The sequence below is a fragment of the Macrotis lagotis genome, chromosome 3 (assembly GCF_037893015.1).
Source record: "Macrotis lagotis isolate mMagLag1 chromosome 3, bilby.v1.9.chrom.fasta, whole genome shotgun sequence".
Lineage (NCBI taxonomy): Eukaryota > Metazoa > Chordata > Mammalia > Peramelemorphia > Peramelidae > Macrotis > Macrotis lagotis.
Window position 1 is genome coordinate 186,584,806 of NC_133660.1, and position 144,179 is coordinate 186,728,984.

The window sequence follows — 144,179 nt, forward strand, 5'->3', positions numbered from 1 at the left end:
TGACACCTCTCTGATAAGGAACCCAAACTAATTAAAGGCAGTTGACCTAGCAGCCTAATGCAAGCTATTTCAGAGTTTAATTTAATGCAGAATTCCAAAGCAGTGAGTGGACAGTTTTAAAAGCATTAGATACTGAGGAAAAAGTAAAAGCAACCTAAGATTGGTAAATTAGTGATTTCATGTTAACTAGTAGGAAAAAAATCACTTCTTTTGCATAATTTTGTTTTTCGTAATCTTTGCTCCTAAGAGTATTTGTTTCATTTTTCTTTCTTATAGAGAGTTCTATTTATTTCGTGTACATGTTTTCTACAAAATAATCTTTTATGCTCATCAATGACTCCAGTATTAAAGCATGGAAACTTTAATCGCAACTGATTGTGTCGAATTCCATTGTTACCCAAGGTACCTCTGATGTCTGGTGACAGTTAATAACAAATTCAAATGCTGTGTGCAAAGTTCTTAAAGAAAATATATAGTCCATGGTGTCACACTACAAGAAGTACATTTCCAATCACTTTGGGTAGAACAGAGTGAGGAGCAAGGGTGCAGAAGGTTGGATAGATGTTGATCCTGACGAAAAATATCACATATTATATTTTCTCCCAAGCCCAATTCCTGGCAACCTTCCTTATTATTTTGGGGACTTCCATTTTTTGAGGTCAGTCACCCTCACTCTAAACTCATATGTCCAATAATTTACTACATTATTAGTTTCAACTCTACATTCTAATATTTGTCTCCCCTTTTTTCCTTTTTTTGATTCATACAGCTTTCCCTCTAATTTAGTCCTCATCACCTCTTACCTAGATTATTTCAATAAATTTCCAAATTGGTTTTCTTGTCTCTTTCTACTTATTTTCATTTTCCACCAAATTAACAATCTTATTTTTCTAAACCATAAATCTAGTCACTTCACCTTTCTACTCAATAAAATTATGTCTGGGCACTGACCTTGGATGAGATATTTTTTGATATTTATGTAATATCCATTTTCAAATAGATATCTTTTTTGATATATATTTTATGACATTTTACATTTATAATTATTAGTATATTGCAATGTGTATTAGTACATATGAAATTTATAAGTGAATACATGCAAACATAGTGGGAGTGCAAATTTTTTTAAAATGATTATTTATAATGAAAATATCATGAGTTATATATACAGCATAGTGATGATGTTTATCCTGCATAGACCATGTTTCTCTTTCTAACTTCATTGTACTATCTAACCTTTATCTCAATTTTCTCATCTATAAAATGCCTATAATAATATTTATTATACTTATACTTTTCATTAGATTTTAAATGATAGAATGATAAAGGCATCAGGTAAAGGTTCATATTTCTCAGTTCTACCACCTTACACAAGGAGTATGCTCACATCCTAGATATATGGTTCTCTTTCTAAGGTACTTTTCTTGATGAATCCCCAATTGGATGACAGTTGTTGATTCTCCATTAAGCTGAGAAATTCCTCCAGTATGCTCTAAAATTAGAGTTGTGTGGTTATCTTTGTTCAACCACAACCTGGATGTTAGTAAGTACTGTGTCTTACCAAAAATTCTAAAGGAGAGATCCTCTTCACTGAGAGGAGAGTGTTGTGGATAATGATGTTGATGTCATATAGGATTCAGAGGAGACCATGAGTTGCCACAGTCTAAAAGAATATAGTTGTTGATCTGGCGACCACAGTTATCTCTGAATGATATAGTTAGCCTCTTTCATTGAACAACTTCTACCTTTAAGTTTTGTCCAAGTCATCCCTGGAATAGCATAAATACCAAATCTCATCTTATTGCTCCATTACAGATTAGAAAGTAACGCAAACAAAATTTGTGCAAGAAAACCTTAAAGATATGATTTGGTTTCAGATTCTTTCAATAAAACACATATTTCAATAAAGCAATTTACATTTTCTTTAGTTTCTTTATATATGAAAGTTAGTTTTAGACAATGCTATAGTCTAAGTGTGAAACATTATTATATCTAAAATATTTAATTCAATACTTTATTACTGAACATGCTAAGCATCATCAGAGTAAATTTCTCAAAATAAGAAAACAATGACATTTGCCCAACTGATTGACTGTTCTTTTCACTCAAACACTCAGAAGGCATTATATTAGTTGGCCTAATTTTAATATTTTTGATCATAGTCACAGTGTAAAAATATGGTTGAAAACATATTTTGGGAATAATTACAAGGAACCCATCCAACTATGATCAGAACAGCAAACTATAATCCTTGTTCTCCAGGTCTTGGACACCTGCTATGCAGAATTATGAACCTTTCCTGCGTTTTTTTTCTGCTTAGGGTAAATTTACAAATATAAATTTTTTGCCTTATTTTGTGTCTAAAAATTTCTGTCTACTTTTCTGGAATCCTTAGCACTTAACACATTGCCTGACCTGCTGTAGAAGTTTACTTATTCATTGACTGACATCTATGTTATCTTCATCTATGAACATTTTTATTTATGACATATATTCCACAAATCACTTTATAATTGAAAAAATATGTAAAGCCTTTAACATATAGAATTACAAAAGATTCTAGAGGTTATGTAATTGAACCTATTTTACATGGAAGAAATCAAATCCATTCAGTATATTAAATAAATTTCCCAAATCTGAACTTCTAGTAAATTGTCAAGATATATGCTAAGAACCATTGAGCTTTCCAATAGAACATATTGCCACATTTCTCAAAAGTTGCTTAAGCATATTTGTAAAAACTGTGATCTATCTTAATAGAGATGATTAAACCAAGTTGTTTTTTTTCAAATTATATCACAGGTGAATCTCCATTAAGAACAATTAAATATGGGGGCAGCAAGATGGTGGAGTGGATAGAGCACCAGCCCTGGAGTCAGGAGGACCTGAGTTCAAATGTAACATCAGGTACTTAATAATTTCCTAGCTGTGGGACCTTGAGCAAGTCACTTAACCCCCCTAGCCAAAAAAAGAGAACAATAAAATGTGAACAATTACATGCTTCCATACAAGGTAAATACTAAATGGGCTGCAAGTAGTAAGAGAGGGTGAGAGAGGGAGGAAGGGGAGCAGTCAGACCTTAAGCAAGCATTTCTTAAAGTGCTTACTATGTTGACTGGAGGGAGACAAAAACTGAAGTAATTGTCAATGTGACCTCTATCTCTCATTATATGAATGGCCAGGGAAACAAGGAAGATGCATTTGGTAACATTAATTGATGTTTAGTAGTTCATTGTTTTATGCATAGAAATTTTTGATTTGTTTATGACTTTGTGGTCTCAACAAAGTGCAGAAGGGTAATGCAGCTTAAACCAATTGTGGACAAAATGCCTTATAGCAAATGAACAGCTTCCTGAGTGCTGTCTTTACAAACCCAAGCTTAAAAGTGATGGCAAACATCATAGCAGATAATGACCATGAAAGTCACATCTGGTATTTGAGTTAGCCCACTATAAGAATTTATGCTTCATATAAAACAAAGTAGTCTTTTAGGAAAAAACAACTACAATTCTACGTCTTTTCCAGAAAGAAGGTTGGGAGAAAACATTCATTTGCTCAAATATGAGTAGCTGTGATTATCTTATGGGGATCATTAACTCTTCATTTTCACAATTTTAAAAATTACCTTGGCCTTACCCCATTACCACAAAAAAAAAGATAAGCCCTTTTTTTGATGATAAATAAGCTCTAAGCTGAAAGTCTGACAGAATTATTTTAATGTTTTGCTTGAATAGAAGTACTTCTAACTATTCACATATTAAATCCCTATCCTCTGCAGAATAGTTCAAGTTTAATCATTATTCCATTTTCTCTGGTTTTTAAAGAGTTCTTTGCATGCCTTAATAGACTTTTACATATTTGTCTGAGATTTTTTTAATAAATTGAAACAAATAATTTATTTTCTAATTTTATCTCTTGATTCTTGGAAACATTTCTAATATTACTAATAAAAAATATTTCAAAAAGGGGGCCATAAAAATCTAAATTTCATTAAATGAATATTTTTGACATTTAGGATAGAGCATCATGAGTTTTTTCTTCTCCCTCCCCCCACCAAGAAATTTATAATAAAATCGACATTCCAGACTAAATGGATCATATGTAGATCTGTTAAACTTTAAAGACAAAATTGTAGTTGTTCACAATATATTTAAAAGGTTTTATAATTTCTACCTATCATTAATAATGTTAAGCTAATTATAAATAAAATAGAATTAAGTATAACTGTCCAAAGTTAGTGATTAATAGGTCATTATTTTCATTTTACTTAAAATTTAGATTCATCCACGATCTGCTTTCATTTAAATTTGGTCTACATTTTAAAATGTTTATTTGTGTAATAGAATTTCTATGATAACTATACTTCATTATGCTCAATATTAGAAATAGAAAATAAAATTATAAGTTGAATTATTTTTATGCAGGGATTCTTGTTCAAAATTAGACAGTGAGGGATGGCTAGATGGTGCAGTGGATAAAGCACTGGCCCTGGAGTCAGGAGTACCTGAGTTCAAATCTGGTCTCAGACACTTTATAATTACCTAGCTGTGTGGCCTTGGGCAAGCCACTTAACCCCATTTGCCTTTCAAAAAAACCTAATAAAAAACAAAAACAAAATTAGACAATAAACATAATAGGGTGGGTCATTAAATATTTTTGATTTTGACAACATGTGTATTTTCCACATGGCATTGTCACATTTTATGAAGTTTTCTATCATACTTGATTACTGGGTGTTGATTCAGAAATGTTTCCCTTAGTATAGAAGATAACTCATGGGCATCATGGTGGTTGTTAACCTTCTTAGCACAATCATCTTCATTTATGAGAAGAGCCAAATGTACAGCAAGGAAGCTTCTTATGGCATCAAAAAAAAAAAAAAAACCACAACAATTTAACATTAAGTAAATTGTGGTTGTGTTCAGTCATCATCAATTGTGTCCAACTTTTCATAAACCCATTTGGTGTTTTTCTGTTAAAGATATTAGTGCTTTTTTGGGGGGGGTGTTGTTGTTGTTGTTTTGTTTTTTTCCCATTTCTCTCTGAAACTGAGGCAAACTTTGAAGTGACTTGTTAATGGTCACAAAACTGGTATCTGAGATCAGATTTGAATTCACAAAGGTGAGAATTTCCTGACTCCAAGTTTAGTACTCTATCACTGCACCACTCAGCTGCACTTTATGTACATTGGGGGAAAATAAAACGTTTTGATTATATTTAGATGCCATTTCTGTCTAAAAAGAGTAAAAAAAGAATAGGAAAAGAAAAAAGAGTTGCAGAAAATATCTCAGATTCAGTTATGTGATTTCATTGGAGTAGCAAAGTTCTGTACTCCACAACTTAGTCTTAGCTTCCTGAGGTATGGAGAATTATATGTCAGAAGTAAGATTTGAACTCAAGTTTTCTAGAATTCAAGGTGAGATTTCAATTCCTTTATCATACTATAATTTGAGTTATAATATGACAAATAAAAATTGGCTCTCTAAAATATGTAATGAACTATATAATTTTGCAAAAGCATCTTAGTGTCATAATGAATAAATAATCAGAGAATATGAACAGATAATTTTCAAAAGAGGGAGTAGAAATTTATAATTAGTGGAGTGGAAAACATACTCAATGTAGTTAGAGAAACTGGGGCTAGAGCTAATTGGAATTTAGAGATTGGGCAGTAGCAGCTGTACTAGCAATACTCACTTTAAATACTCACATTTAAGGAATTGAAAAGGATTTCAAGTTGACCTCTGTGCAAACATTGGTCAGAGGACCAGGCCCCATGTCCAATTTTTAGTTCTGGATCTGGGAAACAGGGTGGAGATTAACACTTGTAACTGGTTAACAAGAAGTAGAACTCTTCACTAGGCACAGTTTCATAGAAATGAGAAGTTGTGGTCCCAAGAGAAAAGGAATCCTACTTGCGTGAAAACAAGACCAAAAATGAGGAGCTCAGTGGCTACACTTCTCCACAGATCACACCACTTTGGAAACATTAAGGACTCAAAGATTCTTAGAACTAGCTGGGAAAACAAGAGAATATAAAAGATTAAAATTTGGGACAGTTACTCCTTCTTCCTCCAGGTGGGCAGAGCCTATATCTCATATAAAGTCCAAAATTATAAAATAGGTTGGAAAAATAAACAGACAGAAACAAAAAAAGCAGACAATAAAAAAATACTAAGCTTTCAGGAAAGCTTGAGACAAAAACACAGAAGACAACTATATAAAAAACACCCTTAAGCAGTTCTAGTCAAGATGGTGGAGAGAAGCCAGGAACATTATTAAGTCTCCTGAGTTTCCCTTAGAAATGACATCAAACAAGCCTCTTAATAGATTTCAGAGTGACAGAATGCACCAAAGATCAGCATGAACCATCTTCCAGTAAGGGTGCATGGAGGAACAAAACCCAGAGAGTGGGTGTTTTACTTCTCCAGAGCTGATGTTTTGTCCAAGAGAGAGAGAGCCCTGGTGTTTCCTGACTGGTGGGTCTAGCCCAGTGAATGGACATTTGGGAGATAGCCCCAGGTGTTCCCATCAGCCCCAATGACCCAGGGAGTAGGCTGTTGACATCTCCACCTCAAATGGTTCAGAAAATGAGCCTTAGGCAATCCTTACCAGTCAGTCCACTGAGGGAACCCCTGGAGTTCCTCTTTTATTTCTAGCAAAAGTAAAATTTGGTCTCATGCAGGGTCCCCATGAATGAATGCCTTCTTCATCGCTTTTATCTTTTTGAAGTGACTTTCCAAGGACTCACTGGTACTCCAAGAGAACCAAATATGGCTAGCTTTAATTCTGGCAACTCACTGCTCCAAAGATTCATGGGTTCGAGAATTCCTGGATAGAAAGAATGAATTTTCTAATATGACTCTCTGATCTTCTTGATTAACCCTTAATTTTGTTGGATTTTCTCTTCCTTTAAAAAATATGAATTTCCACAATATTTTCATATATATATTATATGTATATTTATTTCTTCATATATATCTGTATATATATATATATATATATCTGTTTATGTGTAAGTATATCTTAAAAGATGGTTATACATGAAACTGCAAATCTATTATGTACAACTTGCTATTCCTTTCAAAAATATAAAAAGTTATATGATTTTTTAAAAAATTCTGTCCTCTTTCCACAAATATGGCTATCATTAGACACAAGTATGTATATATATATATATATATATATATATATATATATATGAAAAAGCATTTTACACATACTTCTATTTATTAGTTCTCTAGATGCAGACAACTCCTTTAAAATGTCTTATATAGTTTGAGTATTTATATTAGTCAAAATAACTAATGCTCTCAGTTTTTCTTGAAACAATATTGCTATTAATATATATGATCTGCTTATTTTCCTCTTCATTAATATGTGTCTATTCTTGTTATATAATATATTTAAGCTCTCATTCCTTATAGAATTGTAGTATTCTATCACAATAATACACCGCAACTTGTTTAGTCATTTCTCAATTTGGAGTTCTTTTAAAGTTAGGTGTGTGTCATGATTTTCAGGGAATAAGACTCCCTTAAAATTTTGCACATCATTATTTAATCATAATTATAATGCATTCAAGTCCTGTCTCTGACTCAGGCTACTTTATATTTATAATACATTCATTTGTAAGTCCCCTGAAGAAACTTTCTTTGGCTGAATGTTATAGATAAATCATCAGTGGAAGGTATTCACATACCAATAATTCCCTACATTGATGAAATTGTATGACAAGTCTGGATCAAAAACCAAAAAATCTCATTGACAGGGATATAGTTGAATGAAGTTTGTTACATGCAAGCCTCTTCTAGATTTCAAGTCTGTCATATGCTAACTTAAGCTTCTTTAAGTCACATAATAATATAACCTCTTTAGGCCTCAATTTCCTTAAATGTAAACTAGGACAGGATTTAAATAACTAAATAAATAACCTCTGATCACCCTTGCAGTTTTATTCTTTTGTTTCTATAACTTTGATCCTATAGTTAATAGTTGTAAAGAAAATCACATGCTAATATGTTTAAATAGTTGAAAATTTTGAGTTATAAATTCTTGGTAATGAACTATATCATCTACAAACCTATTTAGGTTTCCTTTTCTCTATCTAAATAATTTTCATAGTACAAAACATTATCATGATGATAGACTGCCTTATAGACTTTTTTTTAATGAAGATTTTAGAGACTGAAAATTAAGTCTCCATTTTTCTGTGAATTTTATGGATAGAATTTTGACATTTTCATTTTGAATATTTGTTTTGAACTTTAACATTACTTCAGAAAAAAGTAATACATAAGTTATATAGATTCTTGGCACAGAAGGACATAGTTAATATAGTAAGCTTTGAATTTAAAACAAAATATCAATTTCATTCTAATGTATACTAACGAAAAAAAGAATATATATCCATGGATTTTTGGTTTATGACATGAACTACATTCATGTGCCCTGGTTCCTACCCATATACCAGGTATATTCATTGTACCTCCTACTAATTGATTGTTGAACTGAATTGAATTCCATTATATAATTCTTCCAGAAGTGGCGGGGTTAGATTAGTGAATTTCTACAGTTCTCCTTAATACTACTGTATCAAAGTTCAATTCACTTTTTTCACTCTAAAATTTGATTTTTTCCCCTTTTGCTTTGCAATAAACAATGGTTACTTATGTTGCATTTATCTCAATTGACAAACTAAATTACTTCATTGGTCTGAATTCAGGTCATATTTCCCTCCAATTCTGACTGTAGATAGCTTCAGTAGAATTGATATTTGACATTTCTTATCTGTCTTTCTGCCTATCCATTTTCTATCATTTTCTATTCAACTTCTATCCATTTTCTCTTTCAAAAGAGAATGGACTATATTTATTAAAATCCTAAACTCATTCAGAGTATTGCAAAAAACACTTAAGTATAGGGAATATAAAGAACACCTGCTTGCTTCAATATATCTGCTTTATAATTGTTTGGCTTTAAATGTAAACTCATAAAGGTCAAATATGAGCCTATTTAACTGTCAGTGCATGGTGGTAATATATAGTGTGAGGTGTAAATTGATGCTACATTATCGGTAGGTATAATATAAATATCTGTGGATTTTGAGTGATTTCGGGGAGGGGAGGGCAGAGTATTTTTTTTAATGAATGTGAGTACAGGTCTACTGTTGTCCAAAACTAAAAAACAGAGAATGGAGAGTTTTATTTATTCTAATGCCAAAATACACACACACGCATATAATATATATATATATATATATACATATATATATATATATATATATATATATATATACATACATATGAAAAAGAGATCTCTAACAGATGGATGAAGTTCAGACCAAAATCTATGTGGATTTAAAAACTGGAGGTGGGAATAGATGGTGTGACAGAATCAGCAACAGGAATCCTATCAAATTCTTTATGATATAAATATTGTTTTGATATCCAAAACAAGGAGAACAAAAACAAAGAAATAAAACTATAAACTAATTTTCTTAAAGATTATTCATACAAAAAAATTTAAATTAAAAAAGCAACAAGGAGATTATGATAATATAGCAAAACTTCATATACTATGAAGAAGTAGAAATATATACCAGAAAATCAGGGCTGGTTCATTATTAGCAAAATTATCTGTAAAATTGACCATATCAATAACAATAAAATTATATGATTATGAAAATAAATACAAAATGCCTTTGACAAAATATAAGACCTGCTAAAAATACTGGAAAGTACAGTAATTGCCAACTTTATTTCTTAAAATGCTTAACAGTATCTAAAACCAAGAGTGAATATTATCCATGTGAAAATAAGGTCAAAACTTACCCAGTAAACATCAAGAGGAATTCCACTCTCATCACTATTATTCAATAGTATGCTAAAATACTTAGCATAGAAACAATACAAGAAAAAATGAAGGAATAAAATAGACAATGAAAAAGCTAAGCTAACAGTGTTATTAGTATACTTACAAAATTTTAAGGAATCAAATAAAAGTAGCAAATTGAAATAACCACAAATTTCAGTCAATAAACTAAATCTACACGAATAGTCACCATTTCTGTATACTATCAACAAAATCCTGCAGGAAGAGACAAAAACAGAAATTTCATTCAAAATAACTGCAGATAATATAAAATAAATTCAAGAACTATATGAAGAAAATTATAAAACTCCACAAAAAAATCTAACGATATGAAGAAATATGTCTTGCTCATGGTCAGCCCAATATAATAAAAAGGCAATTCTAAATAAATTAATTTGCTTATTTATTGCTCAAACTATCAAAAATATTCATAGAGATAAAAAAATTAGTAACAGATTCCATCCAACTCCCTTCCTACCACCATAAAAGAACTGCTATGACTATTTTTGAACATTTAGGTTATTTTGGGAGGATTTTTTTGGTTGTAGTTTTCTATCTCTGGGGGTACAAACTTAGCAGTAACAATGCTTTATCTTCCATCTCTTATTTCATAAATTACGACATATAAATTATGTCATAAGTTATCCCATCCTAATTCTTCATTCTCTTTCTCCCAGTACATTTAGCATGTCTCTATTTTATTTTTATTAATCATTCCTTATAGATCATTCAGCTCCCATGTGTGTATAAACTCCTGCTAACTGCAGTAATAATGAAAAAGTTCTCAGTTACCAGTATTACCTTCCCATGTAATAGTACACAGTTCAAACTTCTAAGTCCCTTATAATTTCGCTTTCCTGTTTACCTTTTTATGTTTCACTTGAGTCTTTTATTTGAAAGTCTAATTTTCTTTTCAACTCTGGTATTTTCATCAAAAATGCTTAAAAGTTCTCTCTTTATATTTTGTTTTATTAGGTGAGCAATTCTGTTATAATTCTTGCTCTTTTGCACTCTGGAATATCATATTCCACATCTTCTGATATGTTTATGTAGAAACTGTTAATCTTGTGTTATTCTGACTATTCCTCAATAACACTTGAATTGTTTCTTTCTGGCTGCCTGTACTTTTTTTTCTTGACCTGATAATTCTGGAATTTGGCTAAAATATTTTTAGAGTATTCATTTGGGGATCTCTTTTAGAAATTGATGAATTCCTTCGATTTCTATTTTACCTTATGATTCTATAATACAGGGAAATTTTCCTTAATAATTTCTTAAAAGATGATGGGGTTTTTTAAATCATGGTTTTCAGGTAATACAATAAATTTTAAATTATCTATCCTGAATATATTTTCCAAGTCAGTTATTTTTAAGTGAGAATTTTCACATTGTTTCATAATTTTTCTTTCTTTTGACTTTGTTTTATTTTTTTGATTTCACATAAAGCACTTAAATGCCATTTGATCAATATTTATTTTTAACTAATTATTTTCTTTGAACTTTTATGCCTCCTTTTCTAATCTATTTATAAAGGTTTTTTTTTTCCTTCAGTGACTTTTTGTGCCTCTATTTTACAATTGGACAATTCTAATTTCTTCTCCTTGTTGGATGATTGTATGTCTTTTACCATTTAGCCTAGAATGACTTTAAAGCCTAGGATGGCTGATATTTTTCCAGTATTTTTTGTCTCCCTTAACAAGCAATTGACTTGTTTTTCATGGTTTCTTGCATCACTATCTTTTCTCTTTTTCTCTACTTCTCTTACTTGATTTTCAAAATCTCTTTTGAGTTCTTTCATTATCAGAGACCGATTCATATTTTTCTTGGATGTTTTCCATGTAGGACCTTTGTGATTTTTTTTCTGAGTTTGTGTTTTGATATTGCCACCATTTTATCTTTCTATGGCTAGAATTTTTTCTGTTATTTGCTCATTTTTCCAATCTATTTCTTGACTTTCAAATGTTTGTTAAAGTAGAACTCTGCTTTCAGAGTGGAGAGCACACTGTCCCAACCTTCAGGGATTTTATGCTGCTGATTTCAAAGTCATTTCTAGGCATATATAAATTTTCAATCCTTTCAAGGTGGTATGATCTAAGGAGAAGTGTGTTTCCTGCTTTACTGACCTATATTATGGTGTGTGTGTGTGTGTGTGTGTGTGTGTGTGTGTGTTCAATGCAAAGGCATTTTTTCTGCCCTGAATCTCTAATGATGGTAATTACTCCACTGTGTTGTAATCTTTGATGTGTTGGCCTAGCTCCTCCATCTCCTCCATTGTTTGACCCACTCACCATCTGAGGATTGAGAGTTCTAGATGCAGTTGCTATGGCCTGATCCTATTTTGCTAGTTCTGGGTCTGGGTATGAGCCGGAATGACCTAAGTTGAACTGTATCCCACTCTCACCCAGGTGCAGCAGACATTTCTTGATGACCTTCTAAATTGCCTTTGACTGGTAAAACATTATTTTGTCCTCTCTTTTTCTGGATTTCTGCTCCAGAATTGTTTTATGACATTGTTTCAAGGTGTCAGAAGGGTTTGGGGGAGTGTTCAGGCAAATCCCTACCTGTATCTGCCATCTTGGCTCTTTCCTGGAACTCAAAATTTTAAAAATTGAATTAAAAAATGTTCATTTCATTTTTATTTTAAATATTTTTAAAAGTAATTTTAAATAATTTAAAAGTAAATTAAATTAAATATTTTAAAGTAATTTTAAAAATTTAAAGAAAAATGAAATTTGTATTATTTTTTACCTGATGTTATTTATAAAGATTATGGTTATTAAATAGTGGACTCACTAACTACTCATTGTGAGCTGCCTCATTCATAGTTGTTAAGACCTTATAAGCAATTGCAGAAGCAAATATTATTTGAGCTACAGGATTCCTTTTCCTGAACTAGCAGCTTTTTGTATATGTGAATCAATATCAATCCTTCTGGTTCATGAATCCCAGCAGGGCAAGTGCTACTTCATTGAGTTTAAAGGGAATATTTTGTACCAACTCAGTGAAAAGAGAATATCATCCACGTCTGGAAAGGCCTGACCTTAGGAAAGCTTCCCACTAGCTTTTACTTGATTTGTTGACATGATATTGATATGCTAAACCTATGTCATTTGGCATATTTTTTATATGTAGTTGAGTTAAAATTAAATGCACTGGCACTACAGGGGTTTCTCTTTATGAAACTCCTTTGAATTATTTTGAGTATGAATATTTCAAAAAGTCTTTTGAGCTAACATTTTAACAATGTGCACATAATAATTAGGAAAAACATGTAACATCCTACTCTACAAAATTTTTGTTTAGAACTATTCTAAGAGCATTCCAAAATATGGAACAAAAAATACTAAAATTAGTGGTAAGAAACAAATTGACATAACCATACTCAAATCTCAACCTTTCAGTCAATTAAGTTCTCTACCATTATGGACATACTGCATACTTAGTGCAGTATCTAGCATGGTGTGGCTGCTTAACGAAGGTCAGTTTAATGAGAGTTTCCCTATATTAGTAGTATGTAAAATGAAATTAGTAATCGGACTTGCCTATTAGGTTGTTCTGAGGTCTAATTTGAGAAGACATTTGTATCCAAGGATCTCTAAGTTCAGATGATACAAGCTGCCTAAAAATATGTGCAAAACAAGAGGAACTTTAAAGATCACTCATCTGGAGCAGTTTTTGTTTGTTTAATGGGATAGGGGTGGGAAAGGAGGTCAAATAAAAATCTAAAGGATAAAACTTGCTTTGGTTTATTTATTCAAGGAAGTCAGCATATTTGGTGAATTATAATTTCCTTCTTTAATCCTTCAAATTTACCATATTTCTGAACTAGCCTTATAGTAGCAAAACAATAAAAATGGTGTGACGCATACACATAGAGAGGTCTGCTTGTGGTTTAAAGGAAGGGAGAATAGAGGATTCTAGCATCTTACCTCCACTCTATCCCTGACCCTTCTTCAAGGGAGGCTTTCAGTCCTGCCAGGAAGGAGACAGCAAGTTGGGGTGAAAGACCAACACACTTCAAAATGCTCCCTTAAATATGATTAGTCAAAAGCACATGATTCAAGTTAACTTTGATCATTTGTCATTTTGGGAGGACAGGAGATCCCAAATTCTATATTCAAGGCTTGATGCCTTCCCCTCTGAAACAAATTCAAAAATGAACAGAGAATAACAAAGAAATCCATTTATCCAAATTATTCAAAAACAGAAAACACTGAAGAAATACATAGGAGAATGCAGAGGCATTACAGATAATACAGGGGTAGTGAAAAAATTCAGCTCACCCAGGAAAAAGGGTCCTGGATCTCACCCAAGGTGAAAATCCCTGAATTTTCAAGATTGACAAGCTGAAAATAAGGACATAATGGAGAATGTATGATGTTCTCAGGGTTTCCTAGGCTTTTTCTTCAGCCACCTCAGGTGAACTGAAGATGGAAAATTCTTTCATCTTCATTCTCAAAGCTGAAAGCCTAGCTTGACATGAAGACAAATACTGTTTGGAAAGTTGCCACAGGAGAGTTAATCAATAAATGTAGACTTATCAGAACTGGGAAATCTTTTTTTTTCTGTTAAGGGACATTGGCATAGTTACAAAATAATTCACCTGCTATATTTGATCAAAGATTTAATTAATTCACCCGTAAAATCTTCTAGATTGGAGTAAGTAGGTGGCACAGTGGCTAGAGAACCTTGGTCTTAGAGTCAGGAGGACCTGAGTTGAAATATAGCCTCAGACCCTTAATAATTACCCATCTGTATGACCTTGGACAAATCGTTTAATCCTATTGCCTTGCAAAAACCAGAAAAACAACTCCTAGATTTATTAAATTTTGAATCCCACCTGCAGGTATCATGGTAGCTACAGGTGAAATGAGTTTGTGGGCTTTATATAGTATATGGACCAGACATTCCTTGCCATGCTTTAGACTCTCACCAACTCTACCCTGACCCTTATATAGGGTAGAACCTTCATTCCCTCCAATAAGGAGAGAACCTATAACAATAGTCTTTGTGACTCAATTTCCAATTCTTTTCCATCACAAAAAGAGTTGTTATGAATATTTTAGAACATTTGGAACTTTTCCCAATTTTTTATGAATCCTTCTGGATATAGAACTAGAATTGGAATTGCTGAGTCAAAGGGTATGAACAGTTTTATTGCTCTTTTGGCATAGTTCCACATTGCTCTTCAGAATCGTTGAAGCTGTTCACAACTTCACCAGCAATGAATCAATGTCCACATCCTTCCACAATCTCTCCAACATTGATAATTTTCCCTTTTGTTCTCATCTTAGACAATCTTATAAGTGTGAGGTAATACCACAGAACTGTTTTAATTTGCATTTCACTAATCAATAATGATTTGAAACATTTTTTCATATGATTATATATAACTTTAATTTCTTCATTTTAAAACTATCTATTCATATCCTTTGATCATTTATCAATTGGAGAATGACTTTCACCATTATATATTTTATGCAATTCCCTTTATATTTTAGAAAGGAGATCTCTATCAGAACTCCTAGTATGAACATTGTTTCCCAGTTTTTTGCTTTTTCTTTCTAGTTTTGGCAGCACTGATTTAATTTGTGTTAAAAACTTTTGTAATTTAATATAGTGAAAATCATTCATTTTTCAGTTTATAATGCACTCTATTTTGTGTTTCGTCATAAATTTACCCCCCTTCCATAGATTGGATAGATAGTTTCTTGGTCTATTAATTTGCCCTTTATGTCTAAATCCTATACCCATTTTGACCTTATTTTGTTATACATAGCTTTTGACTTACAATTTTCCAGTTTTCCCAGTAATTTTTGTCAAATAGTGAGTTCTTCTCCCAAAAGTTGATGTCTTTGGGTTTGTCATATAGGAGATTGCTGTAGTCATTTACTGCATTTTCTTTTGAACCTATCCTATTCCACTCATCCATTAAGATATTCCTTAACCTGTACAAGGCAGTTTTGATACCTGTCAGTTTATACTATAGTTTTAGATCTGGTAGAGCTAGGTCACCTTCCTGTACCATTTTTTTCATCAGTTCCCTTGCTATTCTTTACCTTTTGTTGCTCCAGATGATTTTTTTTTACTTTTTTGTTTAACTTGGTAAAACAGTAATTTGGTAGTTTGATTGGTATAGTACTGAATAAGTAATTTTATTTGGATAGAATTATCATTTTTATTATTTTTCTCAACATAACTATAAGCAATTGACATTTTACCAGTTATTTAGATCTAACTTCTTTTGGATGAGAAGTGCTTAATAATTGTGTTCATACAAGTTCTGGGTTTGTCTTGGAAGGCAGATTCTCAAGTACTTAATGTTGTCTATAATTACTTCAAATATCTTGTTCTTGAGTTTTTTCATATATATATATTATATAAATACAGAAGATTGATATGGGTTTATTTTATATCCTGTACATTGCTGAATTTATTAATTGAATCAAGTTTTTTGAATTATTTTTGCAGGTTCTCTAAGCATACCATCATATAATCTGCAAAGAGTGAAAGCTTTCATTCCTTGCTACCAGTTCTGATTCCTTCAAATTCTTTGTTTTCTTTTATTGCTTCAGCTAGCACTTCAAATACTATATTGAACAGTAATGGTGATAACAGCCATTCTTGTTTCATCCCTGATTTTATTGGAAATACTTCAAGGTTATCACTATCACATATTATATTTGTTGATGGTTTTAGATAGATGCTATTTATTATTTTAAGGAAAGCTACATCTATTTCTAAACTTTCTAGTGTTTTAATGGGAATGGTTGTTGCATTTTATCAAAGGCTTTTTCAGCATTTATTGAGATATTCAGATGATTTCTAGTGATATATTCAATTATGTTGAGTGATTTTCTAATAATGAACCATTCTTCTCTATGTGGTATAAATCCTACCTTATCATGGTGTATTATTCTCGTAATAATTTGCTGGAATTTCATTGCTAAAAATTTATTTAAATGTTTTGCATCAATATTCACTAGGGAGATTGGTGTATAATTTTCTTCGTCTGTTTTGGTTCTTCCTGGTTTAGGTGTCAGCACCATGTTAATGTCATAAAAGAAATTTGACAAAATTCCTCCCATTTTACATAGTTTATGTAGAATAAGAATTAATTCTTCCTTATATGTTTTATAGAATTCACTTGAAAATCAATCTGGATCTGGAGACTTTTTTCTTAGGAAATTTATTGATGGTTTCTTCAATTTTTTTTTCTGAAATTGTGTTATTTAATTTCCTCTCTGTTAAGCTGGGCATTTTCTGTTTTTTAAATATTCATCCATTTCACTCAGGTTATCCCATTTATTGGCATACATTTTGGCCAAGCATTTCTGAATTATCTCTTTAATTTCCTCATCATTGACAGTTAGTTCACCCTTTTTGTTTTTGATATTGGTTATTTGGTTATCTTTTTTCTAATCAGATTATCCAAAGGTTTCTCTCTTTCATTGGCTTTTTCATAAAACTGACTCAGTTTTATTTATGAGAGCTATAGTTTTCTTGTTTTAATTTTATTAATCTTTCCCTTGATTTTCATTATTTTTAATTTGGATTTTAATTGGAGAGCTTTAGTTTGTCCTTTTGCTAGCTTTTTTAGTTGCCTACCCAATTCATTTATCTCCTTCATTTTGTGGATTCTTAATCTATTATTGTATATTAAAAATAAATTAAAAGCTATAAAGTTTTTTATATGATTTTCTACTAAGACAAAAATGATTTTTGTTTCCCTGAAATATTTTCCTGAATAGTTTCACTTTGTTCTAAATTGCATTATCCATAATTTAGACAAAGACCTTAGTCTTCTTGTTCAAAGATAGGACTATAGCCTTTGCTCATTTTAACTTCTCCTCAAGTGGAATGGAATCATAACTGGCTATTGAGACATTTTATAATTTGGATAGTAGAAAGGTCAAGGATATATCCAAAGTCATCCAAAGGACAATGAGATGTCAAATTGATCATTAGAAGGAAATGTATGTTAGGGAGCTGTGTAACCTGGTGATGGGTGGGATAGGAGTCATGGTGCTGCAAGTTTTCTTCCTTCAGTTATGATTTGTATTGTGCAAGAGAACAAAACTGGGACCATTGGATGGAAGTTACAAGAAGACAATTTTCAACTGAATATATGAAATAACACCAATAATTATTACTGCTCTGACATATTATTAAAATTATACATTTTACATTTTATAATGTTCTCTCTTTTCTTTAATCATAAATTCTTCCCTTCTCCAAAGATCTAACAGTCCTTTTATTAATGGGTTTATATTATTATCCATATGTTTAAATCATATACCCATTTCTACCTTATCTTAGTATAGCATATTAGATGTTGGTCTAAGCCTAGTTTCTCCATACTGTTTTCCAGTTTTCCAAGCAGTTTTTCTCAAATAATGAGTTTTTGGTTTTCAAACAGTGAATCGATATAATCATTTACTGTTATTTCTTTTGTACTTAACCTGTTAAACTAATCTATTTCTTATCCAGTATCAATCAGTTTTTGTGACTGCTGTTTTATAATATAGATGTACAAGGAGGTCACCTGATTTTTGCATTATTTTTTCATTAATTCCATCTATATTCTTGACCTTTTGTTCCTTCATAAAGTAATTTTTGATAGTTTGATTTCCATGCCACTAAATAATTTAATATAGGTAAATATTATATTTTTTATTAGCTAATGAGTAATTGACATTTTTCAGTTATTTAGATATGACTTTATTTGTGTGAAAAATGTTCTGTAATTGTATTCATATAGTTTCCAAATGTATCTTGGTTGGTAAACTCCCAAGTAGTTAATGTTGTCTGCATTTATTTAAAGTGCAATTTCTCTTTTTATCTCTTGTTGTTAGGCTTTCTTGGTAATATATAAAAATGCTGTTGATTTTTGTGGGTTCATTTTATATCTTACTACTCTGCTAAATTTGTTGATTGTTTCAAGTAGTTGTTTTAGTTGATTCTCTAGGATAATCTAAGTATATCATCATAACATCTGCAAAGAGTGAAAGTTCTGTTTCTCCTTTTTCTATTCTAATTCATTCAATTTCTATTTCTTCTTTTAAAGCTAAACTAAAATTTCTCATATAATATTGAATAGTTGAAATGATAACAGGAAATCTTGTTTCACCTTTTGATTTTATTGGGAATGTTTCTAGCTTATTCTCCTTGCATATAATGCTTGCTTAAGATTTTAGAAAGATACTGCTTATCATTTTTAGGGACACTTCATTTATTCCTATGTTCTCTACTATTTTTATTTTTATTTTTTTTAGGTTTTTTTGCAAGGCAAATGGGTTTAAGTGGCTTGCCCAAGGCCACACAGCTAGGTAATTAAGTGTCTGAGACTGTATTTGAACCCAGGTACTCCTGACTCCAAGGCCGGTGCTTTATCCACTACGCCACCTAGCCGCCCCCTCTACTATTTTTAATAGGAATAGGTGCTGTATTTCTCAAAATTATTTTAGCATGGGGGCGGCTATGTGGCACAGTGGATAAAGCACTGGCCCTGGAGTCAGGAGTACCTGGGTTCAAATCCAGTCTCAAACACTTAATAATTACATAGTTGTGTGGCCATGGGCAAGCCACTTAACCCCAATTGCATTGCAAAAACCTAAAAAAATTTTTAGCATCTATTGAGATAATCATATGATTTGTATGAATTTTCTTATTGATGTGGTAAAATACACTGAGTATTTTCATGATATTGAAGCATCTCTGCATCTCTGATTCTACCAGACTATAGTGTATTATCCTAGTTATAGTGTTGGTAGGCATTTTATCTAAAATGTTTGCTTCAATATTCATTAGGGAAATTTGTCTCTAGCTTTCTTTCTTGGTTTTGGCTCTTCCTGGTTTAGGGATCAGCCAGATTTGTGTCATAAAAGGAGTTAGGAAGGACTCCTTCCTTGTCTATTTTTTCAAATAGTTTATAGAGAATTGGAATTAATTGTTCTTTAAATGTTTAGTAGAATTCAACAATAAATTCATGTGGCCCTGGAGATTTTTTTTTCATAGGGAATTCATTGATGGCTTATTCAATTTCTTTTTCCTACTTTTAATCTTGGAAGTTTGTTTCCATAAACATTACACTCAGATTGTTAAATTTATTGGTAAAGTTGAATATATTAGCTCTGAATTATCAGATTAATTTCCTCTTCATGAGTCAATTCACCCTTTTAATTTTTGATAATGCTCTTTTTTGTAAATAAAATTATCCAAAGGTTTACCTATTTTTTTTTCATAAAACCAACTCTTAGTTTTATTAATTCATTCAATGTTATTCTTAATTTCTATTTTATTTCTTTCTTCTTTGCTTTTTTAGCATTTCTATTTTGGTATTCTATTGGGATTTTCATTTTTAAATTTTTTTAAATTATTATTAGCATGCCTGATTCCCTTATCTCTCTATTTTATTCATTTAAGCATTTACAGAAATAAAATTTCTCCTCTAACTCCTTTAACTGTAATCCCTTATATGTTGGCATGTTGTCTCATTACTATCATTGTATTGGATGAAATCACTGATAGTTTCAATAATTTGCTGTTTAACCCACTGATTGTTTAAGTTTAGACATTTTAGTTTCCAATTAATTTTTAGTTTATCTTTCCATGACCATTTTGTTCATATAATTTTTGTTACATCATGATCTGTAAAGGATATATTTAATATTTGTCTTGCCACATTTGATTGTGGGGTTTTTATTTACTATTATGTGGTCAATTTATGTATGGCTGAGAAAAAGTTATATTACTTTCTATCCCCAGTCAATTTTCTCCAGAAGCGTATCATTTCTAATTTTTCTATAACTCTATTCATTGCCTAAATTTCTTTCTTGTTTATTTTGTGCTTAGATTTATCCAGTTCTGAGAGGGAGAAGATGAGGTCCCTCACTTATCTAATTTTGCTGTCTATCTTTCCATAATTCATTTAACTTCTCCAAAAATTTGGATGCTGTACTATTTGATTCTGTACTATTTGGTTCATGTATGTTTAGTATTGCTATTACTTTGTTGTCTATGGCATTTTAGCAAGATGTAAATTCCTTCTTTATTTCTTTTAATTATATCTATTTTTGCTTTTGCTTTGTCTGAGATCAGGATTACTATCCCTGGTTTCTCTTTTTTTTTTCCTTCAGTTGAAACAAAAAATATTCTGCTTGAAACTTTAACCTTTATTCTATGTGTATTTCTCTGCTTCAAAGGTTTTTCTTGAAAACAACATATTGTAGGATTCTGATTTTTAATCAGCTCTCTTATTTGATTCCTTTTTATGAGTTTATTCCATTCACATCCATCATTATTATTACAAACTCTATCATACCCTCTGTCCTATATTTGACCAAATTTCCTTTTTCTCTCTGCTTTCACCTTTCCCTTCCTCAAGAGTATTTTGCATCTGTCCACCAACTCCCTCAATTGATCTTTGCTTCTATCAGCTCCTCCTTCCTATTTTTTTCCATTTTCCTCTCCTAATTCTCTGTAAGGTAAGATAATGTTCTAAAATCAACTCTATGAATATGCTGCTCTCTCCTTGAGCTATATCAGATTGGAATTAGATTCAAATAATTGTCATCCCTCCTCCATTCTTTCCCTTTACTATAATAGATTCCTTGCATCTCCTCCAATGAGGTAATTTTCCCTATTCTGTTCTCCTTTTCATCTTTTTCCCAGTATAATCCTTTTCATGCAATATTTTATATTATCACATCAAAATCAATTAATGGATATACCCTCTGTCTACCTTATTCCTTCTAATAGAGATATGATTCTCAAGAGTTACAAGCATTGGGGAGGCTAGGTGGTGCAGTGGCTAAAGAACTGGCCCTGGAGTCAGGAGTACCTGGGTTCAAATCTGGTCTAAGACACTTAGTAATTACCTAGCTGTCTGGCCTTGGGCAAGCCACTTAACCCTATTTGCCTTGCAAAAAAAATTTTAAAAAAAGCTACAAGCATCATCTTCCCATGTAGGGATAAAATAGCTTAATCTTTTTGAATAACATTTTTTTCCTTTTTCCTGTTTACATTTTTCATGCATCTATTAAATCTTCTATTTGAAGACTTAATTAACTGTGCGACTCTCATCTTTTCAATAGGTAAATTTGAAAACTCATATTTCATTGAATATGCTTTGTTTTTCCTAGCTTTAGACTATTACTTGCATATTTCTTTTCCCAGTTTTTCCATTTGACTTCTAAAATCCCTTTTGAGTTCTTTCAAAAGGTCTTTTTTTGGATTTAAGACCAATTTATATTTCCCTCTGAGGTGTCACATGTTTGCCTTTTTCCACTGTCTTCTTCTGATATGGTGTTTTAATCTTCTTTGTTACCATTGTAGCTTTCTATATTCAGGGGTTTTTTTCTGTTTCTTACTCAATTTTAACCTAATTCATGATTAGGGAATTAGCTACTTGCTAACTAAGTTTATACATTGGGGTCTCAGGTGTTAGAGGCTTCCTAACTGCACTGGGGTTGCCTGGCTTAGTTGCATTGACTGCACAGTGGTTCTGTAGTGTGCAATTTGCCTTCTGTGCTTTTGGCTGGAGGTTGCACAATTGACCTGCTGTGCTGCTGGCCAGCTAATCCAGAACCAAATGGTCTTGGTTGCTGATCTTTGCTGTGGCTGAGAGCCTTCTCCTGCCTTCCCCATAACAAACTTGTGCTTGACCACCACCCCCTGCACTGATAAAATTCTTTCAAGATATCTTGAGCTGGATATTTTTGCGCATTTTGTTTCTCCAGGATCCATTTTGATGCTTAAGAATGTTATTTTTGAAATAAAGCGAAGTGAGCTCAGATAACTTCCTGGCTACTCTCTGTCATCTTGGTTCTTCAACCTTTCCCCTTCTTTTACCCTGTTATCAAGTTTTAGCAGAAACTAAGTTTGACTCTGCTTTGTTTCTCTGGAAATAACTTGAATCCATTATTTTTCATATGTGTGGCCCTATATAAGATAAATTAGATGACATTCTTAACTTTATTTTTCATAGATTTTAAAAGGCATTGAATATTAGTTAAGTAACCAATATCTCCAATTAGCAAATATGAAAATTAAGATCATATAAAAAAGGACTTAGAAGAAGCTGAAAGATGACCATAGTTAATAAGATATTTTGATATTTGGCATTTGTTTAAATTTAAGAAATATTGTACTATTTGGTAGGCAAGATATACAAATTAATACATCATGATTTCTGACTTCAGGGTTTTATAATTTTTCTAACAAAACTACAGAAATATATATAAACAATGAATTTATAATGTGGCACATGCACAGGAAATACATGGAAGGCTATCACAAGGCTTTTGGGCAAGTAAGTTCTTGTCAAGTTGATTGGAATAGGGAGGCTTGCTTTATTCTAAATGCTAACAAGGATTTTAATGGTCTGAGATGAGAAGAAGGGAATATATTCCTGGTATTTGGACTTGAAATATATTAATTCTTTTCAAACTGGATTTTGAAATAGAACTGAGCAATTCATTCTTATTTGAACTTTATTTTTTAAAGAGATAAAAACACAAATATTTGGAACAGTTCATTCATTATTATGAAGTATTTTTTCCACTTAATAATAGTGATTGATTTTATTGTGAATAATACAAATATTTTAATAAGTAGTATAATATCATAGTTTTTTTACATTTTGGTAGAGAGCAATAAAATCAGAGATAATGACTTCTATTTCGTTGTACATGGGCCAATAAATAAAGCAAGGAAAAAAGACAATATAGGAGTTGTCAGCATAAAGATGGAAAGTGAAATGGTCCTAGATCATAAAGATTACTAACAGCACTATTTTATAGATGGCAAAAATCTAATAATAAATAAATATCAACTATTCCTATTAATAAATGAATATATTTATATATATATGTGTTCATAAATATACATGTACACATGATTATAAAAATAAAATACAACACATTATTGTTGACCATTAACATGTGTTGCTCTATGGAACCCAGATTATTTTAATCTCTTCTTATATCATATTCAGTCAAGCTATAGTAAATATCTTTGATGCACATGAGATTGTGCTAATAATATACAATTCTAAAGAGCTCTAAAATTTAAACAGTGACACATCATGCATTTTATTTGGAGAACCTTGAAATATAACTGTGAAGTAGTTGCTAAAGTATTATATTATTCATTTATAAATGATGGAATTGAAGCTTGGCAAACTTAAATTACTTCTGTAGGATCAGATAAGTGGTATAGCTATGTTTCAATACAATTTCCTTAACCCCAAGTTCTACTTGCTCTAATCTAGTAGTATCAAAGTCAAATAAAAACAAATATCAGTAATTCATACATTAAGATCCCTTGAGTATGTGTTCACCTTGTTTTAAAATATCATATTATTTGTGTTTTATTATATTTTTATTATGTGGATATTTTCCAATTATATTGTCTTCTCTTTTGGTCCACATTCAATATTGTAGGCACTCGATATTGTGGTCTGTGAACTGAAACTCTGCTCTAAACCACAATACAGGATCTATGTCCTATATTGAATTTGGGGATTACAAAACTAAAAATAAAACAGCCTTAGGATACCTAAAACATATACCTAGATAAATATAGCGCAATGAAAGGAAGGGTGGAACATAAGAAGAAGAGATGCAGAAGATGAAGGGAAGAAAAAAACACAACTATGGAAATCAGTGAAAGCTACAAAAGATAGAGTGCCCTTGATCTGAGATTTGAAGTTTTCTGAAAAGGAAGTGTGTTATAAGTCGAGGAGATGTTGATGGAATGTATGCATTGCAGATGGATTGTCAAGTTGAGGAATTCTTACTAGCTGTTCAATATGGCTAGAATGTATCATATCTGAATGAGAATAATGTGAAATATCTGAAAATGCAGAGTGCAGATAGAATGTATTCCTAAAAATTTGTGTTTTATGTTAAAAATACTGAGCAACTCCTGAAAATTTCTACATAGGGAATTAACATGGCCAAATGTATTTATGAACATTATTATTTTTAACAACTGTCTGGGAACTTCTGGCCAAGATGGCAGAAAGAAGACAGGCACAGTCCTAAAGTCTCTTGATCTTTCCCCATCTATGATATGAAATAAACCTCTTAACAGAAATCTGACCCACAAAAGCCAGAAAGAAAAGCCAGGAGAAAGAACATCTACTTCAGGATTTGTCTTCTGCAGCCTTGAGTGAGTCCAGCAGGTGATCCAGCTGGTGAGTCCGGGCCCAGAGAATATCAGCTCCAGATCAGTTAGATAAGCTGTTGAATTGGAGTCAGGGAGCCTAAGAGTCTGAGAGCTGGACCTGCTTGATCAGTGGCGGGGCTTGAGTCAACTAGGGAGCAGAGGCACTGGTGTTGGCACTGACCCTCTGGAGATTGCTGATAGGCCTGATGGGAGAGTTCTGGTGAAGGAGAGCTGCAGACACCATCCCTGGGCTCCTCAGGTCTGAGGAACTCTGAGTCCAAACCTCTACTGTGGCTGAGGCCAGTTCCCAGAACAAACACAATCACAGACTACTTCTGCCTAAGGTACAAGTTTGTGAGCAGAAGAACCAGCACAGCTGACAATAGGGAGAGGGATGACCTCTCCCCAGGGTGAAGCCCACCACTGATTGAAGGCAAAAGTATTCAATAGCTTCAATCTCTCCCTTCAAGATAATGGAGAAGGCCTCAATCAATTTAACAGATACTCCAGAGAAAGCAACCAGAACCTCTTATTGGCCAGGTAGAGAAATGGCACTCAAAGAGTAAAGGGTCTAGGGATCCCAACACCAAACCCCTGTGAACCAGCCACTCCCCAACTCAAGGTTTTAGCAAAATGAAGAAAGGTCAGCAGAAAGGTGGATACATAGAAAAATTCTTGGAAGGAAGAGACCCTAACTTAGAGAGATCTGGAAACTCTGAGGAGAATATGATCTGGTCTCCAGCACAGAAAGACTTCCTTGAAGAAATAAAGGAGTTTAAAAATCAAGTGGAAAATATGGAGGAGACAATTAATACCTTGCAAAAAGAAAACAAATCCTTAGAAAATACAATTGGACAAATACAAAATGAGAATAATTCTCTCAAATACTCAATTGGGCAAATGCAAAAAGAAAATAATTCTCTCAAAACTCAATTGGTCAAATGGAAGACTCTTTCAAAAGTAGAATTGACCAATTGGAAAAGGAGTTGCAAAAGGTTAATGAAGAAAACTCCTCCCTAAAAAAAAAGAAGAGAGTCTGCAGAAATTAATGACTTCATGAGATAGCAAGATCCTGTCAAACAAAATCAAAAACTAGAAGAAAATGTAAAATAACTCATCAGCAAAACCCCTGACTTCGAGAATAGGTTGAGGAGGGGCAACCTGAGAATTATTGGAGTTCCTGAAAACATTGAAGAGAAAAAAAATAAGCCTGAACTTAATATTACAGGATCTAGTGATGGAAAATTGCCCTGATATCATGGAACTAGAGAGCAAAGAAGTTATTGAAAGAATCCATCACTTTTCCGCTCTGCCCAGAACGGGGGTACATATGGCGTTGTTCATGGTTTCTGTCATAACTTTCAAGGGAAACTTTCACAATGTCTGGAGCCCTGGATGTCTTGTAGATGAAGGAGGAGGATGTCCTCAAATTCCTTGCTGTGGGCACCTATTTGGGTGGAACCAATTTGGACTCCCAGATGGAACAGTATATCTACAAAAGGAAGAGTGATGGCATCTATATCATTAATTTGAAGAGAAATTGGGAAAAGCGTCTGCTGGCAGCTCGTGCTATTGTTGCCATTGAAAATCCAGATGATGTTAGTGTCATCTCATCCAGGAACACTGGCCAGAGAGCTGTTCTGAAATTTGCTGCTGCCACTGGCGCCACACCTATTGCTGGACGCTTCACCCCGGGCACCTTCACTAACCAGATCCAGGCTGCTTTCAGGGAGCCTCACCTCTTGATGGTCACTGATCCTCGTGCAGATCATTAGCCTTTGACTGAAGCATCATATGTTAACCTTCCAACCATTGCACTGTGCAACACAGACCCCCCACTTCGCTATGTGGACATTGCCATTCCATGTAACAACAAGGGAGCTCACTCAGTGGGTCTGATGTGATGGATGCTGGCCTGAGAAGTCATGCCAATGCGTGGTACAATCTCTGGGTCTGATGTGATGGATGCTGGCCTGAGAAGTCATGCCGATGCGTGGTACAATCTCCCATGAGCACCCATGGGAGGTCATGCCTGATCTTTACTTCTACAGAGATCCAGAGGAGATTGGAAAGGAAGAGCAGGCTGCAGCTGAGAAGGCAGTGACAAAGGAGGAATTTCAGGGTGAGTGGAGTGCACCTGCCCCAGAATTCACTGCTGCTCAGCCAGAGGTAGCTGATTGGTCTGAGGGCATCCAGGTGCCATCCGTGCCCATTCAGTAGTTCCCTACTGAAGATTGGAGTGCTCAGCCGGCTACTGATGACTGGTCTGCAGCTCCTACTGCTCAGGCCACTGAATGGGTAGGAACTACCACAAAGTGGTCCTAAGTTTTACCCAGATGCTCTAATAGTGTTGGAAAAATGTGGATGGAAAATAAACATTGGTTTCTTAACAAAAAAAAAAAAAAGAATGCATCGATGCCCTCCAGAAAAATATCCTAAAATGAAAACACCAAAGAATGTTCTGTCAAATTCCAGAACTATCAGATAAAAGAGAAAATCCTACAAGCAGCTAGAAAGAAACAATTTAAATATCAAGGAGCCACAGTAAGGATTACGTAGGACCATCAACATTAAGGGATCAAAGGGCCTCAACTGAGATATTTCAAAGAGCAGGGGACCTCAGAATGCAGCCAAGAATGCACTATCCCACAAAGCTGAACCTTCTCTTTCAAGGAAAAAGATGGACATTTGGAAGAATTCCAAAAATTCCTAATGAAAAGACCAGAGCTAAATGGAAAATTTGGACGTCAAAAAGAAGGTTCAAGACATGAAAAGGTATAAAAAGGAGGGGGGCTGTTAAAAAAATGCTATCCAATAAGTTGAAAGTGCCTATATCCCAGCATGGGGAAAAAGATTCTCATAAATCTTAAGAACTGTAATGCTAACAGAGAGAATATATCTAACCAGAAGTGATGGACATTCATGATCTATCCATGAGACTGCTATGCAATGGGATGAAAGTGGCTATAACCCCACTTGGGAGCAAGACTCTAATAACTCTCAAGAATTTAAACTCTATTAGATAGAATGTACTTAGCTAGAAGTAACGGATACTCAGAATTTTTTATGCTTCAGATAGAATGATTTTAAAAACACTACCTCCTTATAAAGGGGGACAGGAAGGAGATGGGAGGAGGGAGGAGATTGAATGGGGTAAATCTCATTACATGAAAAGGGACAAAATACCTATGGTAAGAGAGGGGAAGAAGGGAGGAGATGAGAAACACCTGAATCTTCTCATCAGATTAGGCTTAAAGTCAACTTACACACATACATAGTTAACTTATAACCTTTCAAGTATTAGAAGGGGAAAGGGGGAGGGGGAAAAGGGGGAGGGGGAACTAACAAAAGGAAGGAAAGGGAAAAGAGAAAAAGGGAAATAGGAATGAAAGGGGAGGGGTGATATAGGAGGGTAAACAAACTGAAGGGGATGGTATTCAGAAAAAATACTGGGGAATACAGATAAGGGGGGAAGGGGTGAAAATACAAACAGAAAGAAGATAGCATGGAGAGCAATAAAGAATTAGTAACCATAACATTGAATGTGATTAGAATGAACTCTCCCTTAAAACATAAGTGAATAGCAGAGTGGATTAAAAACCAGAATCCTACAATATGCTGCTTACAAGAAACTCATTTGGAGAAGAGAGATACATATAGAGTAAAGGTAAAAGGTTTGAACAAAATATATTTTGCTTCAGCTGAAATGAAAAAAGCAGGGATAGCAATCCTTTTCTCAGACAAAGCAGCTGCAAAAATAGATAGCTTTAAAAGAGATAAGGAAGGAAACTTTATCCTCCTAAAAGGTACCAAAGACAATAAAATTATTTCAATACTGAATATGTATGCACCCCATGGGATAGCACCTCATTTTTAGAGGAGAAGCTGAAAGAACTACAGAAAGACATAGACAGCAAAACTCTACTAATGGGGGACCTCAAACTCCTGCTTTCAGATCTAGGTAAATCAAAACATAAAACAAAAAAGAAAGAAGAAGATACAAGGAAATTAGATTGTTAGAAAAACTTGATATGGCAGACTTATAGAGGAAATTGAATGGGGATAGAAAGGAATATTTCATTTTCTCTGCAGTACATGGAATGTATACAAAAATTGAGCATGTACTAGGACATAAAAACCTAATGATCAACTGAAGAAAGGCAGAAATAGTGAATAAATCTTTCTCAGATCACAATGCAATAAAAATAATATGCAATATTGGGCCAAAGAGATATAGACCCAGAACCAATTGGAAAATGAATAAACTCATCTTAAAAATGAGTGGATCAAAAAACAAATTATAGAAAAATTAATCATTTTATCCTAGATAATGACAATAATGAAACAACATATGAAAACCTATGGGATTCACTCAAAATGGCTCTCAGTGGATATATTATATCTTTAAATGCTTGCATGAATAAGTTAGAGAAAGAAGAAATCAATGAACTAAACATGAAACCAAAAAAAAGAGAAAGAACAAACTAAAAATCCCTAATTAAATACCAAATTAGAAATTCTAAAAATTAAAGGAGAAATTAATAAAACCAAGAGCAAAAAACTATTGAAGTAATAATTAAACCAAAAGTTGGTTTTATGAAAAAAACTATAAAATTGATAAACTCCTGGTCAATTTGATTAAAACAAGAAAGAAGAAAGCCAAATTGCTAGTATCATAAATGAAAAAGGTGAACTCCCCACCAGTGAGGAGTAAATTAAAATAATAATTCAAAATTATTTTGCCCAAATCTATGCCAATAAATTTAATAATCTAAGTGAAATGGATGAATATTTACAATAATGTAAACTGCCCAGGTTAAATGAAAAGGTGATTAAATACTTAAACAGCCCTATTTCAGAAAAAAGAAATTCAACAAGCCATCATTGAACTCACTCAGAAAAAAATCTCCAGGGCCTGATGGATTCACAAGTGAATTCTACCAAACATTTAAGGAACAATTGGATCCAATATTATATAAACTCTTTGGAAAAAGAGGTAAAAATGGAACTCTGCCTAACTCTTTCTGTGAAACCAACATGGTGCTAATGCCTAAACCAGGAAGAATTAAGACAGAGAAAGAAAATTATAAACCTATCTCCCTGATGAATATAGATGCAAAAATCTTAAATAAAATCTTAGCAAAATGATTATAACAAGTTATCACTAGGATAATACATTATGGTCAAGTAGGACTTATTCCAGAAATGCAAGGTTGGTTTAATATTAGGAAAACTGTTAGTATACTCAATTATATCAACAACAAAACTATCAGAAATTATATGATCATATCAATAGATGTTGAAAAAAGCTTTTGACAAAACACAACACAAATTCCTATTAAAATTCCTATTAAAAATGGACTGTTACAATAATTAGCAGTATCTATCTGAAACCATCAACACAGATTATATTCAATGGGGAGAACATAGAGGCATTCCCAATAAGAACAGGGTTGAAGCAAGGGTGCCCATTATCACCACTACTATTCAATATCATATTAGAAATATTAGCTTCAGTAATTAGAGAATTAAAAAATTGAAGGAATTAGAATTGGGAAGGAAGAGACAAAAGTCTCACTCTGCAGATGACAAAATGGTTTACCTAGAGAATCCCAAGAAATCATCCAAAAAACTACTAGAAATGATTAGCGGTTTTAGGAAAGTTGCAGGTTATAAAATAAACCCTCATAAATCCCCAACTTTTCTATAGATGTCTAGCAAGACACAGCAGGAAGAGCTAGAAAGAGAAAGCCCATTCAGAGTAATATCAGACAATGTAAAATACCTGGGAGTTTATATGCCAAGACAGACTCAGAAACATTTTGAAAAAAATGATAAAACACTTCTCACACAAATTAAATCAGAGTTAAATAACTGGGCAAATATCAACTGTCATGGATAGGTAGAGCTAATATAATAAAAAATGACAATTCTACCAAAAATAAACTACCTGCTTAGTACCCTGCCAATCAAAATTCCAAAAATGTACTTTAATGAGTTAGAACAAGTTGTTAATAAATTCATATGGAGAAATACAAAGTAAAGAATTTCCAGGGATTTAATGAAAGAAAGTGCAAAAAAGGGGAGCTCAGCCCTACCTGAACTAAAATTATTTTATAAAGCATCAGTCATCAAAACTGTTTGGTATTGGCTAAGAAATACAGTGGTGGTCCAGTGAACTAGACTAAGTGCAATAGTAGGAAATGATTATACTAATTTTCTGTTTGATAAACCAAAAGAGTACAGATATTGGGATAAAAACTCTCTCTTTGCTGAAAACTGTTGGGAAAATTGGAAGTTAGTATGGAAGAAACTTAGATTAGACCAACACCTCACACACTTTACCAAGATAAGAGCCAAATGGATGCAGGATTTAGACAGGAAAACAATACTATAAGCAAATTCGAAGATCAAGGACTAGTTTACCTGTCAGATCTATAGAAAGGGGAGCAGTCTATGACTAAGGAAGAGATGGAGAACATTACCAAAAAATAACAAAATGATTTCTATTACATTAAATTAAAAAGCATTTGCACAGATAGAACCACTGTAACCTATATCAAAAGAAATGTAGTAAATTGGGAAACAATCTTTAAAACTAATGATTCTGACAAAGGACTCATTTCTAAAATATACAGAGAACTGTGTTATATTTAAAAAAAAATCCATTCTCCAATTGACAAATGGTCAAAGGATATACAAAGGCAATTTAGAGATGAGGAGATCAAAGCAATCCATAGCCATATGAAAAATTGCTGTAAATAATTAATTATTAGAGAAATGCAAATTAAAGGTTCTCTGAGGTACCACCTGACACTTCTCAGACTGGCCAATATGACCAGAAAGGATAATGATCATTGTTGTAAGGGTTGTGGGAAATTTGGGACACTGTTACACTGTTGGTAGAGCTGTGAACTTATCCAAAGATTCTGGAGAGAAATTTGGAACTATGCCCAAAGGGCAACAAAAATGAGCATACCCTTTGATCCAGCAATACCACTACTGCTTCTATACCCTGAAGAGATGATGAAAAAGGGTAAAATCATCACTTGTTCAAAAATATTCATAGCAGCCCTGATTGTGGTGGCAAAGAATTGGAAATCAAGTAAATGTCCTTCATTTGGGAAATGGCTTTGCATGAATTGATGCTGAGTAAGATGAGCAGAACCAGAAAAACAATGTACACCCTCACAGCAATGTGGGGGTGATGTTCAACCTTGATGGACTTACTTGTTTCATCAGTGCAACAATCAGAGACAATTTTGGACTGTCTTAAATGGAGAATACCATCTGTATCTAGATAAAGAACCATAGAGTTTTAACAAAGTTCAAGGACTATTCACTTTAATTTTTTTTTAGGTTTTTGCAAGGCAAACAGGGTTAAGTGGCTTGCCCATGGCCACACAGCTAGGTAATTATTAACTGTCTGAGACTGGATTTGAACCCAGGTACTCCTGACTCCAGGGCCAGTGCTTTATCCACTATGCCACCTAGCCATCCCTATTCCCTTTAACTTAGGAAAAAATATATCTTATTGTCTGTTCTTGTTATTTCGTATACTTTTTGTTTCTTCCTTAAGGATATGATTTCTCTCTCATCATACTCAATTTGGATCAATGTACAACATGGAAACAAAGTAAAGACTGACAGATTGCTTTCCATGGGGTGTGGGGGGGGAGGGAATTAAGATTGGGGAAAAATTGTAAAACTCAAATAACATCTTTAAGAAAAAAGCAACTGTCTGAAGAATGGATTCCTCTTTGCTAATTTTTCACTATTTTATATCCATTTATTTCCTTCTTTGTTCATAAAAATGCACTCTTGTTTTTGCTTTCTTCTGTATGTGACACCTTCTGAGACATATTTTCCCCAATTATCAAGGTTCATATTGATGTCTAGTTTCTGAATTTATCAACTTTAATTCATAGAACAAACTGTAAATTATTCAGTTTGCTAGTCACCAAAAATGAATTGAAGAAATGCATAATGGGCATTGGTAACTTATAGCCTGTCATCAACAATTAATTGTGCAGTTGAAGTAGAGTAAAGCATATTCACAAGAATAGCATGTCTGTCAGTTATGAAGGAGAACCAGGGAAAATTAATTTATACCCTGTATTCTTTATTGGTGTTCACTATTATGAAAGTTCTTAAATACCCTTTCTCATCCCACCTTTGCCTGAGAAAAGCATCCTGAGACACTGATTCATGAAAGGGCACAAAAAGATGGCATGAATCCTTTTTCATTCAACTATTTTTGAAGGAATAACCAATTCAATAAGGTTGAAATTCAAGAAAGTATTAACATCAACTAACTGATAAACCTTTATTAAGTATACAGTATTTAATAGGAAATAAAATAATCTTTTTCTTCCATTTATTTAGCCTTGTATTCTTTCCCTGATGATTATAAGATTATCATTAAATATTATTATTTCCCTCTTCATAATTAGAAGACTAACATCCTAAAAGAACAAATTTCTTTCATATTCTACTCACTTTTCTTTTTTTTTGGTGTAGATATCATAGCTTTCACATGATAGAAATATTTCTTCTGAAGCTCTTTTGAAAATCACTATATAACACTTATGACCAAGATGGTGGAGAGAAGACAGGCACAATACTAAAATCTCCTGATCTTCCCCATCTATGTTTTGAAACAAATCTCTTAAGAAAAATCTGATCAGCAAAACACAGAAAGAAAAGCCAGGAGAAAGAGCATCTACCTCAGGATTTCTCTTCCTCAGTCATGGGTGATTCTGGGTGCAGAGGGCAGATCAGCCCCAGATCAGCCTGATTAGCAGCAGGGTTGGAACCCAGGGGCCTGAAGGACAAAGAACCAGACCTGCTTGATAAGCAGTGGGGCTAGAGCCTGGCCAAATTAAGGGCTTGGGTCAACTAGTGAGCAGAGGCTTTCATGTTGGTGCTGACCATCTGGACCTTGCTGACAGTACTGGGGGTAGAGTTCCAGTGCAGGAGAGCTGCGGGCATCATCCCTGGGCTCCTCTGATCAGAAGGAACTCCTAGTCCATGTCTCCATTTCCACTGAAGACTCTTCCCAGAACAAATGCAATTACAGACTAATTCTTCCCCAGGCACAGGTGAGTGAACAGAAGAACCAACTTAGCTGACAATAGGGAAATGGATGACCTGACTCCAGGGTAAAGCCCACTATTGATTGAAGACAATTTTATTTAACAGCTTCAATCATTCCCTCCAGGCCAAGGGAGAAGGCCTCAATCAATGTCACAGATACTCCAGAGAAAGCAACCACTGGCCAGCTGTAGAAATTATACTCAGTGAGCAATTACTCTAGGAATCACAGCATCAAACCTCTGTGAACCAACCCCTTCCCAACTCAAGGTTTTAGCAAAATGAAGAAAGGTTATTGGAAAGGTGGATCCACAGAAAAATTCTTGGAAGGAAAAGACCCTAACTCAGAGAGACCTAGAACCTCTGAGGAGAATATGATCTGGTCTCCAGCACAGAAAGACATCCTTGAAGAAATAAGGAAGGAGTTTGAAAATCAATTGGAAAATTTAGGAGAGTCAATTAACACCTTGCAACAAGAAAACAAATCACTGGAAAATACAATTGGACAAATATAAAATGAGAATAATTCTCTCATATCCTCAATTAGGAAAATGCAAAAAGAAAAGACTCAAAACCTCAATTGGACAAATGCAAAACTCTTTCAAAAATAGAACTAACCAAATGGAAACAGAGTTGCAAAAGGTAAATGAAGTAAACTCCTCTCTTAAAAAAGAATGGAGTCTCTGGAAAGTAATGACTTCATGAGACAGCAAGAGTCTGTTAAAAAAAATCCAAAAAATAGAAAAAAATGGAAGAAAATGTAAAATACCTTATCAACAAAACCAATAACATCGAGAGCAGATCAAGGAGGAGCAACCTGAGAATTATTGAACTTCTTGAAAACACTGAATAGAAAAAAAGCCTAGACTTAATAATGCAGGATCTAGTGATGGAAAATTGCCCTTATATCATGAAACCAGAGGGAAAAGTGTTATTGAAAGGATACATCGATCCCCTCCAGAAAGAGATATGAAAATAAAAACACCAAAGAATGTTGTGACCAAATTCCAGAACTGTCAGAAAAAAAGAGAAAATCCTGCAAGCTACCAGAAAGAAACAATTTAAATATCAAGGAGTCACAGTAAGGATTATGCAGGACCTGGCTGAATCAACATTAAGGGATCAAAGAGCCTGGAATGAGGCATTCTGAAGTGCAAGGGAATGCAGCCAAGAATGCACTATCCCACAAAGCTGAGTCTTCTTTTTCAAGGGAAAAGATGGACATTTAACAATGTTGAAGAATTCCAAAAATTCCTGATGGAAAGACCAGAGCAAAATAGAAAATTTGGCCATGAAACAGGGGGTTCAAGAGACACATGAAAAGGTAAAAAAGGGGGGGGGGTAAAGGAAAAAAACCTGATATCCAATAAGATGAAACTGGCTATATTCTAGCATGGGAAAAAGATACTTATAAATCTTGAGAATTGTAACTCTAAGAGAGAGAATATACCAAGCCAGAAGTGATGGACACTCATGACTTATCCATGAGACTGCTATCTAATGGGTTGAAATTGGCTATAAACCTGCTTGTGAGAAAAATTCTAATAATGCTCAAGAATTGTATCTTTATTAGATAGAATGTACTTAGCTAGAAGTTATGGATATTCATAATTTTCTATGACTCATATAGAATGAATGCCAGGAAGACATAGACAGCAACAAAACTCTACTAGTGGGAGATCTCAACCTCCTGCTCTCAGATCTAGGTAAATTGAATCATAAAATAAACAAGAAAGAAGTTAAGGGAAGAAATAGATTATTAGAAAAACTAGATATGACAGACTTATGGAGGAAACTGAATGGGGATGGAAAGGAATATAATGTTTTCTCTGCAGTACATGGAACTTATACAAAAATTGACCATGTACCAGGCCATAAAAACCTAATGCTCAACTGCAGAAAGGCAGAAATAGTGAATATATCTTTCTCAGATCACAATGCAATAAAAATCATAGGCAATATTAAGCCAGGGAGATACAGACCTAGAACTAATTAGAAACTGAATAACCTCATTTTAAAGAATGAGTAGATAAAAAAAAAACAAATTATAGAAAGAATTAATTATTTTATACTAGATAATGACAATAATGAAACAACATACCAAAACCTATAGGATTCACTTGAAGCAACTATCAGGGGATATATTATATCTTTAAATGTTTATGTGAATAAATTAGAGAAAGAGGAAATCAATGCACTAAATATGCAACTAAAAAAATTAGAGAAAAACAAATTAAAAATCCCCAATTAAATACAAATTAAAAATTCTAAAAATTAAATCAATATAATCTAAAGCAAAGAAAGTATTGAGTTAATAAATAAAACCAAGAATTGTTTTTATCAAAACACCAATACCATAAATGGAAAAAGGTAAACTTACCACCAATGAGGAGGAAATTAAAGAAATAATTCAGAATAATTTTGCCCAACTCTATGCCAATAAATCTGACAATCTAAATGAAATGGATGAATATTTACAAAAATATAAGTTGCCCAGGTTAAATGAAGAGGAGATTAAATACCTAAACAACCCTATCTCAGATTCAACAAGCCATCATTGAACTCACTAAGAAAAAATCTCCAGAGCCTGGTGGATTCACAAGTGAATTCTACTAAACATTTAAGGAACAATTGGTTCCAAATCTATATAAACTCTTTGGAAAAATAGGGGAAGAATGAACTCTGCTTAACTCTTTCTATGAAACCAATATGGTTCTGATACCTAAACCAGGAAGAGTTAAGACAGAGAAAGAAAATTATAGACCTATCTCCCTGATGAATATAGATACAAAAATCTTAAATAAAATCTTACCAAGGATAATACATTTTGACCAAGTAGGAGTCATCCCAGGAGTGCAGGGTTGGTTCAATATGAAGTAAATTGTTAGTATATAATAAATTAAATCAACAACAAACCTATCAAATTATATGATCATATCAATAGATTCTGGAAAAAGATTTGAAAAAAATATAGCACCCATTCCTACTAAAAACACTAGAGAGTGTAGAAATAAATGGGCTCTTCCTTAGAATAATAAGCAGTATCTATCTGAAACCATCAACAAGTATTATATTCAATGGGGAAAGACTAGAATCATTCCCAGTTAAAGGCAATCCCAAAAAGAACAGGGTGAAACAAGGATGCCCATTATCACCACTACTATTCAATATCATATTAGAAATGTTAGCTTCAGCAATTAAAGAAGAAAAAGAAATTGAAGGAATTGGAATTGGGAAGGAATAGACAAAACTCTCACTCTTTGAAGATAACATAATTGTATATCTAGAGAATCCAAAGAAATCATCCAAAAACTACTGGAAACAATTAGAACTTTAGCAAAGTTGCAGGATAGAAAATAAACCCTCATAAATCCTCAACTTTTCTATAGTTGTCTAGCAAGATGTAGCAGGAAGAGCTGGAAAGAGAAATTCCAAGGTAACCTGAGACAAAATAAAATACCTGGGAGTCTATTTGCCAAGGCAAACTCAGAAACTTTTTTAAAACAATTTTAAAACACTTCTCATGCAAATTAATTAGATTTAAATAACTGGGCAAACATCAACTGCTCATGGATAGCTCGAGCTAATATAATAAAAAATGACAATTCTACCAAAAACTAAACTACCTTCTTAGTGCCCTACCATTCGAAGTTCCAAAATATTACTTTAATGAGTTAGAAAAAGTTGTAAGTATATTCATATGGAGAAATAAAAAGTCAAGAATTTCCAGGGATTTAATGAAAAAAAGTTCAAAAGAAGGTTGCTTAGCCCTACCTTATCTAAAATTATATTATAAAGCATCAGTCATCAAAATGTCTGGTTGGCTAAGAAATAAAATGGTGGCCCAGTGTTATAGACTAGGTGTAATAGCAGGAAATGATTATAGTAATCTGCTGTTTGATAAACCCAAAGAGCCCAGCTATTGGGATAAAAACTTTCTTTTTGATAAAAACTGCTGGGAATGTTGAGAGTTAGTATGGAAGAAACTTATATTAGACCAACACCTCACACCCTATAACAAGATAAGTCCAAATGGATACAGGAGTTAGATATAAAAACAATATTATAAGCAAGTTTGAAGATCAAGGAGTAGTTTACCTGTTAGATCTATGGAAAGGTAAGCAAGAGATGGAGAACACCATTAAAAACAAACTAGATAATTTCAATTACATTAAATTAAGAAGCTTTTGCACAAACAAAACCACTGTAACCAAGATCAAAAGAAATGTAGTTAACTGGGACTCAAACTTTACAACTAATTTTTCAGACAAAGGACTCATTTCTAAAATATACAGGTAACTGAGTCATAATTTTAAAAAATAAAAGCCATTCCCCAATGACAAATGGTCAAAGGATATGCAAAGGCAATTTACAGATGAGGAGATCAAAGCATTCCATAGTCATATAAAAAATTGCTCTAAATCATTACTTATTAGAGAAATTCAAACTAAAGCTTCTCTGATGTACCAACTGACACCTTTCAGACTGGCCAATATGACCAGAAAGGATAATGATAATTGTTGGAAGGGTTGTGGGAAATCTAGGACAGTATTACATTGTTGGTGGAGCTGTGAACTCATCCAACCTTTCTGGAGAGAAATTTGGAACTGTTCCCAAAGGGCAACAAAAATGTGCATACCCATTGATCCATAAATACCACTACTGGGTTTATACACTGAAAAGATGATGACAAAGGGTAAAAATATCAAAAATATTCATAGCAGCCCTGTTTTTGGTGGCAAAGAATTGGAAATCAAGTAAATGTCCTTCAGTGGGGGAATGGCTTAGCAAACTGTGGTATATGTATGTCATGGAACACTATTGTTCTATGAGAAACCAGGAGAGATGGGAATTCAGGGAAGCCTGGTGGGATTTGCATGAACTGATGCTGAGTGAGATGAACAGAACCAAAAAACACTGCACACCCTAACAGCAACATAGGGGCGATGATCAACCTTGATGGACTCACTTAATCCTTCAGTGCAACAATCAGAGACAATTCAGGGCTCTCTGCAATGGAGAATATCATCTTTATCCAGAGAAGTCCAATAATTATTACCTTTAATTTAGGAAAATAAACCTGATATCTTATTGTTTTATCCTGCTCTCCCTTATACTTTATGTTTCTTCCTTAAGGGTATGATGTCTCTTTCATCACATTCAATTTGGATCAATGTATATACCATGGAAGCAACGTAAAGATTGACAAATTGACTTCTGTGGGGGATGGGGGGAGGGAATTAAGATTAGGGGAAAAATTGTAAAACTCAAAATAAATAAAATATTAATAAAAAGAAAGTAACTTGTTCCATTCCTTTAATCAAAGATGATCTTATTTTTATAAATTTGAAGTACCACAGAGTATTTGCTTACATAAATGTATATACATATATGTGTGTATATGTTTGTAGATAAGTAAGCATATGTCTATATATTAGCATTTAAAGCAGCCCTCTCTAGGGTATGGATGGGGAAGGAAATATAAAAGAAAATAAAATTAAAAAGTACACATCAGGAAACAAAAGGAAATCTAGAAAAAACTGTCTATCTTTGAAAACAATTTAGTATTTATTTCATCGCTTTTCTTGAAAGAGAAATGTATTATTTTATATTGAATTGTCTCATATATTCTGTTGTGTACATGGAAATGTGGTTTTTCTTTTTTATCTATGTTTAAAATGAATAAAGAATTTTTTTAATAAAAGGAAAAATTGAATGTTAAAAAAATCATTATATATCTGAACATTTTCTTCATTTTATATGTCTGGCAACACAGTTTACCCAGTTAATGGCAGTCAGTAGCAACATATGCATTCACACACACACACACACACACACACACACACACACACACACACAAACACACACAATCTTTATAGCCACAAGAGGACAACATAGACTGGAGTTGCTTCCCATCCTCCTTCAGTACCTCCAAAACCGCAGTCTTCACAGGCTACATACAGGTCATCATGTTTATTCCCCAAGGAATTCTGAAGATCTAAAACTCACAATATTACCTTACCTCAACAGATATCAGAACAAGGAAATCTAGAAAAAACTGTCTATCTTTGAAAACAATTTAGTATTTATTTCATCGCTTTTCTTGAAAGAGAAATGTATTATTTTATATTGAATTGTCTCATATATTCTGTTGTGTACATGGAAATGTGGTTTTTCTTTTTTATCTATGTTTAAAATGAATAAAGAATTTTTTTAATAAAAGGAAAAATTGAATGTTAAAAAAATCATTATATATCTGAACATTTTCTTCATTTTATATGTCTGGCAACACAGTTTACCCAGTTAATGGCAGTCAGTAGCAACATACAAGTAGCAACATATGCATTCACACACACACACACACACACACACACACACACACACACAAACACACACAATCTTTATAGCCACAAGAGGACAACATAGACTGGAGTTGCTTCCCATCCTCCTTCAGTACCTCCAAAACCGCAGTCTTCACAGGCTACATACAGGTCATCATGTTTATTCCCCAAGGAATTCTGAAGATCTAAAACTCACAATATTACCTTACCTCAACAGATATCAGAACAACCTCATTTCCTCATTTTGTACATTTCAACTAACCTGAAGTATTTGCTGTTTCATATGTAGCTGAAGTATATGCTGAAACTGAAAAGCATACAGAAGTCTTACATGTTGAAAAAGCTTTTGATACTTCAAGTTCTCCTAGAGTTGGCAAACAGAATTGATTAAAAAAAAAGATAGTTGTTAGTCCTTCTGCTAATATGGGCAAAGGCACAATACTCTTGCTCCACCTTTTTAACATTCATAGCAGATTAAAATTAGAAGGGGTACTGAGATTGGAAATTGCAAAAGACAGGTATCTGCTCGTATTCTGGCCTCACAGTCTTCTATATTTAGAGAAATTTGGGAAAAATAAGAAAACTATTCAGGCATTGATTAGCTGCAAGAAGGAAACAAGCACAATTTTGCCAATAACTTTGAAAATTTAATTTTAAAATGAGTTGGTGGGTTCTTTCTAAACTAGTTTGAAGATCAGGCATTTAAATCATTTCCCTCTATTCAATATAGTTTTATGATTCTTTTGTTCTGTGAATATAATGTTGGCCATCTTATTTATTTTTAATTTAAACAATAAAAAGGACCAAGATGAACTTTTATTTTTTGCAAGAAAAAAGTAATCACATAGTATCTTTGTCACATATCAAGAGAAAAAAATTACTCATTGAATTCCAAGAAAATTCTATACATCTGGAATGTCATTCTAAGTAATTACACTTCCCAATCTAAAGAAGAAACTAGGTGGCAATAGAAAAAATAGGACTTAGTCTAAAATCAGGAGGACCTGAGTTCAAATCTAGACTTAGCCACTTTCAGCTGTGGGATACTGGGAAAGTTAATTAATTTCACTTTCATATTTCCTTAAATATAAAGTAGGCATAATAAAAACACCTACCTTGTTGGGCTCTAGTGAGTATCAAGTGAAATAAGTAAAACTTAGGGATCGGCACAATAGTAGATGTTATGCCTAAATCCTTATTCCTCTCCTCCCTTTTCCCCAAATAAATATTTTTACTTAATCTTGGTGAATTTGTGATACTTCACGTGTAAGAAATAAAATGTATATGATATTAAAATATTTGGCTTTATTAGATTCTAACACTCAAGTATCTCATTTTTTCTCAAATTTGTGGCAACAGAGAACATTAGCTAATTATTTTCTATTCTTTTCATGAATTTGTCCCCTTTTATCTTTGGGAAAGTTTTTTAAGTGAAATGTAGTGAAATATAAATTCCTTGAGATCATGGATTGGCTGTTTTTAATCATTATATTTGTTTTTGTACATCTAGTGTCTGGTTAGGTGCATTACACTTCAGAGGTTTTTAATGATTGTTCATGGTTGAATAATATCATAAACCCTCAGCATTATTTGGTAGGCTGATTTCTTTATAGGTGAAAATGTAGAAGACTTAATGTTCCACATGGACTTAATCTATATGAAGTAGAAATCTGTCCTAAATACCAATCAATCTTGAAATGAGAAATATAGGTTTTGTACTTAGTTGGGTTTTTTCATGAATTGTTACAAAATTTCAGAGCCAGAAAATGATATAGAACCATATTTCAGTTACATATGTTTGAAAAATCCATGCTATTAGGAAATTGAGAATTTCTAATGTGAATCAAGTCCAGGTCTCTAACAATAGTGCATATGTTCAGTGATGACAAATCTCAACTCTTTTAGACAAATATTAAATTGAATTTACTTCAAAACTCATTGTCCTTAGACAATAAGACTCACCTTCCACAGTACCAGAAAACTTCCTTTTAATGATGGATTACTCACAAAACAGTTCTGTCCAGAGAGAATTTAGTTGAATTACTGTGTAGAAATCGAAGGACAAAAAAGGCTATTTTCTACCTTCAGGTATAAATGGTGGTTCTTGAATTTTTTTATGGGGTTTAAGATTTGCAATCTTCTAAAATCCATGTTATCTATTCTTTCTTGTTGCTCTATAATGAGAATTATTGTATTTATACTTAATGTCACCTTCAGAGGTTAGAGGGAAGTTATTACCCCCAAAATACATTATTACCTTGCCTTGTGAATACAGTGACTATTTTAAAGTGGTTTTATTTAATCACAGTTCCATTTTATATTGTAAATAGAACTATAGTCCAAATCTCCTTATTAGATTCCAGTGCCATATTTCCATCAAATTTCCATTCTATTTTAATTTAAATTCAGCATATTCCAAGTTAACTTACCATGGTTTCTCCATCACAGCTACCCTAGTCCTGTACTCTCCAATATCCTTTCCTTATGTGCCTTATGTAAATTCCATTGTGGATTTTTGTCCTCCTTTTTTTTTTCCTTATGCAAAATAGATCTCATGTTCTTGGCAGAAACTTTTGATGTAACCTCTAAAGTTTGCTCTTCACATTATGCCCATATTATGTATTACTAAATTAAAGCATTTGATCTTGCCAAATGTTTCTCTAATCTGACTCTACTTCTCCAACATTTATGCCAGTTCCCCATTTCTCATATAATAACAATCTAGGCCAATAGGTGGTTTTGTAGGTAGAATGTTGATCTCAGGAAGGCATATCATTTGCTGTCTTTCATGCTCTCTTCCTTCATTTGTAAAATGGCAATGATGATAATAGCTCCTTCTTCACAGGGTTGTGAATATCAAATGAGATGATATACATTTGGTGTTTTAAAACTTAAAACACTGCATAAGTGTTCTATTAAATATTGTAATCATTCTAGAATATCTTCAATAATTGCCTTGATTCACACCCTGTCTCTTGTCAACATATTATCTACATAACCATCCCACATACTACTATGTTATCAATTTTTAAATGACATTTGTTTCATGCTACCCTCGCTCTCAAATTTGCATTTAGAATAAAGTGTAAAATCACCAACCTGGTATCCAAAATATTCTATTGTTTAGTCATATCTGAACTGTACAATTTTATTTTTCTTTACTATCAAACATACATCTTCTTTTACAGTCAAGCAGATCTTTTCATTCATCCTTGAATACTGCGTACCTGCCTCAGGGTCATACAAAAGAGGTAATATACTATCTTTGCACTTTTAACCAGTCATCTCCCTACTGGAAACATGCCCCTAAGGAGATCAATAAGACAACTCATGACTATATAGAATTAAATATCCATAGAAGGTTTAGAAAACATATACAAATACACCCTGCAGTAATGCAAAGTAAAACAGCATAAAAAGATGCTAGTCCAGACAGTAAACCTTTTTTAAACATCTCCCACTGACCAAGAATTATGTTAAGTGCTGAGGAGGGAGAGAAAGAGACAGAGGCAGACAAACAGAAACAGAGAGAGAAGGAGGGAGGGAGAGGGAGAGGGAGAGGGAGAGGGGAAGAGAGAGAGAGAGAGAGAGAGAGAGAGAGAGAGAGAGAGAGAGAGAGAGAGAGAGAGGAAATGAGAGGAGGAGAGAGGCGGGGAGGAGAGGGGAGAAATAGAGAGAAAGTTTACAATTTAATTGGGGTAGGCATCATACAAAAGGAAATTGAAAAGAGAGCAGAGCTGGGAAGGTCCCTGTTCTCATGGTGTCAGAAAGTCCCAAAGTAGTGCATCCAGGTGAGAAAGGAGATGTTCTCAGCTGAGGTCCCTCCTTTAAAAACTAGTTTAACTTTCATGACTTTACCATCCAAATAGAGAGGCAGAGGGTGTTAAGGATTGGATAGTAAGATTAATGGGATTTTTCCTAATAATGATTTTCTTGGGGAATAAATCGAGAACTCAGAGAAGTCCCAACATAATACAGCCAGGTGAAAAATGAAAAGTCAGAATTCAAATAAATTCAATGGTCAATCTTGCATTCAGATGAAAACTTCCCTCTTCTCAGTAGAGAAAATGAAGATTATTGATACACAAATAAGCATATGCTGTTCCCTAAGGTTAGACCATTGGACCATTTTCTTTTGGTTAGCTATACTTTTTTGTCAGTAGGGTTTGGGGTAAATTTTGGGACAGTGTAATTTAAAAGAAAATGAATTATTAATATATTTTAAATGAAATTACACCATCTAGAGGACAGCATGTTTTCTAATTGTTCAAGTTAGGTGAACTAATGTAGAATCAGCAATGCTAAGTTGCTTGAGTCTAGAAGACTTCTATTCAAACCTCACTGAAATCTATGGGACCCTGAGATACTAAGTATTTCCACAACACTTTGTTATCAGACATTGTACTAAGTACATTACAGATATTCTGATTTGAACTTCACAACCTTGAAAGGCAGGTTTTGTTATTAGCCCTATTCTAGAGTTGAGAAAACAGGCAAATAAAATTTAAATGACTTGTCTAGATTCAAATAGCTGCTAAGTTTCTGAGACTACATTTGAAATCAGGTCTTTCTATGTTACCTATTTATGTTAACTGATTTTGATTATTTTAGCAAACTCCTGAAGACTATGTGTTGCAGAAGTGCTCCACTGTATTGGTAGAAGGAATTTCCTCATCTAAATCACAGATCAGATCAACATATGACTATTTTGCTCTCTTAGTTTGGAAGTGTTAAGCACACAAACTCTTTTTTGTTTCTGTTGTTATGGGTTGTTTTTTTTTTTTCATTTTTCTTGTGTGGCAGAAAAATTATGTATTCCCATAAGAAAAAAAAAAGATTTTGATTTCTTGTCTGCTTTCTGAAGAAAAAACCTCCAATTCCTTAAAAAGCTTCAACAGGGCAGTCTTTTTTTTAATCTTCATTAAGATCTTTAAAGGATGTTTCATTCTCCCTAGCTTACAAATATAGGGAAAAATTCCTCCTGATATTTCAGCTGTGTTTCTATAGAGGAGAAAACCTATCAATCTGTACCCACACTGCATTGTTACTTGACACTGGAAGAAATAAAAACTTAATGTGCTTCTTGTAGGTCAGTGAAACTTGCTGCACACCCCACATTGTTGCTAAGACATATCTTAGTTTTCTGCCCCTTGTAACTACTAACCTTGTCTTGAACAATAATAAAATATCTATTTATCTGTTACATTTCCTAAACAAAAGTCCTGATTCAGGTATTCCTACCTCTTCCCCCAAGTAATCTGATGCTAGTGACTCAGTTGAAATTAATTCTGCAATTAGCCAATCCTTAGGGGGGAAATGATCCTGTATTTAAAATGCTCAATTCTGTTGGTGTATTTGGAGTGATAGAAGCTAAAGATTCTATCCATCATCAGAATTTATTCTAATATACTAGACTTTCTCTTTATCTCCTTACTCCCAACCCTTCCTCCCTCATTATAGTATTCAAGACCAGAAGAAACATGTTTATTTGTGTCTTTCATTGTACGCACCATAAAATATTTTAATAATTAAAGAACAAATTTGTAAACTATGGAAAATTGATAGTGTCTTGTAAAAATGGTACAAAGCAGTATTTTCTTTGCTTGATGCTTACTTCATTTAATGGAGGAGAATTGAGAAGCCATATTAAATTGTTTCTAGTAATACACATCTTTTTAATAGTACTCAAGTCTAATCATGATATCTATGAAAGTGATATTTATGTATTTGCGCATGAGAAAAAGTTTTAAGTACTGAATCTTAGAGAAAAACTAATAATTTGAAAATATTGTTAAATATTATTTAGGCGATTTGAAATAAGAATAATGAAAGTCAGAACATTTCTTACAAGTGACAAAGACCTCTGTCATAGGTTCTTGGTCATCTAGTAAAATGTGTATAAGTAGGTTAGGTAAGATACAGTTCCTGCCCTTAAAGAGTTCATAGCATAGGGGAGAAGCAGGTTTACTCTCCTTTCTTATCTCTGCATTTTGAAATCTCTGGCTACTTTCAAGACATATCTCAAATGCTTTCATCTGAAAGAGACTTTTCCTGCTTGTTCCAATGATTTGTATTTTTCTTTTAATTATAAATTCTATCTACTCCTGAGGAAACATGTATATCCCTATTTTTAAATATTATTGTTCTCTTTATCAAAATCTGAGTTCCTTAAGTGATTTGAATTTTTATCCATATCTCTATCTGTATCATTGTGTTTGATACATTCCAAATATTTGTTCATTAATGAATAAGGGGATAACTATAATACAAAATAATGAATATTAAGTTTATAATATAGGTATAAGCAAAGTAATAAGAAAGGTGTAATGGTAAATAGGCAATAGGATGTGTATGTGAAGGGGGATCATACCTGTAAGAAATGAATTCTTTTCCCAAGATCAAATTTAATAATAGATTAGTAAGAACTTTGCATTTCTTATTCATAACTTAAATTAGAATTACTAGTATAGATAAACTAGAGATGCCATTTATTATGTTTTCCTTATTTTTCACTATATAACCTATAAAGAATTACTTTAAAGCCAAGAATTGAACTTCTAAGAGAACTAATAAAGCAAACAGAATTTTCCAAACAGTAGAAATTTAGAAATAAAATAATCTTCCTAATCATAGTAACAAAGATCAAATTTGATCACTGAACTTTTTGTCTAGTCCTCAGTCATCATTCATGTTTTATTTTACATGGTATGGTTTTTTTTCCCTCCCAACTGAAAGATTCATAATAAATGTCTTAGAGATTTCAATCTGGCTAATGAGCCCCTCTAGTCTCATTTGGAAAACTTTTCAAACTCTCTGTCCTTCACTGCTAAGATACAGTGAAAATGAAACCTGAAAACCGCCAATGCAGAAAAATGTATATTTAGAGTCTCAAATGTTTTATGTATGAATGAGAGAAAGAGAAAGAGAGAGAGAGAGAGAGAGAGAGAGAGAGAGAGAGAGAGAGAGACTAACTCCATGGGTCTACAACAAAAATAGAATATTGAAATGCTTAATTTTTTGCTGTTGCAGACTTGACTGTTGATTTCAATACAATAAATTCTTTTAATTTAAAATAGCAAAATTTTAATGCCATAAGGAACTTTGATTAACCATAGACTTTAATGGATATAATATTGATATGATTATGATCTTATTTATATGCAAAGCAATCTATTCAAAACATTTTAAAATGTAATGAATTTTTTTATTAAATTGTTCAAGGATGGAAGTAAAAGTTTACATGCTGTTTTGATTCCTAGAATACCTATCTCAGTTAAACATTTTCTGTTAATATGACAATGCACTATTTTTGCTTCCCAGTTATTTTTTTCTTCTTTTCCTTTATATTTATATATAAAAACTTGAGCTAGAAAAAAATAAAGTGTGGTCAGACTGAGTATTTAAGGTCTATGACTACCTCTTGCCATTCATTTCACTGAAAAAGGGAAGACAGATTTACTTAGAACCAGCATTTCAATTACTACAATTTAGAAAGAGAAAGTACCATCAAGGTTACTTTATTTAGTTCCCTTATTTTACATATAAGAATACTGGGACTTAGACAAGTTAATTTTTTTTCTAGTCACATAACTTATTAATAGCGAAGTCAGAACTTTAACCCCTATATTTGCAGTCAAATGTAATGTTCTCTATTTTGTAGCAAAATACTTTATAATAGACCTCATAGATATGGCAGAGTTGGCCATGTTGCCATATTTGTGTGTATATATGCAGACAGTCAAATGGGAAATTGAACCAATGTTCAATAAACCAATGCACCATACCTTTCTCAAAGATGCCTTAATTTAAAAAAAATTCTGGAAAGATATAATATGCTCTGTTTAGAGACACAGGGGTCAAAGAGTCAAACTGATGTTAAGACTGTGAAGAAAAACCTGAATTATACAAAGACAGAGTGGCATACATGGGTCTGCCTGTCAGTAGTCTACATAGATAAGACATGAAGATATATATTATAAATGGATGAAAATGAAAATCTGTAAAGTGCAGTTATATTTTGGTCTTGACTAAAATTTTGTTGAATGCATTTAACTCAATATAAAAAGGTATATTTCATCATTTTTATTTTTAATATTTTAAAATTTTTATCATTTAATTTATTTTTTTTTAAAAAATTGAGTTCTAAGTTCCTTCCCTTCAGATTTTTTCCTATCCTTTGAGAAGATAAGCAATAGCTTAACAGTTATAGGTGTAAAATGATGTAAAACTTACTTCCATAATAGTCATGTTCAAAAATAATTATAGTGGAAAAAATATATACTTTGGGTTGTACTTTCTACTCATCAATACTCACTCTGGAGATAAATATTTTTTTCATCATAAGTCCTTTGACTTTCATTTAAAAAAATCCTTGGTTTCTTGAAATTAATGGACCCTATGTTCCTCCTTGTCTTTGTAGACTCCTTAAGTTCTTAAGGCAAAAAACAAAAACAAAAAACAAAAGCAAAAAAATGACCTGGTAGTCAAACTTCATTTCTAAACTGACCCTTCACCTCCACTGAACTCTTATTTAAGAGAAGGTAAATTTAACAACAGACCTATATTTAAAACATTTTCACCTGGGTACAAACCTTCCAAAGGGAAAAGTCTTTGGGAAACCAGCATTATGACTTGTTTATGCCATTGGAATAGTCCTTTAGTGGCATGAAGTGAGAACATAAAAGAGCAAACAAAGTGAAAAAATGATATTTGTGATTACGTTGGGATTCTCACTTTCTCTCTCTCAGACTCTGTGTGTGTCTGTCTCTCTCTCTGTCTCTCTGTGTCTGTCTGTGTCTGTGTCTGTGTCTGTGTCTGTCTCTGTCTCTCTGTCTCTGTCTCTGTCTCTGTCTGTCTGTCTGTCTGTCTGTCTCTCTCTCTCTCTCTCTCTCTCTCTCTCTCTCTCTCTCTCTGTCCTCTGTGTGTATTTCTCTCCCCTCTCTCTCTCCCCTCTCCCTCCCCAAACAGTCTTCTTGGAACAAGCTTTTTGAGACTGCCTCTAGGCAGAGAATAGCCACTACAATGAGTTCCTATGCTTTAACAACAAAGAGTTGAAGAGAGTCTATACAGTTTTTTTTAATAAAAGGAACAATCTGCCAGTATCAAACTAGTCCCTTCCGTTCAATGCCAGATGTCTCACAATCTTAGCATCACTACTTTTTCCTATCTACATCAGCTTCTTACCCTGAGCAAGAGCTGCTTGCTGTCAGACTCTGAAAAAAAAAAGTTACTGCTGCTGCAGGCATATATTGTACCTGTCAATTTTGCAAAAAGAAAATGAGGGTGATATATACTGTCCAAAGGGTATTAAGTTATGGTTTTCTTGTCTTTCTCCCTTCCTTTCTCACTTTCACTCTTCCCTTTTTCTTCTCAGAATATTTCCTTTGCATTCATTTTATCATCACTACATTTAACCGCATCAGCCTCCCATGAGAGACCCCCCAAAGATGCTCTTACTAATATCTCTGCAGAAGAATAAGCTTAAATAATAAGCTTAGTAAAGTGCTCAGTCCTCTCTTGTCAGCAGTGTTAACAAAGAACAGGCCACAGCATCAGCTGGCCCAATTTGTGCTAATGCAAAGTTGCAAATGGTCAGGCTGTTTTAAATGGGATGGAATCAAAAGGCATTGAGGTTCTTCTGAACTCATTTATTGAACTAAGTTGTTATCTAATCACATTACCCTCTTGGGTACAGACAGTGAAATTTAGAGGCCAATGTAATTGTGAAGACTGAAATGGAGTTAGCAAAACACTGTTTCAGACTTAAGTTAGCTTTTTATACCTTTTTTATGGGACGTTAAAAAACTCATTAGTTATTGCTAAACAGACTTTTGAGAACTGTGTTATGTAAATAAGGTATATTAAATGCAATTTAGAAAGTGGCATGTTAGAAGACACTAATTTTGTAATTTTGTAAGTATCAGTGAGTGAACTGAGTAATCAAAATGATCTGTTAGAAAAAAGTAAAAGCATTCCAATGAGTTGTTAAGGAATTGTGACAGGTCTTCTATATATTACAATCAAGCATTATTTATTGAAAATATTGTGTTTATTGATCACAATGGAGTATTCATTTGGTGGGTGCTTTAAAAATATTTCAGATGTGCAGAGTGAAGATCTCCACTTGGTTATTTTTAGATTACATAGCACATTTGTATTCTCTGCTCCTATGCAATAACTGCATTGTTGAAGAGAGAATAGTCTATATGTTCTTTTTTTTTAATATTAAATGGCATTCCCCAAATAGTGAACTACTTAGGGTCACTAATATCATGATCATTGATTTGGAATTCAGTTAAGCAGGAAAAAGTCCATATTCAAGGGACTAGTAGTTCAATTAGTCTCCTCTGCCTTATAACTACCAAAGGTAATTTCTCAAGGCCTCAGTGTTTCATGGGTGCTATCTAATTTAATATTTTGTTTATTCTGCTTAGCTTTTCAATATTAAACTGGCATTTTCATTAATATCAATTCTCTTTCAAAATGTAAGACTGCTTTTGCATGTCTCTACTTAATTATCCTCACTAAGAGGAATCTGATTAGACATCATTCATTTATTCTTTTTATTAAATATCTGCTTTTTTTATGGATAAAAGTATCCTTTAGGATACCTAGTTTGTAATACCACAATCTATGCTTCAGTGAGATAACAATACAAGAAGAGAAACAACTGCTGGAAAAGAGATGACATCTAACCTTACTTAACATTCAGGGAAATAGAAAATAATGGGATTCCAATAAAACCAGTTTTACTGATAGACATATAAGCATATCTATAAATAGGCATGTTTCTACATAGGTACCATTGGACCTATGGTCAAATAGGTATAAATACGTTTCCAAGGATGCTGCTGATATAGGATTATATGACTAATGAATTATTTCTAAACTGCACATGCAAAATGCTCATCCTTCAGTTCATAACTGCAGTCACATTTTCCTACTGAGCCCTGTATGAAATTCAGCATATTAGACTTAAATTTTTTCCCTACCTTTGCTCCAAAAGAGCAAACTCATTTTTTTATCACAGAACACCAGGTTGACCTGTCAGATGCTATTGTTTTCCCCAGCTGTCCACGGCTCTGCTGTATCATATGAAATTGTGCTTCAGTATATCAGAGTTCCCTCTGCCCATCTTGCTTCATTTGCCCCACTTTGGTTTATCATATAACAGCTGTTGGTGTATCCCATTGCGATCCATCCTCCTCCCATGCAGTTGTGAAGCAGTAAGCATTACTTCAGTAAAGAAAGACTGGCTGAATTCCAGAAACTCATTATAAGTAAACCTGTCTTACCATTTAATGTTAAGTTTGACTTTTAGGTAATATGATAAAATTGCTTAAGAAGTTAGAAGTAATTTATGAAGTCAACTGTTTCTGAATCAGCCTAATGTAAGGGACTTTGTTGCATGGAAAATGCAAAAGAGCAAATATTCTATGTCTCCATTCATATGAATACTAGGGAAAGAAATGTATAAAATGAGCAGAGACTGAGCTAAGATAGGAAGGCAAAGCTCTTTGCCTACAGACATATTGTAGTCCCCTTTTACAACAATAAGCGCCAACTAGGTGATTGGTAAATGCTTAATTGAAATAACATGGTGGAGTGGATACAGAGTCAGTTTTGGAATCAGGAAGACTGCATATGAAATCCTGATTTATAACAATTGCTGTATTACTCAAGAAAAGACATCCAATCTCTCAATATCTCCTGAGAGTTCCTTAAGAACCTAAATTGAAGATCTATACTGGTAGAAAATGTTTTCACACTTAGAGTTCTCTGTATTAATGAAATAATAGGTCTGGTCCCTCAATAAAACCATGCTTCTTCAATTTGCTGTTTCTGAGATAAAGTCGACCCTGTATGAGTGAAGACCCTAGGGACCAGGGCTCTGTTTTTTCAACTCATGTCCTCCACAATGTCACAGAAAAGTAGTCATATAAAATTTATTGGAAGATTTACAAACAGTAGTCAGGTTGCCATTCTATAAGTTACCCATTTTCCTTTTTCAAAAGCTTGAATTAGGAAAGAAATTTAAATTTTACATCATAAATCTGCTAATGTCAAATTCCAACCATTTACCAACTTTTTCTGAGTTGCTTCCTGGAATTTGCTGTAAGTCATTTCTCCAAACAGAGAAGCTTCAGCAAACAGAATGTGTCTGAGAGTAATTCATAATACAGGTTATTATATGTAAATAATTTAGAATTAAATTTACAAAGTTAACTTTCAGTTCTCTCAATTCCTTCTCCTTATTAGAGATGAATGCAGTATTAGTTCTTAAAAAAAACTTTAAAAGCTTCCATGAATGATTAGGTTGGTATTCTTGTTAGAGTTTTCTATTTCTTGGAAACTTTGCTATTTTTTTAAGTTGACTGTGGAATGACTCCCCTTGGTATTACTTTCCTCTTATTGTTATCCACAAAGTTCTTTTTCTTGGATCTGTTTTCTCTTTCTCAACAAGAGCAATAGTCTCCTTCTGTACTCTATATTAACTATCATTCCATGAGACCTATTCTGTTTGCTGAAGCTTCTCTGATCAAGGTGAAGAAATATTAGATGATTTTAAGTAAACACTCATCCTTTCCTCATTTCTCGGAGAATAAGTTGTTGCTAATCCTTGCTAATATAAATTTGTGTTCTTAATTTGATTCTATTCTGCTTCCTTTAGGACCTTCATCCATTTTCTTTCCTTTTTTGATCTCTCTAGTCATGGCTTCACACATAATTGGATAGATCCTTTGGTCTTCCTTTTTTATTTTAAGAACCTCTTATGACCTACTTTAGACATCCTACAATTTTGCTTTCAAAAGATAATTACATACTACAACACTTTATTGTCTTACAGGCTGCTTTCTTCTCCCATTACTCTACCCATATTGTTCTTGAAGAAGTTGTGTGAGTTTTAAATCAATAAATCTAAATATCCATATTCAATACTCATTCTATATTTTGTATTATGAACTATTTATTACACATCCTTTTGAATGATTTCTTTCTTTTATTCTTTGCTGTTCCTCCTTCTACTATTACACCTTTGTATCATATCCTCTTTTTCTTGGATTTCTTATCTTCTCTTTCTATGCAGTCATTTCACAAAAGCTTTCAATCTCATGTTTTCAGGTAACATCAGCAAATAACTTAACCCCAAATTGAAAACTCCACTTGTCTTGAGTACCAAACAGTATCTCCTTTTGCTAAACAAAAATCTTCATTTAAATACAGCATTTAGGGGCAGCTAGGTGGCACAGTGCATAAAGCACTGGCCCTGGAGTCAGGAGTACCTGGGTTCAAATCCAGTCTCAGACACTTAATAATTACCTAGCTGTGTGGCCTTGGGCAAGCCACTTACCTCATTTGCCTTGCAAAAACCTAATAAATAAATAAATAAATACAGCATTTGTAGCTAAAAAAACTTCCACATGCCCAAAGCCAAGTTTTCCTTCTTCCCACTTTTAATTTGTCAATTTTATTTAAAAGAATTATCATTTACATTAACTATATGCAAAATTCTTATTTCATCTTATATTTTTTTCACAAATGTTCAATTAATCATCATTACATATTAACTTTACATCTGCAGTATCTCTCAAATATGTTTCTTTTTTTTTAAGATTTCATTTATTTTGAGTTTTACAAATTTTCTCCCAATCTTCCTTCCCTCCCTCCTCCACAGAAGGCAGTCTGTTAGTCTTTACAATGTTTCTATGGTGTATATTGATCTAAGTTGAATGTGATGAGAAAGAAATCATATCTTTAAGGAAGAAAATATAATATAATAGATAGCAGAATTACATAATAAGATAATGGATTTTTTTTCCTAAATTAAAGGTAATAGTTTTTGGTCTTTGTTCAAACTCCACTATTCTTTCTCTGGATATAGATGTAATTCTCCATTGCAGATACCCCAAAATTGTTCTTGATTGTTACACTGATGAAATGAGCAAGTCCATCAAGGTTGGTCATCACTCTCATGTTGCTTTTAGGATGTAGTGGGTCTTTCTGGTTCTGCTCATCTTGCTCAGAATCAGTTCATGCAAATCTTTCCAGGGTTCCCTGAATTCCCATCTCACCTGGTTTCTAATAGAACAATAGTGTTCCATGAAATACATATACCACAGTTTGTTAAGCCATTCCCTAAATGAAGGACATTTACCCAATTTCCAATTCTTTGACATGACAAACAGGGCTGCTATGAATATTTTTGTACAAGTGATGTTTTTACCCTTTTGCTTCATCTCTTCAGCATATAGCCTCAGTAGTGGTATTTACAAAGAGTATACACATTTTTGTGGCACTTTGGGTGTAATTCCAAATTTCTCTCCAGAAAGGTTGGATGAGTTCACAGCTCTAACAACAATGTATTAGTGTCCCAGATTTTACACATCACTTCCAACATTGAACATAGTCTTTTCTGGCCATATTGGCCATTCTCGGAGGTATGAGGTGGTATCTCAGAGATTCTTCAATTTGCATTTCTCTGTTAAGTAATGATTTAGAGCAATTTTTCATATGACTATGGATTGCTTTGTTTTCTTCATCTATAAATTTGCTTTGCATATCCTTTGATCATTTTTCAAGTGGGGAATGGCTTTTTTTTAAATTGATTCAGTTTTCTGAATACTTTAGAAATGAGTCCTTTGTCAGAAATACTAGCTTTAAAGATTGTTTCCCAATTTACTACATTTTTTTTTTGGTCTTGGTTAGAGTGGTTTTATCTGTGCAAAAGCTTTTTAATTTAATGTAATCAAAACAGTCTAGTTTGTTTTTAATGATGTTCTCCATCTCTTCCTTGTTCATAAACTGATTCCATTTCCATAGATCTGACAGGTAAACTATTCCTTAACCTTCAAACTTGCTTCTAATATTGTTTTTATCTCTAAATCCTGCATCCATTTGGATCTTTTCTTGGTATAGGCTGTGAGGTGTTGGTTCTAATATAAGTTTCTTCCATACTAACTTCCAAATTTGCCAACAGTTTTTATCGAAGAGAGTTTTTATTCCAATAGCTGGACTCTTTGGGTTTATCAAGCAGTGGATTACTATAATCATTTTCTGCTATTGCATCTAGTCTATTCAACTGATCAACCATTCAATTTCTTTAATAATACCAGCCAGTTTTGCTTTATAATATAATTTTTGATCTGGTAAGGCTAAGCCACCTTCTTTTGCACTTTTTGAAATTAAACTCTTTACTTTATATTTCTCCATATGAATTTACTTGCAACCTTTGCTAGCTCATTAAAGTAATTTTTTTTTTGGAATTTTGATTGGTAGGGCACTAAACAGGTAGGTTAGTTTGGATAGAATTGTCATTTTTATTATATTAACTCTACCTATCCATGAGCAGATGATGTTTGACCAGTTATTTAAATCTGATTTTATTTGTGTGAGAAGTGTTTTGTAATTATTTTCAAAAAGTTTTTGAGTCTGCCTTGGCATACAGACTCTCAGGTATTTTATCTTTTCTGAGGTTATTTTGAAAGGGATTTCTCTTTCTAGTTCTTTCTGCTGTATGCACATGTATACATACATACATACATATATATATATATATATATATATATATATAAATGTTGAGGATTTATGAGGGTTGATTTTATATCCTACAACTTTGCTAAAGCTGCTAATTATTTCTAGTAGTTTTTTTAAATAATTTCTTGGGATTCTCTAGGTATACCATCATGTCATCTGCAAAGAGTGAGAGCTTTGTCTCTTCCTTTCCAATTCTAATTCCTTCAATTTAATTTTCTTCTCTTATTGCTGAGACTAACATTTCTAATAGGATATTGAATAGTAGTGGTGATAAAGGGCTTCCTTGTTTCACCTAGATTTTATTGAGAATGCTTCTAGACTATTCCCATTACATATAATGCTTGTTGATGGTCTCAGAGGGATACTGCTTATTATTCTAAGGAACAAACAATTTATTCCTACCCTCTCTAGTGTTATTAGTAGGAATTGTTGATGTATTTTAATCAAAAACTTTTTCAGAATCTATTGATATAATCATATGATTTCTGATGGGTTTGTTATTGAAATAATTAATTATACTAACAGTATTCCTAATATTGAACCAACCCTGCATACCTAGAATAAATCCTTTATTATCCTAGTTACAACTTGTAATCATTTTGCTAAAGATTTTATTTAAGATTTTAGCATGTATATTAATCAGGGAGATAGGTCTATAATTTTCTTTCTCTATTTTAAGTCTTCCTGGTTTAGTTATCAGCACCATACTAGTGTCATAGAAAGAGTTAGGCAGAGTTCTGAATTCACCTATTTTTCCAAAGAGTTTATATAGAATTGGAAACAATTATTCCTTAAAATTTTGTTAGAATTCACTTGTGAACCCATTAGGTCCTGGAGATTTTTTCATAGGGAGTTCAATAATAGCTTGTTGAATTTCTTTTTCTGAGATAGGGTTGTTTAGGTATTTATTCTCCTCTTCATTTAACCTAGGTAACTTATATTTTTGTAAATATTTGTCCATTTCACTTAGATTGTCAACATTATCGGCATGGAGTTGGGCAAAATAATTCCTGAATTCTTACATTAATATCCTCCTCATTGGTGGTGAGTTCACCTTTTTCATTTATGATACTAGCAAATTTGGTTTCCTCATTTCTTTTTTAAGCAAATTGACCAGAGGTTTATCAATTTTATTAGTTTTTTTTTCATAAAACCAACTCTTGGCTTTATTTATAAGTTCATTAGTTTTCTTGCTTTCAATTTTATTAATTTCTCCATTAATTTTTAGAATTTCTAATTTGCAATTTAATTGGGTGTTTTTAATTTGTTCTTTCTCTAATTTTAGTTACATATTTAGTTCATTGATTTCCACTTTCTCTAATTCATTCATATAAACATTTAAAGATATAATATATACTCTTACAGCTGCCTTGAGTGAATCCGACAGGTTTTGTTATGTTGTTTGTTTCATTATTGTCATTATCTAGAATGAAATAATTAATTGTTTCTATAATTTGTTGTTTGAGCCACTCAGTTTTTAAAGTGAGGTTATTTATTTTCCAATTAGTTTTGGGTCAGTATCTCTCTGGTCCAATATTGCATATGATTTTTATTGCATTTTAATATGAGAAAGATGTATATCCTATTTCTGCCTTTTTGCATTTGATCATTAAGTTTTATGCCCTAGTACATGTTCAGTTTTTGTGTAACTGCCATGTACTGCAGAAAAAAAAAGTATATTCATATATTCCTTTCTATCCCCATACAGTTTCTTTCATAAGTCTATCATATATAAGTTTACTAATGATCTATTTATCTCCTTAACTTCCCGCTTGTTTATTTTAAGGTTAAATTTATCTAAATCTGAGAGTGGGAGCTTGAGGTCTCCCATTAGTAGAGTTTTGCTGTCTATGTCTTCCTGTAGCTCTTTCAACTTCTCCTCTAAAAGTTTGGATGCTATCCCATTGGGTGCATACATATTTAGTGTTGAAATTTCTTTATTGTTTATGGTAACTTTTAGGAGCATACAGTTTCCTTCCTTATCTCTTTTAATGCTATCTGTTTTTGAAGCTGCTTTGTCTGAGATACAGATTGCTACCCATTTTGTTTTTCACTTCAGTTGAAGCAAAATATATTTTGCTCCAGCCTTTTACCATTACTCTATATGTATCTCTCTGCTTCAAATGAGTTTCTTCTAATCAGCATTTTGTACAATTCTGGTTTTTAATCCATTCTTCTATTCACTTACATTTTAAGGGAGAGTTCATCCCATTCACATTGAAAATTATAACTCCTTATTTTATTTTTCCCCTTTTTCCCCTTTACCCATATTCCCCAGTATTTTGCTACTGAATACCACCACTTTCAGTGTGTTTGCCCTCCTATATCAACAACCCCCCTCCCTTTCCCCCCTTTCCCTTTGCCCCTTCTTCCCTCCCTTCCTTCTGTTAGCTCCCCTTTTTCTCTCCATCCTCATCTCCTCGCTCCCTTTTTACCCCCTTTAAATACTTGAAAGGTAAGACAAGTTTCTTAACTTAACTAAGTGTTTGTGTAAGTTAATTTTAAGCCAGGTCTGATGAGAGGAAAATTCAGGTGGTTCTCAGCTCCTCCCTTCTTCCCCTCTGTTACAATATGTCTTTTGTACTTCTTAATGTGCTAAGATTTACCCCATTCAATCTCCTCCCTCTTGCCATCTCCTTACTTCCCCCTTTTTAAGGAGGTGTTATTTTTAAATCATTCTTTCTGTATCACAGAAAAGTCATGAGTGTCTATCACTTCTTGCTAAGTATATTCTTTCTAGTAGAGTTACAATTCTCAGGACATATGAGACTCTTTCTCCCAAGTAGGTATATAGACAGTTTCATCTTTTTAGATAGCAGTTTATTTCTTTTACCTCCCCCTTTTTTGCCTTTTTATGTGTCTCTCAAACCTCCTGTTTGATTTCCAAATATTCTATTAAGCTCCCGTCTTTTCATCAGGAAAAATTGGAAGTCTCCCATTTCGTTAAATGTCCATAAGTTCCCTGGAAGGGAAGGCTCAGTTTTGCTGGCTATTGGATTTTTGGTTGTATTCAAAGCTCCCTTGCTCTTTGAAATATCTCATTCCAGGCTTTTAGATCCCTTAATATTGATGCAGCTAGGTCCTGTGTAATCCTTACTGTGGCTTCTTGGTATCTAAATTGTTTCTTTCTGGCTGCTTGCAGGATTTTCTCTTTTATCTGATAATTCTGTAGTTTAGCCACAACATCCCTTGGTGTTTTCATTTTAGGATCTCTTTCTGTAGGGTATCGATATATTCTTTCAATAATAATTTGCCCTCTGGTTCCATGATATCAGGGCAGTTTTGAATCACTAAATTCTGTAATATTAAGTCCAGGCTTTTTTCATCTTCAATGTTTTTAGGAAGACCAATAATTCTCAGGTTATCCCTTCTCCATAGGTTCTTGAGGTCAGTGATTTTGTTGATGAGGTATTTCCTCTATTTTTTTTTTATTTTTTTTTTATTTTTTGTTAACAGGCTCTTACTGTCTCCTGAAGTCATTAGTTTCCACAGACTCCATTCTCCTTTTTTTTTAGGATTTTTGCAAGGCAAATGGGGTTAAGTGGCTTGTCCAAGGCCACACAGCTAGGTAATTATTAAGTGTCTGAGACCGGATTTGAACCCAGGTACTCCTGACTCCAGGGCCAGTGCTTTATCCACTACGCCACTTAGCTGCCCCATTCTTCTTTTATAGATAAGAATTTTCTACATTTACCTTTTGCAACTCCTTTTCCAATTGGTCGATTCTATTTTTTAAAGAGTTTTCCATTTGACCAATTGAGTGTTTTGAATTATTTTTCTTTTTGCATGTGTACAATAGTATTTTCCAATGATTTGTTTTCTTGTTTCACTTTGTTAATTGTCTCTCCCAGATCTTCCAATTGATTTTTAAACAGCTTTCAGATTTCTTCAAGGAAGTCTTTCTGTGCTGGAGACCAGATCATATTCTCCTCAGAGATTCTAGGTCTCTCTGAATTAGGGTCTTTTCCTTCTAGGAATATTTCTATGGACTCCCATTTCTTCTGACCAAATATTTCTTCTGACCAAATATGTTTCTTATTCATTTTTTTGCATTTCTATCATCAAAGTCCAGGACCTGATGTAGTAGTGAAGATGATTACAAGACCTTTCTAATCCTACCCCCATTCTATTAACTTTCAAGCCATCCTTCATACTGTTGTCAATTTGTTCTTCTTTGTTATTAAATCTGATTTTTTAATATATATTATGGGACAATAGATTTAGAGCTAGAAGAAACTTAGATTTCATCTAATCTAACCTCTTCAAAAATGGTCACAATGGTGACTGGCACAGAAACATTCAAAGGTAATTGAAATAGGGAACAGTTGAAGCCCTGTATTCTGACTCTAAATTTCAGTCTTTCTATTATACTACAAACCTACTGTAGTAGAATGCTTTTAGCTTGCCTTTCATAACAATCACTTTTAGCACAATAATTCCATGAACTAGGTACAAGCGTTACCATCCCATTTTACATGAGGACACTGAAGTTCAGTGATTCATTTGGTAAATGACATATTAAAAGTTACAAAGCTAGAGGTCAGAGCTGCTATTCAAATCCAGGTCTTTTGATTCCAAGATCATATTTCTATTCACCTGATCAAAGATTCTTGTTCATATATTGAAGATTCCAGGAACAGAGGTGGAAAGAGTCAGGAGAGATCTTTCCAAAGAACTTACATTTGAATTCATTATCAAGTATATATACTTTTTGAATGAATAAAATAATATTTAGTGTATGCACAAATATATAAAATTATTTGAGTGTATACACATAATATGAGAAAGCTAATTCTTTTTTAAATTCTTAATTAATAACAATTATTTGTCCTCATAGATTTTTCTTGATATCTGAGAATTGTAAGTTCAACTATTATCCTATGAAGTACTGTAAAATTTTTGCTATTTAGAAAAGAGTCTCTGACTTAAGTCATTATTTATTTTCCTATAGCATGGAGTTAGCAGAGGCTGCACTCCAACAAAATAGGAGTGCTTTCTTCTAAAGAAAGCAAGTTCATTTCTTGGGTATAAGGACATAATGGTGAAAGAAGAAAATATTAGGAAAAACCATGAAAGTGTGATTATTTTGATCTCAGTAAAGAATTTGGTAATAAAGTCTAATAAATATACTCAGCCTTTCACTTAGTCCTTAACCCAAACATTCTCCCTATAGTATCCAAAGAGGACTACTTTTTAATTTTTTTAAGTACATTAATTGGATGTTTCCACTTTGTCCATTTTACTGTGTTTAAAAAAAAGTGAACTTGGTAAGAAGAAGTCTTATTTATGTATATTAAAAAATGATAAAAGCCTTGGAGCTTTGAATCTAATATGAGAATTCTTGGTTCCAAATTGACTACTCTGAAATGTCAGGGAAACATCAAGAAACAAATGCACTAGATTATGAAAATTATTTCAGGCTCCAGTTGATATGTGGGAGCCATAGAACTTTGCAAGCTTATACTTGTCTAAATTAGCAACTCCTAGAACTGCTAAAATCTAATTTGAATTGTTATGAGCAGTCCTAATTGCTCTACCCTCTACACTCAACTAGTGAGTGACTCCCGCTTTCATTACACAACTCTTATTGCTGATAGTAAATTAAGTACTCAACCTAGGATGATTTTGCTCTATTAAGACAAAACAGTGACATGTGAATTAAATTTAAACTGTCAGATATTATTTCATTCATCACTATTACCAGTCACTGGAGAGTATAAGTAGTCATTTTCTTTTCTGGTACTCCCATTTAAATTTTTGTCTTTAGAAAGGACAGCTAGAGCTAACTCTAGCTTTCCAAACTATCAAAGTTAGGTTTTTAAATTAGGAAATAGAACTTCTAGAAGAGAAGGCCTGCTTTATATAATCAAGAAAATCATTTAGAAAACTAAAATATATTGATTGTGTTATATATATTGTTTTTCATTTCAAAGATTATTTTATTTCAGTCAACTATTTTTCAATATTTTATCCCCCATCACAATATTCTTTTCTGCAGGAAATGACTGGATTAATTTTTATAGTTTAATACTGTATAGGTGGGCATTTATCTTTAGAAGTTAGGAAGGAAGCATTGCATATTGAAACCGTTAAGGGGGGAGGAATCCAGTTAGTTCATTTAAAGAGATCACAGATTGAGAACTTTATATCAAATAATTATCCTAAACCCTGAACATCCTATCTCCATACTTCCTCTCAACCTTCCATTGGATTCCCTATGGAACTATTGTAACTAACCCCCAATTTGAGAAAAAGTGATATGATAAAACTTCAACTGCTAATTGAACTTAAGACACTTAGATCTTCATTAAATGAGAATATCAAGTTTTTATTCTATTATCATAAGAATAATACTATTATCTGGAACCTTTTAAAAAAGTAGAGCACACTCTTTTTCAGAAATAAAAGTAAGTCTTTACTTACCTAAAATGATAAAGTACTGAATAAAAGCATTTTCTCCAGAAGTTTTCTCTTCCAATGGAAACAAATTTGGGAAGGTTGACAGTATTATGTATGCCTTAGGGAGAAGGTATCAAGTCTATATGTTTTGGCAGAGAGCAGTAATTGTCTCAGAGATTGTCAAAGAGAATTAGAAATTGTAAAATAAAATAGGTCTACAAAAAAAATATTGGTACTAGGACTACAAGACTGATGAGAGAGACTTTCAGTAAAAAATTCTACTTTTGGCTTTTTCTAAAGTATTGCAATAGAAATTCTGAGAGAAGCATCTTGGTTTTAGGAAAGTTATTGTCATATATATATATATAGATAGATAGATAGATAGATAGATAGATAGATATAGATATAGATATACATGTGTGTGTGTATAGGTACCAAATAATAGCATAAACATATATATATATATATATATATATATATATATATATGACCTTGTTTATCTATAAAAAGATTTCCAATTAATAATGCCACATCATACAAATATGAAAAATGCAGCATAGTTTAATCTGTAAACAGTAGGTCTTAGTTAAAAAATTTCAGGTGTTTTTCTTTCTTCTTTTGATGATGGGCACAATATTACCCTTCTAGGCTTTCATTTTCTCCTCTTTAAATCGGATTATTATAATATATGATCTCTAAAGTCACTTCTTGTATAATATCTTAAAATTCTATGACAAAAAAATTTCAGACTTACCTTTATTAGCAAAAATCAAATTATATTCTATTGTTTCATGTATTAAGGAAAACTCATTTCAATTGTACTGATAACCATTACAACATTCCTTATCAAATATGTACTTTTTTATTTTAAACTTTAAAACTTTCTTCTGTTCCATTTCTAATATTATTTCTTAAGAGTAAATTTGGTGTTCAGGAAGATCTGTGTTCAAATTGTAGTCATTTCATTTATATAACATGATATGATGCAAATAAGGTAAGCTCCCAAAGCTCTGTTTATTTATAAAACTTGGAGAATAATAGCACCTCAAGGACTCTTATGGGAAATCAAATGAATACTGTATATAAACTTTAAAGGGTATTATAAATGTGAACAAATATTACTAATGATTCTTTATTATAATTTTGTTGTTCATGAGTCCTCATCAGTATGTTCCCCACAATAAATATATTGTAATAATTATCTAGATGTAATTTGACTTTAGAAATAGATATTTGCTATATTGGTTTTATTGGCAAAAAACACCCATTTCTCATCCATTCAAATTCATGATGCAGTCTACCACTACTATACACAGAATTCTGGGCAAATTACATTCAAGTTTAGATAAAACATTTGGCAATGGGCTAAGTCAGAGCTCTTGGAGTTTCTTTTGCTGGCATTTTTTGTTGTTAGTTTCATTCTTTGTAGCACCTTAAATATGCCGTTTTTTGTCACATTTCATCAGTCCATGGTTCCTGATGCAAACACTGATATCATTCAATTATTTCTGACAGACAAAAAGGTCAAATATTCTAGTCCAACAATATTCATGTGGTCCTCCTTAAAGAAGATATATATGTGTGTATATGCATATGTATGTGTGCATATATGTGTTATATAGAGAGATGAATGTGTATTGGGTATATATCGATATGTGTAGGTATATATAAATGTATCTATGTATGTGGGAGTAGAGAGAAAGCATGAAGGGATATCAACATCAAGGGCATGAATGAGGATAGGGTTCCTCCCTACCCTCCTTAATGGCCAGGAAATTTTCTTGATGATTCTAGACATTTCCAATGAGCAATTCCCAGTAGCTTGCTGAATTTAATATAAGTTCCAGAGGATGCAAGTCCTTTAAGTAATCCATACAATCTTCCTGTGCAACATCACTATTAAACATGTATTCAGTCACTTTTAAACATTTTGAAATGAGTAAAAATTTTTCACACATGATCTGAAACTTATTGATTGATTCAAAAGAGATACTCAGATCAGTTATTTTTAGTGCATAATGGAGATACATTTTTGTTAAAGAGTCAAGGTGTAGGTTCTTGTTGCTTACTTTAAGTATGATATGGGATAATTATTTAATCTAGTGTTTCTCAGTCTGTTGTTCATCACTCACAAGGTTTCCATGAACTTTGAAGGGGCAAAAAAGTCATCTTTACTTTTATTTACCTCTAACTGAAAGTATTCATATAATTAAATTATTAATATATACAACAAACATTATTCTGGAAGGGTTTACAGAGGTTTCACTAACCTGCTATAGGGATCTTATGACCCATAAAAATATTTAAGAACCCTTGATTTAAGCTAAACCCCACCCTTTTCCAACTGAAAATAGGCATATTAATGATGCAGAGAAAATGAAATGTCATTTGAGGAAAAAGAAGGGTCAGTTTGCTTAGTCTGTAGAGTATAGAGAGGTCAAAAAAGGGAACAGTGAAGAGAGTACCATGCCTAAAGTCAGAAAGTCTCAGATTCTTGAGTTAATATCTAGGTTCAGATAATTAACCATGTGTGACCCTAGGCACATGTGACCCTAATGGCCTCAGTTTCCTCACTTGTAAAAGGGGCAGCTAGATGACTCAGTGGATAAAGACTGGCTTTGGAATCAGGAGTATGGGAGTTCAAATCCAGCTTCTGACATGTACTAGCTGTGTGACTTTGGGTAAGTTGTTTAATCCTGATTACCTGCCATTCATGGCTACAGTCACTGGATTCAGATGACTTTGAAGGAGAAACTAAAAATAATGACTTCTTAGCATAGCAGTCCCCACTAAAATCCAATTCATGTGTTTGTCACAGCATCACTACCCTGATGCTGTGGTCTTTTTTTCAAAAATCAAGGACAAATATTATTAAAATGAACTGGAAAAAAAGGCATGGCAAGTATCTAGTATCTTTGACAAGAAAACTCTAAATGTTGTCATGAAGAGTCAGATGTGACTGAAATGAGACAATAATGAATATAGAAAGGATAATAATGAATATTGAGGCTAAAAAATGTACATTGAGGTCAAGGTGGGAATAACTGTAACAGTTAAACAAAGCCAAGGAAGTGTATTGAGTAGTTAGCAGCATATTTATATCTTCACTTAAAGAAAATTGCTCTGGCAGCTATGCAAAGGATGAATTAGAATGAAAAGGAGTAAAGTTAGGGAAAACAATTAAGAGGTTACTGCAATAGTCCAAGTGAGACACAAAGGGAACTTGAATGGAGGTCAAGGTTGTGTGAGTAGATTCACTCACTATAGCTATACTGTGTAAGCAAGGAAAAAAAGCACAATTTGACTACGCTATATGATCAGTTAAAAAAAAAAACAACTTGTTTTTAATGTCATCTTCCTTCTCCACATCCCTAATGTGGCTTCCTTGGTGAGTTGAGAATTCTCTATCTACTCCCTTAGCTTCATTCCAACCACTAGTAGAATGAACTGAAAAGATGATGATGATGATTGATGATGATGATGATGATGATGATGTTTGTCCTTCAATCTCAGTAAAGACTAGCACATCAAGGAGATAATGTTATGACAAGTACTTAAATTGGATTTGAGCAAGGGGGTGCTGTGCAAAGTCACAGCCTCAGTTTCTCCTCTGCAATCATATGGGTCCAGTGATCAGATATGAATCAGGACAACTGAAGATGACCCCAGAAGTGAGGCAATCTGAGTTAAGTAACTTACCTAAGATCACACAGCTAGTAAGAGTTTAATGTCACAGGCCAGATTCAAACACCAATTTTTCTGACTACAAAGTCAGTGTTCTATTCACTGTACCAGTATGATACAAGAGAATAATATATCCACAGGTCAATCAAAGTTTATTTCCATAAGTCTGCATGTACAGCAATTATGTCAAAAATGATAAAAAAAAAAACATGTAAAGACAGACTCACTCAGACAAAGTTGTCCTATAAAAGGAAATTTATAGTTATAAGGTCAAGAGCAAAGCAGTCTAGGGTCAAATGGACAAAATGATGGTCTTATTCATATTATAGTGATGTTTATTATTAAAACTATTCAATTTGGTTAACTGGCTGCATTTTTAGCAGAGGCAGAAAATAAAAATTGTTTTTAGTTTTGTCATTAGAATGACAGCACAATTGAGTTTTCTTTTCTTTTTTCTTCTTTTTTTTGTTGCTCCAGTTTTATGCTTGTCATACATGAAACTTCTCCACCTAAAATTGCTCCAAAGGGTCTGAGTTTGAATCTGGTCTTAAATTCTTACTAGCTTTGTGAACCGGAGCAAGTCATAGCACCAATTGATTCCAAAAAACAAAACAAAGTAAATATATATATATATATATATATATATATATGTGTGTGTGTGTGTGTGTGTGTGTGTGTGTGTGTGTGTGTGTGTATGTATATATTCATGTATAAGTATACGCACTAACACTTTGATTATATATTTCCTGTTATCTCAATAATAACCTAAATAGAAGTCCATAGATGCAGAAATGGTTCTTTAGTTCTTTTGATGTACATGCCATTAGTATTTAAACTCTTCTAGATGCTGAGATTTTAAATATCCTTTCCCTAGTTTAAGAAAATAGAGTAGGTAGAAGGAAGGAAGGGAGGAGAAGCAAGTAGGAGAAGGAGGCAGATTAGAGATGCAGAAAGAATGAGAAGAGTAAGTTAATGTGTAAAGGAGGAAGAGAAGGAACGAAGAGATGACTATAGATGACAAAAAGAGAGGAATGATGAGAAAATGGATAAAAGGAGAAGTGGAGAAGATGAGAAATCTTAAAAGAAGCCAAGTAGAAGAAAAGGTAATTGGATGAGGCAGGAGATAAGAGAGAAGGAAAAGAAGACAGAGATCATGTGGGGGAGAAAGGAAGAAAAAAAGAAAAGGCGCAAGATGGGGAAGTAGAAAGAGACTAGTACATCGCATATAGTACTTACAATTAGCATTTTATCAAGAGATCAAAACCATTGATGATTTTGAATAGGCTTGGACACTTGTCTGATTATATAAGGGGAAAAATTATTTATGTTGGGGTAGGTGTTGACCCATATGGCCTCTGAGATTCCTTCCATCTCTGAAAATCTATTATTCGGTGATTTCCAAAACTATCCAATCTGATGGCTTGTTTTACTTAAAGCTCTTCACACAAAACTGGACTAATATGAACTGAAGCTCAATAGCACCTGGGGATTTTTAAAATCAAAAGCAGAGTCTGGGTCTTTACACTTGGGACAACATTATCAGTACAATCATTGGTCTTTCTACCACAAGCATATGGTAGTATGGAAAGTCTATTCACACCATTTAAACAGTAAGTTGGAAGATGTGCCAAGCATAATACATTTTTCACTTACTCTAGAAAGCATTTCTACTCTTCTTTATATAAGAGACCTTTGGGGTCAAACTTCCATCTGTTTTTTTTTTTTTGAAACAGGGTAAAAATAGACCTTTATTCATTAAAAGGTGACCAAAATGGAGTATCAAACTGATTGGAGGAGGACTTTAGTAACAGGCTTATTTTCATCTAGCATAATATCAAATCAATTCTTAAACAATTCAATCAACTGAAGATCTATAAACTAGGGTGTTTAAAAATAATCATTTATCTAAGATTTGCTGCCAAAATACAGGCCTATAAACATTTAAAATCACTTGTTGGCCACTTTTGTGTTATTTTGGTAATGTTAAGAGGTAAATCTTACTGTGGAAGATTCTGATAGTTTAATAACATCAAGATTTTTTTCTAATTTAAAAGACATCATGCTCCATGTGATAATTCTATTTCTGGGAACAGTTGGATCTTTTTTCATCTAAGAAGATTTGAAATATTTCAGGGGAGGACTAAGTAAAGTATTAGAAGAACCACAATCCTGTTCAATTTTTAGCCAATTTAAATTGCATCTTAGCCAATTTAAATTGCATATTGGGAATTCCCCCATCTGTTATGTTACTGTGATCCAGTCTCAGTCTAAGTATCTAATATTTGGAAGATTTATCTTCCACTTTAATTTAGATGCATAGGGATAATTTGGTTAATCAAACTTTCATACCTTTTTAGATGAACCTCTACCTAAGTTGAATGGAGTCAAATCCATCTTGGCATTTATTCATACAGTATTTATTCCAGAATACTTCACTGAATTAGGAAGTCCTTTATAGGTATACATCAGATTAGCTGGTCTTTTGCTTCAAAAATGAATTTAAATTGGACAGACCCTATACTTTAGCATTTCAAATATAGTGAATGCCTTTAAGGTATAGCATCTTCTATCAATCCTTGGCTATTTTATTTTTTCCATAGACATGCATCATTCTCCCTTTATAGATGTAGATGACTAATTTAGGGAAAGAGATGTATTAATTGATGTCTGTATAAGAAAAATAGTTTAAAATTGTAGTTTACTTTTTCATTTCTAATCCCACCCATGGAACAGTGGGGAACTTGAGGAGAAAAGATTTCTGGTTGCTAAGTTATTATGAAAGAAAAAAAAGGGAAGATGTCTAATCACACTAATGTGTTGGTTTACCACTAGTATGCTAGATACTGGTTATTATTGTTGCAGAATTTGGAATAAACCTTAGAGATCAAATTTTGAAAAAAAAGGTTATGGAATTACTTATACCATACTTTTTAAATCAGCAAAATATATTGACAAATAATTACCAGATTCAAAAAGAATAACAAGATGTGGAAAACCTAATAATTGAAGAGTAAATTAGAATATATATGAGTTGAAAGTAAAGTAAGAAAGTTTTATGGCATCTGATCACCTAAAACATTACATTTGATATTAATAGGGTATAACTATTATTTCCCTCTAAATTATGAATAATTCTTGAGGTTTGAGTTTCCTAACATATCATAGTTCTCATGACCTGAGGTGAATAGTGTCAGTTCACCTTTAATGTAATTGTATGTTTCTAATTATTTGAATTCCTGTTAATTGGATTTTTTTTGGCTCCTATCTTCTGTTTGACTGTGTGAGGGTACCAGCTTTGAATTTTATGAACAAAGAAAGGCATAATAAAACAAACTTCATTTCACCAGGTAGTTACTGAGAATCTACTGTGTGCAGATAATTGTGTAAGGTACTGCAAAAACCAAGCTGTCCCTTTCCTCCAGTAGATTTCAGTTTGACAATGATCAAAAATGTAGACAAATAAGTATGACTAAGGTAGAATGTAAAAAAAAAAATAAGTAAGGGTGAAAATTTAAATTTTATGAGAATATATGAGGAGAAAATAAATATTTTCAACTGGGGAATTAGGGCATAGTGACAATTAAAAAGGGTTTGAAAAGAATAGGAAGAAGCAGAAATGAGGACAGAAGTGTAGGGAATGGAAACATAGGCCTGTACCCATTAGAGAATGGGTGGCCTGCAAAAATTTATACTTAGGAAAGAACCAGAGAATACAGGCTAACTAACCTCTATCCAGTTTGGCAAATAGTTACATGAAGAGGATCAACTGGAAATAAAGCTAGAAATGTAATTTGGAGTTTAGAATATGGACTCTAATATAAGGATAAAGAATAGTGAGTCAGTGAGGGGAACAATTTGATAAGGAATTTGCATTAAGAACACATTTTAAAAGTTCTATGAATGATGATTTAGATGGGAGAGAATGGGGCAAGAGAGCCAGTTATGGAGTTCATAGTAGTCTCTATAACTGATAACAAAGGGCTGAATTAAAGGTCATTGGTGGCAGTAAGATTAAAAAAGGAAAGCCTACTATGATTTATTAAGTCATAATTTTCTTAGGGTTTTTTTTTTTGCAAGGCAATGGGGTTAAGTGGTTTGCCCAAGGCCACACAGCTAGGTAAATATTAAGTGTCTGAGGCCGGATTTGAACTCAGGTTCCTGATTCCAGGGCTGGTGCTCTATCCACTGCACTACCTAGCTGCCCCAAGAGTCATAATTAACATGCATAGTAAAGTGTTTGGAAGTGAGGTGATGGAAAAGCAAGTGAAATATGACTCTAGGTTTTTGATTCTAGATGAAATGTTAGCAATATAAGAAATAAGAACAGAGGAATAGATTTTTAAGTAGAAAAATATTATTTCAGCCTGAGACATGTTGATTTTGAAGTGGCAGTGGGAAATTCAATTTAGTTTTTGTCCTCTAACAGGTCATATCAAATGAGACTCTGAAATAAACTTCATGTGGATACAGTAGTATTAGCAATAGATTAGTAGTCAGAAGGACTGCATTTCAGTTCTAGTACTACAACTTAATAGATATGTGATACTATTCCTTTAATTATTACTTGCAAAAGAGGTTGATGGACTAAGTGATGAAAATTTTAAATGGTAAAAGATCCCTATAGTCACAAATTGACTTAAAAAAGCACAAATTAATATTATTTATATTATTTTATATTTTCTTAAATATTTCCCAAGTAACTTTTTTTCTGGCACCACTCCCAAGTATTTTGGGTCAGATATAGGCTACATGCATGATACCTCTAGACTAGAACATCTATAGAGTCTATCATAATTCCTATGAAACCAAAATACCTTTGAAAACAAGATTAGGACATTGGGAGCCATCTAATAAATTAAGTCAATGAAGAATGACAATTGAAACCAATGTGAATGAAAGATATCACCAAGAGGCAAAATGTACAGAGAAAATGAACATAGGACAAAGTCTTGAAGGATAACCATAATTTGAGAGTTAAGGAAAAAATGACCAGAGAAGAACTACATAGACAGAAGGAAGATGAGAAAAATATAATGTTAGCATAATGGATAGAGCAATGGATTTGAAAACATAATAAAATATGTTCAAATCCTGCCTGCAACATTTAATCACTGTGATACTCTGGATATTGCTTAATCTCCCTTGGGTCACTTTCTTTGCTGTAAAATGAGGAAGTTGGTTTCAATTATCTCATTATCCCTTCTAACTCTAATATATGATGTTTCCTAAGTCATTGTAGAAGAGGACAATCAAGAACTTAAAGACTGATCTGTGGTCTCAAATACTAAAGAGAGGTCAATGAGAATTAAGACTGATTAATAATCATTTGATTGAGAAATTGAATAAGTTTAATGGAATTCAGTGACATTGAAGCAAGTTACTTCATTTAAGGGTTCATAATAAGAGATCAGATCTCAGGAATTAAGGTCTGGTAAGGATATGGCATCCATATGTATACTAGTACTTCAGCTGAAAGAGTAGAAGAGATAAACAATAATAACTTGAGAGGTAGTAGAGGCAAGAAAACTTCGTTTTAGATTTGAGTAAATTCTTAAAGAAGATAGGAAGGAACAGCAGAGGTCTTGGCTGCTAGATAACAAGCTAGCTGGGGTTATCTCAACCTCAAATGAAGGTGTGAACCCTGGGAACACTAGGTGAAAAAAACAGGACTGGGTCAGGAACAAACAACTGCTAAGTCAGAACCTGGACATAAAGGAAGAAACAAATCTCTGCAAAGGCATGGCCTGGGCTGCCTAGGCAACAGCTTGTCCAAGGAAAAGTCAGTGTTTATCCCTCAGCCCCAACAACAGCAACCAAAAAAAAAGCTTATATCTATACTCCTTACACCCCAGGAGCAAAGACAAAATAACAAAGATGAGCAGAAAAGCTTTAGCTTTAAGAGCACTCACTATAGGAAACTACTTCACAAAGATGACAGCAATGTCACATCTGAAGAAGTCAGTGAAAATTTACTCATAGAGTAAATATCAAAACACCATAACTGGGACTCAAATACAAAATCTCATCAAAGACCTCAAAAAAGAATTCAAAAACTGAAGAAGGGTGGAAGAAGAAAAATGAAAAAAAGAAATGAGAGTCATGCAAGAAAATTATGAATAATTGACCAGAGAATTCAACAACTTTAAAAAGAAAACACAAGAGGTAGTTGAAAAAATAAAACCCTAAAAATTAGAATTGAATGAATAGGAAACCAATGAATCTATGAGACTACAATATTCCATAAAACAAGATAAAAAAGATTGGAAAAATTGAAGAAAATGTAAAGTACCTTTTAAGGAAAACAAATGACCTGGAAAATAGATCCAGAAGAGACAGTCTATAAATTATTGGACTAATAGAAAGTCTAGATCAATGAAAGAACCTGGAAAACATAATGCAAGAAATTATGAGGCAAAAGTCTGCAAATCTGTTAGAACAAGAAAAAAATATAACCAAGAAGATGGGAAGGAGTTGAGTCAAGGTCATAAATAGAAAAAAATTAATCTTTTCCAAAAGAAATGGATTTTTTTTGGCAAAGATCAATTGGGTGTGGAGAATGACAGAAGACCTACAGAGTTCTTGAGCCATAAAGAGGCCAAAGTTTTCAACAGATGGAGGGACAAACTCATGGAATTTTCTGACAAAGGTAAAGTCTAACTGGGGAGGAGAGAGGAAAATATTTATAAATTTCTTTGAGAGATGTCATATAAAGTCAGAAATAAAAGGAACAACTTACACAACCCTCCAAAACCTCCCATGCACATCTAGCCATATGGTACAATTGCTTAAGTGTATAACCACATAATCATACTTTTAACTATATGTTACTCCAAATAAGGACCCAGGTGCAGAAGTTAGAGTATACCCTGATTTGTGCATGTAACTAGGTTACAGTAAGGAATATTGCTGCACTCAGAGTTTTAAAGACAGAATACACCTCATTCTGTGATCTGTGGCTTCTTCCCTGGGAGATACTTTCATCCAATTAGCATTCCCATTATAAAATGTACATGGTAGAAAATTAACAACAAAGAACCACATCATGGAAGTGAACATAAATCTAGGTTTAAGAAAAAAACCTTTTTTGTAATTATTAAAATAGAAGATTCTGAGAGTAAGAGGAACAGTCAGGAAGGAAAAAACCAGCATTTATTATATACTTACTGTCAGTAAAAAAGACAAAATGCTTTGCAAATATGATTTCATTTGATCCTCATAACACCCTGGGATGGGAAGTACTATTGTTATTCCCATTTACATTTAAGGAAACAGACTTAAAGTCATTTTTCCCAAGTGACCCATCTCTTAATTGTCTTAGGTTAGATTTAAACTTAGGTCTTTCTGACCCCAAACATAGTCTTCTAACTACTGTCCCACCTGGATTTAGACTATGGTTTGTAGATCTTTTACAATTATATGAATGTAATCTGAAATTTAGTCTTATCAAACTAAATTCATTACCAGCTAAAAATACTTACTCATTTGACTCCTCAGTCTTCCATTCTAGTTTAATGCATTGCGTAAGGATAGGGGTAGTGGTGGTTCATTTTTCCAAGCATGTGGATAATGATGAATTAGAACATCTCTATCTTGAACTTTTCTTGTACAAGTGAGTAGGCACCCTAAAATGAATTACATGCAGTTAATAATTAGATGAATTAACAATGTATGAGTGTAAGATTTCATTTACTTTTTGAAGCCCAAACTTGACTTGCATCGTATAACTATTTTTATTGTAGTTTTGCTTTATTTTGTTTTATTTGTTTTACACTAAGCAAGTTACAGCCTAAAAAATGTGTGATGCAAAATAAGTTAGGCACTGTATAAGAAGGTACTTTGTGAAGAGAAAGTATAAAACACTAAATAATGGCCACTGTCCCTTTCTTTTTTATGTCTTTCTTTCTTTCTTTCTTTCTTTCTTTCTTTCTTTCTTTCTTTCTTTCTTTCTTTCTTTCTTATTTGGAATCACACAAGAAAATCCCATCAAGATATTACTCACTACTGGTATAAAATTCTATGATTCTCATTCTCTTCAATATAGTTGTATTGCTCACAACACATATAAAAACATTTTCCAATGGACCTAACAACCTTCTACATTAATATTCTATCTAATATCATTATTATCCAGAGTATGTGTGAAATAGATATACTGTCAGACAGGTAGGAAGAGAACCAGAAGTTATATCCCAGAAATCTATGAAACAAAATCTATCAAGGAGAAAAGATTGATGGGCAATTTCAAGGGCTACAAGGTGGATGAGAAGACTTCATAAAGAAAGTCATTAGTATGACAAATAAGAGATCATTAATAAATTTGAAGAAATTTATTTTGGGTGAATCATGAAGTTGTAATCCATACTGTAGCAAATTAAAATGAGACTAAGAGGAGAAAAAAGTGAAAATATCTCTATAAATATCCTTCTCAAGGAGTTCTGACACAAAAGGGAAAACAGATGTGGTTTAATAACTAAAGGAGATGCATGAATCAAATTATAGGTTTCTTTTTTATTTGTTTTTTTAAAATTTTGGTTGAAGAAGAGATGAGCATGTTTGTAGGCATTGAGGAAGAAGCCAGTAGACAGGAAAAGATTGAAGACAAGTAAGAGTAGGAATGATGGATGGGAAAATCTCACTGGAGTAGACAGGATAGAATGAAATTACTTGTGCGTGTCCTATAAATTCTGCATAGAGCAACATCACAATGTATTTAGGGCCTTCCTCTAACTCTCTTTACTTATTCTAGATAACAATAGAGCATATGGACTATTCAAGTTTTTTCTTCAACTTTGTTACATGATTAACCCACATTTCTTTGTATCACAAGAGCATATGGATTACACTAAGTATGTGCAGCAGAGATCTCTATTGTAGTTGACACAATATTGAGGAATTTGTAGGTTCTATTTTCACACTCTAGGGGAAAAAAGATGAATATTGATGACAAAAGAAAAGAAAGAAAGAAAAAATATCAGATCTTTTTATTATGAAATAGGGAAATAAAAATAATCTATCTATGTTTCTCCTTTTGAAGACTTGAGAAACTTTGAGATGGGAATGGCAAAGCCTTCTCAGATGATCTTCTCTAGCAAGAATCAGCAAACTACTCTACCTGTTTTTGTACAGTTTATGAACTAAAAATGATTTTTTTACATTTTAAAATAAATTTTTATTGTATTTTATATATATAAAAAGAATACTTATCTTAAGGGTACAAAAACCAGGGAAAACAAGATTTAACCCCTTGACCTTAGATTGGAGATCCTTTTTCTAGAGAAAAAAATACATTTCTAAAACGTCACAATAACAAAATGGACCTATTGAGTCCTTAATAAATATTTGTTGATACTGAATCTCATGAAAGTAGTCTTTTTGCTGATTTTTAGGCTTTAGCATTTGCTAAACAAAATTGAGGAATGTTTCACAGTCCTCAAGGGTGAATTTTCAGTTGCTGTTAAATTTAGATTTCAAGATAAACATGGCACCTTAGATCCTCTTGTAAATTATTGTCCATAAATGTGTTGGCAAGATTCTGTTTAATGTGGGGAAATCTGTGTAGAAAAAACAATGTTGGTTTACTATCTTGCAAAAAACTTTGTGGCTACTATGGCCATTGCCTATACTCAATCAGTAGTCAAATATTTAAGTGCCTGTGATGTTCTGTTCTCTGTGCTAAATGGTTTAGGAGATAAAAGAGCTCAAGATATTTATAATAAATTTGTTCAAACAAGACTAATATACTAGAAATGGTCCAAGAGTTGTATAATATACAAAATAAGGCAGGTATTTTGTTACCATTCTATACTAGGACTGCATTAACTCATACCTGTATTGAAAAAGATAGCACATTAGTTGACCTTCCCTATTGTGTCACAAATATATCAAAGATCCTTTCCTAAAATCATATCATTTTCCTCTATCTGTTCAATACATTCTTACCTGGGGTTGTTTTTCCCCCTGCCAGAGGGGTCAGCAGTATTTCAGAAATGTAATGTTCAGTTACAGTTAGGTACAGATAACAAGCTGCAAGGCTTAGTATTAAGATAATTAGAGATATATAAGTTAATGGATTTCTAAATAAATTAATGGAAAAGAATTAGGAAAAGTAAAAATAATATCCCTGGGTAAGTGAATCTATCAATCATCAAAACATGAGCTGAATCAATAAACTAATCCCTTTGATATTTCTTTCTATCGCCTCTATCTCAGAGAATTTAGAAAGATTGAAAAGAATCAAAGATATGAATAGAAGAGAAGTAGTTAGGTTATCATTTATTATTCAAGAAAGCAAATTATAGGAAGAGGAAAAATTTGGGTAGCAAAAGGGAAGCATGAGGATACAAGATTCCTTTTTTAACAGAATGAAAATAAGAATTGGAGGACACTAAAACTAATTTCCCCTAAACTGAAATTTTACTCTGGACCCTATTGGAAGCAAATAGCAATGTATAACTTTGCTGTTAACTTTGTACATAATAAAGGGTAACATCATCATAGATGAAAAAAATACTGTAATAATAGTTTGGATGGTTGATTTCTATTCTCATTTTTGTTACTATCTTATGGGAAAATTGATTAACCTCTCTGAATCCCTCATCTTTAAAATGAAATAAGAAAACCAGATATTTTCTAATATTTCCCCAAGCTCAAATTGTAAATAATCTTATTTTGAAATTCCTACATAAAAATTTCTATGGAGGTGACAGGAGAAACTTGTTTTTATAAAAATTTAATGACTAAGGGGCAGCTAAGTGGTGTAGTAGATAAAGCACTGGCCTTGCAGTCAGGAGTACCTGGGTTCAAATCTGGTCTCAGACACTTAATAATTACCTAGCTGTGTGGCCTTGGGCAAGCCACTTAACCCATTTGCCTTGCAAAAACCTTAAAAAAAAAAAGTAATGACTGAACAAGATAAAGCACTATTTATATTGATTCAATTAATCAGTCACTAAATAGCAACAGATCACAAGTCACTGTAAAAACAAAACAAATCCTTTCTTCCTTTAAAAATTACCTTGTTTTCTTAGGATATAAATTTTGTATTGGTCACTTTTATATACATATCATCTCACTAAAAAGTGTAAGCACTTTGGGGGCAGAGGTTATTTGTTTTAATCAAGATCTTTGTGCCCTTTTAGATACTTAATAAGCATCATCAAATTGAATTAAGTTGAAGCATGGTATTCTCAAATTTACAGTGTAATTTAGGAGACAAGAGCTATTTATGCAATTTAATTAGGGATTAAATAGCACAAATCTAATTGATATTAACATAAAGACAACAGAAATTAAGAGAAAGGAAACAAGCATGGTTTGGAAGTATCATGGAAATTTTCATGAAGATTTTTATCTAGTTTTTGTAAAATGACATAAGGAGTAATGAAGGAGAGAAATCAATCCAGGCAGTGGGAGCAGTAAGACTGTACATAGGAGGAAATGTCACAGCAAAAAGAAAAATCATGGAAGTTATACCTGTGAAAAAGATGTAAAGCATTAAATTTAGGCTTAAAGGATAGAAGATCTAATCTTAGAATGGAAAGATCTAATATGATTAAGACAGATGACTATTGATAATTATCCTTAAATGGCTTATACATTTAGTGATACTTTGAAACAGGCTATTCTAAGGGTAGTACTAATCACATCCTTTAGGTTACTTTCTACTACATTATCCAGAGAATCAAATCAGGTAGAAATAACCCTCTTAGTCTGCCTCTGACAAACACTAGGTGTGTGATCACAGGAAATAATCTCTTAATTCCCTAAGGAGGTCTCTAAGACTTTGCTAAGAAGACTTTGTCAACCTGCTTTGGCCAAAGGAAGTTTTCTCAAGGATTTCCCTCCAATGATGAAATCATGAATCTGTTCATTATGTATACATATATTTATAAATGTTTGCATTTGTTTATTTGGACTATAGAAGTTAAATGCAGAAGATGGTACACATACAAATAAAAAGATATGGTACCTCATGGTTGCTAGGAAAAAAAAAGATATAGAAGAATGCATTAAAATGCCTTCCATTATTCCATAGAGATTCCCTGACCACCATTTGATTAGGCATGGGCAGCAATAAATTGATTCATGACCACCCACACTACCCAATTTCACAGACTTCTTTCCAAACTTTAAGATTCTATATAGACCACCATGTGGTTATATTAGCAGAAGCAAATAAATTCAGCACATACTGTTTTCAACACTCAAGTTTTATAAAATGATAGGCAAATAATCCCTTCCAGATTCTTGGTCATTCTATGAAGGAATGTCAATATGTAAAAAACACATTTGTATCATCATAAGAAAGAATCAGAGTAGTATTAAAAGATTATAATAGTCTGCCTTTTGTATCTGCTCAAACTGTTACTATCCATTAGAAACTAAAATTCATTCATTATGGTATGGCTGGTCTTATCAAGAGTTAGCAATAAAACTGGAATTTATTGGTGAAGACAATCAAATTTATATTAGTATGTCTTGAAAAAACACTAAGAAACATGAATATTTTTAAGAAGCACAGACTGCTGAGAAAAGAAAGTTCTCTGTGCATTTTGGTTACATTGACTGTACCAGTTGAATGCAATGGTCTTCATCTCCTCTATAGCATTTTAATCATGTACTGTTATTTATGAAAGAATATAGCAATAGAGTTCTGTCAGGCAGTCATATTTTCCATTACTCCAGCTCCTCTTGGCCATTTTATGATCATCTGTGAAATCAACTGTGTCTGAGAGAAAGTTGTCGGCAGTAGTAAATTTATTTATTGAAAAGTGAAAGCAAGCCTTTCTTTATGAGAAGAAGGATGAGAACATAAAAGGGATCAATTCAGAGGGAAAAAATACACTAGCCAGTAGGATTTTTTTCACCTAACAAAATTCAACTCTCTTTCCTTCAATTTTGTAGACTTATAAAAATAAAATCTACAGTTATTTATTCAGCAATAGTGATGCATTTGACAGAATAACTAGTCTGCACCTTCTCTCTGAATTATAGTAAAAGAAAAAGCACCGTGCATGGAAATAAAATCCATAAGATTCAAGATTGTTGAAGAAATCTTGAATTAGTGAAATTGTGCCTAACTTTTCCCCTCTCCATTCTCAGATTTTTATCCAGTGCAGTTCATTACATATTTTTAGATGAGTAAGGACAAATATCAGAAATTAGCTTTAGCCAGTTTGTAGTATCATGACATAATAGGCAGCAGACACCTTAGAAATCATACACCAACATTTTACAGAATGGAGACCCAGAGAGGTGAAATCACTAGTTCAAGGTCACACAGATGACAAATAGCAGCACAAGGAGTCAAATTCAAATCTTCCAAATGCAAATTCAGCACTTGGATACAATTACCTAGTTATTATAACTACTTTTAAGTTATCTAAATGTGTTTTTTAATCTTTAAATTTTAATTAGTATTCATTTATGGAAATTGCCCATAGGTTACATATTTAATTGTATTTTAATGCTAAAAGAATTTATTTTTAAATTGAATTCATATATAATCAATTTTTTTTAAAGGTTTTTGCAAGGCAATGAGGTTAAGTGGCTTGCCCAAAGCCATGCAGCTAAGTAATTATTAAGTGTCTGAGGGCAGATTTGAACTGAGGTACTCCTGACTCCAGGCCCGGTGCTCTATTCATGGTGCCACCTAGCCCCCCCCCCCATACAATCAATTCTTAGAGATTTATCTTCTGATGTATGGGAAATACTTTATATAATAATGAAAATTAATATTTTAGTGCTTTTTTAGGTCAGAAAGCATGTAATATGTATAATCGCACTTGATGTTCAAAAGAACCTGTGAGGTAGGTGGTACAAGTTGTATTATCCCTGTTTTATGTGACTTTATATATGGGGTAAACCGAAGCTCAAAGATTTTGTGACTTCCTCAACATAATAAGCATCAGGACTGGGAAACAAATATAAGCCCTCTAATTCTAAATACTATGGGGTATTTTTTGTTTGTTTGCTTTCTAGAATACTGACTCTTGCATATAATTAATTAATCACTTGTGCCTTTGTCTTCATTTAATTACTAAATATAAAAATTGTGTTTCTAAAGACAATGATGACTGTTGGCAGTGTAAAATAGTAAACAGATCTTTCTGGTTTTGGAGCTAGTTCCCTTGGTTGAGTTCTTCCTTTTACATAATGTCTATATAACAAGGGCCAAATCACCTAGCTTCTCACTTATATTGCAACTTTCTAAAATATTAATTGTAAAGAAGTTTCTGACCTATATTAATAAAGAATTTTCAACAGCTGAGAAATATTTAAATCACTAGAATTAGAAGTCTAGTCCCTATCCCTTTCTCTATGAAGGAGATAGAATGTTCTTTATCTTTTGTTCAAAAGGATAAAAAATTTTGTAAGACTCATTCAATCATGGTATACACAATAACTTTTAAAGTAATCAAGATTTAATCAAAATGTTCTCAATTTTTATTGTTACATTTAGTAACATAGTTATTAGCTTAAAGTTTTCTTAAGTTCTTTCCCAAAAATACTAATATAAAACCTCATTGAAGTAAAGGGGACTCTGAATCCTCAAAGAAATTGCTAATAAGGTATAAACTTTGGGAATCACTGTTTACCTGCAGTATACAAAGGTTGCAGACAGTGGATCTGACATTTAAAAATTAGCTTGGATTGGTATGAAAAATGTCACCTCCAGGTGATTATTATTTGTAACCAAAGCAAATTATAACAAAGACAAAAATACAAAATGATCCTTGAGCCCACAGGGACTCCTTTCCTTTTTGTGTCATTGGTAATAGTGAAAGAAAAATAGGACCCAGACTTCCAAGGATCACTTGGTTTTTAAAAAGTTACAAATATTAAATTTCACTTCAGTAAAGAGAGAGGTTACCTTATTAGAGAAATGGAATTTCATGTTACCATTCTTACTATACATTAATGCAAGAGAATATAAAGGATTGTAAAATGTGGTTTTATCATGTTATTTAATAGAACAGGAAGCAATTTTATTAAATGTTTGGTTTGCATCACAGAATGAATAATGGCAGCCATGGAAACAATTATACACAGATATATCATATGTAAATATGAATATAATATAATACATGCATATGCATATTAATATTTGCTTCAGAAGATGAGAAATATCTGAGTTCAAATCTTATCTACTACTTGAATAACATCGAGTCATTTTGATTTTCTTGATCTCAGTTTCCTCATCTATAAAATGGGCTAGTTGAAGTAGATGGTCTCTAATGTTGCTTCTGCCCACAAATAAATGTAAACAAATTGTCAATATCTTGAAATCTATATTAACCTTGAAAAGGGCAGCTAGATGATACAATGAATAAAGAACAGGGACTAGAGTCAGAAAGACTCACCTTCCTGAGTTCAAATACAACATCAGACTAGTAGGCTGACTTCGACAAGTACCTCAACGCTGTTTGCCTCAGTTTCCTCAACTGCTAAAAGAACTGGAGAAGAAAAGGACAAACCACTTAATTCTCTTTGCCATAAAAAATATTAAAAAAATATTAAATGAGGTCACAAAGAGTCAGACAACTGAATGAACTGAAAAATAATACTTTCAACACTCAGTTTACTTTCAAGAAGAAAGTAAACATTAAGGGATCATTTTGGAAATTATGTTTTGAAATCTTATTTGAAATCAAGAAATGAAAGAAGCCGAAGGCTTATCGACTACACAGCTTCAACCATGTGATTTTTTATATAAAAAAGCAGTAAGAAGGTGTTAAGTATGGTGAACATCAAACAGAAACTTAAAACGCACTTTTTAAAAACAGGACCAACTGCAGACAAAGGAGGCATTTCAGAATTAGCTATCTGTGTACAGTCAGACTGATTAGAACAAAGGTTTAACTCTCAAAAATAAGGGGGATAAAATGACATTGTATGGGATTAGAGTAGAGAAAAATAAATCCTTAAAGGTTTTCCATCAGCAAGAAACCTCATGCATATATTAAAATAGTACAAGATTCTTTGATAAATGCAACCACAGAGAAAATTCTGTTCAATGACCCTTTGATCAAGCAAGGCAGAAAAAAACAATTCATTTCAATTCAACAAACATTTCTTTTTTGAATATGAATATATGCCAGTATTGTGCTAACTGTTAGGAATACAAAGATAAAATGAAAATGCATTTGATCACAAATAGTTTATCTTCTACTGGAATAGTTTACATGAGTAATCAAATACAAAACATAAAGAGGAACAAAAGCAATTTATAAGTTAGGGGGAGTACTAACAATTGGGGGAAGAGGGAAAAGTCCAGGTAAAGGAGGTAGTTCTTCTTCTGAGCCCTGAATGGAATTTGAAGGTCTTAAAGAGGCAAGAATAAGGAGGGAGAGAACTACCAAGGAAGGAAGATACTGGATAACTTACTAAGTATACAAGTAGGTCAATTTTGTTGGAACATAGTTACTTTTGGTGGGAGAAGTTGATAATATATCTGGAAGCACAGGCTGGAGTCAAATTGAGAAAGTATATAAATGCAAAAAAGGGTAGATTTTATTTTATGCTAGGGGTATTAAGAAGTAATCAACTTCTTTTGACCAATGGAACGACATGATGAAATTTATACTTAAGAAATTTCAGTTTAGCAATTGCATGGATGAAATACTAAGAAAGAAAAGACTAGAGAAGGGGATTCAAGGATTAAAGAATAGTGGGGAGCTAAATAGGAAAATTCCCTAATCAGTTTTAAGAATTTATTATTATTATTATCATTGTTATTATTTTTTACAGAAGGGAAGAAAGGATAAACATAGATGTATCACTAATTAGTCCATTTTACAAATTTGTAGAAGACTATTATGAGTCTCATAATAATCTCGCATTTTATATATACTACTGTTATTTCTATTATGTAGTTGAGAAATTGGGGTTTGGAGAAGTTAAGTGCAAGTTAAGTTCAAGGTTGCTCCACTAGATTATGAGATAGGATTCTAAATCATTTCTTCCATACTCCCAGTTATATATTTTATATACTGTCTCTCCAACAGAATGAACAGCAAATGAACATCTCCATAAAGATACTCTGATTAAAATTTGGTAATTAGTGAATGGTCCCAGATGAACTGGGCAGCTTGGATACTCCTCAAGACGATCTAAGGGATAATTCTGTTCCTGGAACTGTCCCCCCACAAGATGATTTCATTGATTTGGATTTGAAATATTTATAAGTACATTTGATTATATTTGAAGGTTTCTATATGAATTGAGTTGGGGGGAGCAAACAGTTTTTTTTCCTATAATCAATCACAATCTACAATGATGAACTTGCTGTCATCTGATATCTTTTTTCGCTTTCTTAGACTACTTAAGAAAGTCTAAACTAGATTCCTATACTCTCTTTGTCACTCACATCTAAATCCTCCATTAATTGAGTTCTGATCCGATTCAAGTGCCAATTAATCTCTTAAAATTATCAAATCTATTGATCTTTTCTCAATCTTCATTCTTTTTGACTTCTCGAGAGACTTCGAGACTACTGATCACAGTAAAGTTCTGGAAACTCTTTCCTTTCTAAGTTTTTGAGACACTTGTGGTTTGCCGCAGAACTAGCTGATCATTGCTTCTTAGTCTTGTGTGCTAGATGATTAATCAAGTCATTCATTAATCATAGATCTCCTGCTTGGCTCTGTCCTGGATACTCTTCTCTCTTTTATTTGGCTTTAATTTATCCTAACATCCTCTTCTTTTCCTGTTTTTCAAGTCATACTTTTTTTTTTCTTTTCCATATCTTGACTCAAGAGTCTTGAATTCCTCCTAGGGTGGAAGCAGAAAATCAGAACCAGAAATTTGGCAAATCTCTCCTCAGAAAGAAGGAAGTACAAGTCTAGAATCTATCTTTCTGTTCCCTTTTTTGCAGAGGTGACCTGCTATTACAATAGGATATTATAGACATAGTTTTATTTTTTTTAATGAATCCCCCCCCACCAATTTTTGTTATTCTTTATTACAAGGATTATCTCACTAGAAAAAAAAATGGAAATACTCTGAAACAAAAGCAGTAGAAACTCAAACTATATTTACATATATATATAACATATATGTATATATGATCTAAATATATATATAGGTAGATAAAGATTTTATATATATATATGGTTTTTTCTTACATTTATTTTCAAACATTTAATTTCTTCTTATTTTATCCCCTTCTTTCTTTCTCTCCATATATTTCTCTAGAAGTAACATGGAGCAAAAGAAAGCAGGGAATAGAGTGAGAAAAAAATTAAACTTATCTCTCAACTCTACCTTCTTCAGACTAGATGTTTTAAGACAACTAAGTTGATCTCTCCCTAATTCTAAAATGAATATAATGTTAATTTATTTTTCTGCTTTGCTGCATTATTGTAAAGAAAATATTTTGTGAACTGTGAAGTGCTTTAAAATAAGATTTTGTGACATCAATAAAGTCTATGAAGTGATTTCTTAGTGCCATCACATAGACAATTTGGGATGCTTAGAAAGTGCAAAATTCAAGCTCAAATCATAAAGATTTAAAATAGTAGAGGGAAAGAAAATAATAGCATTATTCATGTGGATCTGATTTCAAAACTTTCTACAGAAGGCAAGTCAGGCATTCATTTCAAGAGAGACATTGTAGTAGATCAGAAAGAGCACTGACTCAGAAGTCAAAGAACAAGGGTAAGATCTTACCTCTGATGTTTATTACCTGTGTGACCTTGAGCAAGTCATGAAATTTCCCTTGGCCTCAATTTATTCATCTATAAAATGATGGGGTGGACTAGATGGCCTCCAATGTACTTTTCAAATTCTAAATCTGTGATCTTTTTATTTAGTATCAAATATTTATTAGACACCTTATGTGTGCAGAGCACTGTGTTGAGAAGAGTTTGATGATATTTCTCCTTCATTCTCAAAGAAGATCATGACATCAGCAGAGATGATGCCATGAAAAACTCATGAAGTGGGTTTTAATGAGGGGTTGCTGTTCTAAGTCACCAGCCTCACTTTAACGGAGTCAACTGGGTTCACTGGCCAGATATAAATCAGGATAACTGGAAATGTCCCTGGATGTGAGGCAAACGGGGTTAAGTGACTTGCCCAAAGTCACATACCTTTAAATTTCAAGTGTCTGTGGTTAGATAATGACTCCATCCTTCTGTCTCCAAGTTCAGTATTCTATTTACTGTACAGGATGAGTTTAGGTTATAGACAGTCCTCAACTCAATATAACTTACAGATTGCATAGTATTATTTATAAATGAATAAAATGAGGCTCACAAGGATTACTGGAATTTTATCAGGTCATAGGCTGAACAAATATTGAATTCCTAGACCAGTGTTTCCTCCACTACAACATATCAAAGAGATATATTTAATTATTTATATCTTAACATGGAAACAAATATATATATATATATATATATATTATATATTTGTACATATGTGAATTTGCATTGCACTAGACTTGTAATTTCATCAGAGTATAAAACTCCCAGAAAAGAAATTTCCTCTATTAATAAACATTTGAATACACATTTCAATTTACAGTCTTTCAGAGTTTCCTGGATCTTTTGAGATGTTGCATGGTTTGCTCAAGGTCATATAGCTACTCTAAGTCAGAGGAAAGGTTTACAACTTCTAACTTGGAGAATAACTTTCTATCCAATACACCAATTATATATAACATATCTATCTATATCCATATTTTATATGCATAATGAATATGACCATATGCATGAAAGACAGGATAAGAAAACCTGCACAGAAATATAATTTTTAAAATAAAGTAAAATGAGAGGGCTATAAAATGAAACAGATAATTTGAAACATGGAAAAGCTTGAATAATGAGATGAAATTATAGAAAGACTTCAGAGGAAGGAAATTCTCTTCATAATATTTCATAGATATCACTTAAATTACTATTTCTATTTCATAAATACAATTTTAAACATGGGTGTGAATGAATTAATTTTCTAGTGAGAAAATGTGAGGCATATGTAATTAAGTATGCTGTGGTATTCAGTTCAAAGATGTTTGTGGTACTTCATTTCACTGGTCTACAGGGTTTAAAACATTTTAAAAACTATAAAAATACTAATAATAATATATGAACTTGGAAACAAGAGCACTGTGAGGAAATGTTATTTCCTGCTGGACAGTTGTCAACTATGTAAATGTGCAAAATTGATAGCACTTAAAGGAGAAGTAATTTTTCTCATTCTTTTTTATCATATATAATATATATTTACAAATATTTATTAAATATATTTCTATTTATTAAATGTATTATACATATATTTATGCTTATATATATATATATATATCCAAATATGTGTGTGTGTGTGTGTGTGTGTGTATGTGTGTGTATGTATGGAGCATATCCTTAAGTATTTCTCTTCAGCAATATTACTTCAATCTGGTACTAACCTTATACCAAAAAAAATACTGTTTCGATGTATATTCAAAGACATTTTCGATTGAAGGAATTCAACAATTATTTGACTTAGTTTTCCTCCAAGAAGGCATTGCCAGGTGACTTTCTAATAGCAAAACTCATCAAAGCATGTCTTAGTGGAGAGTGTAATAGATCTGAACTATATAAAATCTGAGTTCGAATTCTACCTCAGATACTTAGTGAGTATTTAAACATATTTGTCCCTTTGTTAACATAAAATTGAGGCACTTTGATCTAAAAATTGTCAAGATCCTCTTCTAACTCTAAGTTCATGATGCTACGACTAAAGTGAACAGAATAAATCATAATAATAAAATAATAGCATAGAGGTCTATTAATTCAACCTTTATTTGATGTGAGTATCATCTTGCTTCTGATAAAAGGCTTCAGTGATAGAATTATATACTAATGATTCCATTTTGCCCAATTTCTTATTGTGAGGTTATGGATAATTTTTTTGAAAACTTTTTATAATGCTCATTCAGTGGACCTAGTTTTGTCTATAGATAGATATTCATCTTTAGTAAGAAAGACCTTTAGAAATATAATAACAATTATTATTTTCCTTCCTTTTTACTTCCACGGACTGAACATACATGATTCCATATAAATCATGTCAATAAGAATGTGCTATTTGTATTTGCCAGGTGCTAGATACTGTACTGATTTGTGGGAATACAATGTAAACAAAAAAAAAGACAATTAATGAGCTTACATTTTTAATAGAAGTCAACGTATAAAAGGAAGCTGAGAAGTAGAAGGGAGAAAGATATAGGGGGACTATGGTGAAGTAAAAGAAAAGAGTCAGGTATAGAAACCATAGTGGAATGAAGTCATGCCTCTCCTGGGCACATTTTTTAAAATGAAGGTTCTAGTTAGAAAAGGTTGATTAGAAGAAAGGGGAGGAGCACAGAGGAGGAGAGAGATCTTTCAGGTTGGAAGTCTACTGAAGCATTGAGGGTTCTAAGAGTCAGATGTAGAGTCTCAAGAGGAATGAAAGACATAAAAAATTTTTGTCATCTTGATTGCCTTCCTCTGGATGTTCTGAAATCTCTTAAAATGTGGTACTTGGAAGTACCCAGGTGTGATCTGACTAATCTAGAATAAAATTATCTCTTACTTTGTTCTAGAAATATATCAAGAGGTAAATATAATCTCTAACTTTTTAAACTTTTCACAATGTTGATTCATTTAATGCCACAGACCCTCAGAGATCAGGTCTCCAAATCTTATCTACCTCTAGCAGACACAGGAACCTAAGTTCCTATTGTCCTTAAATGGTTCCTTTCAACCTGTTTTCTTGCCACTGCTTCTTAAGATAAATAATTGGCATTTTTTTTGTTTGTTGTCTTGCTCCCTGACACCTTACACCACCTTTATGTAGATGTTGTTAAAGTTTTTGCAACTAAGTATGAGATGTATATTTATGAGGAATACAACAACCTGGATAAGGCAGCAAGATCCAGTCAAAAGAGTTAAGAAAATTAGGATACAAACCCCTCTTCCTCTGACATATACTAACTGGCTCTATGCCTCTGGTCAAGTTACTCAAACTTTTAGTATTTCAGGTAAGTCCCTAAGAATGACTAAGCAGCAGGAAAGATGTAGGTATAGAGGAAGTTTCTTAACTGGGAGCAACCCATGCCAATTAATGTCCTGTCAATAAATGTAAACAAAGGGACAGGATTGTCTTTGTTTTTCCTGGTATGAGCAGGCTGACACATATCATTCAATTATGTTGGACTCATCAATATATGGGCTTTTCTTGGCAAAGATACTGGAGTGGTTTGTCATTTCCTTCTCTGATGGATTAGTCAAAAAAAAGTTAAGTGACTTGCCCAGGGTCACACAGTTAGTGTCTGAGGTTAGTTTTGAATTCAGATCTTGATTTCAGGCCTAGTGCTCCATTCACAGAGGTATCTAGTTGGTCATCTCTTGGCAACTAGACGATGCCCAGAGTAGAGTACTGGCCCTCAAGTAAGAAGGACTAGAGTTCAAATTTGACCATAGACACTTACTAGCTGTGTCATCCTGGGCAAGTCACTTAACTTTTGTTTGCTCATATTCAGGGTCATTTCCAGTACTGAACACAAATTGCTTCAGAGAATAAAGTGAGGCTGGTAACTTTGTGCAGCAATCCCCTCACTCAAATCCATTTCATGTTCTTGTCATGGTATCACTTCACTGATGTCATGGTCTTCTTTGAAAATGAATGACAGAGCATCATTTAACATCTAATAAGTGTCCCATGAGACCTGGGGATACAATCAAGAAAAAAGAGAAGCAGTGCATACCCTCAAGGAGCTTACCATTCATTCAGGGTAAACTTCATACAAAAAGGAAGCTGTGTAGGGGAAGGGGGAGAGTGGCCAGGGAAGGATTATTAAAGAAACTTTATAGGTTTTTAGATTTGTATTGTTACTTCTGTTCCTACCCCCAAAATATACCTATTAATATGTCTTCATTCTTCAATCTTGTCCTAGTTCAATTTTTCACGTTTTGTTTTCAGATTCATCCTACCCATTTCTGTTTAAACTTAATGGCTGAAAAAGCTCTTGATATGGAAAGAGCAGAACTGTGACAGATAACCATTCTCTTTAAAACCTTACTCTGGCCACCCTTGGGATTCAGGGCTATTGAGAACTTAAAATTGCTTGGACAATCTTAAAGAAACTATAGTTATCTATTCCTTTTTCCTCACTCAGGCTGCCCCTTCTCAACATGACCTCCAAATATACATTATCTTTCAAAACATTTTCCCTTCACTTTCTTTTTTGACTGCCCAAAACAAACACGTAAGGGAGTATAATAACTGGCTCTTATTTCCTGGCAAACCTTGTTAATTTATCTATTATTCTAGATAGAAATTTGAGTTCTTATATCTAGCTATAATGGGCACTAGAATGAGGATTGGGTTGAAAAACATTTAACAACTGGCTGGGGGGGGTGGGGAATGTATCCTCAGACTTTTAAATTAAATCTACATATCATTTTAAATCTCTAAAAAATCAGGAAATTAATAAATCAAGTCCTGATTATAAAATTTTCCAATTTCTCAATGGACAAAATTCCCAAAGCACACAATGAATTTTAATAGTTGTCTCAAGAGTCACTATGGAATAGTTTGAGTATACTTCTGGCCAGGGGCATCAAATTACACTACCACTAACTTGTTTCTTGACTTTCAGTTCATGTGGTTCCTGTCAATCACATGTTCTCACCCTAAGAAATTCTTGTAACTTGTCCTTCAGTAGAACTTTCAGAGCAGATATGTAATCTATGATTTTATCTAGCTAGGTCTTTTATATGAAACCCAACACTGTGTTAAAACTATCACTACCTCTCCTTATTTGACACCCCACTTCCTCTTCTAAACATCCATTCCTTTGATCATATTCTTTGGACCACTTCCAATGCCATGGGTAATTCTGGGAAATAGGCTGAAGTCTACTACTACCCACCATACATATTGCAATTGTTCTTCAAATGACCCATAGTATTTATTCTTCAGAAATTGTGACGCTGCATAATCCATAGCCTATAGCTTTGTTGTATTTCCCACTTTTCTATACACCTAATATAAATCTAATGAGTAAGCATGATGAAAGGGATAGAATATTTGTTTATAAATAGGAAAAATATTGCTACAAATTTGCCTCTGTCACTTCTTGGTTTTGAGATCATAGACAAATCACTTTAAATTCTTTGATACTCAGTTTCTTTATTCATACATGAAAATGAATATAAAAAGGAAGATCCCTTTAGTACTTCTTTACCAAGGAGGTACTCAATGTACATGGATAATTTTACAAATTGTATGGCACCAAATAAATGTCTATCTGGAGGTGATTTCTTTATACAAGTTAAACTTTGAAACAGTGAGAGTCTATGTTGATATGGTAGTTTACCTTGTCCTATTTCCCAATTTAAAAAAAGAGAATTGCTTGAATAAGTCAAATTTGAGATGTTATCATGAATTTTATTTTTCACATAGCAAGTATTTCATTTTCTTTTAGTGATATTTCAAATACTCTGGTGGGAGAACAAATATTTTAAAAAGTGATTGTGGCATGAAAAGTCTATTTATAACATTTGCATCTGTTCTCCTTCCTATAAAGCTAATGACCTTACAGATTGTTTGCATTTTCTTCCAGTAGTCTCATTCATTCATTTGTTCATTCATTCATTGAATCACCAGAAGTGAGTAGTAATCAATCTTCTTTGGGGACAAGGGGGGAATGAGGAGAATGTGAGGAGGACCTATGGATCTCTCTATTTCACCATAGGCTGGAAGTTTAACCAAGCACTTTTGATCCCAGTCCCAACACTGACTGGCAAGAAAATTTTAATCTACTCCTGTTTTCAACATGGGTCAGTTTGCCCCTTCTTATATAATATTTCAGTCCTATACTTGCAAAGACTGACCATATTGGGGTTGTTACTGTTACATATACCCCATTAGCTTTATTATTTTTAAATTTATGCACATGTATATTTTGAAGTTACAAAATTTCCTTTCCCTCTCCCTTCCTACCATCCTCCCCTCAGAAGTGAAAAGTCAGGTTAGCATTGTAAATACATATTTTTGATAAACATGTTTACAGATTAGTAATGTTCAGAATGAGAAATTAAGATTAAGGGAAAGGGATACATAAGAAATAATGTTTATTAAGTGTTCTTCAGATTCTGAAGTTGTTTGTTTTTTGCATGTGTTTTGTTTTGTTCTGTTTTTCTTCCATTTGTTGGGGATAATATAGTCTGTAGCCAGTCTAATACAGTTATCCTAGCTCTCTGAACTGCTGAGAGAAACTGCTTCTATCAGGGTTGATCATCTCCCAATGTTGTTGTTAATGTGTACATTGTTTTCTTGGTTCTGCTCCCTTCACTCAGCAGCAGATCCTGTAAGTCATTACATGCTTCTCTAGACTTTGACAATTTGTGGTTTCTTATAGAACAATAGTATTCTATGGTATTCATGTACCATAACTTGTTTAGCCATTCCCTAATTCATAGGCCACCACATTAGTTTTAGAAGTATTGCAGTTTCTAACTTTCAGAAACAAGTGATTTGAAGTCTCTGTCTCTCTAGCTTTACAGACTACAGGTATATTGGATATGTATTAAGAAGGCAGCATCACATCTTTGCCCACATCATGTATACATGAAACCATCTGTCTACTGATGAAGAGGGAATGAATAATCCCCATGATTCATTACTTTACTCTGGGGACAAAATCTGCTTCACACATACATACACATTCACTCACATACATACCCTGATACTTGTGGATCTTTTTTATGATTCAGTGGAATGGCATTCAATAGACCCTCCTTCAGAGGGTCAAGATTTCCTCTCTATCCTTCATATGTCCATCAACTTATTACATAATGACTACGTGACGAGCTTTATATATCCACTATGTGCAGTTATTCAGAATTTCCTTTCCTTACCTTCTTCCAAGACACATTCTTTCATTCTTCAGCTTTGCTTACATATATCTCTGCCTTCTCATTTTTTGAAACTTTTGAGATGATTTTTTATGATCTCTTAAAATATTCATCAACTTCCCTAACAAACTAGGGTATAAGCAAGTGTTTTTAAAAATCATTTTAAACTACTCTTCAACCAGAAATCCCTTCTTCTAGACACTGAGATTTCTTCTAGTTGAAATGTAAAAATAATTCCTAAAGGTTAGTGGGCAACTCAATTGTTTTTTATGCCTTCTTTTATGAAATAGGCTATGGTTGCTATGCTAAATAGTTTCTCTTAAGAACTGCAGCTGCATGGGGCGGCTAGGTAGTGCAGTGGACAGAGGACCGGCCCTGGACTCAGGAGTACCTGAGTTCAAATCCAGCCTCAGACATTTAATAATTACCTAGCTGTGTGGCCTTGGGCAAGCCACTTAACCCCATTTGCCTTGCAAAAACCTAAAAAAAAAAATAGAATTGCAGCTGCTAATTGTCCCTGAATAGTGCTGGTGACCAAAAATCTTTTGGTACACTTCCTTCTCCAAGTATCTCATCCTACACCAGGCTAAGTCGTCCAGGTGTTAGCAATCATAAATAAGAGAGAGAGACAATTAAAAAAACTTGATTTAAATATTCAAAAGATATTCACCTCTTTTCTGTTGGTCCACCTGCTATCATGGGAGTGATCTAAAGCAAAGATTAAATGCAAAGGATAAAAGGTCCTCGTATCTAGCATATATAGTCCTATCAGCAACTCCAAATATATATTTGTATGTGTACATGGGAGAGAGATCAAGTCTGTTTGGTTGGAGCAGGATTGTACCTGATCTTTATTAATTCAAAGAGAAATGAATGAAGGCCTGTAAACATCTAGAATGGTTTAATCTATGTGACTACAACAGTGTTGATCAATTTCCTTGAAAAACAAACATTTATAATTTTTGCAAGATATTCTGCACAATTATTTAATGTAATAGATGTTTGATAACTTAGTCACTTTTAAAAAATTATTTTCACCCATATGCACATGTATATTTTTAAATCACAAAAGTTCCTTCCACCCTCCCTTCCCATACCCATCCCTTTAGCAATGAACAGTCAGGTTAGCACTGTACATACATATTTTGATAAACATGTTTACAGACATGTTGTTTTAGTTTTGTGGAATTAGGATTAAGGGAAAGACATACATGAGATAATTTTAATAAAGTGTTCATCGGATTCTGAAGGGTTATTTGTGTGTGTGTGTGTGTGTGTGTGTGTGTGTGTGTGTGTGTGTCTGTATATTTTGTTTCATTTCATTTTTTTCCCTGTGGATAGGAATAACGTAGTACATAGCTGGTCTAATACACTTGTCCTAGCTCTCTGAACTGCTGAGAGGAGCTGGTTCTATCAAAATTGTTCATCCCACAATGTTGTTGTCAATGTGTACATTGTTCTCTTGGTTCTACTCCCTTCGCTCAACATCAGATCCCATAAGTCATTCCATGCTTCCCTAGAGTCTGACCATGTATGGTTTCTTATAGAACAATAGTATTCCATATTATTCATGTACCATATCCTAGCTAGTTCCCCAGATGAGCTTCCCCTCGATTTCCAATTCTTTTCCACTACAAAAAGCTGCTATAAATATTTTATAACATGTAGGACTTTTCCCTTTTTTATATCTTCTTTATATAAAACTAGAATTAGAATTTCTGGGTCAAAGGGTATGAACAGTTTTATTGCTCCTTGGTCATAGTTCCAGATTGCTCTCCAGAAAGGCTGGAGATTACCTTGTCATTTTATCATCTAATTTGACCTGCATTTTAGAGGACAGAGAACTTAATTTTAAGTTAGGAAGAATTGGGTTAAATTACAGACTATTAGGCATCCTGTCTGTGTGATATTAGACTTATCATTCACATTCTTAAGTGTCACAAATAACTAATTAAAATGATATAGATGGATAGAAAATTGGCACTATTGATTATATTTTGAATATATCTAGATGAAATCACAGATTCAAATAAAAACTTAAAAAACTACATGAGTCAAATAGTCATCTGAGAGATGGGGTTTGCAACCTGGGATTTCATCCATGTAGGAAAATTTCAGTGAGAAAATTTCCTCTACCAATATATATCAGCAATTCTTCTAAAGTGTGCAATGTTAAAGAATTCTAATGCATTGTATAGAAATAGAACATTAATATAGTTAAAATACTAAGCAGGCAAGACTCTAGACTACCTAGGTAGCTGCTTGTCGACATAACCCTAAAGGAGTATCATGGGGAAAAAATGCTTATCTTGGAAATATACTCAGTGATTAGTGACTTCAGATGGATCTCAGTGCTATTCTTTCCTTGTCCTGAGACAGTTTAGTAATCTTACATGGAGGAGATTTTCAAATTAATGTGACCCAAAGATAAGTCTGAGAGGTATAGGTTATTTTGGAAACATGACCAGAAATCCCAATAGTCTTATTAACCTCATTTGGAACCAGTCAGTCTTTTAAATTATAGAAATATCATACCATTATAAAATATAGGCCAAAGAGTTTGTATGCATATTCCATCTCCATTTCTTTTGGCCCTAGGATAAGTTAGAATTTTCTCTAGCTTCTATACAATCATTTGCATATAAAGAGATTACTTTAATTTTTGACAGGATAAAGTACTCAAACACTTCAATTAAGAAATATTTTCAGAACTGTGTCTATATGTGGCAAACTGTAGATACCACATCATATAGCAAGCATTTGGCAGAAAGAAATTTGAATGTTGAGGCACAAAGCATTAAAGTAGATGAGAGGGCAAATTCAACAGCATTTCTTCTGCTAACTAAATCATAAGTCCCCAATAATTTATATTTCTGTAACTCTTTAAGGTTTGCAAAATGATTACCTCACAATGATTCACTGAGATAAGGAGGACAAGCATTATCTTCATTATCCAGATGGGTATTCAAATTCAGGTATCTTGATCTGAAGTCCAATCTCCTCTCTACTTACTACTTCAAGGCACTTAACAATGAATTTGTACTCAGAAGACCTGAGTTCAAATCCAGTTAAACCACTTATCTGTGTGATCTTTGGTAAATGACATGATCTTGCTTTTCTCAATTATAAAATGGGGATCTGTGTCCCAAAGTTTTTCTAAGTATCAAAGGAGATAATATTTGTTAAGTGCTTAGCAAAGTGACTAACATACAGTAGGTGCTTAATAAATATCTGTTTCTTTCCTCTCTTCCTTGTACTTTTCTGTTCAGGAAGCAAAGTCAGATAATTTCTCTCACATTGCATAGATTATAATAGCAGAGCTGGAATCTCAAATTTCGTTATTTGTACTGTAAATACATGCCCTGAGAGCAACCCCTTGGAGATGAAGAGAATGAGGGAATAGTTGAGGCTTAAGCTGATTTGGGAGGGGGAAGTTAATATTTAAATTTTTGAATCATATTAGCTGTGTACCTATTCCAATGTGCCTGAGTTCTTTATTGATCTACCATCGATCAATGGCACTTAATCTATTTGCATTAATAACTAGGTTAGATATAAAGTAGGAAAGTAAAATTCTTACTTTGAGTCCCTCCTGCCTCCCAAAGTTTAATCACGTTCACCTATGTGATTGAGCACATTTTAGAATGTAGGAAAAACGTGATTGTAGCTGAAAGCCCCCAAGGCTCTAAACCTCTGTTCTCAACTAAAAAGCTTCATAGGATTCTGTCAACTTTTCAAAAAGTCAACCTTCCTTCCTAAAAGAGAATATGGGGATTTGTCAGTTAGATTTTTGAAGACCTAGATGAATTGACTATAGGGTCAATGCAAGAGAGCAATGTAGTTCTCTGTACTGGTTGGATTCTTAGTCACCTAAATGGCAAGATTTAAAAGATTTTAAGATACCTACTGCACAGATGACAAAAGTCCCCTATATTGTAGCTATTCTAGTGGTTCTTCTGGTTAAGACATTTTCTTCAGAAGAACAGAGAATATCATACACTACCTTACTAATACTTGGTAATAACAGATTTTGTTTTTTGGAGTTGGAATTGCACTGGTAAATTCTTTCTATGAATGCACAATAACTTGTTCACCAACTATTCTAGACTTAAAGAGTCTTTTGGGACACTCATGTCTTATTTCTTTTCTGGGATGAGAGGCCTGAATAGATAAGAGGGAGGTTTTAAATCCAAATCTTCATGATTTCTATTTTCTTGGCTTTCTATCCATTTTGCCATTAACATTGTGAAGCTCTTGGGCTACATTGTCTCATTTCAATCTCAAAACGACTCTCTTATTACATTCACTTAATGGGTTATTAAACAAGCTCATAAAGGTTAAGTGACTCGACTATGATCAGACTACCAGGAAATGTCCAAAACATGATTTGGAACCAGGTCTTCCTAATTAGAAGTCTAGGTTTTTATTCCCTATGCCTCTCCATCATTCTTATGAGGTATATCAGTACAGATCAGACTATCATATAATCAATACATAAAAGCTAGAACAAAAAGAATGGCTTGCAAGGAGCAGGCTCTGAGAAGACATTACAACAAGGGATATTTGGCAGTTAAGGAGGAAAGTAGAAGAGTTTAAGTAGAAGTTTATCACACGATAAAAGGCAAACTGGATAGGGAACTTTGAGTTCTTATAGGCCAGGGGGTTTTCAAACTTTTTTTTGGTCTCAGAATTTTATTACTCTTATAAAAAATTGAAAAATTCAAATACCTTTTGCTTATATGGTTTCTATCTATCAACATTTATCATATTAGAAACTGAAATTTCTCAGCATTATAATGAAAATAATTTTGACCTCATAAGGCCACTGAAATGATGTTAAGCCCTCTGGGGTATCAGATCATAGTTCTAGGACCTCTGATCCAGACCAAGATTATCATTTTAAAAGGGAAAAAATTGAAGTCATGAAAGGTTAAGTGGCTTATTAGGATCCTTTAGATAGTAAGTCTTAGGGCTGGAATTCTTATTATAAATGCAGTATTTTCTTCCTTTTTTCTATCAGGTTGCCTAAAGAAGCAAGGAACAGAGATAATGTAAGGGCAAAATGAAATGCTCCTTATTCATCCTATACACTAGCAAATTAAATATTCCACATTAGGAAGTATAGTAAAATGGGCAGCATAGTTGAGGAGGAAGGACAAAGTCTGAAGACCAGAGTTCAAAGGCTTACTATGTCCTTTATTTTCAGCAGGTCACTGGAATTTTGTCACCTACAAATTGAAGAATATTATAGGATAGATGATCTCTAAGATCCTGATAGTGTTAAATTACGTTTTTTTAATTATATCAGTATTTTATTTGTTGTCCAATTATATACAATAGTAGTTTCTACAATCATTTTAGTAAAATTTTTGAATTTTACAACTTTCTCCCACCCTCTCCTCCTTCCCTTTCTCCCCAACAGAATCTTTACATTGTTTCCATGATATGCATTGATCAAAACTGAATGTGTTAAAAGAAAAACATATCCTTGAGGAAAAAATAAAATATTAAAGCTAGTTAAATTGCATAGTACAGAAGGAAATTAAAAAAAAATTGAAGGTAATGATCTTTGGTCTTTGTTTAAACTCCACAGTTTTTCTCTGGATACAGATGATATTCTCCATCACAGATATCCTAAAATGGTCCCTGATTATTGTGGTGATGGAGTGAACAAGTCCATTAAGGTTGATCATCACCCCCCATGTTGCTTTTAGGGTGTTTAATGTTCTTCTGGTGCTGCTCATCTCTCTCAGCATTGATTCACACAAGTTTTTCCAAGTTTCTCTGAAATTCCATCCCTCCTGGTTTCAATAGAACAGTAGTGTTCCATCACATACATATACCATAATTTGTCTAGCCATTCCCCAACTGTTAATTTCCAATTCTTTACCACTACAAACAAAGCTGCTATGAATACTTTTGTACACATGATGTTAGGGCTAAATTCTTATGAAACTATGAAAAGATCAATGCAAGAAAGAATTTGCCTGGGAAACTAATATGTTGGAAGCTATGAAAAACATGGTAGATGTATTTTTGTTTTGAACTCTTCTAATGGATCGATTATATTTTAAGAATTTTATGAGTATGCTAATGGTATAGTAGGGATGAATGAGGTAACATGCTATGATAGTTATTCTGTCTGCTAATTTGAGGCTGACTAATTGATGGGCTTTTACATTTTCATTTTAGTTATTTTCCAATTATAAACAATTTATTTTCTCTATTTCACAATTCTTTTCACTCCAATGAATAATTGAAAAGGAAAAAATTCATATTAAATATACATAGTCTAACAAAACAAATTGCCACATTTGTGGTGTCCAAAGAAATATGTCTGTATTTTATGTTAATCACCTCTGTTAGAGGTGGGTAACTTGCTTTTCTGCAATCCTCTGGAAAAATGGTTGATCATTGTCCTGATCAAAATTCTGAAGTCATTTTAAGATGTTTATCTTTATAATATTATAATAATTATTTTATAATATTTGCACATGTATAAATTCTTCACTTATTCACTACACTTCACTGTACATCTATTCCTAGAGACCTTCCTATTTTCCTCAGAAGCTATTGATTCTTATTCTCATTCTTATGACTTACTAACATTCCACTGCATTTATAAGCCAGAATTTGTTTAACCATTCCCCAATTTCATAATAAACACACCCCTTAGTTTAAGATTTATTGTGGTTGATTTTGTTTTTGTTTTGCTTTTATAAATATTTTTGTATATATGGATTCTTTTCCTGTTTCCTTGAACTCTTTCATGGATTTTCCTAATAGTAGCATCACTGGGTCAAAGATCTTGAACTATTTGATGTCTTTTTGAACATAGTCCTAAATAGCTTTCCATTATTATTCCAATTTGCAGTTCTGACTGTTGCAAAATAATGTGCTCTTTACCTATAAACCCTCCCACTTTCGAATACATACTTTGAATAATTTAATCCCTTGTCTTTCATCAGCAAGACAAAATCTGAGAGTGCCTGTATTAATCTGAAAAAACAGCATAATATGACTCTGAAACTAAATATGCCCAAGGTGCCCTGCTGGCATTGGTGATACAATGATAGAAATATTACAGATCCTACCCTCAGGGAGTTTGCATTCTACTAATTGGCTAGGACCTCTCTCTCTCTCTCTCTCTCCTCTTGAGTCACTCCAAATTTTGCTTCTTCAGAAGTAATGTTGCTTCATGAGTCACCATCTATAGACAATGTTTTCCACTTGAACTCTAACATCCTGTAAAACAATTATAAAAATGCTGCTGAGGATTTCTCTTTCTGTTTGATGATTCATTGGATATTATTAATCTCAGGCTTGCTGAACAAAGTTGCCTTTGTTGTTATACTTCTAAAAGATCATATGATTTTAATTTACTTGTAGGAAATATTTTGTTGGAAGAGAATCTCCTCTATATCCCTGCTCTACCAGAAATTTACATAATTCATCACTGGAAAGACCTTCCACTTCTACTTCCACTCCTCTAACATTCCAGAAAAAGTATTGCTATATATATATTACTTTTTTTAAATAATACATTTTTTAAAAAATATCTTTTAATCTTTATCTTAAATATAATGTCTAGCTTAGTAGGTATCTTTGTTCCTGATTGCTTTCTTCTTTTTCTATTTTTATTACATATTAATTTCTACTTCCTTTAGCTATCTCTGATATCATCTTAATGTGATCAACTCTTTTCTCCAGAACAACTAATTGAATCTAAATATTATCCCTTCATATAGTAAATATGTTGTGCTAAGGTGAACTAGAACTTGCTTCTATTTAGTAGGAACATTAGTAGGTCATTTAGGAAGCTGAACAGTGTTCTTAACAAGTTCCCATTACACAGGAAATAAATTGTTGAATTAAAGAATTTATAGCTTCTTCATGATATTTGATTTATAGATAAAATTGAAATATATAACATTCATATTAAAATGGACATATTAATTTAATTATGGTTGTAATATCATAATTAAAGCATGCAGTTATTTTATATTAATAATTTTGAGTAGCAAAGTATCTAAATGGATAGAGAGCTAGACTTGAAGACATTTACTAAATATATACTAGCTCACTGACCCTGGAAAAAATATCTTACAGAACTCTCAAAAACTATAATTCGGGGAGAAGTTATTGACATGCATTAATGGAGTATATTTTCTTTTCTAGGGCATACTTATAACAAGGAAATCAGTCTGAATTTGAATCAATTGATTGTAGAATATATAACATTAACAGACTCATTCTTATCAAGAAGCATGCTATCTGGATAGAATAGCAATATGCAATTTTAAGTATTCCTCTTTTAAAAGTTATGTTTCCTCCTTCTTAGGGAAAAAATTATATTTCCAAAAAAGGAGGCAATTAAATATAAAAATTTTTATGCATTCTATTTAATTAGAATCATAATGTTTATAGGAAGTTAATGAAAATAGTATTAAACATACTTGATGGAGTGATAATTGAAATTTTTAAAGGATAAATATATTTATTTGGGTAAAAGAAAGATTAATCTTAAACTGACATTCCTTTTTGAGGAAATAATTGATTGTTAATATTATCTTATTTAAAATTACAATGAAGCTTTAAAGTTAATAAAAATTTGTTTTGGTACATGGGTAGAGTAACAAAATTATTGAAGAAATATAAATATGATTTGAAACAGTTAAATGAAAATACTAAAGAGAAATTAAGAGAAAATATTCTAAAATTGAAAAATAAATTAAAATGTATAAATACTTTATATTCATGCTAAGTTATCTACTATGGGACAGTTAGTCTCTAAGAATTACCTTTGAATTATTACAGTCATGATTTCAGGGTACATGAAAGCAAATAAGGAAGGAATAAACAATCAGTAAGAATACATAGCAAGTCAAATTGGCCACAGAATTACTTCTAATTTATTTTGAATTCTCCTTTCATGTCCAGCTAATGGACTCTTCAGAGGTAGAATGGAAGTGAGTGAATTTTGTTTTTTCTTTCAGTTCATCAAGAGTCTCATGAGTGATTAAACAGGATTCATTTTGCAAAGACCAGTCTGATTTAAATTATTTTCATAACCACTTATTTTCTATACACTGAACTCAAACTAAATATGTGCTTGAGAACATTTTCACTGTAGGTTAAAAATACAATAAAGAGCAAGGGATAGCAGCAAAAGGGGACAAATGTCTTCAAAGGGAGGAAGGAGATAGTTTACAGAGTAGTTTGACCAATAATACAATCACTTACTCCCAGAGCTATGATTGTGAAGCAATAAATCATTCAGTGAGCATTTATTAAATGGTAACTAGGTTCAATAAGCTGGAGATTCAAAAACAAAAATAAAGTATCCTCTACCTTCAAGGAGGCTTGAAGATTCAGATGCTATCTCTATTAGTAGAGATAGCATCTGAACAGCTGAACATATTCAGAATAAACAAAAAAAATAAGCATATGTTAATTTTGAGGAAGTGGGCACAAGGACTGCAACTCATAGAGAGGAGACAATGTATATCACTAATTTCTATGCAGAGTCAGAGAGATAGTAATAGATAGAAAGTTCTAGGTGTAAAGAACAATAAGAACACTAGCTTGTCTAGCATATAGAGTATAGGTAAGCGAGACATATAACACTACAAAGGTATTATGAAGCCAGAGAGTCAAATTTATATTAAATAGTTAATTGACCTAGTACAACCCTTCTCCCAAGTCCCATATATTTGGGGGAAAAGCAGTGAAAGCAATTTTCAAAGTTAGATACTTTTCTAGGAACCTACTTTCTCTCATACAGCTGTTAGAGCAAAGTTAGACAAGTTGTTCTCTAAATCAAACTGAATTTTTTACCCAAACAGGACTTTTTGGAATAGTGAGAAGATAAGCAAGACATAGATATAAAAAATGATCCCCCCTTTCCCTCAAAGATTGCAATGTCTTAGAATTTACCACCTTTCATTCCCAATCAGTAAAAACTCTGATTCAAACACATAGTCAATGTTTTATACTTCTAAGATCATGAATTCATTTTTGTCAAGAAAAAATCTTCTGTTGTAATTTTCTGTATTAGAATAGCAAAAGTTATTTTCAAGAAAGTTGAAGACATTTACTGCAAATGAAATGTTAATCATTTGTCTTGTGTCTGTCAGACTGGGAAATCAATCTCCAGTGTTTAAAATTCAATGATTAAAAAGTGCTTAAGCAAAGTTAAAGCAAAGTTGTATTTTTATAGCCACACTTACAAAGTTCATCTGCAGTAGAGTTGATCAAATCTATCAAATTGTTTTAGCCACTAATTAATTAGGAGTCATTTATGGAGTTGAAGTCAGAAAGAGAGATGGGAAGAGGATTTGAATAGTGGTAGTTATTTCCAGAGCCAGTTTGATCTGGATTCTGACTCTGTCACATACTAACTATGTGACTTTGGGAGTAACTTCATCTTTCTAAGATATTAAGTTGCAGACAAACAATAGTTTTTTTTAAGATGTTACCTACAAGGTAAGGTAGATAGATGGCACTGAACCTGGAGTCAGGAAGGCTTGACTTTAAAACCAATCTCAGTCATTTACTATTTGTGTGAAACTGGTCAAGTAAGCTTCCTCAACTTTAAAACAGGAATAATAACGGCGTCTTCCTCTCTGGGTTGCATGGAGAATCATGAGGACTTAGAACAATATGGGCTAGATAAATGTTGGCAATTTTTTTAACTTGAAGTTTCATCTACCAATGAAATCACAGGTCTGATCTCTATCCAGAGTGCAAAAAAAAATTGTTTAGGGACAACTTAATAAAAACTATCAATCCTGATTACACCACATCATTAATTTACAAAAATCTTAGGGGCTGCTATGTGGACACCATCAATAAAAGGGAACAGAACACCATACTTTGATTGTCTGTCTTTCAGAAGACTATATTTTCTTTCATCAACCCTGTAAATTAATGTTTCTTATTCACAGAGTATTTTGATCACCCTTCTATTACAAGTAGCCAAAATTGATGTCGACTAAGAACCATTCAGTGCCTTAATCAAGGTCACATTGCAAATGGGTGACCACTAGACCAAGCCTAGTCTCCTGACTGCAAATCATGTTCTTCCCTAGTAGTCCCACAACTTTGTAGTAGATTTGAAATATAAAATACTGCTTTTTTGAAATGTATGCCAATAAACTTGATATCCTGAATGAAATAGGTGACTATTTACAAAAATGCAAAATGTTTAGATTAACAGAAGAGAAAAAAACATACTTAACCCAATTTCTGAAAAAGAAATTGAAGAAACCTTCAATAAACTCCCTAAGAAAAAGTTTCCAGGTCCAGATGAATTATGGGTGAATTCTACCAAACATTTAATTCCTATTCTACACAAACTATTTTTAAAAACAGGAGTACAAGGAGTTGTTCCAAATTCCTTTTAGGATACCAACATGGTGCTGATACCTAAACCAGGAAGCACCAAAACAGACAAAGAAAATTATAAACTAATCTCCCTAATTAACATTGATGCAAAAAATCTTAAATAAAAATTTAGCAAAGAGATTACAAGAATACATAAGCATAATATTCCATGATCAAGTAGAATTTATACCAGGTAGGAAGTAATAGTACAAAATTAGGAAAACACTCAACATAAGTAAACATTTCAATAGCAAAACCTGCAGAAATCATATGATTATCTCAATTGACACTGAAAAAGCCATTGATAAAATACAGCATCCATTCCTATTAAAAGTACTAGAAAGTTTAGGAATAAATGAAGTTTTCCATAAATTAATAAGTAGTATCTATCTAAGCCATCAGCAAATATTATGGAGATAAAGTTGGAGCATTTCCAATAAGACTGGTGTGAAATAAGGTTATCATTATCACCAATACTATTCAATATATTTTTAGAAATGTTAATTTTAGCAATAAGAGAATTGAAGGAATCAGAATTTGCATTAAGGAAACATAAGTTTTACTCTATGTAGATGATATGATGATATGATTGTATATTTAAAGAACCTGAGAAAATCATCAAAAAATGCCTTGAAACAATTACCAATTCAGTAAAGTAGCAGAATATAAAATAAACCCACATAAATCACCAGCATTTCTATATATGAAAAACAAAACCCAAGAGCAAGAGATAGAAAGAGAAATTCCATATAATGTAACTGTAGACAACTTTAAATTCCTGGGACTCTACCTTCCAAGACATATCCAGAAACTTTATAAGCACAGTTATAAAGTACTTCTCACCCAAATGAAGTCAGATATAAATAAGTAGAAAAATGTCAATTGCTCATGGCTAAGTAGTTAATAAAATAAAAATGACAGTTCTACCCAAATTAAATTACTTATTCAGTACCATACCAATCAAACTACTAAATAACTATTTTGCCAAGATAGAAAAAATAGTAACAAAATTTATCTGGAGCAAAAAAAAGGACAAGAATAGCAAGGAAAATGATAGGGAAAAATTATAAGAAGGTGATCTAGTTCTACCAGTTCTAAAACTATACATAAAGCGGCAGTCATCAAAACTTCCTGGTAATGGTTAAGAAATAGAATAATGGATCAGTGGATTAGGATAAGTTCAAAAGAAACACTAGTAAATGACTTCAATGATCTACTGTCTGACACAACCAAAGACATAAGTTTCTTAGATAAGAATTCAGTATTTGACAAAATTGTGTTGGGAAAACTGTAAAAAAAGTATATCAAAAACTAGGTATATACCTACATCTCACATCCTATACCAAAATAAGGTCAAAATTAATAAAGGATTTAGACATAAAGGGTGAAATTATAGATAAATTAATAGACCAAGAAATACTTTTTTCTATCAGATCAATGGAAAGGGGACAAATTTATGACCAAACAAGAATTAGAGCACATTATAAATTGTAAAATGAATGATTTTGACTATATTAAATTTAAAAAGTTTTTGAACTAATAAAATCAATACTTCCAAGATTAGAAGGAAAACAGAAAGCTAGGAAACAATCTTCACTACTAGGAGTTCTGATAAAGATCACATTCCTAAAATATATAGAGAGCTGCATCAAATTTATAAGGTCAAAAGTCATTCCTGAACTGATAAATGGTCAAAGGATATGAATAGGAAGTTTTCAAATGAAGAAATTAAAGTAATATATTTATGTATATATAGATATATAAATATATATAATCATATGAAAAAAATGCTCCAAGTCATTATTGATTAGAGAAAAGCAAATTAAAACAATTATGAGATATCACCTTATACCCATCAGACTGGTCAAGAGAACAAAAAGGGAAAATGATCAATGTGGGAGAGGTTGTGAGAGGATTGGGACATTGATGCATTGCTGATGGAATTGTGAAGTGATCTAACCATTCTGTAGAGCAATAGGGAACTATGCCCAAAGGGCAATGGAACTGTTCATGCCCTTTAACCAGCAATTCCAATTCTAGGCCTATAGCCAGAAAAAATAAAAAATGGGAAAAGTCCGGAAATGTTCCAACATATTCACAGGAGCTCTTTTTTGTAATGGCAAAGAATTAGAAATTGAGGGGATGCCCATCAATTGGGGAAATGGCTAAACAGGCTATGGTTCATGAATATTATAGAATATTATTGTTCTATAAGAAAGCATAAATGATCAGACTCAGGGAACATGAAAGACTTACAGGATCTGATGCTGAGAAGAACCAAGAGAACAATGCATACATTAACAACAACACTGTGAGATGATCAGTTGATACATACAGCTGCTCTCAAGTTCAGACAGCTAGAACAACCTTATTAGACCCACTATGGACCATGCTATCCCCATTCAGAGAAGAAAACAAAACAAAACAAATCAAAGCTATAAAAACCTTCAGAATCTGGTGAACATTACATTCACTTTTTAAAGGATATCTCTAATGTTTTTCTTTCCCTTAATCCTAATTCCTCATTCTGAAAATGATTAATCTGTAAACATGCTTAACACAAGTGTATATGTACAATATTAACCTGATTCTTCACCGCTGAGGGGATCAAGGTGGGAAGGGAGGGTGGAAGGAAATTTTGTAACTTAAAAATATACATATACATATGGATGAATGTTGAAAAACTTTTATAATATATATTTGGAAAAATGAAAAGCAGATACAAATTTTAGAAAAGGAAATATAAAGTAAAATTACCTATACCTGAGAAATAATAGCTTATATCTGGGTAACAATTATATCCAAGAAAAGGAATAAGAAAACTTCTCAAACTGAAATCTATCAAGAATAAAGTATTTAATTCATTTAATAATTTCCCACCATGATATTCTTGATGATTTTTTGAGAGGTAGAGAAAATGAATATCTAATTTCATCAGTGTAGGGGTTCCTATTAAGAAAATTCCCTTTGTCCATGTATAATAATTCTGTATTTTATAGTCTTAGAGAGTTGCCTAGGGCAGTGAGAGAGAAGTAATTTGCCATTACATAGTAATGGTCAAGCTTGTATTTCAACTTGTCTCTATTATGTCTCCAGTAATAATATATTATATATTATTGGTTTTGTTATTCTTATTATTCTAAAAGCATTTAACTCAGTCTTTACTTTAGAGAACAATAACATATTGCTTCTGTTTTCTTCCTAAAGCCTCTTCTGTCATAAAACACTTAGATTTTTGTAGCTCATTCAGAGGAAGATGTTTCTTGTTACATGTAGAACAATCAGACTTCATAAGTTCCAAATAATTAAATATTCACCCTTCCATGATAAGGTCAAATTAAATGGAAATGATAAGGACCTGATATTTTCAACCCTATAATATTTCATTACCTTTGAATCTGCCATATTGGTGAATTCCAAATGATCAATAACTTTTTTAAGGGAACTACATTCACATATCATATGCAAAACTATTCTGAAACAAATCAAGTTCAGAGTTAAATAACATATAGGTCTAAAACCCACAATATTAATAATCACTAAAATAAAGACATGATAGAGAAATCAGAATTTTGATCAAATTTTATCGTGGATTTAGAGTTCCAAGGAATCCTAAGATCATCTAACTAATTGTCTTATTTTACAGACATGGCCAAGAAGTTTAAATAACATGAGGAATTTACTAAATATCAAAAAGACAGCTTAGAATTCAAACATAAGTCCTCTAGCTACAGTGTCAAAGAACTTTCTATTCATCTTGCTGCCTCCTCTACAGATCATTTTTATTCAATCCAAAATGTATTAGTGATATTTTTAGGACCAGTTTTTAAAACATTTCATGTTTTTCAGAACAAAATTAATTTAGAATTTGATAAATCTCCTTCCATCAATTATTAGGAATGGAATATATTTTTAATTCTTAGATAAATGTTTATGTTTGAAAGTTATTGTTGCATTAAAACTTCTTTTAGCGTAATAATCCCGTTGTTGATTTTTTTCTGACCTTAAGTATAAACCTTAAAACAAAAATGGAAAATCCCTGATCATGTCTTATAGGTAAACACATCACCACTCTTGTCTGCATTTGCATAGTTCTTTGTTTCAGAATTCTCTTTATACATATTTTCTTTCATTTACACATAAATTATGAATACATTTCTAAATGGAAGAATCTTGAAGAGTCATCTAGCCTACCCTGGTCACTTTAAACATAAAAAAGACTCAGGAATAATAGGTGATTTGTATAAGATTTCACAAGTTCTATGTATCAGAATCAAGATCTGAATCCAAGTTTTCTGACTTCAGAGCAACTGGACTTTCCATGATACCTTGAAAAACTGGTCATTATAAAAATAATTACCATCATGTTTTAGATAAGGAAACTGCTGCTTAGAGGAATTGTGTCTTGTCCAAGATCCTTTATACTGTAAGGGTAATTGAAAGCCCACAATAAACTTCTCTTAGCCCAGTATTCATATGAGACTCCTTTCTTCCCCTTAGTCCTCAGAGAGAACTTGGTAGCTCTGTCACACACTTAGGTTTTTTGAACTGATTTACCTTTTAGACAGTAAATTTCAAGAGTGTGTGTGAAAAAAAATCTTATCTATCAAATATAATAACATATACAAAGCATTTTGCAAGCCCTAAAGGTGAATAAGGTTAGCTGTTATCTTCTCCAGTATTCTCTTCACATAAAGTGTATTTAATACTTAATCACATTAAGATAGATCGTATTAACAGGATAGCATTATGGTTGACAAGTTGCTATGAAATTTCATTAGAATTTCCTGATTTGTAGCTTTAAAAATGACCATTTTCATGGACTTGGAGATTTAAAATTTTCAGTTTGAAAATTGTAGAAATTAAATTCTGTATTATAAATGCCAAATTCTTTCTAGTAATGTATCAGCAGAAGGCCATTTACATTGACTAAGAAACAGTAAATAGACTCTATTTTAGGAGCATCTTTTTTGCTATTTTGGTTAATAATTGAAGATATTTAAGTGTTTTCTGCATTGTGACTCAATATGTGATACACAGTGAAAGAAATTGTGTTTTTATGTTGCTATGGCAGTAAGTGAATTGTCACAAATCAAACCATTTGACTTCTCTGAAAGAGCAAGTATGAAGAGCAGATGGTAGCGAGGGAGCAAATCTTTGATAATTAGTAAGAGAGATCTTTTATATAAGTCTTTCTAATTAGAGAACTCATGTCTAAATAACAATATAAAGGACCACTTGAATTAATAGAAATCTCTTATTCAGGGACCAAAAGAAAGATGTTTACAAATGTTTTCTGACTAAAATGACTAGTTCTAGGGTACAGTTAAAGGTAAAAAAAGAAGCCAATCAAGCTGAAAGGTTATCATAATGTCAATTATAAAGACAGAAATAAGCTATCCTCAAAAGATTTGCAAACTATTAACAATAATAGGAAGCATTACTCAAAAATCTTGAATAAGAGAAGTATACGTCAAAACATTTCTGAGGTTTTGCCTCAGACTTAGCAAATTGACAAAGATGACAAGTGATGGAAGTGCTTTCAATGCCAAGCTCTTGAATTTGTGCTTTAGCCTATACAGTATAGGGAACAAATGAACTTTCTTTGAACAGAGAAATTACATATTCAGATCTTTGTATTAGGAAGGTTATTTTGGTGGTTGTATAAAAGATAAAGAGGTGAGACCAGAAGACATAAATTTAAGTTATGTGACTATTGGAATGCTCTGATCAAGAGGTTTTGAAGCTATGAATTAGTGAGTGAAAAGAAGTGGAAGGACTGAAGAGATGTAGAAGGAAAATGTATAATACTTAGAAACAGAGGATATCACGTGAATGGCAACAGATAAAAAATTGATCTCATGAAATTAAATAACTGGAAAACTGATGGTATCCTCAGCAAAACTAGGAAATCCCATAGGCAAAAATGAATTAAGAAGGGAAGGCTCCTGACTTATCTCTGAGAAAAATTTCATATGTTTAAAATTTCATAAGTTAGCCTGTGCTAATAGATATCAATGGACAAAGGAAGATCCTTTGGTGCAAGAGTCCTGTTGCCTCAGTCTTAATTAGGCAATCATCAAGAATTCCCTATATGTAAATAAAGAAAGGGGTTAATCTATGTGATCATGCCCCAAGCAGTGTTGACTCTCAGATGTCTGCAACCCATATCCTGTAATCTCATCAAGATGACTTGGGGCCTCAATAAATTGAAGAGAGTTTGATCACAAGTTCCTTTGTGTTTCACTGCTATGGAAAAAAGAATATTAGACTTCTGGGTTACACTCTTGGTTTTGCCATTTATTTGTTGTATACAACCTTATCTAGAGAATTTGACCTTTTGAGGCCTCAGGTTCCATATCTGAAAAAGGAGGATTTTATATTAGATGTACTTTAAGTTTTCTGCCAACTCTGAGACTGATATTCTAGTAATATAGAGATAAGTCAGCATATCTCATCAGTGGCAAAGTTTATAACCAATCTCAACCTTCTCTTGCAGGTTTTTTGCCATATCCTTTCATAAGTCCTCCAGAGATTTTGTAACAAAGAGGAGAGCCTTCTGTTAAATTTCCTAAGACTAAGTTGAGAGCCATCTATTTCATTAAATATCCACTATTTCTCTTGCTAGTTCATTTGTCCTCCTGAAGATCACATTTCATATCTTCTGATTTTCAAATATGGAAGATGTTAAGTTGAACTGACTGACTGTGACTTCATGATATTTCATATCTTTCTGACTGCTTGTAGTATTTTCTCCTTGCCATGGGAACTCTAGAATTTAGTTATATTATTCCTGGGAGTTTTCATTTAGTGATCTCTTTCAGGAGTTGAACAATGGTTTCTAAGATCAAGTCTCTTGCAAAAAAGAATCCACTATTTTACTTCCTGGTTCTAGAATATCATACCTGTTTTCTTTGATAATTTCTTGAAAGATGGTATCTGGCCTTTTTTTTTTTTTTGCTAATGACATACAGATAGTTAAATGATTCTTAAATTATCTCTCCTATTATCTGTTTTTTCAGGTAGTTGTTTTCCAATGAAATATTTCACTTTTTCTTCTTTTTTCAATCTTATAACTTTATTTTATTGTCTTTTGATATCTCATGAAGTCATTAGCTTCTATTTGCTTAATTCTAATTTTTAAGTAATTATTTTTCAGTGAGCTTTTGCACCTTTCCTTGTCTATTTGGCCAGTTCTTTTTTAAGGACTTTTTTTTTTTTTTTTTTTTTTAGTGAATGCTTGTAACTTTTTTTTTCAATTTGTTCAATTTTTTTTATGAAGTTCTTTTCTAATTAGTTGTCTAACCCCATTGCAATCTATGGAGAGAGAGTTCCAAAAGCCACCACTGGCCATTCAATTGCCCTAAAGGCCAGGTCCTTTCACCTGGTCAACACTGGACTCTTACCCCAGGGAGACATAACTTCCCTGTGTGAGGACTGTAGGGTGTTGGTCTTCATAGGGTGTGGAAGGGAGCCCTTAGGGAATCCATTACAAAGGGGGCATGGCCCAGCCAATTACAAGATTGGAAGAGTTTTCCTAATCCCATTCCAGGGATAGCAAACCCCAAACCAGTTCTCATCCAGTCAAGAGTGACCTAGAGATTTTGACCTAATGCAACTGAGTTTGCCCAATTAGGTAACTGAATATTAACCCACACACCCCCTGTGACAATTGGCATGTGATGTATTGTATGATGTGGGGGGAATCATATTAGGAGCATGTTATGGAACGGGTGGATCTCTTAGATTGTAACTCGAACTCTGAGAGCCTATGAAAATCCAAGAGGGAGGGGAAAGAGTTTCTGAAGACCATAAATTATCTAATGTTCCAAGACCACTTCATGCCTTAGATGAGGTACCCATATCTTGCAAGGTTCGCGAATAAAATGTACAATTTTCTCTCACTCTAGCAGATTTTTCTTTTCATTCATTTATAATATCTGTCAACCTTCTAAAGTTCTCTTGGGCAGAAAAACTGTTCATTAAAACCTTTTGTTGGTTTTGCCACTCTGGATTTCTTTTTTTATTTTATTTTATTTTATTTTTTTTGCCACTTTGGATTTCATATGGAGCCATTATTTTAAAAATTGTTTGCAGGGGAATTTGGGAAAGCTCAATTGAATCTTTGCTTTTACTCCACCATCTTGTCTCTCAATGGCAGTAAATTTTTTTACTTGACCTCACTTGCTAGTTGGGAAGCAGAATAATTCCTAGTATGTCTTACTGATTTTAAAACTAATGTAATAGTAAGTTGGTATTGCTATTCTGGTAAATAGGCATACATGTCAGTCACTTAATTTCACTCCCCCCAAAAATGTGTGTGTGTGTGTGTGTGTGTGTCTGTGTGTGTGTCTGTGTGTGTATAGGTGGATGGAGTTTCCCCGGGTTATTCACTTTGGGTTTGGGCTTGTCACCTCTCCACCTCTTCCTTTCTAGAGAGTAGTGTCCTTTCAAACCAGAGCAGGAGTCAAAGGAATTATTAGCAACCCATGATACAACTCAGCTAGAGACCCTAGCTTTGCAGACTTACTCTGATCCTAGGAAAACCCAAATGATAATATTTCCATGCTCTGCCAAGTTGCTAAAAATCATCAATAATATCCTTGCCTTTGAATATAATCCCTCAGCTATTGGATGCTGGTAACAAAGCAATTTAAGTTTCTTTCCTTTCCAGGTTTCCCAATTGCCTTCCTTAAAGCTATATCCAGCCCTTAGTCCACACAATTGAGCAATTAATCATGGTTTTAAAGAATAGGAATTAAAGTTAGCAGACATAAAACTTCCAAGAGCCTGCAGCTTAGTCCTTCATTAAGCAAAAAACAACAAGGTTGCTTTCTCTCTTTCTCTCTCTCTCTCTCTCTCTCTCTGGCATCTGCAGAAGGTGAAGTGGGGACAGCTTTGCACTGTGGGCCAGAATTAAGCCCCTCAGCCAGCTAGACATAGCCTCTGCTTAGTAATTATCTAGCTTCAGCATCCTGGCTGTGATCTGCTCTATTCAGATCATGTCTACTCATTCCTTGCATCTCTCTTTATATAGCCCACTGTCATCTCTGAAAATATAATCTCTTATGTCAGTTGACATTCTGTTAAGCAGGTCTACCCTTAAGGTCCAGATTCTTCCTTCACTAGGAGACTCAGTCACCTTCTCCTAAATCACTTAATTATCCAAAAATGCGAACTTACTTGTATCCTGTCCATCATCCATTTGTCACTGTTACCACTCTCAGCAGTGTTTGGGAGAGGGACATATTGGAAAAAGTTAAACCAATAGATGCTAGTTATACAATGACAACACAGAACCAGTAGGTTGACATCACAATGACATGTAACCTAATTTTCCCAGAGATAAAGCATGAAGACTACATGTTTATTCAGTCTGTCTTGAATATTTTAAGCAATCTGTTCTGATAAGATAAATTTGTGATCTTATTCTAGTGGTTTCAAGGGGCAAGAGTTAACTTGACAAAATTTTAAAAGTGGATATAAATAATTTTAGCTTGATCCAGTATCACCTTCAAACAAATAGAAATCCTGTTATTTCTCAACCTCAAAACTAAAACAGTCAGACAAACCTAGTAAATTATCTCTATGGACCCAGTATCTATGTTGCCAGAAATTGTTAGCACTTTTATTATTATGAACTTTGTTTGTGAAATAAAATCAATGAAACCTTATTAAGAATGATTTTAAATGAATAAAATGAAATATACAATATTTCAAAAGATGCCAATTAGAGCAAAATATGATTATAATTTGTTCTTACCATCTATAGTAATGAACTTCTGAAATTTTCCTCTAAATCCTGATTAAGAATTTTTACACATATGTATATATTTTTCACATATATACCTATATGTATATACATATGTGTAAATTATATTGGTATATTATATAATAGCATATTATATATAATACTATATGTGTGACATCATATATCATTATTTATGTGATATTATATATAAATATATAACATAATACATGATGTGATTATAATATAATAATGCAATATCTAAAGTAATGTAATGTAATATAATGTGATATAAAAAACTCAGCCTTCATACACACAGACATATACATATATATGTGTGTTGTGTGCTTGTGCGTGTGTGTGTGTTTGTGTATGTGTGTGAAGGCAGCTGGGGTTTCCCTAGGATATTCACTTTATAACTGGGCTTGTCACCTCTCCACCTATTCCTTTCTGGAGAGTAGTTTATATACATATACATATATACATATACATATACATATACATATACATATACATATACATATACATATACATATACATATACATATACATATACATATACATATACATATACGTATACGTATACGTATACGTATATATATGTGTGTGTATTTATATAGAGAAATATAGATATATGTGTGTATAGATATATGTATATGTGTTTATTTGTCTCTGTGTTTGTATAGATATATGTGTACATTCAAGTGTCATATGTGTACATATGTATACATACATGTGTAATTTCCAGGCGACAATAAAAGATTTTACCAATCCAACAAAATAATTAATATTTTTATTATGCTTCAATGTTCGATGAAATTCTTTATGCACATTTGGTCATTGAAGCCTAACAACAACACTATAAGGTATACCTTTCCAGTATTATCAGTTCCATTTTACAAAGGAGAAAACTAAGGTTCAGAGAGATTTGCTCATGGTCAGAGTCTGGATACAAGTTCTTTTATAATTTAATTCAGGACTCTCCACTTCATCATGCATCAGCAAACAACAGAAAGAGGAGTGAGGAAAGTTTTCATGTTACCAATAAAACTCTAATGTTACCTACCTTAATAGTGAGTTCTGGATTAATCCCACTGTAGTTTTCCACATTGACAAAGACCAACCTATTTTATTTCAGCAACATTTTAAACCTACTATTATTAGCATTAACAAATAACCCAAAACATTTTTGTATAGTCTAAATCCAAAACATACCTAAATCCAGAACGTTTTTCCAATGTAAAATAAAAGTTCTTTTCTACCACAACTTATATTTTCCAGCTAAAAAGAAAAATCTTGCTCTGTCTTCAAGATCAGTGTTATATGCTTTTATTGTCATAAAAGCAACTAGTAATGCATGATTTTAAGCAATGGAATGAATCTGTATAATGCTGTGAGATGTATAAATGCAAACAGTGAACCTATCTATGCAGCAAGGAGAAAAGGAAGGGTTCTTTTTTATAAAGATGCACATTTAAACAAGAAAAAAACTTTCCACAAGGAGCTGCAACTAATTTCAAATCAAGCAAATTGTGACTATAGCATAAAAAATAATTTTCATTTACATAGGTTGAGAAAGGAAATTTTGGTTAAATGTTATTCCAGTTTCACATTACCTGATGACATCAGTTTCACCATCTTTGAACACAAAAACCATCAGTGTCATTATTACCTCAACTGGAAGTAAATCTTTTTTATTACATTCAATTTTTACTCCAATATGTTCAGGTGGGAATTCTATCAGCAAATTCAAATGCTGGGAGTCCATGGAATTGTTGAGCATTTTCAGGATAAGTTTACTAGCTTATCTGTTTTTTTTTCTTTACTGTAGACACTATTACACAGAATCTGAGTATAACATGCAGAATTATAAGTTTAGATTTCTAAAGGGTATCAATGTCCACCTAATCTAAATCGTAACTGAAGAAGACTCACTACCTGACCAGTAGTGATTTATTCTCAGTTTGAAAATATTTAAGGAGACCATAAGATCATAAGCTTATATAGCTGAACGGAAGCCCAGTGATCATAGAATTCAACTCCTTTATTTAACAGATAAGAAAACTGAGACCCAGATAGGTTTTATGACTTGCCTAGTATTGAACAGTTAGTGTTTGAGACAGGAATGGAATCCATGTCTTTTTGACACCAAGTCTTGAATATTGCTAAGTGTACTATGATGCCTCTCACTAAAAGCACTAGTAGCTTATATGTGAAACCTTTTACAAACCCTCTCGAGTTAATTTCCTATTTATCTTGTTTTATACCTTGCTTTGTATATGTGTGTGTGTTGTGCGTGTGTGTGTGTGTGTGTGTGTGTGTGTGTGTGTGTTTGCAGATTTTCTATTTCATTAGATTGGTAATGTTCCTTCACCTCAGGTATTGTCTTTTGTCTCACTTTGTATGCTCAGCACTTAGCCGAGTATCTGTCACATAGTAGGTGCTTAATAAATGCAGATTTTTCTATTAAGAAAATTACTAGTAATAAATACTTTAAGATTTATAAAGAACTTTACATATTTTATGATTTGAGGTAATGACTGTAGTAAACATGTAATGCAATGCCAACATCTCCATTTTACAAATGAGCAAATTGAAGTAAAATAAGGCAAATAAAGAGATTTATATTGTTATAAATCTATTACTCTGAGACAGAATTTCACGCCCTAAAAATTAAGCCAGCCAAATAGAACTCACTACCTACTAAAAATCACTTATTTAATTTAATGGTAGGTTTAGCCATTAGGAATTATTTTCTAATAGTAAGTCTAAAGCCCTTTGCAATTTGCAACCCTTATTTCTGATTATGTTGACTAGTGCCAAGAAGTTTAAAGTGTATTCTATGTTAAAATATTTTTCATACTTTAAGACAATTATCAAAACAGTGGTGAATATTCTCCTCTTCTTAAACATCTGATAATCAAAGTCTGTGTCTATGAGATGAATGAGAGAAACAATAAAAGGATTTATTTTTTCTTAGAACACTGGGTTTGATTTTAAAGTTATTTGATTCAAATCTCATGCTTTATTCTTTCTACTTTTGGAACATTGAAAAACTGGGATTTTACTTCTTCATCTGTAAATATCCCATATGGTCTCTAAAGTCCTTTCTCACAACCCTAAATTTGTAATCTTATGATTCTTTCTTAATTTGGGAAAGCATGTTAGTACACCATACAAAAGTAAAGCAAGAAATCAATGTCATTATGTAAAAGTTTGGAGTAGATGACTTCTGAGGTTCCTTTCAACTATATTTCTTTGATTCCAGAAGTAGTGAATAACAATATCATTTATCAATTAGGCAAAATAATGGAAAAAAGAAATAGATATTTCTAAGTATTATAGTGATCCAGGAAGAAAAGACATTAAAAACTTAACTAATATCTTCAGAAAATAAATTGTTTGTAGAATGGTTTCTTGGATTTAAATAAAGTGACTAGTGCTGATTGTAGTCTAGGTTTAATGTGCCTTTTTTGGAAATAGAATTTTCCATAGAATACATAGACCAGGGACTATTCTTTTGGGCTCTTCTAGGAAATAAGACTCTCTGGCAAGTCTACCAGATATAAAAAAAAATGATAGCATGATTCATTCTTTGAGCTAAGAGTACACCAATTTAATGCAACAAAGGATATAAATTTAGGTCAGCAGAGCTTAGAATCATAGATTTAAAACTGTAAGGGATCATAGAAACCATCTAGTCTAACCATGTTATGCATAAGGATTTGTGTACAGAAGAGTTATCAGCCCTAAAAGCAATTATCAGAGGTAGAATTTGGACCCAAATCTTTTTTAAACTAGATCTAATGTTCTTTCCACAAAAATATGCTGTGGTCCCATGTTTATATCCAGTTCCACTGTTAGAAGAATAAATGTGAACCATAACAAGAAAGGGAGAAAAATTATTGGAGAAAATCAATATGGGAAAGTTTGCTTGATTAGGTCAGAAATAAAAATGAAGTTAACAAATCCTTAATGAATTCCAGATATTTTCATACAAATTATCCATCTTTATTTTTGTAGAGAGATAGAAACATCATCTTTAGTAAAAAATGAATAAATAAAATAAAAATTGCATTAGGGATGATATCCAAGATTTTTCTTGGTTTAGATAAACTAAACATGATATTAATGGAGCAAAAGACCCCACTGTTCTTGCCCAATGGACATTACCATACTTAAATATCATTTTCTTTGAAATTATCTAAAGAACTAGTCCAAGAAAGGAACTAATAAAGTGACTTTCTTTGGTTTGATCATGAATAACATTATCATTTTTGACTCATCTTCGTTATTTCTTTATCTCCACCCTCTCATTGCCTACACACAATCTGTGATTTACCCTACAACAAGATTAGCTGTGGGTTGTTTGCATTAAGGGAAATTTGGGTGAACAGTAATTTTTGAATTTTTAAAAAATGTATTGAGTCCTTTAAACACTTAAGGAAAAATTTTATATAAAAGTAAAATCCCATATTTATCAAAACATGGTAGATCAATAGCATGTTCCTACCTTGTTAGACTGAGAAAAAAGAATTATTTCTAAAATTTTAAAGGGTTGAATGTTTAAGGAAATTCCACGTAATAATATAACTAGCCTAGTTTTTAATGTTCTGAGAAAGTTTTGATGTGAGATTTTTAACATGATACTTACCTTCCAGGCTATCTCCTCAGAGATAATCTTTGAACTTCCATAGATTTCTGTTTTGTTTTGTTTTGTTTTGTTTTTAGCTTTTTGCAAAGCAAATGGGGTTAAGTGGCTTGCCCTTAGGCCACACAGCTAGGTAATTATTAAGTGTCTTAGACTGGATTTGAACCCAGGTACTCCTGACTCCAGGGCCAGTGCTTTATCCACTGCGCCACCTAGCCACCCCTCTTCCATAGATTTCAAATGAACTTTTTCCATTTTAAAAGCTCTACAAAACTAAAGAAAATGTGTGGGGGTGAGGATGAGGTTGGAAGGAATTTTAAATATCTATTTCTCATAAACATGTTTTGCTTCATAATTTGGAATAGATTGTTAGATCAAGCTTATAAAATTATATATAGCATGAAACTTTTTAACACTTCTAGCATCAGTATTCTGATAAGCATTTATTGAGTACAAGAAATTCTCTTAATAATCCCTATGCAAATTGTTCAATAAAAAAGTTATTAAGCATCTACTATTTCTCTAATTGATAAATGGTCAAAGGATATGAATAGATGGTTTTCAAATGAAGAAATTAAAGCTATATATAATCATATGAAAAAATGTTCCAAATCATTATTATTGATTAGAGAAATGCAAATTAAAACAGCAATGAGGTATCACCTCACACCTATCACATTGGCCAAGAAGAGAAAAAGAGAAAATGATCAATGTTGGAAGGGTTGTGGGAGCATTGGGATATTGATGCATTGATGGTAGGTTTGTGAATGGATCCAACCATTCTGCGGAGCAATACTGAATTATGCATAAAGATCAATAAAAATGTCCATTCCCTTTGACCTAGCAATTCAGATTCTAGGTCTCTATCCAGAAGAAATCATAAAAAGTGAGAAAACTCCCACATGTTCCAAAATATTCATAGCAACTCTTTTTTGTAGGGGCAAAGTATTAGAAATTGAGGGTATGTCCATCAACTGATGAATAGCTAAATAAATTATGGTACATGGATACCATGGAATATTATTGTTCCATAAGAAATCATAAATGGTCAGACTCTGAAGAAGCCTGGAATGACTTACAGAACCAAGACAACAATGTACACATTGACAACAGCATTGTAAGATGATCACACTTGATGGAAGCAGCTCCTCTCAGAATTTCAGAGAAGTAGGACAATCATATTATATAGGTTATGGACAATGTTAGTCCAGTCCAGAGGGAAAAAAACAAAACACACATAAAACAAACTTTCAGAATCTGATGAACACTTTATAAAAATTATTTATGTCTTTTCCTTAATCCTAATTCCTCATATAGAAAAGAATTATTCTGTAAACATGTTTATCAATAATATGTTTGTACAAGACTAATCTGACTATTCACCACTGAGGGGAGGGGAATAGGAAGGGAAGGTGGAAGTAAATTTTGTAACTTAAAAATATACATGTGCGTATGTATGAAAAAAAAATAAATAACTTAAAAAAACCTGTCTGTTATGTGTCAGGTATTATGCTATTTGTTGTAGTACAAATAAAAACAAGGAAACTACCACATCCTGGGCTCACTTTCTAATGAAAGAAAAAATATCATTGTGAAAAAAGAATATATATATATATATTGTGTAGCATAATTTAAAGAGTATAAATGCAAATATATAGAAAATAGTTAATCATAAGTTAGTTTTAGAGGAAAGGTACAACAATTTGGAAGATTAGGAATAACTTCCCATAGGAGATGATTCCTGAACTCCACTCAAATGTATAGAGCAAATAAATGAAGCATTATGTAGATCTCAGAGTGCTGAAGGAGGAATAAAGGTCAATGACGCTGGAAACATAATTATTGTCATATCATGTGGACTTTAAAAATTAAACAAAGGGATTCATATTCTTAAGCACAAGTTGCAAGAAACCATTTGTATTGGTTGAGTTGGGGAGGCGTACAATAAGATTTAAATCTAAAGACAGTGACTTTGAGTTTGGGGAGATTCTTGAAATGCAGAAAGACTTGAGGTAGAGAATAAGGAAGGAGACTATAACTATAATCTTGGTTCAAGATTATGAGTATTTGGTGAAGGCAACTACTGTGTGAATGAAGAGAAAAGCTGTAATGTATGAGATGTTATGTAGTTAAATTGGCAAACTTTGACAACTAACCGAATATGTGGCATGTGATACAAAGAGGAATAAATGATAGTAACATTAAAACCAGATTTTGGAAAAATAGTGCTATAGAATGTTGTGGCTTGTTTCACCTTGGGGCCCACAGTGATTACCTCCTTCCCAGAGGGAAGCTGAGAATAAGGAGTCAAGCCACCACTGCCTTAAGCCTCCAGATCAATTTTATTACTGCTTAGCTTCTACATATATACTGTTAGGTCTTCCGGGATAGAACAAAGAAAATGAGGGAATGGAGGTGTACAAGCAGGGTGTACGTGCAGAGTCTTCTGTTACAGGATAAGGGGGTATGTTAGGGGGGAGGTGGTAAAACACTTGTGCCCTTGGGCTGTGGGGTGGGATGTCCAGCTCCCAAGGACTCCGATGCACCTTATCTCTCAGGGTGGCATGCCAGCTCCTGAGACTGTCCAGGTGGCGATCCATTAGAATAGCCTGTGTTCCCACAATAGAAAGAAATAGGGAAGTTGTAGAACATGAGATAGTTTGAGTAAAAAAGGTGGTGAGGTCACTTTTAAGAATGTTGAGTTTAAGATGTCTTGGGTCATGGATTTTGAAATGTCCAATAGATTTGTGAGAGGACTGAATTTCAAAGAAAACTGACCCAGATAGAAAAATTTGGAAGTCATCTATAGGAAGATGTTGAGTGAGATTAGGGTCTAGTGAAAAACCTTAGCAAAGTTTAGAAACCATGATGTGTGTGATGAGCTAACAAAGGAAATTGAGAAAGAGTAATGATATCAGGGACTTGGTGGTGAACCAAGAAGAGTTTAGTAGCATCAATATTTTTTGACTGTTTTTGGAATATTCTTCCTCTTCCTCCCTTGAAGTCCTAAGTAATATCCTCCATTCTTCAAGAAATCCTTCTCAAGGTAGGATGCAGAGCCAAGATGGCAAAGTAAAGGTAGATACCCATTCAAGTTTTCCATCAAATCCTTCCAAAACTGAAACAATTTTCCAGTCCAAGACAAACTTAAAAGGCTGGCAAGGAAACTCTCTTGTGCCAGGGTAAGAGTTGAACCTAGTCCAGGGCAGCTAGTATCGGTGTAGAAGGAGCCTAACAAATTAGGAGTAGACCTTGGGAGTCATTAAATCAGGAGTGACTATAGCTTCTCAGTCCATAAATGATAAGGGGGTCAAACAACTACTCAGAAGGACATTAGAAGGTTCTCTTTGCTAGCACTGACTCCATACTCAAATACAAGTCATAGTTCTAAGTTGGAGTTGAAAGACAGGACAAGGACAAGCATACCAGAGATAGTAGGCACAGTAGAGTGTGGACCCTTTTCACATTTCCAAGGCAGAAAAGAGCACTTGTGTTCACTCACAGACCAGAGTATGGGCCTGGAAACTAGTAAACACACCTTTCCTTAGATCATACATAACTGAAAACCCATAGGTCCCTAGAAGTATCTCTGAAAATAGCTGCACAAAACCCCTGAAGCTTGGGACAATGTACCCTCCACCCTGGAAGCAGATGCCTACTTTAACAAAGAGTTAAAAAAATTAATTGTCTGGGGAAAATAAGCAAACAACAGAAATAGTTTCATCATAGTGTTAGTATGGTGGCAAGGAAAATCAAAACACACACTCAGAAGATAGCAAAGTCAAAGCCCTACTGATCTCAGGCTATGAAAGAACTCAAAAAATATTTTGAAAATCAGCTAAAAGATGTAGAGGAAAATTGGGAAGAAAAACGAGAAAGATGCAAGAGAATATGAAGAAAGAGACAAGAGTTTGGGAAAAGCCACTTAAAAAGTAAAATTGTTCAAATACAAAAATCCACTGGACAAAATAATTCTTTAAAAATCTATGAATGGAAAAGAAAGCACAAAACAAGTTGTGGAAGACACTTCTTTACAAGCTAGTATTTGGTAAGTGGAAGATAATGACTCTATGAGACCTCAAGAATCAATCTGATAATTACAAAAGAATGAAAAAAATCAAAGCAAATGTAAAAAGATTTCATTGGAAAAGCAACTGTTCTGGAAAATACATCCAGAAGAGACAATGTCTGAATTATTGGACAACCTGTGAGCCATAATAAAAGAAGAAAAAAAGAAACTGCACAACATCTTTCAAGAAACTTATCGAGAATCCACTGATAATCCAAGGAAAGAAATTCCAAAAAAAAATGTTAAAGCCACGTTACAGAACTATCAGGTCAAGTAAAAAAATATTTCAAAAAGAAACAATTCAAATATTGGGGAGTCACAATCAGGATTACACAGAATTTATCAACCGTAATATGAAAGGATTGGAGGTCATGGAACATGATATTCTGTAAAGCAGAATTAAGTGTAATACTTCAAGGCAGGAAAATGGTAATTCAAGGAAATAGAAAGTTTCCAAGTTTTCATAAGGAGAAGAGCAGAATTGTGCAAAAAATTGATCTCCAATATTAAGAGTAAAGAAAAGCATTTAAAAATTTAAAAAGGGAAAAGAAAATATAAAGAATTCAATGGAGTTGAACTGTTTACATCTCTATATGGGAGGTAATTCTTAAAAAATTATACTATCAATACTACATCTAGAAGGAATATTCATAGATGGAGGATAAGGGCATAAAATGAATAAGACAGAATGGCATTAAAATTTTAAGGGATTAGAAATAGATGTACCCTGGGTACAAAAGGAAGGGAGAGATAGGATGGGTTATATTATTTCACATGAAAAGTTGTGAAAAACTTTTAGAGTGGAAAGAAAACACTGATGACCTCTGCTTGAACTTTACTCTCATTATTTTTTTTGCTCAAAGAGGGAAAAGTATATATAATTATATGAATATAGAAATCTTTTTCACCTGACAGGAAAGTAGACTGGGAAGAGAATAAGGAAGGAAGAATTACCAGAAGAGAAGGCAGGCTGGAGGAAATAGTGGGTAGAAGCAAAGCAGTATAAAGGTGAAAGGAGAAAGAAGACAAACAAGAGGAAAAATAGGATGGAGGGGAAAAACACAGTAATCATAAATGTGAATGTGAATAGAATAAACTCTCCAAGAAAACGGAGCTACATAGCACAGTTGAACAAAAACCAGAATCCTATATTATGCTGCTTACATGAAACAATGATAGCCAGAGTAAAGGTAAGGAAGGGGTTGGAGCAAAATCTGTAATGCTTCAGGTGAAGTTTAAAAAAAGGAAAAGAAAAAGAAAATAGGCAGATTTTTCAAAGAGTAATAAATGGAAGAGAGATTTCACACTATAGCATATAAAGGATATCAGAGTCCATTGAAGGTTATTTTTTTAAACATGGGGGAATTTGGGCAACAGAGAAAGAACGAACCAACAGGAAAAATTGAAGTTTAAAGATAAAGAGGAAATTATTATGAAGTAATTTGATGAAGATATGAGACCATGGTAATCAAGAGTCCCCTTGGATTGGCTATGACAAGGAGAATCATCATTGACAGAGAACTAGAGAATGGAGGAGAGAGTAAGAGATAATGCTATAATGAGTTTTGCAAATAGAATAGATAAAGCTAGAACTCACATGGAAGGAAAGTTCATGCTGAATGATCTCAATTTTATCAGTAAGTTAAAGGCAAAATCTGTAAATGAGAGAAAATAGGAGTAAGACATATTGGGAGCTTGAGGAGGGAAAAAGAAGCTTGAAATTACTTCTGTGGTAAGTAATTTGGTACAAATTGATTAGGAATAAAGAAGAGAATTAATCTGCTACAGTGATGGCACAATTGAGGCTGGGTAATATGAATTTCTAATTTACCCAGTCAGCCTAGTTCTGAGGCTTTCTCCACATATATTTAGTCAATTTTGGGTGGGAAAAGAAGACGCTGATGGTATAAATGGTATAAGGGTCAGATGTGGTAAGAGAAAAGCAGTAACAAGGATTTAGTTATAAATATGGGATAATTTGATTCAAGAAGAGAGAAAATTATAGAGATAAAATGACAACTATTGGTTTTGAGGTTGGGGAGGACAGGGAGTCAAATCAGAGAAGAGGGTAAAAAGTTTAACAAGTAAAAGGAAGAAGTATTTGAGATATTGTTCAGCAATGAGCTCAGGAATGGTGAATAATAAAGAAAGTTATAAAGCTAAGACTAGATACAGAAATTTCAATGTTAATAACTCACAATAGTGAGTTACATTGTGTGACAATTCCTTTGTGTACCTAAAAGCAGAGTAAAATAAACAGACTGTGGGATATAACAAGTTAAGAAATTTTAAGTTTTGGGGGAGCTAGATGGAGCAGTGGATAGAGCACCAGCCCAGGAGTCAGGAGTTCAAATCTGGCTTCAGACACTTGATAATTACCCAGCTGTGTGACACTGGGAACTTCATCCCATTGCCTTGCAAAAACAAAAATAAAAAATTGAAAGCTTTAGTTAGTTTAAGAGAACATCAAATTGGATATTAAAATTCCAAAAACAGAAGCATAATAACAGTAGTTGGGGAGAAGTAGATAATGAGTTGGGTATTAAACTTAATGAGAAAGGAGTGAGAATACCTTGTGATTCATTATTCTGTAGGTGCCATAAATTAAATTGGTAGATAATTTTGATTTAGCAATCCTAAAAAGAGAAAGATATTAAATGAGAAAGGTACAGGGGGATTCTGGAAATTGCCATGGATAACAAGTGTATTGGGGTTAGGGGCAAAGAGAAAATATTTACCCAAAACTTGAGGAAAATCAAGGCTTTGGAGTCAGAGGGGAATTAGGTATAATTGTGGGGAAATAGCCAGAAGGGTTCCAGGATCCAGGACAAAAAGTAATTTTATCCTTTAAGGGATGGGTATTATAGAGAGCACAATAGAAGGGGTAAGCTGAATTGGAAAATTGATAACATTGAATACCATTTAGAAGATATGAATAATGTTGAAACAGATAGAAATGAGGGAATAGAAACTATTGCTAGCCTCTACCTACAATTTTCACCTAAACTGTCAGTGAATCTTAATACAGTAATGGTGAGAAAAAGAAAAGAAAAAAAATGAGATTCCATAGGGGAAGGAGTCAGTAGCAGATAAGAATTTTTCAGTTTCCAAGGAGTGATACAGAGGGAATTGGAATAAGTTGAAATCTCTTCCTTCACCTAGGTTTGCTGGTTGTAGGTGGGGGCTAGGGAATCTTGAGGGTACTGGTTTGTGGTCAATATTATGTTTGTGTGACCTAAGTCTGTGACTAGGTGTTTCTCTTGGGACAGCTGGGTACAAATGATCCTTCTGTTCTTCTCGAGTGGTTGGTACAGAGGAGGAAGAGTGAAAATGAAAAATATTTTGTTACTTCAAAATATAAAATTAATGTAGTATTATGAGAAGATTTAGCTGTGGGCTAAATGAGTTTTACAGTTTACATAAGTAATAGTAATTACTTGAAAATATTTTACCACATGTCCTCTCTGATTTCCCACTGTGTTTAAGTTCAGAACTATCAAAAATGGATGTATTATTTGATTTTTAGGTTTTTTCAAGGCAATGTGGTTAAGTGGCTTTCCCAAGGCCACACAGCTAGGTAATTATTAAGTGTCTGAGGCTGGATTTGAACTCAGGTACTTTCTATGCACTGCACCACCTAGCCGCCCCTTAAAATGGATGTATTCTTAAAATCTATAAAATAATTTATTATACAATCAATAAATCAATTATTCATAATTTTAAAAAATGAATGTAACAACATCATACAAATTGCCAGTTGTCTACATTTGCGATTATTTTATAGCATTCAGAGGTCAATGAATTAATTAACTATACTATTCATGCTCAGTTCATTAGAAAATTGTTAAAAAACTAAAATAGGTGAAAAATAATCATTCTTGTTTTTTACAACTACAACTTATGTAAATGTTAGCAGATTATTTTGAAAATCATATAAAATCAATTAAGAACAGGTTTCTTCTACTCAAGGCTGAAAGATTCCATTTTCTATAAAAGCAACTTACATGGATATTCTGTCTAATTTAGACTGAGAAAAGAGCTTTATACCATGACTATTCTTGCCTAATGGAACTTAGCCTTCATGGTCTCTAGGCTTACTCATCAATAATAATATAGCATATATAAGGACATAGAATTAAGATCCTGTGGCTATTATTTATTAACTATTTTCCTATTCCCTGCACCATAAAATTTACATCCACTCAAAGTAGTTCTTAAGTCAGATTTGCAGCACATTGTTTAAAATACTGATTCTGTTTGGTTGTTTCAGCTGTGTCTAACTTTGAAATTTTTTTAAAAACTTTATTCTATTTTTCAAATTACATGAAAAGGTAGTTTACAACATTCATCCATTTGCAAATTTTTAATATGGACAATTTTCCTACTATGCTCCCTTCCCTCCCAATAGAGGTGAGTAATCTCTACATACACAATTGTGTTTTACATATTGCCACATTAGCCATATTGTGCAAGAGGAGTCAGAACTAAGGTGGGGGGGGGGGAAGCATGAGAAAGAAAGAAAAAACATAAAATAAGTGAGCCTTACTCTTAATGAGTTTATGTGGGATTTTCTTGACAAAAATTATCAAGTGGTTTATCATTTCCTTCTCATATCATTTTACAGATGAGGAATCTGAGGAAAACAGGTCTACGTGAGTTGTCCAGGGTCCCACAACTAGTAAGTGTCTGAGCCAAGATTTGAACTCAGACAGATGAGTCATCCTGACTCCAGCTCAAGTGTTTATCTACTATACTTCCTATGTTCTATACTTAAATGATGCTTTTCATAAAATAGTAATATTTATCTATTTTTATTTATTAGGAGATAATTTTCACTAGACTTTAAATCCAATGCCTTATTGTAGTATGGAAGTGATTTTGGGATATGGAAGGATCATGTTGTTAAAAAAGATCTGTCAAGATAGAGTTAATTAAACAGCTTTTATTAAGTACTTAGGAAAAGCAAAAAAAAAAATGTAGCTTTTATTCTAATGGGGAAGATACTATGTATATAAACCAGTACATAAAAGACATGTAAATTGGATTGAAAGTAAGAGGGCAAAGCTCTAGCACCTTTCTGATGTGGAAATGATTTCAAATAGGGGGCTAAACAGTTTATTGACTAGTACCCAGTCTAACATGTTACCAATTAAATCACATGTAGGTTTTTTAAAATTTATAAAATGCTTTATTTCCTTGCAATGTTTCAGTAAAATAGGTAGCAGTATTGTTATCTTGATTTTATAGATGAGAAATTGAATTTCAGACAGGTTCTATAGCTTCTCTCAAGGTTATAAAACTGGAAAGTGGTAGAATTGAATACAATCTCTTAGACTAGAAAAGTAGTGTTCTTCCATATCATAAAGACTTGTCAGTAAGTGACATTTTGATGACTAAAGGTGGCCCCCAGATCTTTCGAAGGAAATGTACTAAAGAATAAAGTCATTTCAATCTAAACTGAGGACAGCAAGGAAACAAGATCTTTTAAATTCTGAAATTATTTTCCTTAAAAGGCTGACATTTTTTAAGTACTGGAATTTGAAGTATTTAAGGAATTATTTGACAGCTAAACAAAAAAGTTTACAAGTCAGTCAAGAGGCAACAAGTTTATTATGTTCCAGGCTCTGTGTTAAGTCCTAGTAGTATAAATTACAGGGGGAAAAATGCAAACAAACATGCAAATAAATTAAAATAAGACTTTCCCTGCCCTCAAAGAACTTACAATCTAATAGGAGATGACAATACATGAAAACTGAATATGAAAGGATTGTAGAGGACAGATTAGGGCTAAATCTTAAAGTATGAGAAATGACTAGTTTGAGGCTTTCCCTTAAATGCAGTCTCTGAGAAAACATACTTAAAAGGATGGTATCAGAAAGGAGTTGAAGTAATGATTCATTCCAATGGGAGGAAGTCCCCAAACAATCATCTTTCATTCTCGAGACTTAGCCACATCTCTCAGTTGTGTCCTAATCTTATAAAATATTAATATTTATTTCATAAATTTATTCCATTTGTGCTTCTAATCATTACTGACTGAGATAAATTCATTTCAGTCTGTTTAACATACAGTATTAAGATACATCATGAAGTTGATGAACTTTAAGAATTGATGAAAGAGAATCAATTAGCTGGAAATCTCTCAAGAAGATGCCCTAGAAAAACGAAATCTAAAAATTGAGGACTGACTTTCTATAAGATATACTACTATTTAAGAGTAAAGAAAATTCAAGAGTGTGAAAGCAAGATGGAGGGGTAAAAGCAGGGATTCCTGTGAGCTCTCCCCCAAACCACTCCAAATACCTTTAAATAAGGATTCTAACCACATTCTAAAGTGTCAGAATCAACAAAAAGGCTGAGTGAAATAATTTTAAAGCCCAAGATCTTCTGTAAGGATATGTTGCACTGGGATTAGAAAGGGCCTGTAGCACAGGCTAAACCATTCTAGAGAGAACTGGCCCCAATCTTCCAGGAACAGAACACAGGGAACCTGGATTTGGCACAAGCAGTAGCAGTGTTCAGATTTCTTGGTCAAGGGCAACATGGAAGGTCAGCATAAAAACTCTACTGTACTAGAGTGGGAGGGGAGCCCAGTTCAGTCCAGGCCTCATTGCAGACCTAGCCCCAGAGGACCAGGAGCAGGCTTGGGTAGCGCCCAACAAGGAAGTCACCAGGCAGCTACTTCCAGAGCACTCAGCCCACAAATCCTAAGGGGGTCAGGGGAGACAGCAGAGGTCTTTTTGCTGTCCCTTAGGATAGCTTTGACCATACTCAGATCCAGGTCTCAGTCTGAGACCCCAGTTCCAGGAGGAGCAGAAACACAACAGAACTTACTGTCTGTGGTGGAGCAGGGACCCTCCTCATGGTTCCAGGGTACAGAGCAGTGCATATGGTCTCCCATAGACCAGAGCATTTGCCAAGAGAGTAGGCACAGCTTCTCCTAAGACCTTGGAAGAAATGAGAACTTGCAGGTCCCTGGAAGCAAAGCCCCACCTTAATAAAGAATTAAAATGAAGTCATAGACTGTGGAATGGAAGGGGGGAAGGTGAGGGGGAGTGAGTTAGCCTTACTCTAATCAGAATTGACTCAGAGAGAGAGATCATAACATACATACTCAATTGGGTATATAGATCTGTTTTACCCTAGAGAAAAATAGAAGACAAAAGGGATATGAGAAAGGGGGTGGTAGAGTGAAGGGAGGTTTAGGAGATAGTAGGGAGGGAAGATTTTGGGAAGGGGTAAACAGATACAACACACTTTAAAGGAGGGACAAGGTAAAAGGTGAGAGAGAGAATAGAATAAATAGGGGTGTGGAATAATAGGATGGAGGCAAATACATCTAGTAATGCTGAGTGTGGGAAACAATATTGTAACAAATTTCTCATTTCTCAAATATAGAAAACTGAGTGAAATTTATAAAAAAAATAGTATCCATTACCCCTGGATGATCAAGAGATATGAACAGTTTTCAAATGAGGTAATCAATACAATCTATTTTTTTCAAATGTCTTATTTCATTATTGTTGGAAGAAATGTGGGTTGGAACAATTATGAGGTACTACCTTATACTTATTGGATTGGCTAATAGGAAAAAAGGAGAAAATGAGAAGTATTGGAAGGTATGTAGCCAAAGGAGTCATTGATGCATAGTGGGAGAAGTTATGAAATGATTTGACAATTTTGTTGTTCTTGAACATTTTGGAACCATGCCCAAAGAACTATAAAGCCATGACTACCCTTTGGTCTTGGCAGTGCCACTGCTAGGGCTATATTCTAGAAAAGATGAAATACAGGAAGAAAGGAATCTATAAATATACATATGTATATGTATGTGTGTATGTTATTTGTGCATATATACACACATATATGGATATTTATAGTTGCTCTCTTCTGGTGGCAGGGAGCTGGAGATTTAGGGGCTGCCCAGCGATTGGGGAATGACTGATTGAGATAAAATGATGTTCTAATACAGGAAATGATGAACAGGATGCTCTCAGTGAAAAATCTTACATGAGTAGATGCAAAGGGAAATGTGTCTTATATAAAGTAAAAACAATACTGCAGGATGATCAAGCTAGGAATGTTCTTTTTCAGCAATGCTGTGAATCAAGAGAACTCTGAAGGACTTACAATTTAAAAAAGGTATCCATCCCGAAGACAGTGCTGATTGTATCTGAATATAGACAGAAGCATACCTTTTTTAAACTTTATTTTTCTTGAGATTTCTCTATTTTGTGGGGAGCAGGCAGGATTTATATGTGCTTCTACAACATTACTGCATGTAGTAAGGTTTTTCATGGCTACAGATTTTTAACATAACATATAACTTGTTTTTTCCATGATGGGGAGTGGGATGAGGAAGAAGGGAGAGAATTTAAAATTCAAGGTTTTGGAAGTAAATATTGAAATTTGTTTCTGCATGTATCGGGGGTAAATAATTTAAAAATAAAAGAATATTTTGAATATCAACATTTAAAAAAACTTCAAAATTAATTATTTCAAAATGTTCATAAAACTAATCACTGAGGAAAGGCATAAAACTAGACTCTTGTAGCATCAAATATGACTTCTGTTTCAAAAAGAAAATATTGTATGTTAATCAATAAATATCTATTAAGCATCAGGCACTGTTTTGAGATACAAAGAAAGTAAAAACAAAAAAGACAAACTAGCTCCTTCACCCAACATATGAGAAGAAATATTTACAAGCAAATTCCAGTTGATAGGAACAAACAAGCTATATAAAGGATAAGTGGGAGAAAATAAAAAAAGAGAGAAAGAGCTTGAGTGGAATTGGGAAAGGATTCCTGTGGAAATATGGTGCTAAATTCAAATAGAAATTGGGGACAAAAACTGTATAGTTATCATTTCTACATTGCGATTTTTCCCATTATAATTTTGATAAATAATGGATAAAAATAAGAAATTAAATGTCATTTAAGGGGAAAATTTTTAGAAGTCACAGACATATAAAGACCAGCAGGGGACATAGAAAATGTTTAGTAACTCAGAAATGAATAAAATATAAGTAGGACATTATGTAATATAACCCTTGGTCAAATAGTTAACCAAATTTTGTAATATTGTACTATAAACACTTCCTAATACAAAAGGAAGGCCAAAACATTTTACACGGATTTTCCAGATCATACAGGTCTGCATCCCTTCCCAAAGTGATGTGGAAGGATAATTGTATATAAAAACCTCTGCAGGCCAAATATTGACTTTTGTATCCAACTCTGTGACCCCACCATCCAGTACACACTCTCCATGGGGTTTTCTTGGCAAAAATACTGAAGTGGTATACCACTTCCTTCTTCAGTAGATTAAGGCAAAACAGAAGTTGCCCAGGGTCACACAGCTAGTAAATGTCTGAGGTTAAATTTCAGCTCAGGTCTTCCCAAATATAGGTCCATTATTCTATTAACTGAATTATCTAGCTGTCTTCATATTGACTTACAAAATGATATTTTAACAGTATCTCTTTGTTCTGATTCATTTCTATGTATTTAATAAGTATTTTCCAATTGTATTTTAATCTGATTCAATCATTCTCAGGAATGGATTGAAAAATATCTGAGGAGGAGAAGGGTTATAAGAAAACCAAAAATGAGTAAGGCTTAGGCTATAAGGAATTTGAATGTCAAACAGAGGGTTATACAATTGAATCTAAAGGTAATGGAAGCCACTAAAACTTACTGAGTTTGGGAAAAAAAAATGTTTGGATCAGTTTTTATGAAAATCACTCCTAATGGTTGAATAGAAAATGAACTGGAATAGGGAGAAATATATCATGCAAACCATTGGCAATAAGTTGCATAGGAAAGCTTGCTTCAGTTTTGCTTCTTACTTCAATATAAAACCTAGACAAAACTTTAGACATCTAGACCTATTCTCTCATTTTATTTCTCTGTGATCACATAGCAGTTAATGTAAATCTAAAACAAAGATCTCTTCAATTTTTTCATAGTGCTGTTTCCTCTATTCCATGCAATGTTGCTTTCCATATGTTGAAAATACAGAGGTGGAATGGAAGACATTATCACAAAGAAACTGCAAAATAACTGAGAATAGTAAAGATGGATGACTAGGGAAAGTAGCTGAATACACAGAAAAAGTAATCAGAGTCCAAGTAGAAAGAGTAAAAAATTTTGACAGGTGAACAATAGAAGACAAAATGAGACTTAGCTTGGTTGAAGCAAACTAAACAATGATGTGTGTATTCAGCACATTATTTTCTTTTCTTTCTCACTTGAAAAGATTGTAAAATGCGATTCTCACAATGAAATAATCTTTTGCTCAGAAACATATGAGGAAAATAGTTTAGGAAGCCTATAGTTTTAGATTTTATGCGAATTGTATTGGATATCTTTTTATTTCCATTTAATATAGGCATGGGAAGTTTCATAGATGATGTTAAGTACTGTAAATTCTCTTGAGCAAGTCACAGTTGGACTGGAAAAAATGATATAACAGAAGAGTGGATGTCAAAGCAGAAATGGTTAGGTCAAATGAGATATTAAGTCACAAGAAGTACCACTTAGGATGATGCTGAATTTAAGGGTCAGATGGTATCTGATATAGGATGCAATGTCACTTGATTACTGCAATGCCTAAAACAAGAGCAGTCTTCTGCTGTCATGCTAAAAACAAGTCACTTGAACTTGTTGAACTGAAAGATGCTTTAGAAAGGTCACTCTAGAAAATATTAAGAAAGAAGATCAAGAATAGTTTCGCAGGACGGGGTGGGCAGCTAGATGGTTCAGTGGATAGAGTACCAGCCTTGGAGTCAGAAGGACCTGAGCTCAAATCTGACCTCAGGCACTTAATAATATGCCTAGCTGTGTGACCTTGTGCAAGTCACTTAACCCGTCACCTAAAATAAATTTTAAAAATTTAAACAAGTATAGTTTACAAGAGCTCTTTCTCCATCTTCTTCCTCCACTCTTCTTAAGGTTTTCCCTTTAATATATAAAATCCCTTCCATTTAAATATATATATATATATATATGTATATAGATAGATATGCATGTATATATATGCACATATGAACATGCATATGCATGTATATATGTGTGTGTTTGTATACATCTATAAAATAGATATAGATGATAGATTCGATAGATATATATATATGTGTGTGTATGTTTAATTTTTGCTTTGTCTCATATAGAATGTTAGTTCCTCAAGCATAAAGAATTTGTTTATGTTTTTATTTTTTGTATTCTCAAGGTTTAGCAAGATTTTGAAATTTGGTAAGTGCTCGACACATTATTGCTGATTGACTAAAAGTGTTAATTTCTAAGATGTCTGCTCTTGGAACAGGACTATCCCCAAATTAATTAAATTAATCTCTTCTATTTCAGAAGAAATGATCCATTCAAGTAAAGTCCAGGAACATGAGAGACAGTCGGTTATGAAATTCTAAATCTTCTGTCCTTAAATTTGTATACCTATCAAGACAGACACAATTCATTAGCTGTATGACTATGGGAAAGTAACTGAATACTTTTTAATCCCAGGTTCTTTTTATGTAAAATGAACTGAAGAAGAAAATGTCAAACCATTTGACTCAACACTATCAAGAAAAGTCCAAATAGGATCATAGAAAAAGATTGAAATTACTAAACAACAACAAAGATAGAAAATGAACTGGTGACATATTTTGATGGGGATGATGATATAATATTAATTCTAAAATTTACTTCTTCCCTATGGAAATTATATGAATCATATCTTGCCCCCTAACCAACAAGTGATATTATGTCTCATCTTACAATTCAATGGTTAATTAATGTTTTTGAAAATGTGAAATGTAACCATTGATCCATATGTTCTGAGGAAATTTGGAATAGAGTCCATTAAAGAAAAACCATTAACTAATTAATTAAATAAGGTCATGTTTGCATGTCTGTCATCAATTATAATCACCTGTTGATTTAAACTAAGGTCTCTTTAATTTACTACAATCCTTAATGCCTGTCACTAAGAGATAATAGCTTAAATTCCACGAGCACATGTTTTAGTTAGGGTTCCAATTTCAGCGAATTATTTTTATAGAATTACAATTCTCAGGAAGACATAGTATATTACTTAACTTAATAAATTATTATAGTGTACTATGGAACTTCAAAAGAGACCCTATAATTAATTATTTTAACAGCTGGTCTCACTTTATTCACATTAGTTTTATACATTACATATACATTTACATTACTTTCTTATTATGCTCCAAACCATAATAAGGAGATATATAATAAGTAAGGCAAAGTAAATGAAAAGGCTAGCTTCAAATTGTTGAAGAGTATTAACTATGGTCAATACTCTATCTTGAAACTAAGGCAATTACTAAAAATTACATTATAAGAAAAATGCAATTTATATATACATATAAATACATATATGCATATGTATATATTTGTGACATGGATTTTCCAATATTTCAACAATAATCCTGGAACTTTTTTCTAATGATAGTATAAAAGAGTTTTCTAATGATAGCAAAAAAGATAGTATATATTAGTTATAAGCCTTTACTTGGTGTCAGATGGACCTGGGTTAAAATCCTGCCTCTGGAATTGTCTTTTCACAATTTAATTAAAGAATCTCATTTTTCTCGACTGTAAAATGGAGTTAGATTACAAGAGATCTGAGACTGATTTTAGCTCTAATTCAATGATCTTATAATCTTGTTCATTCATATAACTATTACCTATATTCTTACATATCCCCCCCACCGTAGATTTTCCCAGAATTTTAAAATTCTAGATCTTATAGTATAGTATATGTACTACCATAACAGTATGACTATCAACAACAACCTTTCCCATGGAATGCATTTCATTGTTATATGTTGAATATAATTTATGCCCAACATACAAGTCGGTATTGTCCTTTGTCATCATGATTTTCATTCCTTGAAAATTATACTATAACATAACTGTCAGCCAGAAAATTATATCACCAAATTGTGTAAGCCATGCACTCTCCCAATTGCAAATCCTTGTTCTCTAATCCTCATATTTACTTATAAGTCTTGCTATTTATCCTTGTACAGGATCTTTCCAAGATATAGAAGTGTATATTGACCAAAAAATCAATGGGCCATCTATTCAGCTGTATAGCACAGTATTGGCAATAGGAATTCTTTTCTTTTTATTATGAACATAACTGTTAAAAAGGGCAACTTTGAAATAACAAATGAGATATTGCATAAAACTTTATTTTACATAGTTTTATTTAATAAAGGTATGTTTTAAATTTAATGAGGAAGTGGCAAGATTTCTGTATGGGTGACTTTATACTTTTTCTTCTGTGCATTTGAAAATGCTTTACTAATGCTTTATTTTTAAAACAGCTCTTATTATACTACATATTATCAATCACCAATCTACTCTCCCAGAAGTAGACTTCTGCTGTCAAAAGCAATTAATAAATATATGAATGAATTAAGTAAAACAAAGCAACACAATGGTCATTTTATCTAGTTCATCACTACTCTTCTAAGATTCCAAAGGCATCTTCTTTGAAAATTAAAGTTTATTTCATAATTATTCTCCTTAACATTTTTATTGTTATCATTGTATAAATGGTTCTTTTCAGTCTTAGCATCAGTCTGTATCCATTTATACAGTTTTCCTTGTGTTTCCTCTTGTTTGTTATAATTGTCATTTCTTCCTTTACAATAATATCTCGTTTTATTCATATATCATGCTTTGTTACGCTAACCCTTAATTGATGGTTTGCTATATGTTTCCAACTCTACTAAAAGTAACATTTGCTGCTATAAATATTCTTGTACATTTAATTCCTTTCTTTCTTTTCCTTAAGTTCCTTGGAGTATGTGACTAATAGTAATGTTATTGAATGAAAACTACGTACTCATTAGCACAAATAATTTTCCAGACTTTTTCACCCACCTAGTTTCTTTCATTACTTTTCTTAGAGCAATTTAGAAAGTTAAATTATTTCAAATGGTTTGAGTTTCATTTAAAAGTCTGAAGTGATCTGGAATTTGGTGCAGTCATCAAAATGGCAATCCAAACATACAATAAAACCTTGCCAATTTGTAAGAATTCTCATTCTATTTGTACTCTATTTGTACATAGGGCTTCCTCTCTAATAATGGAAAACATCTTTGTTAAACATTGTCCTCTTTCATATAAATAACCAGAGGGAAGTTAAACAAAATTATTATTATTAAGACAAGGAATCATGTGAACTTAATAGATTCTGTTGAGACACCTTATTGGAAGAAAATCTTTAAACATGCAATGCTCTATGTCAAATCAAATATTTTACAAAATAACCAATAGATAATAAGATGGCATCTTATATTTTCTGTACCTTTTCAGTAATTCTGTGGATGTAAAATGTTTACTGACATTTAAGGTACCTTTAAATCCTACCTTTTCTCTTTTATATTTTCATCAAGGATGTCCTCAATGCTTATAGAAGATTGTTCTCAAGCAGATTTTATGAAAAGAAAAGTGTTACAGCAAAAATTCATAGTCACTGACATTCTCTCAATTATTTGGATACAGTAATATTATCATGCATTAGGTAGTATCACCTGTAATTTTTTTAGCATCTTCTTGTCTTAATAGTAGTTTAGATCTTTGTTTTTCTATACTGAAAGTTTCACTGCTTTATGTGGGGGGAGCTCATACTGTAACATCAGAGACTATAATGATTTCATGATTTAATGTAATTTAATGATTTAATGTAATTAGAATAACTTAGAAAAAATATTTGTGTTAGAAATAATGACAGTTCTTTTCCATTTTTCTGCTATTTGATTTCTTTCTGGAATTTAAGTATTCATGGTATCATCTAATTTAATTGAATCTTGTGCCAAAACATCACCAAACTAATTTTTCCTCTTAATTTCTTGGCATTTAGTAAACAGATATAACATGTAATCTTTTTAATCCTCTTCTTTACGAAATTATAAATAAATTCACATTCTATATGATGTTTTTGTTAGTTTGACATTGACATTACTGTCACTTATTTCAAAGTTATTGAATATTAAGTAACATGCTAAATTAAACTGAATCCTCTTTTGGAGTTCTACACAGAAATAATTTTATATTCAATATTAATACAACAGCAAGTCACTTTTTGTGGTAGTGAAAACTGACAAACAAAAAGTGCTCATCAATTGACAAATGACTAAAGAAATTGTGACACATGAATATAATATAATATTTTATGCTGTAAGAAATGACAAATGTTTGAATGGAAAAATTAATGTGGAGTGAGCAGGAAGAAAAATTGTTAGCACACTGATTACGTCAAAGTAAATGGATTAGCATCAACCATAAAGCAATTAAAATTGAATTCTGAAAAGGCATAAAAATCACCCTTAGTCCCAAAGAAGAGATATGAGAAAACCTCTGCCTCTATTCCTTTGAAGAAATAAGATAAACATTATTGCACATAATAACCTAACAAGCTTGATCTGTTGATAATATTGACTTTGTTTTTTCTCCTTTTTTCTCTTAAAATAAAACAAAACAGAAATCTACTATATTATAGTATGGTGGGATGGGGAGGACATTCTCTAAAGAGGAAAATGTGAATAATGTAAAAAAAATCATTAAATTGTTTGTTTGTTTACTTTTTTATGCAGCATTAAGATGACCAAGTAGTTTATATACTGATATTTCATTTTGCCTTTGGGCACATGATATGGACATTTTTTTAGTTGTCTTTTTAAGAAACACCTAATAACCACCTTTGCATTTGCCTGATATTTATTTTTTTACTTTATTTGTAGTCAAAACTAGTATGATTCAGTTCCTATAGTTGGATGTAAATAAGTTGATCAATCAACAATTTTTCACATTTAGAATACTAGCTAAATAAAGTTGAACTGTTTAGATTAAAATGTAGTGCAATCTAATGTAGTGTAAACTAAAAATTGTGATTCCTAGCATCCTGTTTTCTTTTTCTGATATGATAGCTAAAGTTGCCATAATAACAATTAGATTAAAAAGATATAAAAGGCAAATTAAACATAAAATGTAAAAATGCAAATTAAAATAATCTAAAAAAGTATTTGGTTTTTCAAATACCTTGGTTTTAATTGTGAGAAAAATTAATCCTAAAATTCAAGCTTTTAATTTTTAGAAAAACAAAACTGGTGATCTGAAGTTTTGAAAAGAATTATGAAAGCCCATCTTTATAATTATCATGGATTTTTTCAATACTATTTAGACAACAATAACTCCACTCTTGATCAAACTTGAAAAAATAAATTGCTCGACAAATAGAGTGTCCATATGCCATAGAGTCATGAAAATTAGCATTTTGCTCCCTTATTCTACAACAATAGTAAAATAGTAAATACTATCCTCTAAAAATTTTCAGTAGAAAAGTAATTTAAAGATAATGGGTTTTGTTAACTTTTTTTAGAAATCTACAATGCTATAAAAATAAAATAAATTTGTTCATCATAGATTTACACTAAATTTAAAACATTTCTATATGAATTTCCATAAGAGAACAAGTAAATAATTCTAGCACTTAGTTTTTGGATATTTAAATATGCATGTAAAATATCTGATATATTATATATAAAGTGAACTTTTGCAAATTTAAAATAAATACACTTTAATAATCTTAGTTCTTATATCTAGAAGCTGTAAAAAGCATGGAAAAAGGTGACTGGTAGTTTAGAAAAAAATATTTTGTAGATGAGTAGAAAAAATACACTACTTTTATCAGGTAGTGCATGACTGTAAAATATTGTTGAGTTCTCAGTTTAAACATTTTCAACATCATTTCTTTTATTCTTGTGATGCATTGGGTAGATTGATAACTTTCTGACAACTTAACTTTCATTCCAAATAATGGAAATTCTTTTTGTAGGAATTATAACTGTTTGACTGAGCGCTGTTGGATCAGGTAATCCTGCAGAAAGAAGTTATTTCTTTGGGCTGACTTCCACTCAATGAACTCCCTGTAGGATCCACATGATTGGGAGTGTCCAACTTCAGAAACTTTTAATGTATTAATATATATGCAAAAATAATTAGTTGGAAGTGAATACTCAATCTTATTTTCTTCCCCTTAATAACTGCTTCTATATTTGTTATGTGTTCAAGACATTAATCCCTATGACTTGATAACACTTATTAACCTAGACCCAAGACAACTTAATAGTCACAGTGAATAGACAGTGTGATTGACTCTAGGAAAGAATCACTGGGAAGCAACTAGAAGTTACTTTACCTCATTGTTAGGGAAAGAAGGAGTTAAGAATGAAATATGAAGTAGGTTACCATAGTTCTGAGAATCATTCTATGTCTGGATTATCAGAGATATCTGAAAATTAATGCTATCAAAAATAAAATTATTTGTTCAATATTTCACTTTACTTCTTGAAAGCATCTTTTCTTAGATTAAAAAATAGACATTTTAAAGTTGCAAAACATGTTTTGCAGGTAGAATCATAACCATTTTTGTTTCAGCCCAATTCCAGGACAATTGGGTGACACAGTAGATACAATGCTATGCCTGGAGTCAGGAAGACTCATCTTTGTGAGTTCAAATCTGACTTTAAACATTTATTGGCTGGTTGATCCAGAGCAAGTCACTTCACCCTATTTGACTCATTTTCTTCATATGTAAAATGAACTGGAAACTGTGTGATCCTGGACAAGACACTTAATCAAAATTGCTTGCAAAAACAAACAAAAACAAAACCCTAGTGGTGGTGGGGGGGGGACTCGTCAGCTAGGTGATGCAGTGGATGAAACACAGATCCTGGAGTCAGGAGGGCATTAGTTCAGAACCTGCCTCAAACACTTGACATTTATTAGCTGTGTGTCCCTGGGCAAGTCACTGAAACCAGATTTCCCCCTCCTCTCCCCCCAATCTCACACACACACACACACACACACACACACACACACACACACACACACATACACACAGACAAATGAGCTGGAAAATAAAACAGCAGACCACCCCAGTATTCTTGCCAAGAAAACTTCAGATGGGATCATGAAGAATCATGACTGAAACTAAGCAAAAACCACTATATTTGTAGAATTGTGTTCATTCACTGAAAGCACTCCACACTATTAGTAATAAATCCAAGTTCAACATAGATCATGAAATGGAGGTAGCCCGTTCTTTATAATCTATCCACAGGCAAAGATTTTAAATAATTGAAGTAAAGCACATGTGGATATCATGGTTATAATGATAACAGTGGTAGTAGGACTAGAAGTAGGAGGAGTATTGATTCTCCTGTTTTCCTCTAAGTGCCAACTAAAATCCTAGATTAAAGGAAACCTTCTCCTCTCCATCTTAATAATAGTGCTTTTCCTCTATGAATTATTTTCATACTGGCACATATATATTCATTTGTACATTGCCTCCCCCATGAGATTGCAAGTTCCTTGAGGTAATAGACTGTCTTTTATTTCTTTTTGTATTGTTAGAGCTTAACACAAAACCTGATAAATTGTAGGTGCTTATTAAATGTTTTTTGATTGATTGATAGTGGTGGTGGTGGTAGTAGTAGTAGTAGTAATAGTAGTAGTAGTAGTAGTAGTAGTAGTAATATTCATCATCAGGGTCAGTGTAATTGGAGGAGAAGGTTATTTAATTCCTTTTATTCTCACATTCTACCACAAGCAAGTTAGCAATTAGTGGTAAAATGAAGAAATAAATATACAAATAAAATCACTTAATGTACCATATAATGTCTGGATAATGATAGAAACCTAAAAAAATTGATACTCTTAAAAATGATTTGCTTAATATTTCACCTCACTCCTTGAGAGGTTCTTTAGTTAGTTTGTTTGTTTTGTAGATTCAGGAATAGACAGTTTAGAGTTATCATGCATATCTTAAAGTAAAATCCTAACCAACAATTTTTATTCCTGGGACCACCAGGATAAAATGCATTCAAAAGAAGCACCATAAATATTCTCTCAAGCCAACTTTTTAAATAAAATTTAGTTTAGTTTAACTTAGAGGGATCCCAGGTCAGAGAAATTCCACCAAGGTATTTTCCCTTTGTGAGGAAATTGAAACTAAGGTATGAAGATTTTATTATTGAAGAAAGGAAGGAGATGAGTAGGACCTGGACAGAAATGTGATCACAGGTAGAAACAGGAAGAAGCAAGGCAGTAACTTTCCTCTGACATAAGCTAATCATTTCCCTTCTTTAATATATTGCCTACAATTGAACAGAGTTAAGAGTAGAAGAGATATTTGGTCATATGATATCATGTTTTAAATTATTTTTGCTGATTAAATTCAATTATTTCTCTTTTGCTGATGGACTGCAAGTCTTGTCTCTGTCCTGACTATATAATCTGGTAAGAAGTTCCATTGAAACTACTTTCTTTATACCTCTGATCTGGTTTAGAATAGAATTTATTATTCAACAAATGAAAAATGGCAACTGAACAAGATAAATATCTTCAATCATGGTCATATTTAATTAGTGAACATGCTTCAGCATTATTGGGAAGAGTGGATGTGGATATCATATTAATATTATACATAAGTTATAAACATAAATATAGACATAATATATGTTTTAAATTTCTGTACATATATATATACTAAATATAAGCAGCAAATATTTAATTATGTATGGCATATGACATTTTTGAAAAACGATCTCTAAAAGGAAAAATTGGACAAATTATTCCTCAAAAGGCATTGTACAGTTTAGATTATCCAAAGCAATGCTAAGTATTATGTGACTTGTTTAGGTATGTGCTTTAATAAAAACTGATTTTAATATAAGCTTAGTGGAAAATAAAAAAGTCCATTTTGCTGTGCTTACTTTCTTTACCCTATCTACTTGGCCACATGAAACTTAGGTGCCTGTATAGACAGGATAATAGCTAATCCTCTTTAGTGTTTAGCATTAGTTAATCCTTTCTGGTACTTATCCTATTAACATTTTTTCCTCCCAGTATTTAAATGTCAGTGAAAAGCACTCAAATTACTTGCATTTATTTCTATCCTTTTGGATTTCTCTGTTAAAGAAAGTACCTCCAGAAATTTCTGATTACATATATGCATTTACCCAAGTCAATAATCATTTTCAAGTGCTTAGACTACATTAATGACTTTACTCAGGAGACTTATATTAGTCATTTATATTTACCACTCAGTACCTGAAATGTGCAACTTGAATGTAATACATTTTCCCTAACTGGATTTTTGAAATTCTTTTGTGGTTTACTTCAGTTGAGAAAAAAATTTGCCCAAGTTTTCCCTAAAACTCAAGACTCTGGTAACTCTTATTTATTATGCAAAAACCCATTATAAGTTACTAAAATAAGTTACTAACATTTCTTATGTTAAAAGACACAAAATGACAGAAAGTTTCCAGTGTCAATTTGCACATCATTACCTTCTAATTATTTGAATCAAAGCTTTAATAGTATCCTAATAGCCATTCCCTCCACACTACTACCCAGTTTCAGTTAGAATATAGGTCCTGAATAAAGAAGAGCAATCAGGAATGATGTAACCAATAGTTGGGTAGCCTGTAATTCTGAGGGCAGGGCATATTGATTGTTCTTCCCCTTAAAAAGAGACAGAATACTGAGTAATTAGTAAACACATAATATACTCAAAGAATCTGGACATGTCATTGAAGTATGGGTCATTCTGGTTTATGAAAAGTAACAACAAATAGTGTGAATTCCTCTATTTATATTCCAAAATTTACCCAAACAAGGACAAGATGAAAGGAAGAAAAATTTGGGTACTTATAATAGATTGCCAGGTCAATAATGTGCCATGGTACTTTATCCAAAAATCAATAATGCAGGTAGGCTTAATCAAGAGTCATAGTTTGCAAAATAAGAAAGGTTACAAATTCTCTCAATTCTTCCCTGGTCAGACTCTATCCAGATTATTGGCTAGTTAAGGAGGGCATTGTCAAACCGCTATGGTTTCCAAATTGTTATCAAAATATCATGGTGATGTTATATTAAAGGCAAATTAGACTTGCTTCTTTGATGTCCAATGTGTAGATTGGCTAAACACTTGTAGTGTGAATTTTTATTCATGGATTGATCAGGCTAAATGGTCTTTTAGATACCCTACAATTTTGTTATTCCATGATTCTGTGCTAAAATATCATATAATATTAATAATGATATCTAAATCATAATTAAAATAAACTACTATTGTCTACTATCTAAACCAAAAATAAAGAAAAGTTCAATCATCTAGTTCTAAATTTACTAGAATCTTCACATTTCTGTTTTTCAGGAAGATGATTCTTATTGCCTTAACACTCTCCCCCTTCCTACTCTTGCCAGTATCATTGGTAGAAATTATTTAAGAATATCTGACCTAGGTCACATGTGGTCAACTTTTTTGCTACAAACACCAGAGAGTAAGAGACTGAATTTACTATTATCTTTTTTCATTGATTTTGAAATTTTTTTTTCTGACTGATTATTATTTCTAGGAAGAGTTCTACTTTAAAGCCTCTTGTCTTTTGTTTTCATATAATATTTGAAAGTAAAATAATTCTTGTTAAATCAACAAGAATTTATTAAATATATTTCATGTGACAGGTACTAGGTTAAGCACTAAGGATACAAAGACACAATCCAAAGATATTTACTGATATTAAGGAAATCATCGTCTTTTGGGAGGAATAACAGTCTTTTGGGAGGAATAACATGAAAACAGTTATGTAAAAACAAGGAATAGAGTAAATTGGCAATGATTCACATGCATGACTCCAGAATTGAGGGGGACTAGGAAAGGTATCTTATAGAAGTTGGTGCTTTACCTTAAACTTAAGGAAGTCAAGGAAGATAAAACATAATGATAAGAGGCAGAGAATTCTAAGCATGGGTCCTAGTCAATGAAAATGGTTGAAGTTTTATGAAGGAGCTATCATGTGAGAACAGCAAAGAAGTCATTATCATTTGTTGGCAAAGTATGCATAGGAAAATAAAGTATAAGAAGATTGGAAAAACAGGAAGGGATAAAGTTGAGTGTCTTTAAAGGAGAAACAAAGAATTTTGGATTTGATTCAGACTTTACTGGATGGGTTTGGGATGGGGGTAGGGAGTTGATATGGACATATCAGTTCTCGAGAAAGATCAATTTGATTACAAAGTGGTAGATGGATCAGAATTTAAGGAGTGAATTAAGGAGGAAACTTGAAGAGGGAAACCAATAGGTTTTCTGCATTTTTCTTGGAATTAAGTGTTGGCATATTTGAGATTAATAGCAAAATCAGAGAAGAGAACAGAGAATAAAGAGCATATGTTACAAAAATTAAAAACAATAAAATTTAGCAAAAGTTTTAACATTTGAAGGTGGGGTTCAATGTAAAAGA

General features: G+C 32.8%; 1 long non-coding RNA gene across 6 annotated transcripts; it reads right to left on the minus strand.

Annotated features, from left to right (window-relative positions):
- Positions 1-6,629: 6,629 nt before the first annotated feature.
- LOC141516365 (uncharacterized) lies at positions 6,630-112,622 on the minus strand. Of its 6 annotated transcripts, XR_012476667.1 has the most exons (9): positions 112,547-112,622; positions 99,073-99,223; positions 83,464-83,867; positions 81,458-81,550; positions 73,574-73,717; positions 42,441-42,521; positions 40,741-40,842; positions 13,803-13,845; positions 6,630-6,831 (listed from the first exon to the last, which is right to left on the minus strand). It is a non-coding gene; the product is annotated as an uncharacterized LOC141516365 (long non-coding RNA). The 6 variants fall into 6 exon arrangements; XR_012476669.1 differs by lacking the exon at positions 81,458-81,550; XR_012476668.1 differs by lacking the exon at positions 42,441-42,521.
- Between the last annotated feature and the right edge of the window lie 31,557 nt (positions 112,623-144,179).